Consider the following 120,177-nt stretch of genomic DNA (forward strand, 5'->3'; position numbering starts at 1 on the left):
GTGAAATGTGGCCGCTGATTAAAATAACAGTAGAAAGAAAGATGAAGAAAACAGAGAGAAAAATAGAACGAATTGTATTAGGAATAGATGGTTAAGGAGATAAAGAAAAAAATAGCCGAGAAAGAAAAATGTAAGAATGCAGGTGACTTCTTACAAACTAATGAAAATAATAGAAGTAGAAAGATTAAAAGATATGGACAGAGAAAATGGTTCAATGGTACAAATATAAGGTGAAAAGAAAATCTGGTTGACATGAGAGAAAGCACATTAATGTTAAAACTGCTAAAATAGAAAGAGTTGTCTAATACAGAGCAAGGTAAAGATTTTACAAAATGCCTATATCATGAAGGGAGTAAGAGATGACTGTTAATTTTAAGTTTTGAAGATAAAGAAGCAGTAGGAAGATAAAGAAAAAAGACTGATCTTATTAAGATGGAGGAAAGAGAAAGAGAAAGAATTGTAAGAAGGGAAGTAGGTGGCAAGATAGAAAATGCAGGAAAAAACCTGAGACCAGTGTATGGCAATATTTCCCATATGGAAACATACAACTGACAACCTTAAAAAAAAATCTTTTTTTTTTACTGCAGCTAATTATTTATTATTAGCTATAGTAGGCTACAAGATTATTTCTAGGGATTTTTTTCTTATAGAAGAATTTTCAATAAAAAGAACTTAATTAATAAAACATTCAATTTGTAATTTTAATTACTAAGTTACTTTTTATGTCCCAAAAATTTGTTGCATACATTTTTTTTAAATTTCAAATGACTTTTATTAGCTAAGATGAAACACACCTGAAAATAAATGATTAATTAAAAAATATAAGATAATGTACAAAAATATCAATATGTCATTCATAACCTTTGGATTAAGTCCAGCACCCTGACGAAGAAGAGTTCCAGTAATAAATAAACCTAAACTGCAGCATCAGAATGTAATTTATGATTTGAAAGAGATTTTTAGCAGTTCATTTCTTACAAATAAATTTTATTTCTAAACTCGCAAGTAAATTTCCTTTCACTACTGAACACTGCCATGCTAATGAATTTTGAATGAAATTAATAAACCATATAGAAATGCTTTTCTGGTTTTACAGCCTTTAATTTCTGTGATACCTGGAATATCTCTCAGGTATTACAGAAATAAAATATTATATTTCAATGACCAAAAAATATTTCTTTTCCCGCATTGTTTTCACACAACTACTTACTATTCTGTAATTGGCTTCACAAGTAGCTGCTTCGTATTATTATTTTTGTCTGTACAGAAACAAAAGTACTCACAGTAGGTGTTTCAATAATATTTCGTTATTTAACAATAACTTACTTAAGTTTATTCTTTTACAATATTTTTCATAATTTCAAGACTTACATCTTTAATACAGTATTAGTATTTTAACACTCATTATAGTAAGAAGTCAACCAGGTAAGTCAATTATTGCTCACAGTTGTAGTTAGCTGCTGCATGGCCTCATCAAGAAACCACAAGCTAATCGTAGGTTTATATATAAATGGGTCTTGTATAGTATATATGACGTCACACTAATTTTTTCCAGAAAAACAATAGTGTGTTGTATTATTGTTTGATTCTGAGCAAAACGTGAAATAAAAAATACTTTTTCTTTTTTTTACCATTTTATCTTATTGCTTTCATTATACAGAAATAGTTTCTCCTGTTTATTCACGTAGCATATTTGTGCTTGTACTACAGAAGATTTACATCAGTGATAAATGAAAATTTGGATTTACCACATAATGAATAAGAAGTATTGCATTTCTTCAGAATAAGAGTTTATTTTTTTGGAACGGTTTAGAAATAACCGTATAATGACTGTTAAGCTACAATACATCGAGAGAGTCATACGACATTGTAACAAACCACGGATGAGTCCCACGAAAGTCCAGATGCGAGTCTGTTATTGGCCAAGATATTCCCGAATTGATTTCGTGACCATAATTCATTTTATTTATTAATGGGACAGTGTAACGGCAATCAAGGCTCATGAGAGGGAGCTGACAGAAATTTATAAAGATTTACAAAGAATAAATGATGAGACTCCAGACACAGTTGACCAAAGTACGCAAACCGAAAGTCATGGCAGGAACGAGATGTCAGATATTCTAGATGTAGAGCTGACAGATGAACAACTGATAGACAGATTACCCACACGATGGTCAACCTGGGTAATGAACAGGCTGACCCAGGAGAAGACAGCTGTTTTTTCATCGATTTAAATGGATTAAAGCCATCCAGCCGGTATGCTGGGACGGCACCTGGGGCAATGATCTTACAAGACTCCACCATCCTCGAAGATGGAAAGATCACAAATACCGGAACTAGGTACACGGTAATCTATGATTCTAGAGAAGGAGATAAGATAATGGCCTCTCATATTATAAAGGCCTTACGAAGAGCTGTAGGTAAGCTGGAGTCAGTTGTCTTTGTGGTTCCCAGTGGTCCAGCGGGCATCATAGTGAGGAAAATAATAATATACATGATGAGGAAGGGTAAGACCTTGCCGAGGATGTTACTCCCCAGCCTGAGCGAACAAGGGAGGGCAAGGTTGAGGTCGGTATCATCAAGAAGGGAAACCCCCCCCGGTCGTTGAAAGTAAAACGGTCGTAGTAAGGGCCCCCGGTAAATCTTATGCCGATCTGTTGAAAACCATGAAAGAAAAGGTTAAGGTTGAGGAGGCCGGCGAAATACTGTCAATTAAACAGGGAAGGGATCAACAACTAGAGGTCCGAATTAGTGGGGCGCAGAAGGCGGGGGAGTTTTCCTCCCTGCTGAAGAACAGAGCAGAGGATCTCCAGGTGGATATAAGAACAAGAGGAGACCGTAGAACAGTTGTTCATGTAAAAGACATGCTAGGCGACACTACTGAGCGAGAGATCAGGGAAGCGGTAGAGAAGGTACTAGGACAAGGAGAAAACTTTCAGATCACATCACTAAGGGAGGCATTTGGAAACACAAAAAATGCCACGGTGGTCACAAGTCAAAGGAATGCAACGAAATTAATTGCAGCAAGGCTGAGAGTAGGGTGGGTGAGTTGCAGGGCCTACATCCGGACGGATATAGAGAAATGTCATCGATGTTGGGATGTCGGTCACAGCAGAAGAGAGTGCAGAGGCCAGGACCGTTCAAACCTCTGCTTCAACTGTGGTAAACCCGGCCATGTAATTAAAGATTGCAAGGAGGCGACCATATGCCTGGACTGTGGAGCCACTTCACATAGGACCGGGAACCCGTGCTGTAACAAAGGTCATGACTTAAGTAATACTAATTAATAATAATAGAAGTCGCTTGTCTTGTGATCTGTCTGAGGAGATTGCAACAAGGTACGATGCCGACTTCTTGGTGGCCACGGAACCAAATGTGTACTTGGCGGCCAGGGGACATTGGGTGACTGACAGGAATGGGGATGTGGCCATCAGAAGGATTGCTGGCAATGTGAACTACAACCTGTATCATAGGGGTGATGGTATGGTAGCCGTAGAGTTAAGCAATATAATAATAATAGGAATTTACATTAGTCCTAATTGTACTACAGAAGCCTTTAAAAATAGACTTTTTGACTTACAGCAAGTCATGACACGCTCCTGTAAGAGAACGCTTGTCCTAGGCGATTTCAATTGTAAGACAGCGCTAGCTGGTGCGGCCTACACGAATATTAGAGGAAGAATACTAGAGGAACTGCTTGAGGCTAATGGCGCGAATTGTGTTAACGACGGGACCGCCACTTATAGCGCAAGAGGACATAATTCGATAATTGATTTGGTTATAATCGACAGTAGGATCCGTACTGACTCAATCGACTTCGAGGTCCTTAACGAAGAAACTGCTAGTGACCATAGGGCCATTTTAGTCACCCTTAGAGAGTACCCACCAGGAAGAAGACAGTTAAACATCTTCAGTAGAATGACAGAACAACAGATTCACCGCGTTACCAACAACGCAGCAAACAGAATCAAAAATTGTCCACAAATAACTCCTGAGGCGTTTCAGGATATAATTAAAGAGGAGATAACTAAAATACCGCCGAGTAACAATAAATATCACCCGGTTTATTGGTGGTCTGCAGAGATAGAAGAGCAGAGAAGAATCATGCAACGATACAAAAGAGCAGCTCAGAGATTACGCGCTAGAAATAGAACGGAAGAAGAAGGGCGTCTTGCGATAGAGCAATACAGACAAGCTAGGAAAATACTTAACTTCCTTATCAAACAAGCTAAAAAAAAGAAATGGCTGGAGTTGTGTGAAGAGCTTAACGAAGATCCCTGGGGAAAGGCATTTAGGATGGATTCCCAGGCAAACGCCTGGGAAGATACGTGCCGACATTGAGTGCTGAAATGTCGGCACGACAGGTTAAATTGCTATTTTCCAGAATAGAAGATCTCAATAGAGAGGTAATTGAGTGTCAGGCTGGCAGGTTCACTCAAAAGGAGGTTTTGGAAGCCATCATGAAATTAAAAAATAAAAAAAGTCCAGGACCGGATGGCATACCTGCCGCCATCATTAAAGACCTTGCCAGGATCATACCCTGGGAATTAGTGGATGTTACAAGTTATGGCTTACAAAACCGTAACTTCCCCAATAGTTGGAAAGAAGCTAGAACTGTTTTCATTCCTAAAATAGGACCAAATCAAGAACAAGTAGGATACAGACCAATCACACTAATAAATAACATGGGTAAGGTAGTCGAAAGATTACTAGAAACCCGACTCAGAGAAGAAATCCGAGGAAAAAGGTTGTTTACACGCGGAGCAATATGGTTTTAGAAAAGGCCGGTCTACGATAAACGCGATCGACAAAGTTAAGACCTGGGCATTAAATAGTAGAAACGGCACGTGGAGAACTAGGAAAATCCCACTTATTATAATGTTGGATATAAAAAATGCTTTTGGATCTGTTCCTTGAGAGCCATTATCGCAGCATTACAAGCCATGAATATAAGTGATTATCTAGTCAACCAGATTAATCAATACCTTTACCGTAGATTCATTGAGGTTAAAACGTTAGAAGGAAAATCCACATTTGAGATATTTGGAGGAGTTCCACAAGGATCAGTCCTTGGGCCTATACTGTGGAATATTTTTTATGACAAAATTTTTAGATTAGATTATCCCGAGGGGGTTGTTGTTGTTGGATATGCTGATGACATTGCTATCCTAGTAGAAGACAGAGAAGTTAATAACCTAGAGGATAAAGCAAATCAGGCGTTACGAATAATTGATGAATGGCTGGTAGGAAGCATGCTACAGATATCCCCTAACAAATCCTGTTGTTTGGTGTTTTCACGTAGAAGACCTATTAGAAACCTCAATATAAACATTAGAGGAGAGAGAATTAAGGAGGTCAAAGAAGCAAAGTATTTAGGGGTTCTTTTGGATAAAAGCCTAAGATTTAGCAAACACGTAGAGATGATTTGTAACAAGGTCACCCCTTTGATTAAGGCATTGAGGACTCTTTTCCAGAACCATGGTACACCGAAAATGGTAATAAGGAGACTGATAACTGCGGCTACCACGTCAGCAATTTTATATGCGGCCCCGATATGGGGAGATACAATGAATATTCAGAGAAACAAAACAAAATTAAAAAGAGTAAACAGGCTTGCTTTACTGCGTGTAGCCGCGGGATACAGAACAGTGTCATACGACGCGTTGTGTATACTAACGAAGGTTCTACCCATTGATTTACAAATTAAACAAAGAACATTTAGATATAGGGGTATGTCCAAAGATGAGATTGAACGGCTAATCGATCAAGAGTGGCAGGATACATGGACACACTCTAGAGTTGGGGATTGGACCAGGCGACTAATCCCCAACATAAATATGTGGACTAGTAATAGAATAGGTAATGTAGATTTTTATACGACACAACTGTTGACGGGGCATGGCTCGTTCGGCCATTATCTGTTTAGAATTGGAAAAAGACCTACCCCACAATGTGTGTACTGCCCAGAGACTGATGATGCGGAACACACTGTGTTTGTATGCCCAAGATGGGCTCCAAATAGAAGAGAAATTTTGGACAACGGACTTACACCTGAAAACCTCTTAAATTGGATGGTCTATAGTGACGATAACTGGGATTGGTTCCGTAGGTTTGCCGGGGAAATCTTACGCACCAAGGAAGAAGAGGACAGAAGAAGGGGTTTGTGAAATTAGGGTAGGGAGGACAGTCCCTCCGTGGAGGGCCCGTATGCCGTGGTGTGCGGGTTCCTGAGAAGGGGGGGAACTCCTGGGGAGTGTGGGACAAATAAAAGATCGAGTCCCGGTTGGCGGTGCCGCTCCTGCGGGTGCCTCGGTGCTTAGTGGGGGCGGTACCGCTGATTAGAGGCAAAGACATAATGACCGAGACCCGGTTCCCTGCTGAGGGGATGGGAGGTGGCGTAGCCATACCCCGTCTCCGAGGCGGGGGATTAGAGCCAGGCGAATAAAATAAAATTAAAGATCCGAGACCGGGGGAGCTAACCTGCCGTGCCGGGTGTACAACCGGTGGGCGGGGGACACTCCCTTAGAGTAAAAGGACACTCTCCCCGACTGAATGTACTTAAATGGATATCCGGTCGGGGAGAGTAGGGGAAAAAAAATAAATAAAAAATAATAATATTTATTAATGGGAACAAGATAACATCACGTGAGTTGTATGTCCGTGAGTTTGTGTCATTCACAACTGATTGGAACAATTACATGCAGGAGATTAGTCGATCGTGTCGAAAATGTGATAACAGAAATTACAAAAATTGGCGGTGTCAGAACAATAATAAAAATCGATGTGAAACTATTTTAAAGATGGGAAATTCAATTTGGCCGCATTTACCGGCTGCAGAGAGTATTTGAGGGTGAATTGTTTTACATAAAAATTCTCGACCGATTATTCTAAAACTTCTTTAAGGGCGGAAATAATAAAGCATGTAATACTACTTCATATAATACTACTTAAGAGGATGATATCTATGAGTGTAAATGAAGTGTAGTTTTGTACAGTCTCAGTTTGACCGTTCGTGAGATGTGTGGTTAATTGAAACCCAACCACCAAAGAACAGCGGTATCCAGCATCTACTATTCAAATCCGTGTAAAAACAACTGACTTTACTAGGACTTGAACGCTGGGACTCTCGACTTCCAAATTAACTGATTTGGGAAGACGCGTTCACCGCTAGACCAACCCGGTGGGTTAGAATGACAACACTTAATATTAGGATGTACATCAAACTACGAACTTGAAGGCATACGATTTCGAACATTTTAAGGTGACTACTTATAATTTCGTTCATCCGGACACTTTAGTACACACCCAGATGATAGAAATCTTATCGGGATTATTAAAATTGACATAACAAAACGATCGTGGAATTGTTAACTAAAGTTATTTGTCCGAATTTATCTGGCTACGCCGTACCATAATGCCGACTCATTTGACGGCATATAGGATGATATCGGAAAGTGTTAGACTCATTAACATCAAATATACTCGTAACTTATATACTCGATAACAAATTACTTACCTCTTTTAGCTACGAGTATATTTGATGTTAATGTTGATGTTATGTTTGTAATTTTTATTTTATTATGTTTTTGAATTTGTATACATTTATTGTGTATTAATTTCATTATATCTACTGATGATAATAGTTTAATAATCTGTTAAAAATCGATAATCCCTCCGACTATAAATATTATTTGATTACGTTTACCATTCCCTGAGGTACAAATAGAGTTTAAAATGATTGCACTGCAAAATTTTCTAGCGATGCCAACTATTCGCCGGCTTTTTTATTACTTCCTTGTATGAAGTAAAGGACGTATTGTAATCGTGAAAAATGCGGTTTTCAGATTTCAACGGAAATATCCATTTTGGTCAACCGTGAAACAATTTTGAGTAGTTTCTGCGTGACGTCTCTACTTACGAATGTATGTACGTATGTAAGTACAAACATACCTCGTGTAACTTAAAAACGATTAGCCTTAGCGTGTTAAAATTTTGGATTTAGGACTGTTGTAACATGCAGTTGTGCTTGGATTTTGATTGCAATCGACCTGACCCAAAAAAGCGCAAAACGCAAGCGATTTGGATTTTGGACTTTTTCTTAACTGCAGTAATAAGTGTTCATCGGGAGCTTTTCAAGGATATGTCGTAAGTGGTACTTATGATATTTTTTAGCAAAATATTTCATTTTAGTTAATGAAATATTTTGATCTTACAAGGGTAATACACATCGGTTCGAATTTGACTTCGTTCCTTTTTTAACTTTTCTTTTTTAATTCAGATATATTCATTTATTAATAATTATTAACAAAAGATTATTAGGAAAAAGATGTTTACAATAAATAATAATTCATTGTATAACAAAAAGCAATGTTCACAACAGCGAGACTACCACACCCAACGCACACAGACAGCAGACTGGCGACAGCTAATGACGACATTCGTACACAGCTCAGAACAATAATAATAAACAACTTGGATTGATAAACCCAGTCCCCTAATGCAAAATCAGCCAACACTGTGGTTTCTCTTAATAGTAATATTTTTAACTATTTCTCATACATTTATATAAAACAAAAAAAATAGAATGCTTAAAAAAGCCTTTTTTTTACTTCAGCGCTGTAATATTGTAAAGAAATATTTTTTATTACGAGTATATTGTAATATACTCACGGGAAAATAATTTTATACAAGAATGTTTTACGTATTTTTTTGTTTGTTTTAAAAATTTAATAAAGTTTCTTACATTTCCAAATGTACACAAGGGGTTGTTTTTATTTATGTTGTAAAAAATAAGGTGACTTTACCAGCCATATGGTGACTCAACCGTAATTTTCCATCGGATTGTCTTTGATTAGAGGGATATTACTTCAAATTACATTCAACGTAACGTCACCATTTCTTATCTGTTAAATACACACACACAAATATATATATATATATATATAGTACAGTATGTGGTTTTATTTATTTGTAACTGCTAATATATTAAAATGTTCGATACTACGAAAAAGGTAAAATATATTTTATAGGTATCCCGCTTTAACTTCTGTTTGCTATATTTTAAAAAAGGGCGTTATACATTATTTATATTTATTTTTTAGCTTGAGCGTGTAGTTTTCATTCCTTCTTTTTTTTTTAAATTACGTGCTTCTGGCATACATTAGTACATAGATAACAGGAAAGTCAGCCGGTAATAAAAGATCCCGCTAAATCTCTCTCGGCTAATCCAAGAAAATGAAAAAAAAAATAAATATAAAAAAAGACAATATATCGAGTAATATAAAACGTTTTATATTACCCGACCGGGGGAAAAATATCACACAGACAAATCCCAAATATACGTGTGTTCATCGCATTATAAATTTTTGCGCAGTTTTTACGAATACGATAGTAAAATATGTGCCTGAATCTTAAAGATGTTACTAGGTAAACGTAAATTTGAAGATAAAAAATTACGAACCAATAATTCAGTTTGTTTTCATATTAAAAAAATCCGAATCGACGTTGTATAACTTTCTCGGCATCTTCATCGACAGCGTTTTATTTCAAATACGCTATTGCGTATTTACATATTAATGACTGTTATTTATTCTTAAACTCGGTCTTTCTACCGTTTAAAAATGTTATAAAGATTAGAAAAGACCGAATGACAAATTTTGAAGCAGGAGAAAACCTACGATATAAAACGGAACTGGAAAAATGGAACTCGGCAAAGCAAGCAAACTTGAGTTTTTACAGACTACGTCGATGAAAAAGTAGCAAAAGAAATCTTTCATTTTAAATGTCGGATGAGCAACATAAAAAACGAATCGATCAGATCGAACTACAGTCATTCGTGTTAACTTCAACACCGCTACTGTTAGCGTCACTATTGGCGGGTACGTTACCGCTCTCGTCTATTATCTTCAGTGGTAAACTGTTAAAACGCAAAACGCCTTATTCGATCGAGGAATGCGTTGCTATAGTGAAAATGTATGTGCGTTTTAGATCCTAAGCGGTCCCATTTTCAAAATCTAAATTTTTAAAGTACAAAAAAATGTTATTTCACTAAAAACTTCTGATTTTTTTCATATATACTTTTTTTTTAATTTAACTGTTGTGTTGACCGTTTATCCTTTTTTGCTCTCTATTCAATACTTGTTGATTTATGTATATCTTGTAAAGGACTTTGCGTGCATTTTTAGCAAGCGTGCTTTCTAGAAATGCTTTTTTATAAATGAAACATTATAACAAAAAAAATAATAAATATATATATAATAAAATATGACTTAGAAAATTACAATTTTTCAACTTTATTTCATAATTTAATTTTTATTAAATTATGAAAAGCTAAGAAATTATGAAGAGGTAAAAAATTTCATGTATCCGGAAAAGAGCGTAAATCTAGGTTTTCTAAAGATTTAACCGACATTTTTCTTAGAGTTTTAAAAAGTACTTATTCTATTTCAGAAAAAACCCTGAAACCTAATGATAATCTTTTTTAATTATAGAGTTTCGTAGATATGAAATCAAAATTCCAAAAAAACAACGTGGTTACGGGATCCGGATTTATTTGACGGGGACTTTAGCGTTTAAATTTGCTGTAGAGTAAGCAGACAAGAAACGGAATCTTTGTAAAACCTCCCGAACAGATTTCAAGAATCCGTTAGACTTTCAGATTTCGATGTACTCATTTCATTATAAAGAATCTAATCGGTTCAAAACAAACGTAGAATCGATAATGAGAAAGAAGGGATTAAGAGTAAAAAAAAAAAAAAAAACTGTGATGGGTAGCGAGGAAAAAACAATCGAACCTAAGAGAAACCACATTATATAAAAAAAAAACCAACTACTCGGAGTAATGTTCAAGGTTTTGCTCGGGTTTCAGACACCCATTTCGTTAATTATTACTTTGGATATTGAAGAACTTCTTCCGAGACGGTTTGATTTTGCGTCGACCGGTTGAAACGCATGCTACAGGAAAATATTATAATCCAGGATATAAACCGTTCTTTATGATAAACGATAACATCTACTGTAAGCCGGTACTCTATTCTCCATAATTTTTATATATGATTTTGATTATAATCTGGATCTAATAAATATACTATATTTCACTCAAAATTACTGAATAAACTAGGACAGCGGTTCCCAAACTTTTCGGAGTCGCGGCACCCTTTTTCGATTAACATTTTTTCCACGATGCCCTACCCCTAAGTAAAAGTACGACTACTCGTAAGTAAGGGATAAAAATAAATAAAACGTCTGAATTTTCATTATTTTTTTACCTTATTAACATTAAATTAATAATTTTAAATGTCTCGATTCAATTAATTATGAAGCTTTTACGATATTTCGCGGCGCCCCTTTTAAGAGGCCGTGGCTCCTCGGAGCGTCGCGGCGCACAGTTTGGCAATCATCGAACTAGGATATTATGGTATAAGGATATTAAGGTCGCATATCTTAAAAATAAATTCCGATTCCGTTAACATGTAGTTAAATTATATTACGATTTACCACAGGGAACTGTACTGTCACTTATTTTCTTCAAAATATATGTAAACGATCTTCTAAATCTTGATGTATAAAACGGTATAATTATTTCGTTTCGGTGGTAATTTTTTCAGAATATTTATAAAAGAAAGTTTACTCTTCGGCTAAGAATAGTCGATTAACGATAACGGAATAGTTGAACGGTAGTAGTTTGGGATTGAACGTGAAGAAAACAAAATATATCACGCTTAGTCTTTATTAAGACAAGGCGACCAAATTTAAATAAACCTCTAAAATTGCGTATTAATTACATTAATTTCTTAGGTAATAACATATGTAATTGTTCCACGTTAGAGAAGATAAACGTAAATAAAATATCTTGGAATAATGATAAATTGAAACCGAAATGGGATCTCTATAAAAACTATATAGAAAACCGATATATATAAAAGATAAAATTCATCGATCGGTTCTGCAAATACGGTTTGGTAATACGAGTTGGAGCATTTCACTTTCATTTAGTGGACTTATTTACACTGCTGAAACTAATTATAAAAACAATACCTAAATAAACCAAGAACGAATCCGACTTGAGGTCTTTTCTGTTTTTCCCCCGCAACGGTATTTTTTTCACATTGCGTATTACGTATTGTATTTCATATCTTTTTCTTTCAAATCGGTGCATATTTGAAGGTATTTGTAGAGAAATTATAAATATAATCTAACCGAACTTAAAAAACGCTCGCTAACCTATTGTTTTTTATTTCAACTCGACAATTTTTTTCAAATATAGGTCTTCAAATGTACCTAAGAGATACCGATATAAGCATTACGTTAATAATTATTATAAATATAATTTTTTTCCTGTTTAGCCTTCGAGAATTACCGTTCAGATATTACTTCAGCGGATGAATGAGGATGATATATACGAGTGTAATCTTGTACAGCCTCAGTTCGACCGTTTCAAAATGTGTGGTTAATTGAAACCCAACCGCCAAATAACACCGGTATCCACGATCTAGCATTCAAATCCGTACAAAAGTAACTAACTTTACTAAAACTTGAACGTTGGAACTCTCGACTTCCAAATCGGCTGATTTGGGAAAACGCGTTCACTACTAGGTCAGCCCGGAGGATTTATAAATATAATCTAACTAAACTTAACCTACGCTCGCAAACCTTGACTGGCGAGCGTAGCTTAAATTTGGTTAGATTACTATCTAATTTTTAATGTCAATATGTATGCAAGTTACTGAAAAATAAGAATTATTATTTTCTTAATGCGTTTAGATAGTTATTCTTAAAAAAATCTTGTAGGGGTGAAATAGAAAAGATGCATAATATTTAAGGAGTTCAGTGTCATGATATTTAAGGGTATCTTTTGAGTATAATTAATTTTTTTTTACAACTATAATAATGAATTTGAATTATCATATGACTGTATTTATTAATGTAACGAAAAACAATTATAAGAATTTCAGATATTATCTACTTAATTTCAAAATTATTAGAAGAAAGATAATCTGTATAATTGAATTTTTATAAATTTCATTCCGTTTAATTTAAATTATAATTAAAAAAAACATTTAATCCACTATCATTCATGCGATTAACAAATTTTTTTTTTCAACTTGTTTTCATATGAATCTGTTGCATCATAATTCTTTTACTTTTTGTATTCTATTATTTTAATATGTTGTAATAATAATTAATTTAGTAATTAATTAGTTATACGCTGGCAAAATTTTAAACAGGCATGATTAAAAATATAACGACTTCAACCAACGAACGAGTTTTTCTTTTGTTGGATGTCGACTTATTTATTTATAAACATTGTTATTGTAATGATTTTTACCTCCTTGTACAAAATAAAGAAAGTATTGCGATCGCGAAAAATTTCGGCTTTCAGATTTCAACGGAAATATCCATTTTGACCATTCCTGAATCCATTTTGATTAGTTTCGGCGTGATGTCTGTACGTACGTACGAATGTATCTAGCGTTACTTAAAAACGATTAGCCGTAGCAGGTTGAACATTTTTTTTTAGGACTATTGTAACATCTAATTCTACACCTTCCCTTTTGATCGCAATCGACTCGACTAAAAGTGTCCAAAAAAGGGGCAAAATTAAAAAACAATTCGGATTTTGAACTTTTCTTAATCGTAATAATAAGTCCTCGTTTAGAGATTTTCAACGATATATCGTAAGTGAAATTATTTTCATCGGTTCCAGAGTTATAGTCAAATAAAATTTTTATTAATGAAAAATTTAAATCTTACAACGGTAAACACGTCGGTTCAAATCAGACTTCATCTCTATTTTTTTAACATTTTTTTTTAAATTTAAATATACTGATTTATTAATAATTATTAACCTCTAATTGTAAAATAACGTTTTACAATAAATAATGATTCAGTAACAATTTAAAAAAAAGAAGAAAAATATCAGAAGTTATATATGAAGTAAAATTTTATGTACTTTTCATTTTAAAAAAAAAATATGTATATATAATTTAATAGGCGTACAAGGAAGTGATATGGTGTCCACATCAGATTTTTAAATTTATAGTTAAGTAGTAATTATAAATAAAAAAAATTATTAATAATCTGTTATTGAAATAAATGATTAGACAGATTTACTATGGAAAAGTGAATTATTTATTTCGCTTCTAGACAGTAATGAAAACGTTAGGAAACTAAAACTACTACAGGTTTTGGTTGTCGTTGATTTCATGTGATTTTAGTTTCAGCTGCATCAACCGAGTGTTAGCCATCAATCCATTACTTGGCTTCATTCAATTTTAGTTATTCATTCGTTATTAACTTTAGTTTTATTTTCATTTTTTTCTCTGTGTTTCATCGTATCTCTTGTTTATTAATGCTGCGATTGAGCCGCTAACGGTACTGTTTTCTGACTTAACTTTTACGCGTACATATATCGATGTTCTGTATAGAAATATTAGTATTTAATTAACGATGAACTTCTACAGAAGCCTCTCTGCACCTCATTTTATGTGATCATAGTTATTTACGGTTTCATTAATATTTAACCGATTGTAAATTTTATTTTAAGACAAAAAAGTCTATTACGGAAAAATAAATTCAATTAATATAGCGAATAAATTTAATCTTTTCGCGACGATAAAAAACTCCTCTTTAAACTAAATACTCGCTTATAAACGTATACTTTTATGCTAATAAGAAATATTTTTTATCTATCAAAAACCTTTTTAATAGCTAAAAACGAGATAAATCTATTTCTAATTAGATTTAATAAATAAAATTTCAATAACAACAAAAGTACGTTTATTTCAAGTAAATTGAATAAGTATATAATTACGTAGTTATCTTAACGAAACACATTTTCTAATTATTGTAAAATATAAATCTGAATTAAACCTTCATGAGACTTTACACATATATAACGACATTAGTGTTGAAAGAGAGATTTTCAAGCAAATGTTTTAAAACGATAAAAGACTTATCAAACCGACTATTGTGTTCATTTTATCCCTGGAAAACATTAAAGATACAGAAGAACAAGGGACATTCTAAAATCATTACCCCAGAAAATTCTTCATTGTAAAGAGATAACTATATCTTAACCGATGTTAAATTAGTAAAACTCGTCGTATTTATATTTCGCATTGTATTCACCGCCTTCTGCATTACAGGTTTAAATCGATTTAGATATGAACATTTTTAAACGCTTTACGTGAGAACAAACAAAACGGGTGCGTATACGTACGAGCGCGTACGCACACACCCATACGCAGTAGAATACCCATACCAAACGCTAAAATCTGCTCGCTCGTAAACTATCACAGCATAAATTTTAATCTTTAGCCTTCTAAAAGATAATGCTTGTCGATGTATTTAGGGATTATTTTATATCGGAGCACTTAAAATGAACAAAACAAATTAATTATGTGGACGGGCGCGTGCAAACACATATATACCCGTACAAACAGATGCGTTTCCATAATCCTTTCTCTTTCATTTTTATACTAATATTTACAATACAAAAATTAAAATTATTTTTTATTACCGACAAGAGAGGATGTCTGTTGTAGATTTTCAGCCGATTAAAAAAATACATTACGTTTATCTTCATTCTTTTCTATTTAATTAAAATAAACATTCACTTAGTAATTGTAAAATAAATAATAATTAAATATCACGATAACTTCTGAAATGTCACCGGTGTAAGCTCAATAGAAAAAAGCTAGAACTCTATCCTTACTTTTAATTTCAATTTTACTAATCGTAATACTTAAAACGATAGTTTCATTTAAAAAAAAAAAACAAAAAACTAAGTGCAATAAAACCCAGAAAAGATTCACTGCAGGATTAACAAAAACATTATAGTAATTTTTAAACTTACAGTTCAATAATAATTAAAAATCACCATATACGAAATTACAATTTCTATCAGATTAAACAAACTTTTATCGATGTTTAAGATTGTACAAGGTGACTGAAAAAAAAAATATATACTTTCAATATAATGGTGTTTAGTTTAGTTATAAATAGTAAACTGTAGACGGCAATAAAATTTACTCCGATTGTGTCTAGAACCGTAAGAGAGCGTTTGTTAATAAATAAATGCTTTCTTCGGTTATTGATGAACTTTGTCCTTGAGCTCACTGAAAATGGTTAGCTCGATACACCCTAAAATAAATAAACTCTATATTCAATATCGATGTTATTTAAAATATTAACATATAATTTACAATTATCGTGAAGTTTTTCTGGTACTTACGTATTAGCGCCACCGCAGCTTCAGCTTTAATTAAAAACAAACAAGTCGATCGGATTTCGGTGGAAAATGGGCCGATATAGAGTTTAACATAGATTCAAAACAGTCTCTTTATTAATTTTAATATATTTATTTTATAAATATAATTTAACCAAACTTAACCTACGCTCGATTCGCTCGCTAACCTTGATTAATTAACACCGTAAGTTTTTGAGTATTTATTTAATAAATTCAGTAATTATTGCAATTATTTATTATTTAAATAATCAAAACACTCCTGTTAATTAGTCAAGGTTGGCAAGCGAAGCGAGCGTAGGTTAAGTTTGGTTAAATTATATTTATAAAATAAATAAATGTAAATGGTTATATCAAACGAGTACATCTAATGACATTGAATTTAAACGGACGTGATAGGTGGCTATGCAAAAAATGAACTTGTCGATCAGAACTTGGTTTACGCAATAATACATTGGTTATAAGATACGCAATTATCATTTGATACTAATATTATGTTTTTTTTTACTACTGCTCAAAGGAATATACAAAAAAATAATTATATTTCTTTGATTTAGTATAAAAAACTAAAAAAGAAAAATTGCCTAAAATTGTTTTTTTTTTTTCAATATAATAATTGTTTTTGCGTGTTTTTGAGTTGATTTGGGCAAGAATTTTTGGGTGGCATAAAACGAAAAAGTACCAAATATTGAAAATTTGATTAAACATTTATATTGAGAATTTGTAAACAAATTAACCTGACTACTGATTTATTGTAAGTATAGTATATTTAACACTAAGTATTATAACAAGTATAGAATGTGTAGAAACTTGTTTTAAATTGATGTAAAAAATATAGAACAATTAGTTTAACTAGTCATGCATCAAAAATCTTAACTAGAATTTTATACAGAAGAATTGAGAGGAGAGTGGAAGAAGTGTTAGGAGAAGACCGATTTGGTTTCAGGAAAAGTATAGGGACAAGGGAAGCAATTTTAGGCCTTAGATTAATAGTAGAAGGAAGATTAAAGAAAAACAAACCGACATACTTGGCGTTTATAGACCTAGAAAAGGCATTCGATAACGTAGACTGGAATAAAATGTTCAGCATTTTAAAAAAATTATGCTTCAAATACAGAGATAGAAGAACAATTGCTAACATGTACAGGAACCAAACAGCAACAGTAACAATTGAAGAACATAAGAAAGAAGCCGTAATAAGAAAGGGAGTCCGACAAAGATGTTCCCTATCTCCGTTACTTTTTAATCATTACATGGAACTAGCGGTTAATGATGTTAAAGAACAATTTGGATTCGGAGTAACAGTACAAGGTGAAAAGATAAAGATGCTACGATTTGCTGATGATATAGTAATTCTAGCCGAGAGTAAAAAGGATTTAGAAAAAACAATGAACGGCATAGATGAAGTCCTACGCAAGAACTATCGCGTGAAAATAAACAAGAAAAAACAAAAGTAATAAAATGTAGTAGAAATAACAAAGATGGACCGCTGAATGTGAAAATAGGAGGAGAAAAGATTATGGAGGTAGAAGAATTTTGTTATTTGGGAAGTAGAATTACTAAAGATGGACGAAGCAGGAGCGATATAAAATGCCGAATAGCACAAACTAAACGAGCCTTCAGTAAGAAATATAATTTGTTTACATCAAAAATTAATTTAAATGTCAGGAAAAGATTTTTGAAAGTATGTTTGGAGTGTCGCTTTATATGGAAGTGAAACTTGGACGATCGAAGTTCTGAGAAGAAAAGATTAGAAGCTTTTGAAATGCGGTGCTATAGGAGAATGTTAAAAATCAGACGGGTGGATAAAGTGACAAATGAAGAGGTAATGCGGCAAATAGATGAAGAAAGAATTATTTGGAAAAATATAGTAAAAAGAACAGACAGACTTATAGGGCACATACTAAGGCATCCTGGAATAGTCGCTTTAATATTGGAAGGACAGGTAGAAGGAAAAAATTGTGTAGGCAGGCCACGTTTGGAATATGTAAAACAAATTGTTAGGGATGTAGGATGTAGAGAGTATACTGAAATGAAGCGACTAGCACTAGATAGGGAATCTTGGACAGCTGCATCAAACCAGTCAAATGAGTGAATATATAGGACTAAGGAATATAATGACTGAGGAATATATAGGATACATATTCCTATATTTATATTTATATGTATAATATAGTATAATTATATGTATATTTATATTTAAAGTAGTAGTTTAAAAAAAATATATATATATATTAAAAGCTCTATACAGAATTCATTAACATGAAAACTAAAATATTTCTTAAATTTACTCGTAAAAGTATAAATAAATATTTTATAAGTGCGACTTATAAAATAACATAAAAATTAAATATAAATAATTATTTATTTAAATCATAAGTTTTGAACAAATTAATTTTTATTATTATTATTATAACGACACAGCAATTTTCCAATTTGTTCAGCAAGATAATTGAATAAGTAAAAATATCTATTTGAACGAACATTAAGTAGCCACAGACCCGGCGGCTTGTGACTTAATAAAAGACAAAAAGTGTAACAAAGGAATTATAGTGAAAAAAAAAACAAATTTATAATAGAATAAGTTACATTATGTAGTAATATTTAGTTGTGGAAGCAATGCGTGTGGTATCATTGTAATGGAACATCTGGACAAATAAAGGTTATTTGTAAAAAACAATATATAAAAAACACACAGAGACAGAGAGAAGACAGAAAGAGAGATTTTTTAACTCTATTTTAGTCCTTGTGGAATACGGCATAAAAGAAATTATAATATCACGTCATCTTTATTTTCTAATTTATTTTTTTTTTTGTAAAGTTTGTATAAAAGCAAGTTAATCGGTGGGATCTCAAATTATTGAAATTTTATTAAATACTTATAAATGCTTGTTTTAATGTAATACTTTTAATTCGTGTTTTAAAAGTCTTAATATTAAAAATTAAAATATTCAACGATAAATTTTAACGTACATTTCATCATAAAATTTAAACATTCTCCAAAGTCAATTAAAGTTTGTCAGGAAAAATCGATCAAGAATAAATATTATTAATCGTTGTGCGACTTATAAAATAACATATAAATTAAATATAAATAATTATTTATTTAAATCATAAATTTTGAACAAATTTATTTTTTTTATTTTTTTTTTATTGTAACGACACAGCAACTTAACAATTTGTTCAGCAAGATAATTGAACAATAAGTAAAAATATCTATTTGAACTAACATTAAGTAGCCACAGACCCAGCGGCTTGTGAAATAGAAGAGCACTCCGTAGGGCCAGACCGTAAAATCACCTAATTGAAATAAGGCAAACCAAGAATATTGTTCCTCAGTAATCTTGAAAAATCACACCGATCGTAAACTGACCGCCAAATAATTCGGGTGACGATCTAAACGATTATGATACCTTACGCTGATATGAGAGATTTCCTGCCGAACGGTTTGCAACTTAACAACTATTGTTTATGTACCAGTGTATATTGAGAATTTTCCGCAGCGTTTTTGTCTGGTAGCGTTCAAGTATATCAATACTGGAATTACAATTCCAGTAAAAAACAAAAATAAATTTAAAATGTGAAATCCGTTGTCATAAAATAAAATGTTTTGATTAAAGAATATAATTGTTACAAATCGTTTTTAATGTTAAATAAATTTGACTAACATAAAAAATGTACAAGGATATGTTGAGCATTTTCGGCAGTGTTTTTGTCCGGTAGCGTTCAAGTTCGTCAATACCGGAATCGCATGCCGTACCCCACAATTCAAGCCCTTAAGTCCAAACAGGCTTCATCCAAACGGATTTATAAATCGATACTTTACTTTCTGTTGAAAGCAGAGATCTACGTGTTATCAGCCAGAACATGTATTTAAACTTCAGATCCAACCGTTTCCGTTTAGATGCGATACGCTAAGCTTTAGTAAGTCGTCGATCAAGTTGAAAACCCAAATATTTACGGTCTTGAGATCTCGGAATCGGAACATCGATGATAAAAACAGGACAGTGTTCTTTACGAAGGGTGAACATGACGTGCTTTGATTTTGTTTCGTTTATTTCTATTTACCAACATGTAAGCCAGAATTCGAGAAGAGAAATATAATCTTGAATAAAACGAGACGCAAAAATAAATACGTTTAATTATCTGTCTTTAATGTAAAACAGAGTGGTCTCGACCTTTCATCCGGAGGTCCCGGATTTGAATCCCGGTCAGGCATGGCATTTTCACACACGCTACAAATCATTCATTTCATCCTCTGAAGCAATACCTAACGGTAGATCCGACGGTTAAACAAAAAAAAAAAAAAAAAAAAAAAAAAAAATGTAAAACAGAGAAGACAAGAATCGTAATTTCAATTTCATCTGAACCTTTCCAAAGAATACTTTTTTTTTTGGTTGTGGGCGAAAAACGCCTGGGCGTTATCATCGCCCGGTAGATATTAGAAAAAGGGTAAAATAACTCCGAAATAATAAACTATACAAGGTGTAAACATAATAATATTAATCGTATAATAAAAATTTACTAAAACAAGCCAAGAAGGCAAAATAAAACTCAAAACCAATACTACAGACAAAGTTGATAAAATATAAAAGTTAAGATAATAGATTAAAGAAAGTATATAAAACTTACCTAACTCCGATGGGTTGTGCAAAAATCCCCTCCCCGGATAGTAAAATTAAATATATACAACCAAAAACCAAATTGAAAATAAAGGTTAAAATTAAAAAAAAAAAAAAAACTGGGATAAACTTAGACCTCTTTTAAGAAAAAATTAATTAGCGGTTAAAACGTAAAATAGTTAATTTAATAAATTTCCGATCGTTTATTTTGAATAAACCTTTATCGTTTTTTTTTTTTATAACTGACGTATTTAGAATAAAAGTGAGTTTGCGTTACTGGCGAGCGGGTTGGCGGGAAGGAGGCACAGGTGTAGCTGACGATTTAGATGTGATAGCGCGGTGATTCGTGTGTCTGCGTTTAGAGTTTTTCGAGATAGATCGATTTATGTAATAATAAGTGTATTTTGGACAATATTAACGTGTAAAAAGTACAAAAATTCAATATTTCAGCCTCAGCCCGCGTAAAAGCCAGTCGGAAATATAAATTACGCATATCGTCGGAAAGTGAAGGTTATGGGCCGCGCACAGGTACCGCAGTGTCCGCTACTGAGAAAGCGAAACAGTTTCGGGAACGTCGCAAAGCCGACACGGCGCGCTCAGTGAACGACACCGACGGCGCGAGCACCTCTACCGTTGCTTATTATACCTTATGCCTCTTACTTTTCATATCACAGACCGATGTTGAACAAAATTGTCGTCGAATATTAATCGAAATAAATATCGTGTAACATTTAGCGTATGTTTCATGTTAAAATTAAATTTAGTACGCAATCGATGTCTCCTCGTTTTTGTTTCGATCCGATATACTAAAAACGACTCGCTGACACACAGACCGACTAATTTATCTGTAGAGTCGGCCAAACGAAGGGACTAAAATTTTCCATCGGAGTCTTTCAGTTTTATTCAAAAGATACGACGGTGGCTCTCCCCTCTCCCATCGGTTGGAGGAACTTCATCCAAGGTCTGTAATGGGTGTGTCCAACGATGGCACGGGGGACCCTCAAGGGTGGACTGTGGGCACGAGGCCATCGGGTAAGCGCAATGCATGCCTGTAGTCAAGTAGGTTGGACCGGGAAGGGCAGCCTCCCTGCAGAGAGGCTTTTGGCCCTCCCGAACAGGCGGTCAGATTGTTCTTATGGCGCCGGGAGGACCCTGAAGGATTACGTCCTACGGGACTTTTATAGGGGGGGAGTCAACTGCCACGGCATCCTGAGGCGACTGATATGCTGCTTAACGGCGGTTCTGGTCGCCCCGAGGGTGCTTAAATAAATAAATAAACGAGACAGGTAGAATGAGATAATGGTACTGTAAAGACTTGTATCTTCCATTTACGTTCTTTGAGATATTATCTCAAATTTTAAGATCGAGGCTCTTTACATCCCATAAGTGTTGTTTGCTTATTGTTTTTAGATAAACGAACGTTACGTGTACTTTGTGCTTTTAAATAAAAATGTAAGGGCCCTTTACACAGTTACATATGATGTCCCTGACGGTGACGCTAACCTCTTTTTAATAATGTGACAAGGGCAACGACCTTAGCAGTTGATGCCCGTAAAAAAAAAATAATAGTAATAATAACAAAAACTTACAAATTAGAAGCAAACTTATCGGTCTACCTAAAAAGAACTTTTCTTCGTTATCAGTTATTAGAATACTATCTCTGGCAGTTTTAACAAACAATGAAATTAATAATTGCCATTCAATTATGGTATTGATATACCATAATTACCATATTATTATATAATTACCATATACCATAATTACCATATTCAATTATGGTATTATGGTATTGCCATTCAAACCCCCGTGGTTGGGACACTAAAAAGTTTAAATGGAAAGGGTAAGATTACACGTCATTTTTAAAAAACATAGTAAAACATTTCAAAATACAAAAGATACTGATAAATCGTATTTTATCTTTTATAAAACAGACAGACTGAAAATATTTGCAGGCGCTTACAAATAATCTATATTTAACTTATTTTGAATTTTCAGAACCGTTAAAATCAAACATAAGGTAATGAGGCTTTTGACACTTTTAATCGTATAAAGAATACAATAAAAAGATGGTAATCATAAAAGCACGGAGGAAAACATTGATACCTGGATAAGTTTCTAATTAAAATCATTCTCTCAAATTTTAATTAAAATATTGGTAAAAGAACTGTTCAGATCACGTCAGTGGTTGTTGAGTTAGGATAATCTGCACACGCGCGTGCCCACACACACATGACACATGTATATATATATATATATATATATATATATATATATGTTTGTTACCGATTTAACAAAGTTATTAGGAAGAAATATGGCCGGTTTAAATACATTAGCAAAGAATAATATGAAGCAACTATAAAAAAAAAAAAAACTGTAACCGGAAGAGAGAGAGACATTAAAGCAATGTATATATCTCTTTTTATAGTAGACAAAACAATGACAACTGTCCAGTGTAATATTAAAAAAAGTCAAGGTTAAAAGTTTTCGTATCTCACGTACATGTGTCATACGTTTTAATATATATATATATATAATATATCTGTATAGAGAAAGAGAGAGAGAGAGAGAGAAGTGAGAGCGCTGTTTCTCGACATAAAGGATTTATTACATATAACTAAGAAATCTGTTCTCTTATTTTATTTCGTCCCTTTCGATGAAATTATGTCTATGCGATCTAATTGTGTGTCATTCTGCTTCAATACAAACACACGCACGCGCGTAAGCAAAGCAAATAAAATGTTTAGACAGCAGAGTTTAAAGGAAAGGACTATTATAATAATTTTAATACTATACGAATATAATTTTATAAATGTGTCTTGATTAAATGTTTTTAAAAATTTCGCATTTCCAAGCGTACAACGTAGAAGGGATAAAATATTAAAAACCGCTAATTTTAATTAATTTACTCTTATTATTTTTTATTAACAATATTTATTACGTTTAATTGAGAAAACAAAAACAAGCAAAAGTTATCACCTTGCATTACGGTGCAAATGTGTACGTATATCGGGTTACTTGTTTGCAATAACTCGATTGTTTGTCAACGGAGTTTTAAAAATGGGGTATCATTTTGTTCAAAATAAAATCCTTAATAAATCTTTTAATAATTAAACATTTTATCAAACAAATAATTACAGACATTGAAGAATAAATAATTAAAATAGCCTCCGTTTTGGAATTTTTGACGTGACGTTTTCAGAATATTTAATTTTTTAGAATAAAAAATTAAGTTTTCTAAATTTAATTAATGCAGGTTTACCCGCTCCTGAAAAATAAATTTTTTGTTGAAAATCACAGAGTGGCGTCCAGAAGGCAAACAAGGCAATATAGGACTTGTGTCGACATGAACGTTTTTGCTCCTTTTGGCGCCACTGAATCGGTTCTGGAGTTGGGCGAATACGTCCCGCAGCACCGTACGTATGATCTAATTATAAATATAATAGAGAGCTGTATATTTGTTATTTCAGTAGCCGATAAAAATGAACTGACCTGTGCTCATAATTAATTTACGAATTTTTATATTCCACTGAATATTTTACATTCAATTTATACCGACGTGAATACATTTTTCAAATAAAATACATTTAACTAATTATAAAATCGATTTTAAAACTAAAAAAAAAATAATAATAATAATAATAATAAAAATTAAAAAATCGGTAAAATAATTAATAATGAATCTTAATTCTAATATATTTAAATTATATGTAATGTTTATAAAATATAATTTGAAGGCAAAAATTATAAAAAAAAAACGATATAACAAATAAACCGTTTTTAGAATCATTTACAGAAATGTTGAAAATGAAATAATATATATATTCCGACACATTAGGAAAAAATAATTACCTACTTTGAAGTAAAATATCAAGGAAATTTTTAAATAAATAGCGAAAAATTAAAATTCTTTACTGTTGAAAAATATAAATAAAAGAAAAAAAAATTAACCACGAGCCTAATTCTCTTAGCGGAAGATGTTCAGCGCCGTACTCGCTATGGAAATCACACCGAACAGTAAATACGAACTCAGGCTGTGTGAGAACAAGCGTGATTTCTGTCGTGAAGTCGCCATTTTTTCTAATGTTGAAGCGAACGAAGTTCTGGAGCTACCCGGCGACAACCTCGTGAAATTCGAGAGTTCCCGCTTTCTAACGGTACTTTGCTCGATCAAAACGGACTAAAAGCTAAATAGTTATGAAATTTCAAAATCGGATGATCTTTTAGAAACACGCATATTATTTAACAGAAACTGTACTTACGTAAGAAGATATTAGAGTTATAGAAGAATCTTATGTAGAGTTATGTTTGGAGTATGCGTAAGTACGGATGATACACCGAGCCTAAGAAAGAAAAAGAGGCTTAGGAGATTTCAAATGTGAAATTGAAGAAAAAGACAAATTAACAACGAATCTGAAATCTTTAGATCTGCTGTCTGATGAAATAAGATAACAAAATGCGTCTCAAACTTGACTTCCGTAACAGAAAGATAATGAATATCTCAGCTTTTCGTTTGGAAAGTACTGATGTCAAATTCCGGTCAGGATCTATTTTTTTTTTCTTATAAAATTTCAATCGTTTATTTTCACGCTTATATAGCTAATTAATTTATCGACTAAAAAAATAATAAAATCTTGAAAGTAGAATCGAGAGTAGTATCGACTTAGTAAATTCACCAGAATAATAAGTACAAAACAAATACGCAATAATCTTCTTATCGACATAGATAACAAATTTTTCAAAATTTGGGAGATATAGGAGAGGGGTCTTTTAGTTTAATGAAATATAATCGAAAAAATAATCGGTCACGATTTATTTAATGTATAAATGAATTTACAAATAATCTACATAGACAATCTATATTATTTAATTTCCGATGAAATATAGCATCTTTCATCAGAAATTCCAGTACCTCTGTTTTGACGCGCTTCATTTCATACAGAAGAAATTTATAAATTGAAATCGCTAGAAATTAACTTGAAGTTTTCAATTAGTTATCATTTTTTATTTTAGCTAGTATTTAACGAAGAATTCGCTAATTAACTAAATTACATTAAAGCGGTTGTTTTTGAGAAAAGAATTACAGCATATATTTAGCATAACACCGATTATGTAAAATCAAAGAGTGCGCCTAAGAAGTTCTGTTCCTATCCCGATGTAATTAAGTATAAAGTTGTTTTCGTCTAGACGGTAAAATTATTTCAGACGGTGACAGGACAACAGACCTGTATTAAATCTACAAATATTTTGCACTGATAATGCATTATACAATTAATATCAAGAAAGGTTAAGGATGGAAATACATCGATAAAAAAATAACTCTTATAATACCGGATAAATCAAAGAAAATAGAGGTAAAACTTTAATTAGAGCGACATATAAAATAAAATTGGATGCGGTGAGTCTATATTAGTTCTTAGAAATATTAAATATCTGCATAGATGATCGGTAGATTAAATAAAATTCAAAAAAAATAAACAGCTAAAAGGCATTGAGCGCATATTACACAGCGATGAAAAAAACGAATTAAAAAATCATTGAAAACGGAATATTATTTTTTTCTGTAAAAGAGAATATTTTAATTAAATTAACGGGGAAAAAGATTTAACTAGATCTTATTAAGAACAACAGCAGAAAAATAATTAACTCCTTTCTTGTACTCCAAAGAACAAGTAAACAGTTCTATAGCCCGATTCGATAAAATACAGGTAATTTTGTTTTTTTTTTCTTTAGAATAAGTGACTAACGAATAGTGTGATGTTAAATAAAGATACAAGGATAAATTAGAATTTATCGTACAACGGTAAAGATGTTTGTTACTTACGAGCGCAAAAGAAAGAGCACACGGGATACATTTGTTTCTTGAAAGCCTTTCATTTTGATGAAAAAGGAATGAAATAAATTTTAATCGATACATTTAGGTGATTTTTCTTACTCGTCAGATTATTTTTTTTACAGAAAATTCTGCGAAGAGGGTTAAAATTAACGATAACATTTTGAGGCAGATTATTAGGCGGTTAAGAAAAGCAAAAGAACTAAGGGGGTTTCCTACGTTCTATAATTTGGAGTAGGGACTACATTTCTATGGATGTTATAACAAAGAAATAAAGAATATCTGATGTCAGTAATGTGTGACCGTAATCGGTTTTAAGTAATTCCTTTATTATCGTAATAGCTATGACGACTTAACAATAAGTCATAAATCTTCGGTAGAGGGACGGCTGAGAAGGTTAATCTTAACACAAATTTTGAGTTAGGAGTTTACCTCCTTTATAACTAATTACCTAAAAGGAGGAGAAAATACACCTCGTATTGTTTGCTTTCATAAGACTATATTTACATTAAATATATTTCCTAGATAGGCTTGACGTTAAGATTAATTATAATTTTTACGTTCGAAGAACCAGACATGGACACTAACATCACAAAGCAGTGATGTTTACTAACCCACCGAATCGGTCTAGTGGTGAACGCGTCTTCCTAAATCAGCCGATTTGGAAGTCGAGAGTTCCAGCGTTCAAGTCCTAGTAAAATCAGTTACTTTTATACGGATTTGAATACTAGATCGTGGATACCGGTGTTCTTTGGCGGTTGAATTTCAATTAACCACGCATCTCAGGAACGGTCGAATTGAGACTGTAAAAATACCTCATTTACAGATACATATCTCTCTGAAGTAATACCTGGACGGTAATTCCCGGAGGCTAAACAGGAAAAAGAAAGAAAAAGATGGGTTACCCGAAAATGTTCGTTATTTATAACGAATCCTACGATTAGCCGTAGGATGTTGAAATTTTAGATTAGGGCTGTTGTAACATTAACTGTGGACCACACTTTTCGATTGCGATCGAAATTAAAATAAAATTTTAATTTATGAAATGTTTGGATCTTAAAGGGAAGGCTCATCGATTCCAATCACACTTCATAACGTTTTTTTATTTTAATTTTTTATTTATTTTTTTAACTTTCATTTTTTTTTAGTTTAAATATATTGCTTTAATAATTGCTTTAATAACTCATTATTGAAAAAAAAAAAAATTACAATAATAAATACAATAAATTACAATTCAATAATAATATATATATATATATATGAAAAAAAATCAGAAGTTATTAGTGAAATAAAATTTTATGGAATTTTAAAAACGGGTATATCTAATAGATTTGGTGAAGTATCTGATTATTTAATATTAATTGAAAATTATAATTTATAATCGTATTATTTTTGGATTTTCTACTGTAATTTCTGTTTAATTTTATTTACATTAATTAAAGTTAATTACAGACTGACTGAAAAATAGACCCTCATAAGAACAACAACATATAAACTGAGACATGCATGCCCGATCTTTAATAAGGTGCAAAAAATTTGTATCTTTTAGTTCATTACTCTTCTGATATTGTCGCACAATATTCTTGCCAAGTCGGAGCTGATCGTCATTTCGTTTATTTGTTTTTTGTTGGCGATCGTTTAATCGTTCTTTGATTTCATATAATTCGTTATATTATACTTAAAAATTTACGGGCGATGTACTGTATATAGATATTTTGAAATAAAATTAATAGAAAAATGAAGAACGGCAAAGTTAAGATCGTCCAAGGTGAAACGATAATCGACAGAAAAATATCATTATCGGCCATAATGATGCACCGCAACGAAAACTAACAGAAAATTTTGAAGAAATGAAGCTTCAGTACATCGGTAACAAACACGCGGATGAAAAATCGCTCGATCAGGAGAGAGAGTTAATAGATACTAGGTCGATAAGGGGAAAAGCACAGATCAGGAATATTCTAACATCAGGGTATGGAGTAGGGAAATTAGTAATCTCAGTTAATTTTTAAAATTTCAAAATACGATTTTGAGTTCTAAAAATTCAAAAAATAAACGATATATGGGATGTATCTTATTTAGAAAAAGGAGGGCTAAGAGAGTAGGATAATCGACTGTATGAATAATATGTAACTGATATTTTATGCGACTGGAATAGTATCAACAAAAATTAGAATAAGGAAAAACAAGTTTTTTTTTGTCTTCAGTCATTTGACTGGTTTGATGCAGCTCTCCAAGATTCCCTATCTAGTCTAGTGCTAACAAAAAGTAATGGAAATATTTATGTTCATTTGAAATAATATCGATCGAGAAATAAATTGTGAAGATTTTATTATTTAATCTAGCGATACAAATAAGAATTGTAAATATGTTTCTTTAGATGTTAATGAAAATTTAATTAAACGGATATAACAGAGATGCAGTATTTTTTGTCAAGTGTGCCGCAAAAGGAAAAAATAAAAATTATTAGATTTTGTGGTCAAGGACACACGTCGCAGACAGCAACGTCGCCAGCAGAGTTGTCGATTTCGCAATACCGGGCTAGAATTTGTCAACAAATATAATAAACGTTGTAATACGAGTACGTTGTGCAGTGTAAATGTTTTGTTATCGATAAATCATTGCGCTAAGCTCTTTACAAGATTAAAGTATCTAAATATTTTATTTAATTCTGACTTCCTGTTCGCGGCTGTTTCTGTGTTGTCGGAATGTAATAAAAAAAGGTAAAATTAGATTTTATTATTTTTGTATTTGCAAATATAATGTGTGTTCGATGCAGAGCGTAATATTTTCAGTTTAGTCTTCTGTTCTTGTAGCGTAAATGTTATTTACCGTATTGTTTTCCTTTATTATAGTTGACGCGTAAACTCTTCTTGCGATTCTGGTATATAATTATAAATTTAACAAACTTTAAATAGCGTTTATGCGATTTATTATGTTTTTCTTTTATCTTACGTAACCGCTACCCGATCAGACCATCAGGAAACGATAACGAAAAGACTTTAAGGAATAGGAACGTATCTCATCGACCCCAATAATAGTAAAATTTTATATAGAAATAACCCACTACTTTACGCAAGAAAGAGTTGCAGGAATCCAAATTTTTAGACGTTAGCGAATTAAATTTTTATAAGGCTCGTATTTTTGTATTGTATTGTAATCAGCAGCTCCCGGGTATTTTTGGGGGAAGGAGGAGTCAGTATTTAGCATATGCAAGCGTACTCCTGGAATAGTAGTAATTCTAACAGATATTACGTTAAAGTCTAGGTTTTTTATTTTTATATAATTCTTGCACTAACTACGTAGCAATGACTGAGATGCGCAGAGCAGCATGGCGCATCACGTGTCCCATCTGCACCAATAGCAACAGAGTAGGGAAGCGCAGCTGGCCTGGCAGCACACATACACACTCTCAACGAGAAAGATGGCGTCATCGAACTAGCTATACGTCATTTATGGCGACATTTAAATGGCTATTAAAAATTAATATTAAAATTAAAAACCGTAAAATTCTACAATAAATCACAGAATCGTCCTAAAATTGATCAAATCACTTGAAAATGTTCACAAAAATATACTCTATGTCCTAATCAACTAATCAAGTAAATATTTAATTAATAAATATTTAATAAAAACAGAAAACTGAGGGACGCGAAAACACGTGGTTTTAATACGGCCCTCTTACCTAAAATATATCCTTCTTTACACGTGAAAAAGATATTGTTTTAAACGGTTAATTACTTAAGAGTTAAAAACTACATGAAGTTAATAAACGAACCCGTAATTTAAATGTAAATCGGAAAAACAAATAAAATAAATTCGCGTGATGTACACATTATTAAATATATAATCAACTTTTTAATTTAACCCTTAACTGGGCCCGCAAAGGGTAATCTTACCCACGAGTGCGTGGGGTCGCTTTCTTTCATTAATTAAAATTTTATTGGGGGCTATAACTCTGGAACCGATGAAAACAAGTACCGCTTACGATATATCGTAGAAAACCTCTCGATCAGAGCTTATTACTGCATTTAAGAAAAAGTCCAAAATCCAATTTTTTTAAATATTGGCTTTTTTTTACGCTTTTGGTTCATCCGATTCTAATCAAAAGGGGAGGTGCACAACTAGATCTGTTACAACAGTTTTAAATCCAACATTCTACTGCTAATCGTTTTTGAGCTACGCGAGGTAATTACGTACGCAGCACATACATATGTACAGACGTCACCAGAAACAAATCAAAATGGATATTTCCGTTGAAATCTGAATACCGAAATTATTCGCGATTACAATACTTCCTTTTACGTAAAAATAAAACTTGTAAATTATAAGTAAAAAATAACTAAAACACTTTAAGGAATATATCTTATCCATCTTAATAACGGTAAAATTATATAAACAAATAACTCACAGTATGCGATGAAAGTCGCGGGCATCCAAAACGATAATGAACTAAGTTTTGATAAGACTCGACGCACAGAATTTTATACGAATTTAAAAACATTAGATTTAGATAAAATTAATTAGTCACCTGTTAAAAAGAAAAAAAAAATTATTACTAGTGAAATATCTATTAGAATTTTGTTATCGCATTTAATTTTGGTAATCGTTAATTGTGTAATGTAACGTAGAATATTAAAATAAAGATCACTCGCTACCAGAAGGACGTTTATTATTTTAAAAAAATGTATTTTCGAACGGAAAATATTAACATACTTAAAAAGCGCGTAACATTTTTTTATAATAAATAATAGAATCCGTATTTATAATTTTTCAGATTTTTCTTTCAGCGGTAAATCTATTGGTTCTCTGATGTGTGTAATTTTCACGCGAATAAATAACAACAGACTTCGATTTTTCAAAAGGGGTGAAGGAAGGTAAAGAAAAAAAAAATTGCCCCTGCCTCCGGTTAATTTACTAAAAAAACGTAAATAAAAATAAATAAAAACATAATATAAAAATAAATCCAAGATTAAAAGAACCGAGCCAGGTTGAAACATAAAGTTCGATTGTTTTATAAATATTTCCGTTTGATATGCAGATTTCTTTAATTTCTAAGGCGCTATAAACATTTTATAAAAACTCGGAATTCGCAAGCAAAGAAATCTACTTTTTTACACCGCTCAAATTTATTCGTTATTACGGGCAATTTTTCTTGAAATAGATAAAAACAAATTACGCCTTCCAAAAATTTACTAAGTATTTTTCAAAAAATAACATTTCAATGGATATAAAATTTATTTTATTACGCAAAAATAACAAAAAAACTTAAAATATGAATCCGATTTACCTATCTTTAAATAATAATCGCAATCTTGACGGGTAATTTACAAATAATATCTAATTTTTCATCTAAACTATTACTTACAACCAGCTCGAACAATATTTATCGTTAAAATTACGGCTTGTAAACATTACAATTACTTTCTATTTTAACTTTAACTTCATTGTAATTACGGCAGCTATCCTATTAATTTTGCCCGTAATTCAAACATAATTTTTTTTCCGAATTTAGAAATAATTGCAAATAAAATTACTCTTTACTCGCAGACGATAATAAACCGATGAAAACGTTACTAATATGACACGATGGTGGATAAATTGAGAAAATGAAGACGGAAATGATCATAATTTTATAAGGAATACGTTACCGTTCGTAATTTCAAAGAAAAATTTGTTGTTTAATTGAAATCCATCCAAATCGTTTTCGGTAAACCGACCGGGTGTTGCGTGCTGAACGGATTTTGATGTCGGTTTTGCTTGCATTGTTTTATAAAGGTGTGATATTTGTTTGATACGTTTACGACCGTCGCCTATCAGTTTTACGTACCTGTAGTTTACAGAAATAAAAATTAATTTTTTATACTGTATTCATTTCTCTGTACAGCGTTTAAAAAACAGCTGTCAAAAATGGGAAAATAGAATACGGGTAGAGTTGAAATTTAATAAAAATAAAATGTTGATACCAGTATTTTTAATAATATTAATTTTTTTTTCTCTTTCCGTAGGGGGAGGAAAAAGCTCTGCCAGCCGCCGTCAGGCCAGCACTAATGGCAGTGCGGGGTTCTCCCCCGCTAAAAAAACCTGCCCCCCTATCGTGCAGGGTCCGGATCTAAGCCATATGATATGTACAGTCCCTGCATGATCACACAGGCACTCTACTATCCGAATCCGTATGACCGGAAGGCGTCCCCAGGGGGCGATCGAGGAGCGACGACTCCCGAAAACATCTATGTCCAGACAGGAGCCGGGTAAATTCGTAGCCTGTGTTCCCGCGCTTTCGCTCCACCCAGTTCCTGACGTCGCTTAATAATATTCTCAGTATGTACTGTTTTGATACGGCGTAAACAGTTAAATATGTAACGTTAGAATTATAAGTAAATATGAAAAAATTAAGTAATTTCAGCGATTAACATTTCTAGACCGATAACGGAAAAGTCTACTTCGTCGAAATAAAGTTCAAATATAATTTAGGCAGACCAACAGGTCCTTTCGCCAACCGCGCGAGAAACCGAAAAAAGGATATTTTTATCCCTTTATAGGGGATTGAATAATACCGGAAAATATGTTCGCTAGGAAACATTTCTGCCCTTTGAATAAAATTTTGAGATATAGGACCTTAAGGTCCATATCTCCTTGCCTGCTACACCTATCGTGACAAATTAATCGCCGTCACGTACAAAAAATCATCGTGCCGATTTCATCCAAATCGGTCCATCCGATCGAGAGATACCCGGTTTCTGGAATTCTTCATCGCTGAAATCGTGTCGTTTGGTTAGAAACAGACATGAACGGTAGCGGTTCGTAGCTAAATTTAACGAGGTTGATTTTCTTAGCCTTTTCAAGGCCGCGGTTAAAGTTTTCTGTAAAATAAAAGAACCGAAAACAAGAATGAATCGATAGCAGAAAGCAGGATAATAATCTAATTCTACACTTTATTAGATTCAAGAATACGGCCCACCGTTTCTAAGCATATTACGCTTAAAAGGCCTATTCGGTTTAATCGAATTTTTTTTTTTGTCTTCAGTCATTTGATTGGTGGTCGCTGGACGAACTAATGTATTGTTATTAAAAAAATTGTGATTGATTTAAGCCGATAATTAGTAAATTAAAATTTTTAGTTTAACCTTTTATTTATATTATTTGTATATCCTGTCTGTATATAGGGTTTTTTTCATTTTCAACGCAAAAAGTAAAATTTCTATAAAATAAAAAATACGTCTAATATCAACCAATCGTGTTCTATTTCGAAGCTTACAATGTTACATTATGTCCAAAAATCAATATCAATCGTATGGCCTCCACGGCTTTGCATGACATAACCAAAGTCTATATCAAAATTTTGCATAATTCGTTCACTAAATCAGATTGAATTCCATAAATAATAAAACGAATATTTGCTTTGAAATCATCAAATGTTAGTGGTTTTTGCTATAGACTTGCTACAAAACAACCCCCACAAAAATAACTCTAAAGTAGTCAAATGAATGCTTCATATATAAAAGTAATCTGACCGAATTTGGTCAAAATCGGTCCAGTAGTTTTGGAGATATAAAGTAATTTAGGGGCCGACCCCAAACACATCCGAAAAATTTACATCCAGCTTTTTGGTTTATTCGGTTCCTTAGGTATCAAAACGTCAAGATCCAGTGAAAACCGCGTATTCCCAAATCGGACCGATTACAATACTTTCTCTTCTATACCTATAGCGCTATCTAAACGGGAAAGTAAAAATGGAGATGTATATGATTTGTTAGATTTCTTTGAAAAAACAATATCATAGATTTTCCTGACGGTGTGGTAGCATCTCTGCCTTTCACCTACAGGTTCCGGGTTTTAATTAAGCGCTAAGTTTTTTTAACACAGTGTTTGTCAGTCAGATCTTATGATAACGGCCTTAAAAGCGGTGTAAACGCTTCCTGCTGGCGCGTTAAAATATCGACTTTTTTGAAATATAAATTTTCCTTTGTTATTTATTAATTAGCTTTTATCTCGATTAATTTTGAATTATTACTCTTCCATTTTATATGAGAATAAAGTTAACGCGTCAAATTAAAACAGATAAACACGCAGGGTCAGCCCTAGCGTTTTTGCCGCCGTAGGCAAACCCCAAAAATTCCGCCCCGAGCTTAAAAAAAATTAAAAATTAAAAAAACAGACTTATAAAAAAAAACCATGTTAGCCAGAAAAATGGCATATAACTGAATTAAGACAATAATACTAATACGATTTACGGAAAATTGTTTTATCGAGAAAAAAAATTACTTTTTTAACGAGTTAACAACTAAAACTAGTACCTACTATTTTCAGAGATAATTTAAATATACTTTTTAAAAAATAAACAAAACTACTAATAAATAGTAAATAACATTATTGTCTAGATAAAAGTAATCGAAATATATTTTTATGAGTTGTGTTTATTTTTTTACTAAAAAATAAATTTTGCCGCCGTAGGCAGTCGCCTACCTTGCCTAACGTGAAAAAATAAAATTTTACCGTTTATCGAAAAACAAACAGAATTTTTCCAAACATAGTTTACAGAAATATACGAAGAAAAAAACAACTTTTTTCAGAACTTTGATACGTTTGCTAACGTAGTGGTATTACAAATATTGCAATTGAAAATAACTCATTGTTTGAAAATCTACTTAGATATACGCTGTCACTAATTTGAGTATAGATTAAATTGTAGTCTCTGTTCTACATTTCACTGTATCACCGACTTGGACGTGCATAAATCAACAAACAAAAACACAAAACAGAATAAACCTTTGTAACCATTCTCGTGGAAACTGAATTCTTACATAAAGTTACCGACCCGCCGTGCAAATCCTAACTTTAAACTTTAAATATGAAAAAGTTTGTACGATCCACTTCTCAATAAGAAATAACATTGCTAATTGCATAAATATTATTCCCATTAATAGTAACATTTCTGTAGTACATTATGTAAAATGTTTGGACCGTCTAATTAAGTAGCAAATTTTCATGAGACGACTAAACCGATTTCATTACAGCGAGTCAAATCACACTGTGTTTCTTTCAAGCGTTTTAATGAAATGCTAACCTTGCATCATCGTTATCATTTATTACGTTTATGAATGAATACCCTATCTAAAATAAAATACTATGTTTTGTGATTATTTGAAAAAGTAAAAAAAAAATACTAAAATGTACAATTTTATTTTATTTATTGTAAATATATTATTTACGCTATATTTTTAAAAAAATTCAGTTTAAAACGATATGTTTAATGATAAATTAATAAAATATTTTTTTATAGTAGCAAATGTTTTAATAAATAAAAAAGTTGTTCAATAGCCGATGATAAATATGATAATTAGTAAAAATGTATCGATATACGCTGAAAGAGGACTATTTTGTAAAGAGGAATTTTAGAGGTAATAATTTTTTCGTTTAATTTTTTTTAGTAGCTGGACACATAAGAGATTTGTCAGTCGGTGAGTAATGCGACGATGTTTGTGGGGGTGAGAGAGGGGTTACAAAGGCAGGTGGCTTCCTTCGCTCTGATTGGCTACCGTAGGCCAGTACTACATCACGCGATACAATTTAAATACAACCGTGTAACGGTCAATATTGCTATGCGGGTAACATTGTTAGTAGTCCTATTTCTTATGTAGACATTCGGTATAATTAAATTAAATTAAGATTAGTCTATTATTTTATACTAATAACATTTTATAAAAATTATAATTAATCTCCTTTAATTTTAATAAACATATTAAAAATATTACGATAGTTTATCCGTTTTGTAAAGTAAAATTTTAATATTAAATAATAACAGATAAATTTTTCCGGTTTTATTTACAATACGACCTCGTAATATCCTACACGTATATTTTAAGGAATATGAGGTTGATGAAATTAATGAGATATTTAAAAATTAAACCAAATTCTTAAACTATATCTTACTACATTAAACTATATCGACTGGTCGGCCAGTTTTTAATACGATAGAATGTTAAAAAACAAATTTATAAAATGAAATAAAGCATTAAAGGATAAAAAAAGTAATCGGTAAAACTTGTAATTAACTCGATTAAATTTAAGGTTCTAATACATAGAAGTAAGACGGCCAGATAAATACAACATTGCGTTAGACGCTATAAAAAACCTACATTCCTACATTTATGTAATCCTTTTATGTTGATAACTACAAAAAATATAATGTTATTTAATACTTCAACAAGCATCGAGACAACTAAATAGTGTGCCGACTGACCTCGTTAGGTGGGATCTTTCGTCCGGAAGGTCAGGGTTCGAATCTCAGGCGCGGTTGGAATTTTTAATTTAATTTAATATAATGTATATTATAGAATCGTTGAATTATTTATCAAAATATGAGTTTATATTGTAGCGTGTAAAGCATGTGTTTATTGAGGGCTGTTCTAACGCTCTACGATTAGTCTGTCGGCGAGAAACCGGCGACAGAAGGGCGGTGTTGTCTCCATAATAAAGCGGCTACCAACGGTTAATAATCGTCGCATATTATGTTTGTTAATTCTTCTTATATATATTAATATCTAATACGTTTTTTTATTTTTTTATTTGAATCGACAATATACCGACATCCAGTTCATTTACTTTTATTTTTAAATTTTAATAAAACGTATAAAAAAGCCAATTCTGACCGGAATTCGAACCCGGTAGTACCTAGTACTACATTTTAACTACAGTAAAAAATTTTTTTTTTTTTTTTTTACTGTTTACGCTCGTAAATACAAGTAATAACATTATAATTTATCACTCTGCTAACATTTAAATATTTTAAAATGTGAGATTTAATATTTCACTAGCGAATAAAATGAAATACAAAATACTGTAAAAATTTAGTACGAAAACGTATACTTATTTAGAGAACACAATTATAAAAGTAAGAGTCGCTCTTGGAAAGTAAATGTAACATCACAGTCAGTATCATCACCCCTTGTCTTAAACAGTAGTCTACCTCAGACAGCGCGAGAATTCTCTCGCTCATGCTCTCACTCTCTCTTTGGTGCGTGTGGGTGCCCGCAAATTTTGAGGGGTCGAAAGATCATTTAATTCCTTACTAAAAATGCACTGCAGCAATAATTTCGTTATCGGACCTTCAGCATATTTATACCGATCATAGTTCTGTTAAATATTATAAGGAATAAATATAGCCAAATCAAACTTAATTTTAATCTGACATATTTTTTATGAACCGTGTACCGATTGTTTGAAATTATTTCATAGAATAAAAAAAATTATATTTCTCACTGCGACAGGAGAGCAATCCCATCTAGATATTTCTAAACGTTCAAGTTCATCGACGCATTGAATTTATAAACTTTATTCAAACTTTTAGTTAAGAAAATATCTTCCCGTAAATGATGTTTTTAAAAACAATAAAAAATATAAACTATAGATTTTATATTTTAATTTATGTAATTATATATACATATACCTACACAAAATGATATAGGAAGAAAGTGAAAAAACTTGGGAACCGATTCCAGAGCTTGAAATTAACAAGTTCTACAAACTTATGTCCGAAAACAATTTGTTATAGAGTTACGGCTGGCGAATTCGCTAAGGAGAATTGGGAAGAAGCAGTTTCACGTAACTACCCTGTTGAAAACGGAAATGAAGTTCAGTCGTACAAATGACAACTTTACTTCTTTCACCGCAGGGAAGGCTGTATATACCTGTACAACAATTCCAAATCCAGCCGCGGAGTAATTCGTCGGTTGTGTATACATTAAATAACTGCCGGGTAACCAAGTATCTTACTTGAAATTTACATTGAATTAATCATTCATTATATCGTTGCAATAGTTTCATACTTTTAATTAAGTTCACATTTTTAATCGTATATTAAATATGCTGCCTAGCTAGAACAGACGTAGAACTTACTAATGTTATTTCTTCAACATTTTAAAGGAAATTAAAGATTCATACATTAATAATTTTAACAATAATTAAGTTCGTTCATTAACAATTAAGAAAAAAATGACAGATGTTTACATTTAAACAAGCGGACAAATGAATCGTACTTTATTTATGACACATTTATGACTAATCATGTCTCTGATAAATATAACAATAAAAAATAATACAATTTATTATTTTTTAATTTCTGAAATTAAAAAAATGATAATAATAAAAAATTTATAAAAGACAATTTTATAAGATGCCAAAAAAATCATATACACCGGGCCCCATAAAATATTATTGGAGGAGACAATCATTAATTTTTAAAGTTTAATTCACTTTTAATAAAATGCCTACAAAGATTTTATGACTTCCAAATTACTTTCCTGTAATCTTTATTTTTATGAAGGAACAGCCTGAGAGTGTAAATGCAGAAAAACGATTTTGTGAGCGGAACAGTCGAGGAATCGATAATTATTTAAATTAACGGGTTGGCCAATTAGCTTTATTTTTGTTACGAGTTAATAATTAATAAATTAATAAAATACAATGAAAAAATTTCAGCCTATAACTAGCCCAAATATAAAACAGAATAATAGCATTTCCTGAATGATGCTGAGGAAACACGTACGACGGAGAGAGTAGTAGCGTCAATGGAAAGTTCTGGGTTTATTCCCAGCAAGATTTGGTATTTCTCATATCCTACAAATCTCGAATGAAGGAGAATGAAGGAGTGATAAGTTAAATGTTAGCACATTACGCCATTATTTACCATCGGCTGTGAAATTACATAACTAATAACTTCGTTATAAATACAAACTTGTTTAAATCTGAGTCTTGGTTAAACAAGCGATTTTTTTTTCAGCATTTTAATAATTATTTTTCTCTCAGATTTCTCACCGCGTTTAAGTCACATAATGTTTGAGGTATGGAGATCCGAATATTAGACAATTTAATAAACATTAATCTCAGATTATGTTTAATTTGAATTATAATTAATTTCTGAATTTTGTTGCAAGAAGATCTCTCTGATAATTCGAGTACTTAAATCAAGCAATGATTTATGTAAATTTTACGGATAAATAAAATATGTAGGTCCGGTTAATCAACAGATCGGATATATAAGATCAGTGATCATTTTACTAACTGTATTATACAAATTAAAAAATTAACATAAACAAAAAAGTTATTAAGTATGATTTTTTTAAACTTTTTAACACTACTACATAAACGACAAAATCATTAATAGTACAACCATATTGTTGAATGAGAATTTAAGACTGACTTTTTTTTTTTTTTTTTCATCTTCCTTACTGGTTGCAAGATTTATTATGTAAAGGTATTGAATAAGTCAAACGCAACGGAGTAAAATAAGAGATGCCGATTTTGGCGGGTGAAGAGTCAACGGGGAAGAAAAAAATCAGTATAAATGGCAACATAGCATTTGTCAATCACAAAATGTTAGAATTGTTTCATATACAAGCTCCCTCCCTTTAAGAATAGTATTCTGTGTATAGTAACCGAAGCGCGCGCGCACAATTTTAATTATATATAAATACTGAAATATACTGTTCTATATAAATATAATTTTTTTTTCTCACTCAAAATTTGTTATAGCAAAACCTTTGTAATTACAAAAATTAAATCAGATAAAATTTTCAAATTTTTGAGAGAGAGCACTATTTAAAAAATACACTATTCAAAAAATATCACTATTTACAAATATTCACTATTTCCTTCGCTATTTAAAAATATTTTCTTGAGTGACAGAACAATGATAAGTTCGTCAAACTACCTATCCTCTTAAATCTATTCATTTATGAATATTTAACGACACGAATGAGATCGGTGAACAAACGGTAAGCTACTTGGGAATCGAACTAAGGAGCTCCAGTAAATCAGAGTATATTTTTGATAACGATACCGATGCAAATTTTTTCTTGCGTAGCACGTTTCATTCTCGTTACCCGACTTAAAACTTGTTAATATATCTAAAATGAAATATTAAATTCGATACTTAAAAACTCTCTTTTTCCTCGTGAAATACATTTTGCTTATATGAGACAGTTAATTTGATACACAATATATTTTACTTTCCTTCTTAATTAATGGTCGAATAACCTAATATATAACGTGATTCGTTTTATTTATTTTTTCGACACAGTTTCACTGCTATTTAGATACATTATTAAGATAAATAATTATTAATTTATTTCGTAAAAATAAACAAGTGTAAACTGGATTCTAACATTTTTAATTAATAAATATTTTTAAAATGGAATATTGAGTAGATACTAATTTAGTAAATACAATGACAGTAATTGTGTGTAAATAACGAACAGAATAAAGACGGTTTATCGGGTGTTACATCGCACTCAATAATCTCAAAGGGGAGGTTTAATAAAATATTTTGTGTATGTGTTTATGTGAAATTTTATTTAAGGTGTATTTACATTATACTGAAGTGCTTTCTTGTTCAGTAATTCTAATCTTTATACGAAAGAATTTTTGTTAAAAATATTGCTTAATTTACTCGTATTTTATTTGAATAATATAAACAAAGAATAAAATAACTGCAAATAATTGTTTAAAAAATTCTAATATTAGAAAAGCAAATAAAACTTACCTTAATCAGTAATAAGGAATATACCAATAGAGATGTACAATGGATGCGTTGATTAGGTTATGTTAAAGAACACTGTTGGCTAGAGGCTTTAAAGGTACGGTGAATTGAGTAATTATATCCGACAGTTTCCCGCCAATAATGCAAGACTAAACAACTGCCTGTATTTCTTTAGTTTACCATCATGACGTTTGTCTTCCTTCCCCCCCCCCCCCAACTACTCTAACGACCATCGCCCGTAAGACACAACAACCACACTTTTAAACAACAAAATTATTCCATCTAAAATTTAGTTCGCAAACTGCTTCTTTCACCCTCAATTTTTTTAACTAGACCATCCATTATGCGTTGTCTAATACTAAATTACTGTTGTTATTTTTAAAATTTATTATCAATCTTGCGGAACTTATATTAATGAGAATAAATTTTCACTTACACTATAAATGTACGTATTACTCTAACAGCCAACCAGACACAAAGGGGTTATAATGAGATTTTCACTTATTATTTAATTACACCTAATTATCAGTTTATATAAGTAATCAAATACATGTAAATACGGACCCTCACCCACGCGTACATTTTTTATTATTAACTATTACTGTGTTTGTCTAAATATGAAATCAGGGATTAAAAAAAAATAGTATTATTTTTTTTAGATGTAACGTGACCTGCTAGACTAAATGTTCCGGATTCGTTACTCGGTTAGGATCTGGAAAATTTATAATAGCGCATTCTCTAATTACTTTAATAGTTATCAGCTCTTTTTTTTTTTTTTTGTCTTCAGTCATTTGACTGGTTTGATGCAGCTCTCCAAGATTCCCTATCTAGTGCTAGTCGTTTCATTTCAGTATACCCTCTACATCCTACATCCCCAACAATTTGTTTTACATACTCCAAACGTGGCCTGCCTACACAATTTTTCCCTTCTACCTGTCCTTCCAATATTAAAGCGACTATTCCAGGATTTATCAGCTCAAAAAGAAAAATAACAAAGCCACATCTGTTATGACAGATTATAAAAACTACAAATGGTACGTAAAGAGGTAATGATTAGTATTATATCTAAATTTCAAAGTTATCATATCTAGCCGATTTCGGTACTTTACTGTTAAGCCCGTCTGCAATATCAAAATCAAATGGATATTGTACACCCACAGATCTATTTATTAATACACTTTATTACACGTGTAAATCCTAATTTAATTTTATTTAGATCTTTTAAAATATATTTCGTCGTTCTTAAATAATACTTGGCTCTCGATGAATGAAACAATCCAAAAAATAAACTGAAAGTTCATTAAATAATATGGAATTAGATTTAGTCGGATTTCGGATTTTGTAATCTATTTTGTCATCTCCGTAACAGAAAAACCGAATGATATACTGAGGGTTTTGGGTCCGATTCTTGGCTTGAACGATAGCTGACATGTTTAATGTTTTTCTGGGTATTATCAATTAAAAAAAACGTTACCCTTAGGCTGAAAATCTAAGAGTATTTCTCAGCTTGGCGAAAGTTCGTAGCGTATTATGCTTATCCGGCTATCAGTTTTATTCATCACATTAAGACCGTGTAAATGAAAATAAAAAGTTAAAAAAATTCAATAAAGTCGAATTCGAACCGATGTGCCTTCCCCTTGTAAGATCCAAATATTTCATTAATTAAAATTTATTTTGGCTATAATTCTGGAACCGATGAAAATAAATATCACTTATGACATATCGTTGAAAATCTCTCATTGAGGGCTTATTACTGCAGTTAAGAAAAATTTTTTAATTCAAATTTTTTTGGACTTTATTGGTTCAGTCGATTGCAATCAAAAGGAGAGGTGCACAACTAGATGTTACAACAGTCCTAAATCCAAAATTTCAACATCCTATGGCTAATCGTATTTGATTTATGCGAGATACATACATATGTACGTACAGACGTCACGCCGAACTAGTCAAAATGGATATTTCTGTTGAAATTTGAAAACAGGAATTTTTCGTGATCACAATACTTTCTTTATTTCGTACAAGGAAGTAAAAAAGCCTAACAATTTAAATAAAAAGATGGCTTCTTAACAAAGATAGAGTGAAAAAAAAAATTACTAACTGATAACTTTGCTCATAATTTTGATTGTGAGAGGGAGTGTACGAAGAAATGGCACAAGATAGCGTTAGTTGCTATGAGTGCATTCGACCTCTCCTCCTTCGACTTGGTTCGTCAAAACAACTGGTGTGTCAAACTATTTGCTACGTTGATAAAAAATTATATTTGATTATAATATTATTAGCTCCTTTCATTATATACGGCGATTATAGTGAAAATAAACAAAACTTATATAGCATATTATGTGATATTTTCTTTCTGATAACTTATTAATCTAATGTAAGTGTTATTTACGATTAACGTTGTCAAATACAGTAATAATATGTATTTCTTTACGATATGTAGTACCGTGTTTAAAACCGTATCAAATTTTGTTTACTATCAAATTTTATGTGAATCTAAACGACGAATTCCACATGTAACTAGGTAAGTTCTTTGAATACTTCCTTTTACGTAAAAATAAAAGTTGTAAATTATAAGTAAAAAATAACTAAAACACTTTAAGGAATATATCTTATCGATCCTAATAACGGTAAAATTATATAAATAAATAACCCACAGTATGCGATAAAAGTCGCGGGCATCCAAAATTATATAATGAACTAAGTTTTGATTAGTCTCGACGCACAGAATTTTATATAAGTTTAAAAACATTAGAATTAGATAAAATTAATTTGTCACCTGTTAAAAAGAAAAAAAAATTATTACTAGTGAAATATCTATTAGAATTTTGTTATCGCTTGTAATTTTAGTAATCGTTAATTGTGTAATGTAATGTAGAATATTTAAATAAAGATCACTCGCTACCAGAAGAACGTTTATTATTATTTATTAAAAAATGTATTTTCAACGGAAAATGTTAACACACTTAAAAAGCGCGTAACATTTTTTAATAATAAATAATAGAATCCGTATTTATAATTTTTCAGATTTTTCTTTCAGCGGTAAATCTATTGGTTCTCTGATGTGTGTAATTTTCACGCGAATAAATAACAACCGACTTCGATTTTTCAAAAGGGGTGAAGGAAGGTAAAGAAAAAAAAAATTGCCCCTGCCTCCGGTTAATTTACTAAAAAAACGTAAATAAAAATAAATAAAAACATAATATAAAAATAAATCCAAGATTAAAAGAACCGAGCCAGGTTGAAACATAAAGTTCGATTGTTTTATAAATATTTCCGTTTGATATGCAGATTTCTTTAATTTCTAAGGCGCTATAAACATTTTATAAAAACTCGGAATTCGCAAGCAAAGAAATCTACTTTTTTGCACCGCTCAAATTTATTCGTTATTACGGGCAATTTTTCTTGAAATAGATAAAAACAAATTACGCCTTCCAAAAATTTACTAAGTATTTTTCAAAAAATAACATTTCAATGGATATAAAATTTATTTTATTACGCAAAAATAACAAAAAAACTTAAAATATGAATCCGATTTACCTATCTTTAAATAATAATCGCAATCTTGACGGGTAATTTACAAATAATATCTAATTTTTCATCTAAACTATTACTTACAACCAGCTCGAACAATATTTATCGTTAAAATTACGGCTTGTAAACATTACAATTACTTTCTATTTTAACTTTAACTTCATTGTAATTACGGCAGCTATCCTATTAATTTTGCCCGTAATTCAAACATAATTTTTTTTCCGAATTTAGAAATAATTGCAAATAAAATTACTCTTTACTCGCAGACGATAATAAACCGATGAAAACGTTACTAATATGACACGATGGTGGATAAATTGAGAAAATGAAGACGGAAATGATCATAATTTTATAAGGAATACGTTACCGTTCGTAATTTCAAAGAAAAATTTGTTGTTTAATTGAAATCCATCCAAATCGTTTTCGGTAAACCGACCGGGTGTTGCGTGCTGAACGGATTTTGATGTCGGTTTTGCTTGCATTGTTTTATAAAGGTGTGATATTTGTTTGATACGTTTACGACCGTCGCCTATCAGTTTTACGTACCTGTAGTTTACAGAAATAAAAATTAATTTTTTATACTGTATTCATTTCTCTGTACAGCGTTTAAAAAACAGCTGTCAAAAATGGGAAAATAGAATACGGGTAGAGTTGAAATTTAATAAAAATAAAATGTTGATACCAGTATTTTTAATAATATTAATTTTTTTTTCTCTTTCCGTAGGGGGAGGAAAAAGCTCTGCCAGCCGCCGTCAGGCCAGCACTAATGGCAGTGCGGGGTTCTCCCCCGCTAAAAAAACCTGCCCCCCTATCGTGCAGGGTCCGGATCTAAGCCATATGATATGTACAGTCCCTGCATGATCACACAGGCACTCTACTATCCGAATCCGTATGACCGGAAGGCGTCCCCAGGGGGCGATCGAGGAGCGACGACTCCCGAAAACATCTATGTCCAGACAGGAGCCGGGTAAATTCGTAGCCTGTGTTCCCGTGCTTTCGCTCCACCCAGTTCCTGACGTCGCTTAATAATATTCTCAGTATGTACTGTTTTGATACGGCGTAAACAGTTAAATATGTAACGTTAGAATTATAAGTAAATATGAAAAAATTAAGTAATTTCAGCGATTAACATTTCTAGACCGATAACGGAAAAGTCTACTTCGTCGAAATAAAGTTCAAATATAATTTAGGCAGACCAACAGGTCCTTTCGCCAACCGCGCGAGAAACCGAAAAAAGGATATTTTTATCCCTTTATAGGGGATTGAATAATACCGGAAAATATGTTCGCTGGGAAACATTTCTGCCCTTTGAATAAAATTTTGAGATACAGGACCCTTAAGGTCCATATCTCCTTGCCTGCTACACCTATCGTGACAAATTAATCGCCGTCACGTACAAAAAATCATCGTGCCGATTTCATCCAAATCGGTCCATCCGATCGAGAGATACCCGGTTTCTGGAATTCTTCATCGCTGAAATCGTGTCGTTTGGTTAGAAACAGACATGAACGGTAGCGGTTCGTAGCTAAATTTAACGAGGTTGATTTTCTTAGCCTTTTCAAGGCCGCGGCTAAAGTTTTCTGTAAAATAAAAGAACCGAAAACAAGAATGAATCGATAGCAGAAAGCAGGATAATAATCTAATTCTACACTTTATTAGATTCAAGAATACGGCCCACCGTTTCTAAGCATATTACGCTTAAAAGGCCTATTCGGTTTAATCGAATTTTTTTTTTTTGTCTTCAGTCATTTGACTGGTTTGATGCAGCTCTCCAAGATTCCCTATCTAGTGCTAGTCGTTTCATTTCAGTATACCCTCTACATCCTACATCCCCAACAATTTGTTTTACATACTCCAAACGTGGCCTGCCTACACAATTTTTTCCTTCTACCTGTCCTTCCAATATTAAAGCGACTATTCCAGGATGCCTTAGTATGTGGCCTATAAGTCTGTCTCTTCTTTTAACTATATTTTTCCAAATGCTACTTTCTTCATCTATTTGCCGCAATACCTCTTCATTTGTCACTTTATCCACCCATCTGATTTTTAACATTTTCCTATAGCACCGCATTTCAAAAGCTTCTAATCTTTTCTTCTCAGATACTCCGATTGTCCAAGTTTCACTTCCATAATTAATCGAATAAATAATAAAATGTCAACAGATAATATTTTTTTAGTAATATTAGGCGATAAAATCTCCGCTTAAAAACACTATACTCCAACGGCGGTTAATTTCAATTTCTATGTACGCAGAAACAAATACGTTATTAGTTTTTACTAATTACCTTCTCTTTAGGTAATTTACCTTGATTTGGCGATCAAAGAGTCCTTGCTTTCAGCAGTCTTCTGATCGCTACTGAAAAGACAAATAAACACTTTCGTATTCCTTCCGCAGATGATCGAAGTAGAGAAGCGAACGAAAAAGGAAGTTTCCGTAAACACGTGGCGTAAAAGAAAACTATTTTCCGCCGGCACGCCAGGGTGGGCTCTGCGGGAGCGACAGTGCTTTCTCTTCCTGGCAGTTTCCTATGTGCGCATGCGCACAACAGCTAAACACCACGCCGTTGGAACTGTGAAGCGCACAATTCCGTACAAAGATTTTCGTATCTTTTTCATAAACTGGGGGATGGCTACTGACATTAAGCTTAAGGATTAATAAAAATAACCGATTATTGGGGATTTTTCTTAAGCCAGAAATGCAACACTTGCTTATCGCATTCCAATCACACGGGTAGGCAGCTAGACGGCGTTCCAAGAATCTTCAAAAGGTTTTCAAGCTCTTTTGCCAGGGTAGTTCTAGAAAAGCGGATGAACTAAAAAGAAAAGCGCTACGTCGTTTTTAGTAATAAAAAATTACGCGTATAGAATTTTATTTCGAAAATACAAGTACATCGTTAAATTGTTAATTACATTTTTTTTAAATTTCGGTGCTCCTTTGATCGGCCAAAGAAACATAGTTTTTTTGTAATTTTTTTATTTCGCGTCGTTTATTATTGTATGTAATGAATGAAATGAAATGGTAATCGCATAAAAATACCGAACCCAAGTTCAGAATCGAACACAGGAACATCAGACGATTGTTATAGAACCCGACAACTAATGTGATTTTTTTTTTCTCTTAGATTCATTTAAAAAATCGTAACGAAAAATTTCAGTCTACATATTAATTGTTGGATTTACATTTAATTTACACCATTATGTAAGTTATTTGAAGACACAATTAGTTTATCCTGGATAATCTCAAGATTTTTTTTTTAACCTCAGATTTTTATTCCTTCTTAAACACATAATTAACTAGATGAATCACGGCTAATAAGAATCGCTAAATTCGTGCCTGGAATCAAACCAGAACCTTCGACATGTTAGCAGGTTGTTTGATCCAGTCGACCTACTAAACCGATTTTTTTATGCCTTATAATACACTTTAAAAGGAAAATTCAATTAAAAGATTATCGGTAAATATTTTTTAAATGTTATGAATAGAATTTAAAATATTTTAACGCTCGTTCCGAATATTTTCAAGTAAAAATTAATCTTCGTGTAATAGACGGTAAGCTATTTAGGAGTCGATCATTTATTTTGTAAAAATAAACTAGTGTAAACTGATTTCTAACATTTTTAATCTAATAAATATTTAAAAAATGGAATATTTGAGTAGACACTAATTTAGTAATTACAATGACATGTAGTTTTTTTATCGTGTTTATGTGGGTGTAATATCGCACTTAATAAAATCTTCGGTGTCTGAAATTTTATTTAACTTAGCTGTTCATTTACAGTACGTGTCTTTACAATAATTCTAACCTTTTTACGAAAGAATTTCTGTTAAAAAGATTGTTTAATTTAGTCATATTTTATTTGAATAATACAAACAAAGGATACAAATTATCGTTTCAAAAATTGTAATTATATTAAAAATTTAAATAAACTCACCTTAATCAGTTATAATAAATATCTCGATAAAAATATGTAAACTGGATGGTTACGAATGGATTAGGTTACCACTTCCCTGGAAGCATTGCGTAATATACCATGACTTCCCGACAACAGTGTTGTCGGATTTCATCAATTTTTTCTCTATATTCACTTTTCTCTGCTTCATCTCAGTACGGCAACGATCTTCACCGATAACATCTTCCAACTACCCTACTTTTAAACAAAAAAAAAATAATGAAAAATTATTCCATCTAAAATTTAGTTTCAATCACCATCAATTTTTTTTTTTTACATTATACGTTGTCTAATATTAAATTATTTTTACTTATTTTAATTGTGATTGCGATACGTTTCGGTTTCCAGATTTAAATGGAAATATACATTTTGACCATCCCTAAATCCATTTTGACTAGTTTCGGCGTGACGTAAAAATATAAAATATTTTGATCTTTAAAGGGAAGACTCATCGGTTTGAATCAGACTTCATCTCCTTTTATTTTTTTTTTCAACTATTTATTTTAATTTAAATATACTGATTTAATAATTATTAACCCGTGATTCTAAAAAAAAAATTACGATACATAATAATTCAATGATAATAAAAAAAAATGAAAAAATAATTAGCGAAATAAAGTTTTACATACTTTTAAAAATGTGTAAATTTAATTTAATAGGTATTACATACGTGTGTATATGTAATTGATGTTCGTGAAACATCTGATTATTTAATATTAATTGAAAATTATAATTTAAAATCGTATTATTTTTGGATTTTCTAGTTTACTTACGTAACAAACATCTGTAAATAAGGAATATTTGAGTAGACACTAATTTAGTAAATACAATGATAGGTAGAAGTTATCGTTTGTGAACCAACGGAATAAAGACGGTTTTCGAGTGTTACATCGCACTCATTATCTCAAAGGGGAGGGTTAATAAAATCTTTTGTGTATGTATTATGTGGGTTTACGTGAAATTTTATTTAAGGTACCTTGAAGTGCATTTACATCATACTGAAGTACGTTCCTCTCTAAGTTAGTTTAAGTAAGTTTAATCTTTACACGTAAGGATTTTTAGTTAAAAAGATTGTTTAATTTACTCTTATTTTATTTGAATAATACAAACAAATAATAAAACCACTGGAAGTTATCGTTTCAAAAATTGTATTAATATTAAAAAAGTAAATAAAACTAATTATTTAATCAGTAATAAGTAATAAAAAGATTTACATTTGATGCGTTACAAGTGAATTAGGTTATGTTAAACTGTTGGCTCGAGGCTTTAATTATTTTTTATAAACATTACCCCAGACACAGATGAAATTACTCAAATAATGGGGTTCTATGTTATCTAATAGTAACCCTAAAAAAGTAAATAAAATTTACGCTAATATAATGTTTCAAACAAATACATAAAATTAAACGAAGTAATAATAATAATAATATTTTAATTATTTATATAATTTAAAAATATATATATTTACCCGTCGATTTCCGTGGTGGAGTGGTAGCGTCTCGGTTTTTTATCCGGAGGTCCCGAGTTCGAAATCCCGTCAGGCATGGCATTTTTTATACGCTACTAAATTCCATTTCCATATTCCCATACATAAGCTTCTCTATAAAACGTCGTAGTAAATTAATTCATGAAATAAAAAAATAAGTAATTAAAAAAAAATAAAGATAAATTTAACTTAATAGTAATGCATATATTAAAAAAAATCCGTTTTATAATATGTTACTTTATAAAAAGGTAGTCTGTAAAAATATCTCTCCGACGTAGTTTATGAATTCTGATGTAACAACAGATGTCGTATGTAGCCAGCTTCGGGCTTGAACGAATGTACGCGGAAATTAACGAACGTCAGACTGAAGGACAACCTTTCTAGACGCTTGTTGGTGCGTTAAAACATGTTGACTTTGAGAATCAGCTATTAAACAACTGATTTGTGGTGAGTTAGTCAGTTCTGTAGGCTATCCAATATGAGTTTTTATACAGTAATTTAAAAAAGAAGTTTACACAAATTATATATTTGTAAGTACACAGTATTCAAAATAATTTGTTTACAAATTCTCATAACAGATTTTTAATCGCGTGTAAAATATTCTAATGTGCATATACTTTGGATCTAAATTTCTTTCATTCTACCAAATCGTTTAAATGGAGAAAATTATCATATTTTTTTTTTAAACTCTCCAATTAAGAGGAAATATGTGGTTTCACCACGATGGAGACCCAGCACATTTCAGTCGGTCGGTATCAGATTTCAATAAATCTTGTTTTATATATATATATATGTACATACACACATATAAAAAACATGACGTAAGTCAATCATAATGAACGCCCATTAAAAACTACTGAAAATCGTGACGGGAAACACAAGTAAACCAAACAACACGAACGAAGATGCGATCTTCGTTCGTGTTGTTTGGTTTTATATATATGTGCGTGTGCGCGTGTTATGTTACCATTTGTTCCTGATGCGTTCATACTGTTATATGTTTTACAAGTCCGATTCTTTGAGAGAATAAACACGTATAAAATTCACTGGAGCGAATAGTTGTCAGATAAATGTATTTCTCTTATTTCATATATATATTACATACACACAAACACACACTCATACTCACAGTGCAAAAAAAAATAATCCTTGTTCCATGAAATTAAAAGGAAATTTTAAATAAGAATGCTCTTTAAACATTAAATAACCAATTTTTTTATTTGCGCTGAACATAAACCACAAGATAAAATTAATCTTGTTTTAATGAATGAGTATAAAAATTGTAATAAATTTACAATTTAATACCATTAAATGATTAAAAAAAAATAATAATTAAAAATTTATGATTAATGTAAAAATATTATTAATTTTTAACAACATGGAATCTGATGTTGACAACACATGATTTTTTGTACGCCTATTAAATTACACTTACACTTTTTTTAAATGTAAATACCTAAAATTTTATCTCATTAATAATTGTAGATATTTTTTCTTTTTTTTTGCTATTGATTTATTATTCATTGTAATTTTTTTTTATAATGAAAGGTTAATAATTATTAATAAATTAAAAAAAAAAATAAAAAAAATGTAGATGAAAAAGGAGATTTTAACCGATGTGCTTTCCTCTTTCAAATATTTCATTAATTAAAATTTTTTTTGGCTATAACTGGAACAAATGAAAATAAATACCATTTACGATATATCGTTGAAATCCTTTCAATGTGGGCTTATTACTGCAGTTAGAAACAAGATTTTGGGGTTTTTTGGACACTTTTGGTTCAGTGGATTGCAATCAAAAGGGGAGGTGCACAACGAGATGTTACAACAGTCCTAAACACAAAATTTTAACGTCCTACGGCTAATCGTTTTTGACTTATGCCAAATACTTAAAGTACATACGTACGTACAGACGTCACGCCGAAAGTAGTCAAATTGGATTCAGGGATGGTCAAAATGGATATTTCAGTTTAAATCTGAATATCGAAATTTTTCGCGATCACAATAATTTCTTACTTCGTACAAGGAAGTAAAAATGAACTAAAATTAAAACGGGTATTAAGAAACTATTTTTTCATGCATTTTGAATTATTTATTTATTAACAAAATGGATCACTTTTTACGTTTTTTTTTTTATTTTTTAAGATAAATTCTCTCTAATGATCATCTTATAAGTTTTTTCGGAAATTTTTATTAAATGACTTTTTATTATAATTTTTTTAATTTAAAAATACACAGAATATATGTATAAATCGATCGAAAATATTTTTCATTCTATTTTCCTGGCATAGATCTAAAGGTATACTGCAAGAAGGAAAAGTATGATAATCAGTCAAAAAGGGGTATGGTCTTTTTTTTAATTTCTCGAAGTTTTATGTCTGAGGAATCCCAAAAAAGAAAAGATAAAGTGTTTTGACGGTGGGGGGGTTTCCCCCCCACCATCAAAACGAAAACGAAAAGACTCGTTGCAACAACGGGTCTTTTCCCGTTGTTGCAATTTTCATTCGTTTTACTTATTTAATTTTAAATATTTAGTGATATGCGATATCAAATTTCTATTCGCGCGCGTGCGATTGTTTTAACGTGCACTTTTGTATTAATAAAAAGTCACCTGATTTGAGGTTTGTCCGAAATGGAACATTAAATAAACGGTAACTATCAGTTCTATTTTATTTATCGTAAATACAGGGTGATTTAGGAAGAAAGGGAAATAATTTGGGAACCGATTCTAGATCTTGAAATAAAGGAAAAAGTTCACGTACAAACATATGTCCGAAAACGCTTCTTTGTAAAGTTACGGCTAGCGTAAATTTCGCTCGGATTTCAGTTCCCCTGTGAAATAAGTCATACTGAAATTTTTAAGGCGTTATATAAGGGGTAAAATTGATGGTTTCTTATGTTTTTTGACCTGTAAAATAGAATTAAAAAAAAACAGTACCATCATCCCTTATTTTCACGATATCCAGCGTAGAACAGAAAAGTTCAGTGACGAAAAACACGTTTTTTTAGGTTTGAAGTAGAATAACTCTGTTAAACAAACTTGTAGAGTTTAACTTAAATTCTATTATACCGTATTTAAAAATCTAGTAGTTTCTGAGAGTCTGTTTTTCACGCAAAAAACTACTAAACCGACTTTTCTGAAATGTTACGTAACCTGGAAGGACCATATGATTACTGTAATCACGAATGTTTCACCGTTTCAAAATTGTGGGGGATTAACTAACTTACGGTAACAACCGGATTAGGTCCTTTTCGTTTCTTGCCCTTCCGTCCATAAGTATGCAAGTTTCTTGCATGGAAATATCTCAAATAGTAGGAAATATTTTTTTACCCGTACGGAAGACAGGTAACCGAGTATAAGTACTATTTTTAAGATGGAAACCGACTTTTTTGAAACCCGTATACTTCAAATTATTAAAAGTTTCGAATCCTGTACTAAGTATTCGGTGTAGTGACCGGTTAGTATTGTAGATGAAAAAAGCCAGTAGCGTAATATTCGTTGAAATAATTACATAATGATTAAAATCTATCATATAAAAAGAAAATAGAGAAAAAAACTTTTAGAGGTAATTATTATTTATTAAAATTTTTGGAGGTAGCTTTGAGATGAATCGCTGGAAAACATTTGTCGTTGGGGATATATACTATATTTTTGTAATATATGTTTTATATTTGTAAAAAATGTTCCAAGCGATGATACTGACTGTCTCACCTGAATTTGCGTCAGGTGTCGCAAGAACTTTGACAGCAACGTTTTGCACATTGTTGTCAAGGGCATTGATTTCTGTCGAACGTTCGCCTTCAGTTCATCGATACTGAGGGTTGTAACATTTGATAAGAAGTTTATTAAGTAAGTAATTATATATATATATATATATATATATATATATATATAATTGAATGTTTGTCTGTCTGTGTGTCTCTTAAGCCTTTCTAAACCGTTCATCCGATAGCATGAAAATTTAGGGAACGGTTGGACGCATGCCAGGGAAGGTTTCTGAATTAGTTTGGACCCGCTAGGTAGCGCTTTGGTCGAGATATTTTGAAAAATTGTATTTATGGTCCGATTTGCCTCGTATTCAGAATACGTGTTACTTAAATGGAAAGAATTATCTCCGCAAAAAATGGTCCCGCTAGTTGGCGCCGGGGTTGAGATATTTAGAAAAATTATATTTATGGACCGATTTGGTTCGTATTCAGAATATGAATATTAGTTACGTGAAAATAAATATTTTTGCAAAAACTGTACCCGCTAGGTGGGGCCGGTGTCGACATATTTACGAAACAAACAAATATTCAAATAGACTTTTTTATTCTATATATATATATAAAAAATGCATGTTCGTATGTGTGTCCGCTAAAGATAAAAACACTAATGGACCGATTTACGCGCGGGAAAACGTGGAAAAGGTGGAAAGAGAAAAGGGGAAAACGGGAAAGGCTAAAAAGGAAACTGGGTGAGCGATGATGGAGAAGAGCGAAATAAAATAAATTTCTTATAGTAACAAATGCTTTAATAATAAATAAATAAAAAAAAATAAATAATTAAATAGTTCAAGAGATAATGATAAAATAATACCATAACATAATTTATAAAATTGTATAGTTTATACGTTGACAGAGGACTTTTGCTAAGAGGAATTTTAGAGGTAAATCTTTTTTTATTTAATTTTTTTGGGATGAGGCAAAATCAGTCTAACTAATGCGTCGAGGGGCGAGAGAGGGACGGGAGTTTTAACAAACGCAGCTGGCTTCCTTCGCTCTGATTGGCTACCGTCAGACAGTACTGAACAAGCGTTGTACAATTCAAATACAACCGAAAACATGTGTACATGTGTGTGTGCGTACGTATGAGTATATTGCTGTGCGAGTAACACGTTAATATAGACGTTTTCTTATAAAGACATTTCTTATATAGACGTTCGATATAATTAAATTAAATCAAGATTTGTCGATTATTTTATATTTATTACATTTTATTTAAAATAATAATTAATCTCCCTTAATATTTATAATTTTTTTTTTTTTAAATATTACGATAAAGTTTATCTGTTTTGTAAAGTAATTTAAAAAAAAAAAAGATTCTTATTTAACTTATTAAAAATAAATCCATTAAAATAAAAAAAAATAGATTGTAATAAAATCTTTACGAAGCTATATAAATATATTACTAGGATGAAAAATTATGATGCAAGTGTTATCGCACATAAAAAAATATAACAAGACGGTCAGGAACCGCTTTGCTGGCCGTTCCCGTGTTACTAGAGAGCCTCCTAAAATTTTTAAATTTACCATCTGTTAAAAACAATAATTACAATTACTGTTTTTAAGATGCTTTTTTTCTAAACGGCAATTGCAATTATTATTTTTAAACGTTGCATATCTTAGGTTAAGCTGAGAGCGGATGATACTCGGTCCGGTCACAGTCTTTCAATAGATTTCAATGCCTCGGCACAAAATGAAGAAAAGCCAAAAACTGTGACGCTACATTAAAGACTTCACAATTTATCATTAAAGCTAAATCGTCTAGATGAAAACCCTTTTTTTTATTTATTTTATCGCTACGTTGCTTAGATAGGGAGATATGCAGCGTTAAAGACAAAAGTGGCCTTTTACCTTTAAAATGGAACATTTCCGTTTAGCAAAATCGGAAAAAATAAATTAAATGTAAAATTTTAAGATTTAAACTATTTTATTGCAGTTCACTTCTTTCTTTTTCCTGTTTAGCCTCCGGTAACTACTTTTCAGATAATACTTCAGAGGATGAATGAGGATGATATGTATGAGTGTACATGAAGTGTATGTAGTCTTTTACAGTCTCAGTTCGACCGTTCCTGTGATGTGTTAATTGAAACCCGACCACCAAAGAACACCCGGTATCTACGATCCGGTATCCAAATCCGTGTAAAAATAACTTACTTTAGTAGGATTTGAACGCTAGAACTCTCGATTTCCAAATCAGCTGATTTGGGAAGACGCGTTCACCGCTAGACCAACCCGGTGGGTTATTGCAGTCGCTGATAAACTTTATTTCCCCTATGGGCTCGATCAAACGCGGAGAAATACTTAAAAATTTTTTTAAATGTTTTTTCTCGCCGATCTTTTTTTTAATTTGATTATTTTTTTAAATCTGAAGTATACGGTCAAGAAGATTATTCAAGCTTTAATTTTTTATTTATTCGCCTTTTTAGACCTGTCGGTTGCAAAATTAAAGTAGTTTGATCAGAATCATTTTTTATCGTGACACATAGGTGTCCTTGTAATTTTTACTCCTTGTACGAAGTAAAGGAAGTATAACGATCAGAACAAATTTCGGTTTTCATATTTCAACGGAAATATTCATTTTGACTAGTTTTGGCGTGACGTCTGTACGTACGTATGTATCTCGAATAACTCAAAAACGATTAGCTGTAGGATGTTGAAGTTTTGGATTTAGGACCCGTGAACAGTCTGCCAAGCGGTTCTCTTATGACAGGCAGTAGATGGTAAAAAATATCCGGGTCAAGTCGGTAAATAAGTACTGTATAGTACTTATTTAATTTTTTTACGGTTACCGTTCAGCAACCAAAAAATGTAGTTTTAGATTTTAATTAATTTTTTCTTTCCCGTCTGTATAGCAGCTATAGCTATATAGAAGCGAAAGTATAATAATCGGTCAACACCGGGCATATCCGGTTCTCACCGAGTCTTGACGAAGTGACCCCTAAGGATACCAGAAAACCGAAAGATGGCATCGAAACTTCCGTAAAACCGAAATTTCCGCGATAAAATGTGCGCATATATGTATGCATGTTGGTGTGTAAATCGCCTTATATCTCCAGAAATACTTGACCGATTTTCACCAAACTTGACTATAATATTATTATAGAAGGGACATCGGCGCTATTAAATTTTCAATTAAGAAGGTCAGCGGATGGGAGATACAGGGGGAAAAACGAAATCGTCTCCCGATTTTGCATAATTAAAGTTATATATATATTTTTTTATAATTTTGTGAATATCAATAAACAATTTTGTAAAAAAAGTTTTTGCTAAATTACCACCACCTCTAAAAATAGTTTTCGGTGCGGCCTATAAATCACCTTATACTCGTAACTCGAGAACGGATTTTTTTTTTTTAATTTTGAAGAGTTATTGAAAGCAGTACAAGGGGTGATTTTCGTTGCAGGTTTTTGTCGATAATTTTGTGAATATAAATAAACAAACAACTCTTGTAAAAAAAACTTCAAAATTAAAAGGATTTTATTTTAGAGTTTTTTTTTATTTGATTATAGAATTTTTTTTTTGGTGTTACTTTTATTTACAGTTTACGTTTAATTTATTATTTATTTTCTTCCAATTCTTTTTTTTTCCTTATATTAATTTTTGTTACAGTTTTTTATAAATATTTCTCTTCATCAACGTAACACATTTTGACACACGCAGTTCTTTTTGTTGACGAATTATGGCGCGAATCCGATGGAGGACGAGAGTCGGAACATTCGAGAAATTTTGCTATCTCGTCGCATTCACGTGCACACTCCCTCACACAATCATAACTACGTACAAAGTTATCACAGGAAGTCAATTTTGTTCAGAGCCATCTTTTTATTTTACTAATGTTAGTTTTTTATTTATTATTACTTCCTTATATTAATAATATAGATTACTGCATTCATTAGTTTTAATTGATGGAAATGATGGAAAAAATGGGGTTTTGAAGACAAAAAAATCATACCTCCCTTAATAGGCACAATATCGAATCTGTTTAAAGTGATCGTTAATCCTCTAAACATTACCTAAAGCTTTTGTCTGAAACAATTTTTGATATGACCAACCCTTACGGCAAGGACGACCAAAATATTACCGGAATTGTAAGATGGGCTAAAATTGTCGTACGCTAAACGTGTGAAATTTTTTTTCACGTGCAGTTATTTTTGTATCGAGTAAATATGAAGTTTTTCTTAACTTTAAGGTGGAAATCATTTTTATCCCGTACTTAGCACCGGTGAAATCTACCTTCGCCTTCCGGTGTGCCGAAAGGGTTTTTTTTTAAATATTATAACACTTTTAAACTACTTTCAATATAATTTATTGTAAACGTATTTTTTAAATGTAATCAATAATTAAAAAAAAAAAAATGCTTTAATTTTGCTATAAACTTTTATTTTCTTTTATAATTACATTATTTTATGTGAATTTTTTTTGTGGTTTTCCGAGAAAAATAAATTACGATTATAAAAAAGTAATCAAGTATACTAAGTATAACCGGCCTCCGTGACGCGAGTGGTAGGGTCTCGGCCTTTCATCCGGAGATCCCGGGTTCAAATCCCGGTCAGGCATGGCATTTTCACACACGCTACAAATCATTCATCCTATCCTCTGAAAGTAATACCTAACGGTGATCCCGGAGGTTAAAAAAAAAGAAGTAATAATAACTATGTTTCTTTCCAAACCGTTAACTGCCATCCGTATTTCATAATTAAAAAGAAAAAATAACTGGATGTTAAGGTTGTCGATTGATATTAATAAATTATTTAAGATAAAATAGATTATGAATATTTGTTTTTATAATGCGTGATGAAGATAAAAGTTCCTTGCCGCCCTGTCTCATCATAGTTTTGTTGCTGTACACAGTTATGTAACCGTTTTTCACTCCAATCACGCACGTTCAAGGTTAACAGAGTCTTATCGCTTTTATATATCCCTTTACCCAGTGGCAGGAAATAAAGTCAAAAATATAAAATAAAACAACTTAAACCAACTTTAAGCTTTTTGTTTGTTTTTGAATTTCTTGTCGGGTTAAGAATTATTTTTATGTGCAAATTAAGAATGAAATATTAAAAAAAAAAACAAAAAAAAAACGTTAATTCAAAGAGCCGAACCCAGTACCTACAGTTTTTTTTAATCGGGTTAACCTTTTTCTTTTTTTTCTGTTTAGCCTCCGGTAATTACCGTTTAGATAATACTTCAGAGGATGATATGTACGAGTGTAAATGAATGTAGTCTTGTACAGTCTCAGGCCGACCATTTCTGAGGTCCTATTTTCTAGATGTAACCGGGTATCGAATCTGGAACTTTTAGTCTAGCAGGTAAAGTCTACCTTTACCTTGTTAGAGAGCTACCTCTCTAACAGCACGGAAGTCATGTTACATTTACAATCATACATGTCATCCTTCTTTTTCCTGTTTTGCCTCCGGTAACTACCGTTTAGATAATTCTTCAGAGGATGAATGAGGATGATATGTATGAGTGTAAATGAAGTGTGGTCTTGTATATTCTCATACCTGAGATGTGTGGTTAATCGAAACCCAACCGCCAAAGAACACCGGTATCCACGATCTAGTATTCAAATCCGTGTAAAAATAACCGGCACATACATATCATCCTGTGAAGTAATACCTGAACGGTAATTTCCGGTGGCTAAACAGGAAAAGAAAGAAATATCTCATTTCTTCCGCTGAAAAAACCAAAATTTAAGAAAACGATACAGATATAAAAAGGTAAGACACTACATTTCTATTATCAAAATCTGTTCAAAAATACACGTTAAATATAAATAATCTATAAAAATAAAAATGTAGATGTTCGTTTGTTCAAAATCATAAATCTCCGAAAGTTCTTCACCGATCGTTTTGAAATTTTGACACAACGTTACGTTCGAATACGCGCGTGTTTTTATATACCTAATATGTGACAGGTAAAAACAGCGCTATCTGTTGGACGTAAAAGCAAAACACGCTGTACTAAATTTTTTACTATTCAGTTTCAGTTTTTTCGATATATATATATCCAGTATAGACTAAAAAACTACGGAACCGATTTACGCGCGGCAAAAAGAGAGAAAGGGAAATAGGGAAAATCAAAAAGGGGAAAAATAAAAAAGGAAATAGAAAGGAGAAAAAATAAGGCGTAGGGGGAAAGGAAAGGGATAGGGGAAAATGGGGTAAAAAGAAAGGGATTATGGTATGGACGTACAGTGAGAGTGCTGCTTGACTGTGTGCCACATCCTTGTGGATTACATTTGTTATGCGGCCTTGCATTGTAAATTTAAATTGTCCAGGCAGTAATAAAGAAGTTTTGGACTGGGTATTTTTATTTCTTCCAAGTATTAGTATTTTACATATTTTTAATAATAGTATGCTTAAATTTTTTATGTACAGTAGTTGTATATTTTTGTGTTTCACATTTTAGTTAAAGTTTTTTATTTTGTCATCGCTTTCAGTATTTTAGTTTGAATTAAAATTTTTGGTTTTAAGTTTTTATTTTATTTTAATTCTGTTGCTGTCTTATTAGATTTTATACTTTATTTCTATATTTCATTTTTTTCCCTGGGCATCATAACGAAAATGTTTTTTGCCCAGAAAAACACTGAAGCAAACGGGTCCTCTGGTTTGATTACTGTATTTTAGTGCCAAATTTTGGCATCTACTGAAATGTCCTTTTTGTTCAAAATATCTTTTGTTAGTTAAATATCTTTAAAATTTTAGTTTTTGTAAGTAGTATTATTATTATTATTATTATTATTACTATACTGTTGGTGTTGTTATTTTCATTTATTTTTATTTTTACAATTATTCGCAATATTTCTATCAAAGACATCTACATAAAAAGAATAACAGGTTACATAAAGGCATTAAAATCTTATCGGTAAACATTATACATATTATTAGAATGCTCAAATTTTTTTAAAAATCTGTAAAAGCGGTGGCAAGCAACCACTTTTTCTTAAAGCTACTGTTTGATTTCAGCTTTCCTCCAGCTGTTGTGGTAATTTTAAGTACCACAAAAGGGAGATAAGTTGTGTTATCTATTATTACTGCACTCTCTTCTTGTAAGTTATTTGTACTTCATTCATAAACCAATTTTTATGATAAAAATAATAATTTATGATAAAATATACGTCGACCACCACTTGACGCTTTTAATTTGTGAAATGTCTTGAAACCAATTTTTTTCACAATACGACGAACGGTTATAGATGATAAAATTTGCTTTCAGTTTTTCCCGTATTTCCTCTTTGAACTTCTTAACGGTAAGGATTTCATTCTGAACGGTAGAGGTATTATTGATATATGTTTCTGCACAATACATGATTGTTAAAATTGTCCAGTAACAGATTTCCATTCTGTGTCCTATTTTTCCCTGGCGTTTCAAACTGAACGCAACTATTGTTGCTATCGCACTCCTTAGCTGTCCTACATATCCTTTGTATTGATCTCCAACTAATGCCGCGTGTTTCAGCATTGAGTTCACGAACTTTATCAAAGTAAATCACGCTACGGAATTCCAAGTCGGATAGCTTTTGAAAAAATTTATATTCATTGTAGATTACATTTCTCTAACTACTTTTAATTGTATGGCCATGTTGACTGGAAAATGAAAGTGTTTCCCTCTCATTCATATTACACTCTCACACATATTACATAGTTACAGAAAAATTACAAAAAAAAATCTATAACTTAAAACCTGATAAAAAAAAATGCGAATTAACTTATTATAGACTGTCTTTGGCATAATGCAGCAGTTAAATAAAAAAAAAAAAAAAAACAGCATGAACTGAACATATGGAAATAAAAAATCCATATAATTTATTAGATATCACAGCTAAATGCTTAATGAACTCATCAGACTGAATACTGGCATTGCAATCAATTTATACTAACATACAACGACATAATATCAATATACTGTAATCAGTATTGAGACTTTCTGCTCACTGAGACTGCTTCTTCAATCCTTATATTATATTAAAATCTATTATTATGATCCTCACCGTAAAATACTAATGTTTATTAATTCAGCTCTACAAATAAAAATTCTAAAAAATTACTGTCTGATATTATTGAAAATTTATTTTTTCTAATTGTTTAATCTACTTTCAAAAGTAGAAAATTTTTATCTCTATCGGTTTGGATTTTATAGCAATTTAAGTCGACATTCTCAACAAAAAAACTGCAAAAAATTCGTTTTTCGTGCCTCTAATTTTCAGAAAAATGACTAACTAAAATTGGCCGAATCCAGGTAGTGAAAAAATAATTGCATTTACTGATGATACCTTAATTTTTATTGTGGAATTTTTAACTTGGATGCAGTAGTTTAAATACTAGCCCCGTTTTTCATAGTGACCACTGTAATATAATTCCAATTTCTCGCAAAAATTTCTGTATCATGATTAATATCAAATTCTGGTCAGGCAATGTAATATTCTTATGCTGCAAACTTGCATTTCCATATTCCACACAAGCTTCAAGGTTATGTAGCAACATAACAAATAAATAACTATTGTTTGGAATTTATCTTTCAGTCAAAGAATTTGAATCTTACATAATTCCTATTTTTATAATCTGGTATGTATTGTTAGATATGAGATAAGAATTCAAAATTTTAGGTAACATTATCTTTAAAGGTATATTTATGACTAACAAAAATTTTACCGTAGACAATATTAACACCAATGTTTCTAAGATTAGAAAAAACTAAATGAGGAAAATTACCGGAGCAGTTTAACAAATTATTTGATTGTAAAAGATTACAATTTGTAGAATAATCTGTAGTTGAGTAATTTGACATTTTTAACATTTAAATTCGGATGATAAAATTTGGTGTAAGAAACATTTTCTAGGTTCTTCCATACAAAATTTGGCTTATTAAAGTCATAATAATAATAATAATTTGACTGTGGCTGTACTGTTAATGTGTGTGGTAAGTGAATTAGAGGTACAGATTATTTTTTTTTTTTTCAAATTATACAAAAAATTATAAATATTTACTTTTTTAGCATTTATTTTTTTGTTTTGCATTGCAGCAGGTAGATTTAGTACAACTGAAAGAGGAACCGTTTAATATGATTAATGGTGATATTCCAAAAGATCCTTTATCAATTGAAGAGACCATCTCAGTTAAATCAAAAAATGTAAAAGTGGAAAATGAAATGGTAAGAGTTATAGATTTTGCATACAGTGGAATACCAGTTATCTAGATTGACCTTTGCTAGGCCAGATCTGGATAACTGGAAAGACAAATTAAAAAGTTTAATATACACTGGACATATCATTCTAATGTTTAAAGGGGTAAAAAAAAGTATTAATGTAGAAGTAAAAAAAAAGTCCCTAAAATAAACAAGAAATTTGGAACATGTACAGTGTAAGAAAAAAAGTAATGTGACACATTAGTATAGTGTAAAAAAACAGTGTGTAGAAATTTACTTTTATAATTAGTTTAACAAATCCCTTAATACAGGGTGAGCAACATAAAATCACTCATAATGTAACCGCTGCAGAATTGGTAGGTTATTTTGGAATGAAATTTGATAAATGATATGAATAAATTAAATAAGAAAAACATAAAACTTAATTTAAATGTTGCATTTATATACCTTATTGTTACAAAAGATGTTTAACATGGCTACCTGGGCATCACTGCACTTTTGTGCTCAACTGTTCATATTGAGTGTTGTCTGATGCAAAATGTCATTTGTGTTGATATTTTGTTAAATGTTCACCTTCAGAACGTTTGATGTGTGACAAGTAACTCCATCTTTTTGGAAGAAGCTGTATTCTTTTTCATTATCAGTTACTTGTGCATAGAATTCTTTGAAAATTGCGAGGTAACTTGTGTATTCACAGTCTGGTCAAATAATATTGTTCCCATTATACAATTACCGCAAACGGTTTGTAACACCAATTTTCTCATTGTGAAGTGAACGCTCGAATATCTTGTGAGGATTCCTTGCCACTTTGTGATCTGTGAATTAATATTGTCTTTTAAATGAAGATGCCGTGCCTCGTCTGACATGAAATACAACATGGGTCTAAATGTCGCCCAGCAATGTTTTTGAGAAGCTGGTTGCAATAATCAAGTCGTTTCAGTTTGTCTGTCTCCTTCAGTTGTGTCACAGTTGTAATGTGGTCACAATTGGAACACAATTGTAACGTCACAATTGGATTCACTAACTGTGACTAACGACTTATTGTTCATTTCCTCAGCTCTGAAATAGTGGCCTTAAGTGAAGCAACCTGATCAGACAACATCTGAACAAGTTTTTTCAGCTTATTGCAAGATCCACACTGCTTAATACCTAAATTCATGGGAGCTTGTTTTGACGCAGCAGTGGCAAAAGATACATCTAAATTAACAAGGTTCTGTGAATTTAAGTGTTTTTCTGTATTCTCTGCATGCAGCCAGAAAAGATAGCTTGTGCTCGCTAGAAAGTCTGAGAATCGCCTTTTCCTCTTTAAAAATTAGGCAGTCTTGAGAGCGGGCTGCGTGTGAACCACTATAGTTAACACATTTTTCATCCGCATGGCAGTCTTTGTCATTGTGGCCTTCCTGAGCACATCGAGCACGGATCTCCATCTTCGAGCAAGATTTTGATGCTCCTGGTATTACCGGGAGATTAAATGTTAATATAAGAGATGGCATTAGTTCTTCCGACTCGCTCTGCCACTTCTTGATACAATTCACACTTCTTATTACTTCTTGGATTTGAAGTTCATCAGAGTAATTTCGTCAAAAACCGTTAAGGGGGTTAAATATAACTAATATCAATATTTGATGTCATAAGTTACACAATCTATGTTTGATTGAGTTTTAGTTTTAATCTCGCTTGTTTAATCAAATTGATTTTATGTACATGTTATTTCTTTTTTCAGTTTCTTTTTCTTCCATATCTCCTTTTTTTATTTTCCAGTTTTACATTTTTTCTTCTGTCCAGGTAAGAAATATTTCTTCTATGGTTTTTTCTCTCCTGGAAACCTGAAATATTTTGAAATTCTTTCCCATAGTAAATGTTCTTTGATGTTTTCTTGTATTATTTTCATTTTTTCTCTCTTTTTCAGTTTCTCTGTTTCAGTTGTTATTAGTTTCTAGATTTTTATAGTGTATAAATACCCTGTTGGGGTGTTCATTCTTTGTAGATGACCATAAAAGGCGATTCTTCTTTTTCTGATTAAATCTAATATTTTCTCCATGTTCCATGTAAAGTTCATTCATTATTGTGTCTTCTTTTCTGTCTTCGATGGGCTGAAAGACTTTTTCTGAGTATTCATTTTTTGTTAATTAGAAGTTTGTTGTCAAATGTCAGATGTTCAGTTGGATATAGAACTTCCAATGAAATGATTGTGCAGTAGTGTCTTAGTCTTTTTTTTCATCCCTTCCTCTTGGGACCAGACCTAGACCGATGAAGCACGACTCAATCCCAAGTGCCTTTGCCTCTAACCTCCTGAGTGACAATGTTGGACCTGGCTATGTCATTCCCAGCACTGGGTACCACCTGGTAGGCCAGGACTGGGTCTTTCCTAATGCCTTGCCTGAAAGAGGAGGGCCCCCTAGATGACCTTTCACCCGGCACTCTGGTTTTTTTCATTTTAACCCCTTAACAAATCCCCTGGAGTCCTCATTCACTCATCGGCTGTAAGACACCTCGGCATTCCATACCTCCAGAAAGGGGCTATCCACCTAACCCGTAATCTAGAAACCCCAAATCTCCATTTCCCTATCATCCTCTTCATCTTCCAGCTCCTCCCTAGCTTTAGCTCTCATTATATCGATGACCATATTGCAAATGGTGTCCCAATTTTTCCGATTAAAAAACATTGTTTCCACCACGCTATCTGTGGTGATCACACCAATAACATGCTCCATCTCTCTCCTCTCCATCACCCATCTGACACAGTGGAACACTGTGTGCTGCTCCACTGCATCACTCTCCGTAGAAGAGGCACCCATCCGACCTCCTCCTCTTTCTGTTCCACAGATGCTTGTTGAAGCAGCCATGACTGGACAGGAACTCCATCATCTCATAGGCTAACTGCCATACCTTCTGCCCAGCCATGGTTTGATTTGTGAGATCAGCCTTCTCGTCCAGCTCCGTATTTGCGTCCTTTCCCAATGAACGTATCTTGCTTATCTTGACCTTTTGGCACACCCGCTGATCTCTCCACTACTTCCTTCGCTAACAGATCTAAAGTTGGCATGGCCGCTATTACTAAAGTTGCTTCCGTCAAAACTGTTCGGTACGATCAGTTTTGAGACCAGCAATCTCGTTCTCACAATCTTCTTATCTAATGCTCTCCTCCAGGCTGGAACAATGTACAAGACAATGGACCTAGCCACTGATGCTAATAATCTCTCTTCGGACTTTTCCGCGTACTGATTTCCATCACCGCACTTCTTAATTCCATCTCACAAATGGAGGAATCTCTGCCGCAGCAACCACCTCCAATACCTCACATGGCCTCCTGGGGAACAGTACCTCCACGCAGTCAGGTAACAATTCAGGTAACGTTCTCATGAACGTTTTACTAACAATCTTGAAGGCGTCTCCCCATATGTCGCTATCAAGGTGATCACACAACCCCTGCCACTTCTCTCTCTTACTGCTCATAATTTCTTTCTTAAAAGCTTTCCGACACCTCTTTAATTCTTCCAGTGCCAAATCAATCTCCTCCATCGCATCTCTATGATTTGCTTGCTGTAGACGCTTATTACACCAAAACAGGCCTTCTAGCTGCCGCTACCTCAGGCAACCACCAATATACAAGTTTATCTATTGGTCATGCCTTCTCCAGCGGCATATGGCAAGCCTTCAAAATTATCTCCGTTAAAAACGGCGGCGAAATGCCACTGAGGTGACCTAAACACTCTTGTACAATATGTTACACCCTCTCAATGCCCAACACACTAATCACTCTTCTTACTTATACATCAACCCCTCATGACCATGAGGCCCCCAGTTCAAAATAGATTACTTCATGGTCGTTAAGCGACTGTTCCTGCTGAAGCACCTCCCAACCTCTAGTCTTAGTCTGGCATTGAGTGATCTTACCTTTTTACTGCAGGTGTTTTTAGTTAATGTAAATGGCTAGCCATTTTACTGATTTTGGACATTTTGTAAGGTTTTTTTCTTTTATCTTATTTTTAAAGGAATCTGAGATCTCATTAAATGATGACGTTTCACCACAGTTTAATCTTAACATGAAAACCGATGAACTTGAAATTAATTGTTTACACTCTGTGAAGATAGAAGAAGAGATTGAATATCCAGATCATGTAAGTATTTATAATTATTGGATATTGTAACAAACATGCTTTGTCTCTTGTTAATTTCATGAGAGAGAGTGAGAGTGTGTGTGTGTCACAAGTGTTATTAATCTGTATTGGGTCAGGTTGTAATTACTAACCTGATAAATATGACAAGTGAATATAATTAACAACCGATTACCCAGAGCTTATTAAAATGAGAACTCTATCAACAAGTTAAACTACACACATTTTAGACATCACTGAAATTTAAAAATTAACCATTCATCATTAATCAAAAATACATACATATATATATATATATATTTTTTTTTTGTCATATTTATCAGGTTAGTAATACAGATCAATACATTTAATACAGATCAATCACAGTTGTGACATATAGTTTTATTAATGAAATGAAAATAAAATAAAATTTAATTTTATATTTACATTTGGAGAAGTTAAACATATTACCATATTATTACATTTTGATCTTTTAATGAACTGATCTTTTAGATCAGAACCCTGATCTAAAATGATCAAGATCATTAATGATCTTTTTGATCATTTTCATCTTTCATTATTACTACCTAATATTTAAATTTTGGATTACATACAGTTCGTTTCTTAACTCATATATATAACTTTGCGAAAATTCAATTAATCATCAACATACTGACCACTATGACAAATTCTCAAATAACAGGGAACAAAATTCACCAAACACAGTAACAAAAACCTAAAAAACTAATACCAAAACTTGACTTTTATAACATCCTGCTTCATCAATCAGTACAAAAATCCAAAACTTAAACTTAACTCAGTGCTAACTGGAATGATAATCATTCCACTTGTTGTTCAAGTTTCGTCGTTATTAGGGTTTATGTTTCCAAATTTTTAGTTTTTATTTATTTATTCATTGTTTGATGTAAGTTTGGAATTTTGTATTGATTGATGAAACGGGATCTCATGAAAGTCAACTTTTGGTGTTAGTTTTTTTGGTTTCTGTTGCTGGTTGGTGGTGGATATTTTTTGTTATTTGAGATATATACGTAGATTTAGCCCACCAGGGTGGTCTAAAATCAGTTGTTTAACAGCTATTTTCGATGTTGAAGGTTCTTAGGTTCAAATCCTAGTAAAAGTTAGTTGCGTTTGTACGTATTTAAAATCTAAAAGAGTGGATATCGGTGTACTTTGATTGTTTGGGTTGAGTCGACCACATGCCCCAGGAATGGCCACACATCTGTACAAGACTACCGTTTGTTTACATGTCATACATATCATCATCAGCATCATCAAATTGTGCCTTGGTGAACTGAGTTGATATGAGGGTGACTGAAGGATGTAAATATACATCTTCTGTGTATATTTTTTCACAATAAAAAACATATCAAAAAGCATTAAAAAAATAACTGCAGAGGACATAAACTAATAATTCTTATTCCTGCTAATTTTTATTTACAGCAGAGTGAACAAAAAACTCGTTAATGAAATAGATGATTGGATAATGATAAGTAATGTATATGAATTACTATTCGAATCATGTTTTTGTCATCCATTGTAATTGATACATAATTAGTTATTTTTCTAATCCATTCTTAATAACGTTGTGGTTTTTTTATATAAAATCCTGTAATGGAGCTAATCAAAATCAAGGAAGGCAAATTTAAGGGTAAATTTATAATTATAATTATAGTCATTGACACTAAGAATATTGGGAATTTTTTTTTGTATTATTTAAATTGTTACAAATTAGTGTTAACAACATAACATCCATAACAATATTCATTTTTACAATATACTAAGCATAAAAGTGTATAGCAAGATAAATGTTATTTACATATCTGTATATTCTTGTACCTTCTTCATATAAATAAATCCAGAATTTTAATGCAGAAGTACGGGTGGTCATTTGTTAGAGTATTATTATGTTTAATTACACTGATAAACATAATTTTTGTTTACTAACATGCAATGCATGATTTTATTCTGTTTTTTATGTTAAAAACAAATATGAACTCAATCTTTTTATCGCCCACCATTTTTGAAAAAATTGTAAATTTTAATTAAAGGATATTTTTAATTTTTCAACGTACAGTTAGCATTTTAAGCTCCTATATTGTATTTTGCTAGCTCATTTTTTATTGTTTAACTTTGTTAACATAATTTGTAAGGTATAAATAAACAATACTAGGCAAAGAATTAAATCATATCATAGTCGCATATTATGATATCATATCTAATACTGAAGAGGTAGCCTTCATGGAGAAGATTAATCATGTCTGTGCAGGTCAAAAAATGTAGCTGAAAACACAGCTGTGTTTGTATTAAGCACTGGATTTAGGAATGAATCAATTTTGTTCAGTCTTATTACTGTCTTAAGTTCGTTAAGAGTGCAGTGTGATAATGCCTAAAAATTGTGTAAATGATGTGGATGCCTTTTGTTATATATGTGATGAGTTTACCGTAAAATCAAATAGAAAAAATGTTACACCTTTAATTAAAAAAGCATGTAATTTGTACTACAGTATAAAATTGGTGATCAGGATAAGACGTGGGGTTCTCATATAATATGCACTAATTGTTCAGTGTATTTAAAGAGGATGGCAGCTGAAAGGCACACAGAAGGCTTTGCCATTTGGTTTACCTATCTGGAACTGATTGTTACTTTTGTTTAACAAGTGTGTCTGGAATTTCTAAAAAATCTAAACATACTGTTAAATATCCTTCATTGCAATCTGCAGTCGGGCCTGTACCTCACTGTGAAATTATTTCAGTTGCTGTGAAAAATTTCTGTTTCATGATCAATATAAAATACCAGTCAGGTGTGACATTTATCATGATAAAAAATTTAAACAATTATTTATTTGATTGTAAAAGATTACAATTTGTAGAAAAATCTGTAAGATGAGTTGCAGCATTTTTTTTATAACATTTTATAAAACTTGGCATATTAAAGTCGCCTAATAATAATAGTAAAAATTTAATTGCGCACTATTTTTGTAATTGGTAAGCGAATTAGAGATACAATTTATTTTTATTTCATAAATTATACAATAAATCATAAACATATTAACTTTCTAGCATTTATATTTTGCTTACCCAACTCAATTTTGTTACGTCTATTCATCCCAATATTTTCTTCTGTTCTTGATTTCTTCTTCTGAGATGTTGAGTCTTTCCAGGTTATCTTGTGTTTCTTTTATCCAAATGGACTTGAATTTACTGGCCTTGACAATGGTGAAAATTTTCTTAGTGAGTCTGTCTTCACCCATCCTGCATAAGAGTGATGTATGTTTTTGCTAAATGAATTGCAAAAAAAGTCGGTTGAAAACCCTGTAAAATAAAGATCACTGAATAAATTCCTATTGAAACAAAGATTTATTTTTTCAAATAATGTAGTAGTTTATTTTTAAATTGCCTAGTTTGGATTTAAGCAGTCCAGTTATTCTGGAAAATTGGTATCCTGATGTGTTATTTTTCATTATTATCACCAAACTTGTAAATTTTGGATTGCATGCATTTAATTTTTTAATTCGAATATATATATTTGGGCGTAACGTGTAGGACCAGACTTTGTAACTTTTCTCCAAAATAACAACTTTTACAAAAGTCAGTTTGAGCCTCCACGGGGTGAGCTTGGATATATTCTGGAACAACTAGGAGAAATTTGTCTGGTGAACTGAATCTAAACAAACTTTACTGCTCCATTTGTCATCAAATCACATCTGGTGTTGTAACTCGGGACTTAGTTCCACCGCAGATGACCCCCTTGACAATCATCCCTGAAAGGTCTATTAAGAAATATTTCATCAGCTGAACCAAGCAACACCAGAGTTCAGAAAAGGGAGCATTGGAATGCCCGAACAATATACACAAATAAGAAAAATACTCCGAATAAGAATAATAGTCCAAAGTAAAACATATATATTGTTTATCTTATTATTTATAATATAAAATTATATATTATAAATAATGTTTGCTTAGTTTTATCATATATATACAGGGTGTTTCATCTAATTGTATAGTGTGAAAATGTAAGTGTACAGCTTATATTAAGAGAAGCGGGTAATATAATTTATTTTTTTTTTTTAAATAAACAACAACTATCCATGTTCTAATGTAGGTTATTCAACTTCAGCGTATGCACCTTTTGTAGCTTGGCAGACATCTAGAACAATAACCTAACGCTTGGAAGATGTTTAGAAGCATCTGCAGCATTATTAAACCATGTATATATGTTCCTTTACCAATATTTGTTATAAATCACAAAAACTCAACTTTTATTTTGTACAACTTATAATCAAACCCAAGGAAAAAGTCCAAAAGAGTCATATCTGGAAGATCTAGGTTGCTGTGCAGTTCGACTCATCTGATCCCATCCGGGAAGCGTTATTCAGGAACACAAAAATACATTAGTCTTGTAACAGTGGGCTCCATGAAAAAACAGATTGATCGTGCCAGTTTTATTCCGTCATAATCGGACATTGATTTTTGATTTGTCTCTTTCATTTGCGATTGTAATTATTAGTTATTTTTAATTTGACAGGTTACCGTCAGTAAAGAAACCATCAAGGGAAATACCAAGCATTGTATTACCTGCAAGAGATGCATAAATAGTTCTGTGCATGATGGAATTACAAAAAAAAAAATTGAGTGTAAGTGTGCATCTGGTGATATAACGACAGAAGAAAATTTAGTCGAGAATGTAAATAGTGAAAACAATTTAACTATCCAGAAAGGAAAGAAATTGGTTTGTGACTATTGCGATGAAAGATTCAAATGTAAATGTTATATAAAGAGAAACATTAACTTTCACGGTAAAAAAAAAAAATAATAGTAACTTTTGTCAAAAGTCTCTTATTCATGATAATGATATTAACCCACCTTATGCATAATGAAGAGAAAAATTATGTTTGCAGCTTTTGCCAGAAGACTTTTAATCAAAGTTCTAATTTAAGATTACATTTAAATATTCATACAAAAGAGGAAAATTATGTTTGCAACTTTTGTCAGAAGACTTTTAATCAAAGTTCTAATTTAAAATTTCATTTAAATATTCATAAAAAAGAGAAAAATTATGTTTGCAATTTCTGCCAAAAGATTTTTATCAACCTTCTAGTTTAAAGAAACATCTTAATATTCATACAAAAGAGAAAAATTATGTTTGCAACTTTTGTCAGAAGACTTTTAATCAAAGTTCTAATTTAAAATCACATTTAAATATTCATACAAAAGAGAAAAATTATGTTTGTAAATTCTGCCAAAAGGTTTTTAATCGACGTTCTACTTTAAAGGCACATCTTAATATTCATACAAAAGAAAAAAAATTATGTTTGTAAATTCTGCCAAAAGACTTTTAATTTTCTTTCTAATTTAAAGAACCATATTAATTTACACACCAAAGAAGAAATTTGTTTGTAACATTTGTCAAAAATCTTTAATGAGAGTTATACTTTAAAAAATTACTTCTTTTTGTTGTAATGATGCTGTTTGTAAGGCAGAGATTATGTGCGTTCTCAATATTGTACAAATTAAGTTATACTTAAGTTTACGTGAAGATATTGGTGCAACTTTTAAAATTACTTTTCCTGATAGTTGTATAGTGTCAAAAATTCCAGCTTGGAGCTACTAAATGTTCCTGTACTGTATTCTGATGGCATTCTGCAAATACACTGGACTAATAATGACAAAATATTTTTCAAGTAAATATTAGTAACGTTTGTTTTCTGTACAAAATAAGTTGTGATCATACATATATTTTTTTGTTAAATATTGTTAAATATTTTGTTATTAAATATTGTTTTCTTTTTACTTGGCAAAATAATGTAGGCTAGTTTTTGTGAAAAAGTTTAGCAATCTTATGTAGTGGCCAATTATTTCTAAAAATTGCTTTAGTTAGTTTTTATTTCTTATCTATGTTACTTTTAGTTACCGTGATCATTTTTGTGCAAGAAACTTGTTAAATTTTTTTTTGTACTTCAGTGTAATTTACTGAAACAATTTATCACAAAAAATGGTTAATTTTAAATGTATATTGTAAAAAAATCAATAAAAAATAAACATTAAAAATGAATGTAATAATAAATAATGAAAGGTGCGAGTTGGGCAGCTACAGGGATGGTAGAGGCTGCAAAAAAATAAAATGTTTGTTTTTTCAGAGTAAGCTGTGATAGCATACCATTGTGAGAGTCAGGAAATTTTTATCAAATTGGTCAGTAAAAGTCAGGGAAAACAAACCTTAAAATTCAGTGGGAATCCTGTTTATAAAAATTTTTACATTCCTTCTTCTTAGAGATCCTTTTTATCTAATTTACTTTGGTTTTTTTTTTAGCAGAAATCTGTTAATTTTTAAAGCACAAAATAATATTTAAAAATTGTTGCCATCAGTGTAGGTATACAATTTACGATATTAGGTACTTTTCTTTTAACATAAGAGGGGCCCACTTGCTTTTTTATTTGTGGATTTTTGCTTCTTTCTGTTACAAAGTAAACAACTTGGTTTAATTAGGTGGGTGAGGAAATGTAACTGATGATTCAGAATACTGAACTTTGTATCGTATTACCATTGCCTAGCTCGTTAACCTTGTCTAATTACATAAGCCCGCGATGGATGTGTTTTTTAGTTTTTGATAATTGTTTATGTATTTTTTAGCGCTGAATAGAAAATAACCATCATTTTTGTTTCATCATGTCAGGAATGCAAATTTCAATATTATCAAAAAGATTAAAAATTACAAACATGTGATACAATAGAATAGACATAAGTTTTTTTTTAATAATAAATTAATATTATATATGTAATATTATATGCTTGTTTGGCTTATATTATGCATTCTTAGAGCTAAACAGTTGAGTGGTGTGAAGAGTGGAAGGGGGTAGGTTGGGTCACTGACCCCTTAATTTCAAATGCAAATTGCCATAAAATAAGCCTAATTTCTATTATAGTGGTTAATTTTTATGAGGTATGTAGTGCCTTAGGAAACCACTCCCCCTCTTCACCCACCTTTCATGATGAAGTATGTAACTTTTATTCCAAAATCGAAGTTTCTTTGGACGGCTTATACTCTGTTTTGCGCTCTTCCTTCTATGTTCTCTATAGGGTTCATCTTGGTGTAACAGCCAGCAGTAGTCTGCCATCTTTATAGTAATCCATTTTCCTTGATACGTTCTTTCCATTTCTTTCATGTCCTGATGAAATTTCTCACCCGTCTCTTCACTAACGGCACCCAGATTTTCAGGAAAATAGTTCACATGTGAATTTAGGAAGTGAACCTCTTCAAGCACACAGAACAGCCTAAATTTTTGTACTTCTGCAGCATGCTCTCAGCGATTGATTTGAAGTTCAGATTCTTCTTATTGCCCAGAAACTTGATTAGTACTTCTTTAAATTCTCCCCAAACTTCTTTTTCTGTAACTTCCATTTGTTTCTCAAAATTACGTTGTTTGTGAAGTTTTCTAATATCAGGACCAGCAAAGACACGCCTTTATTTAGCATTTTATGAGACGGGAAATTTGTCACAGATCTATTTAAAACATTTACCTTCTTTTGGTAAGGCTTTGACCAAGCCTAACTTGATACGCAGAGATGGAAGAACTTTATTCCGAACCGTTCTACATACATCGGTGCAGAAGACTAATTCTCCTTCTGTAAAATGTGTAAGAGAATCCTTTTCTCTGTACCTGAACCAGGAAGTGGTAGGTTATTCAGTTTAATCTTCAAACCAAGCAATTCTGAATTTTCGTTGATCAGATGTAATTCTCGAAGCAAATCATTTAGTTCAGACTGTGAATAAAACTCTGGTGCATAGCTATGTCCAGGTTCATACTCCTTGACATTATCTTCATTTAAATCGCTTGAGGAACCATCCGTTTCAGTTAAATTTTCTGATGGAATTGGCACTGGTATGTCTGTACCTTGAGGAATCAGACATAAAGCGTATGGCGTATTTGGATAAACGATTCTTTTTTTATTCTTCAAATTGAAACCGTGTACACCAGTTCGAACAAAAGTAACAATCATCGATGTAATTTTGTGACTCCATTAAAACTCCAAGTCTGTACGCTTCTTGTTCCCTTTGACCACCGTCTAAGTCCTTCAACACATGTGCAGCAAACTTATTGGAATGCCCAAGTTTTGTCTTGATCTCCTATTTTCACCTGAAATATGAGAGGTACACTTGTCAAACGAATTATATTTTTTTTTTTGCCTTTTCACCATTAAAAGAATCTGCAGCCTCTTGAAGCCATTTAGAAAATGGAAAGTTTGCTTTATGGCCTGGAAACATATTTTCCACTGACAAAAACACGTTTGATCACAGAGAGCAGAAAAAACCTCGATTTATGCACGCTGATGGTTGAAACAGCACTGATAGTAGTTGCACAGTGGCGGATAGCTGCCGATAAAGTATTACATCCTAAGTCTTATCACAACCTGTTGACCAAGCTCTTCCACTGTCTTGTCATTTTCAAATCCCCCCTCCTACCACTATTTTCAGACGACTCATCTGCTTAGCTATAAGAATGCATTGTAAAGGCCAAAAAAGTGAATATGTTTTTTTATTTTTTAATAAAAAAAAAATGTTTTGTGTCTATTTTATAGTATCACATTTTCAACTTAGTGAAAATCAAATGGCCCCTGTTAATACAGATATATTTAATACTTTGCAGTACAATGTTAAGTTTTTAACGGGTTTTCTTTTACGACTGATGTTTCTGTATTGTTGTTTTTTTTTATTACATTGTTGTCTGACAAGACCGTGCATGCTTGTAAGTAAGATTTCTTCTTGTGATTTTATTTTTTAGATTTTTATAATCTGTACAATCTAATGTATTAATTTTATAATACAATCTAACCAAAATAATAAATGAAAAAAGCAGTTTGATTTTTTGTAAAAAGGTTGGTTGTAGATTTGTCATATTATGTATATGGATAAGTAGATATGATGAGTTATAAGCTGAAATACTTGGTTTCTATTTACTTTATAATTAAAAATAATACAATATAAAAATTGTTGTTTTAGGTCTCTCTGATTATATGTTTACGGATAGGTACATTAATGTTATTTTGTGATAGAATAATAGTGAAATTAAAATTGCTGGAAAATGATTAATGTTCAGTAATGACACCAATTTATATAATATCAATGAAATATTAGCAGTTGATAATATGTACAGTCTAATACTTGATAATGATGTTATGAGAGATTTAATCATTAATCATATAAATTAAGATAAAAACTTTATAACAGAATACAATAAAATAATGATGACAATTATGTTAAAAAAATTAGTCTGATTTTAGAATAAATATTTTTTTTAACATGCTCACACTAATAAACGTTACCAAAAATGGGGTAAACACCAAATGAGAATTAATCAGATTAAACAGAATTCAAAAAAATGAACAATACAAGCTTGTTTAGGTATATAAATGTAAATAGGCACAAGTTTATGTAACTTTCATTTATTATATTAGTTTTGTGAAAGACTCAAAATATTGGTGTGTACATCTTTGTTTATTCATATCTTAGTTCAACTATCTTATACTTCGCTTATAATCATGTCATATCAAATGATGTATATATATACAGATTTTATAGGAAATTTTAGATTTAATAAATAAATTATTAAACTTTAATTAAAGCCAGATCACTATAAGTCTCCTAGAACCCCTCAGGAAATAGTAGCACTCACTTTAGCGATAACAGATTTATTCAATTCATCATCGTTTCTAACAACAAAATTTATGTAACATATTAAAAAATAATAAACAAGAGAAAGAACTAATTATAAAGGGGTATATTAATATTTATATACAATGTTCATACGTTTTACATACATCACTTTCAAATATTTATATTTCTAATTTTTGTGAGATGCCAATTAATTTCAGAGGCATTTTAATAGAATCAATAGTTTGCGTTATTATTAAGTAGACGTATGTATTTAGTTAGCTATGAAGATGTTTTTATTTCCTTTGTTGAGTGTCAAAACAAATAGTTTTCTGAAACCGATCTCAGATTTTTTTAGCGAGTTTTACCAAACATAATAGGTGAGCAGGCAATTTTTATTAAACACAGATGAGAAATAGACGTGTGGGTTTTTCCTTTATATTGTTGTAAATATAAGTTTATGGTTATCAAGTGATGGGGTGTTTTTTTTCTACATCTAGTTGGCAATTATGGAATGAATATTTACTGACGTCAGAAGAAAACAAAATTGAAAAACTTATGAGCAGACATGTTCAGAGCAAAATAATATTTTTGTCAAGTTGTTAATAGAACCTTTGAAAAGAGGCCAAGAAAAGAATTATTCTTTCTCTAGATAGAAATTTTTTATTAGGTAGAGTTACATCTTACTGCCCACAAAGAACGGTTGAAATTAAAACAAATCTGACATTCTTCTTGCAAAGTACAATGAACTTCAAATGAAATGACACTCGTAGACAAAACAATATTTGAAGATGACATGTGCAAGGCTTTAATAAACTTTGCCTCATGAGTTTTATCCCATTTACATCACATGGCATGACTTGCCAACAGAAGACATGGTCTGAATTGCAAAACTACTTTTAAATATGAGTTGAGATTAAGAAACGAAACATCTTTAACTCAAGGTTGATTGTCAACCCAGGAAGCATGCTTCTAGATCAAACTTTAGCAAAAGGGAGTCATGCTAAGGCTAATCACAATGGCAAGAAATGTTTTTGTTGTAGAAAATTGGGTCATCTCTCTAAAAATTGTTAAGTGGGACTTATTTTTTGTAAAGGTAAATTATACGGCGTAAATCAAAATGAATGTCCATCTAATAAAAAAAAACACTTTGCTATAATTAAATCAGGCATGGAAAAATTAATGCAAGTGTTAACATTTTATGGCGGTATCTTATACTCCACAACAATCTACAGCAGCTGAGAAAGAAAACAGAATCATTTGTGAGGTGGCAAGATCCTGGTTGCATTCTGCACTCAACACCCAAATTGCTTAGGAGTGAAGTAATGAAGCAGTCCATTCTGCTACATATATAATAAATAGAACAGCACTGACAAAAGTGAAAGGAAACGCCTCTGTTGAGTTGTAATACCTCTGTTGTAGTACTTATTTATAATTATTTTTGTGAGAAGTTGTTAAGATGATTTTCTTCCTTTGTTCTGTGGCACAATAGTTTTTTGTAAACTATTTCAGTTTAGATGGTTCTACCAGACACTACTAAAAACGATTGAAGTTTGCTATAAGTTAACATGAGACAATCTGTTTTCCATTAATTGTAACATAATCGAAAGCTTCACAGTATATTACAAAGCTGTCGACTATCAACTGTTCTTTTTTTATTAGTATCGGAGAAAAACGAATAAAAAATAAGTATTATAATTTCCAATTAACGGAAAGAAAATTATAGCACTTATGCAGTTTGTTCCACCCCCAACGTTTGTATAGCGTATATGTCATCACTATTAACGTTTTGAATATTTAAATAATAAATACAGTAATTATTTATTATTTAAATAGTCAAAACTTTTCTGTTAATAAGTTGAGGTTAGCAAGCGAAGGTTAATTGGTTAATTTATATATATAATTATAAACAGCAAACTTTTGGGTTATAGTTAATATCATCCAATGTAACCATTATTATTTATTTTATAAATATAATTCAACGAAACTTAACCTACGCCAGCTTTCTTTTTCCTGTTTAGCCTCCGGTAACTACCGTTTAGATAATTCTTCAGAGGATGATATGTATGAGTGTAAATGAAGTGTAATCTTGTACATTCTCAGTTCGACCGTTCCTGAGATGTGTCGTTAATTGAAACCCAACCACCAAAGAACACCGGTATCCACGATCTAGTATTCAAATCCGTGTAAAAATAACTGGCTTTACTAGGACTTGAACGCTGTAAGCCTCGACTTCCAAATCAGCTGATTTGGGAAGACGCGTTAACCACTAGACCAACCCGGTGGGTAACCTACGCCAGCTAACCTTGCCTTACACCACGTGAGTAATAACGTATACGATACAAAAGTTAAGTTTGAACAAACTGCTTAATTGCCAAAATTACTAATTAAAAAACAACTAATAATAATATGGCCACAATATGTGAATTTTTTAATTTGCTGCTTAAGTAAACGATTTTACGTCGAATTTAAATAAATTTACATCGCAGGCTAAAGCTACACTTTCAATTCATAAACACAAAAAATTCAAACTTAAATTCTATTAATTTATGTTAGAATGGTATAAAATTACTTACTTAGTCAACAAAAGTGAACACAAATAAATAATACTGATATTACAATACAGATTTCACTTTAACAACGCTTATAAACATATGATCCCAATCTACTAAACAGTGACGCCAACACATGTAATTGTACAAAGTGATTCAAAGAAACGGGAAATTTGAAAAATTAAATAACATTAATGAAAAATTTTTTTTAGAAAATGAATTTTATTTCATGTAATTGTACAAATGTTGCCATTCTAGGATACATACATTTTAGTTTATTTTTTTAGAAGAAATTGTTAATAATATAAAATTTCAACATTTTATATAATTTTACTGTTTTATGCTTTCTATTATTTTGCTTGCTGTGTATTAAACGAAAGAATAAACTAACTATGGAATTTAAAATAATGCAAATACGTGTGATTTAATTAAACTTTCATTCGATACATTTTTTAGTGTTTTGTTGTTGCTATTTGAACACGCGTACAATTCTGCTGCATGACTTCATACATTGTAATTACAGTTTGTCAGTTGTCAGCACTTGTTAAAAGACGAATGAAGTGAATAAATGTTTGTGTTAGGGTTATCTCTACGTTTTCGATTTGTTGAATATGGCAGCCGAAATTAAACCTGCTACGAGTAATAGTGGTGATAAATTTAATTCGACAAAAAAACCTGTACTTTTGTCTAAACTTGAAGGTTGTAATGATGATATTAATCAAGCAATTATAATACCTGGACAAGATGGTGTGATAAGTGTTTCAGATGACAGGTAAAGTTAGGCAGTCTCGATGTCAAAGTTCTTATTTATTGAATAGTTGACTTTTTTTTATTTTTGGAGGCCTATTTTATGTTGAATTATCATTATTTTCTACCTTGTGTAGTATTTTTTTCTGTATTTTGTGTGTTGTTAGCTTAATAACCATTTATATTTTAGTTGTTTAGGAAAATACATTTTTTACAATTTTGTTGTAAAACTTTGTGAGTTCATGAAACAGTTGAATTATCTTTATTGTGTAAAATAAATCAAAGGCCTCCACAGTGAAAGTACTGCCCTAAAAGAAAGAACAGGTACACTAACAAGTGCAGAGCCCCTATTTATAAGGAGCCAGTATCTAGGGCAGTCTTTGTCTGCTTTGAATGTGTCAACAAAGACAGTGAGTAAATAAAAACAATTTATAAGTAATTATTTTCATTTTTTTTAAAATTTAAAGTAAAGCAAATTGTTTTATGTTTCTAATATGCAAACAACAATAAGTAAATATTGATTACATGTAACTTCTATCATACTATTTTTACATAGACCAATTTTTTTTTACCAGCGATGTTTCATTTGTCTAATATCTTATTTGCAATTATATCTTGCAAGAACTAAACATATCTGGGACAAAATAAATCTTTTTTTTTTTTAATGTCAAATATGAGAAAAATTCTCTACACCCGACTAATGGCGTGTTAAGCGGGGGAACCTAATCAGACCCAAATTTTTCTACGCCCTCTTCGGATATTGTGCCAAATTTGCTACCGGTATTAAGTCACCCAAATCAATAAAAACATTATTTTCATGATTAATAATCATTAACCCCCTACCAGTTTTTGAAGAGATAACCTGTCATTAACTACCTTAATAAAAATGCCCTTAAAGAAATAACTCATCATGCTTTTTTTTACCACCCCACGTGACTGAAACTGATAAATCATCTGAGCATGTAAGCTTTTTTTTTATGTTTGCCCATATGAGGACTATGAAGCAATATTTTGCATTAATTTCTCATTCTTTGTGTTTTTCTGGTTTTTTGTTTATCCTTCTGTTTGAAATCTTTAACATTTTTCTATAATGTACTATCGCTTTCAAATATTTTCATTTCATTTGAAACCACTGAAATCTATTGTTGATTTCCATTCTTTTTGCTGTAAATGTGGTAGAAGATCGGTTTTGTGAGGGTTAAAATTGATTTTACTCTTCTTTTTCAGGTGGATTTTGGCATTGTCTTGGTTTCATTGTATTCGTAGTTTCCATTTATATTCTTGTATTCTTACTGGTCATAGGACTTTTCTCAAGTTTTTACCTTCTTTTATTCTGTTGGACTAGAGAATTCATAGCACATAGTGCTATAGTTTATGGTAGAAAAGATGGTAAGTGACAGAATCAGATTTTTTGCATCAATAATGTGTTTTATTTATTTCTCTTTAAATTACTATAAATACGTTTTTAAAGTGCACCTATTTTGTAACATTGTACTGCATATGGAAGCAAAATATTTCATTCAAAATTTAACATCAAAATAGAAATTTGAAGAATTAAAATGTGAATTGCAATTTGCAGTCATAATTCCATAGAATGGTTAGTTAGTTAGAATTAGCTTAAATTATGAACTGTGTTAAAAAAATATCAAACATTTTTTTTATTTCCGCGCCCTGTGTCTTTTCAACTGAGTTCATCTTTTTCTTATGCTATAGTACCATTTTCTGTAATGTGTTTCTATCTTTTCAGCCACTAGATGAAAGTTCAAATTTGGCAAGCGAGTAATAACATATTTTGTAATGATTAGCAATTTATTTTGTTTGAAAATGATGGAAAAAAGGATTTGTATTAAATTTTCTAACACATCAACAATCGATTAAAATATTTGTAAAATAAATGACAATGTGATCAATGATAAATAATTGTCAAATCACTAGTAGAGAATTGTTGAAGAGGTGAGTATCTCTCATCGTTCATGTGAAACAATTTGGACTGATATTTTGGGTATGAAATTTATTTTTAATTGTTTACATTCAAAAATGTTGAATTTTCAACATAAGCAGAATCACAAAAATATCACAGAACAGTTGTTAGCTGACATCGCTGATGTCTCAGAATTAATCAAACAGATGATGAAATTTGGGTACAGTTATTATATTGAAACAAAGATTAATCATCCCAGTGGCAAAAGCATCTAGAGTTTGATAGAATGTTAAGGTTCTCCTTACTGGTTTCCTTTTAGTTGTAATATGATATCCATTATGAGTTCTACCTCAAGGTTATATGGTCAGCAAACAATTCACTTATCAGTTTACTATTTATGTGTGGCAGTCAAAAGAAAACTACTACAAATTAGGTCAAACAATTCTTGAATGTTTGAGTTTTCCAACTCAAACTTCACTGTTCATGGTTATTAACCAAAAATATACCATATTGATGCCATTGTCTCCTGACATAGCTCCCTATGACTTTTTTTTGTTTCTTCTAATTAAGACCATAACAAAAGGACAATAATATGTGGCGATAGATGAAATAAAGAAAAAAATCACTAAATGAACTTAAAGATTTACCAAAAAATATGCTTTCTACAAATTTGGAAAATTTGAAGCACTGGCATAAATGTGACTCATCTTTAGGGGAATACTTTGAAGGGAATAATATCAATATAGAACTTCTTTATCGTAAAAATTAAAATTGTCTTTATTTTTTTAAATTGTACTTTGTATATTACATGTGAATCATTATTCTGTAAAAATTAACTTTCTCTTTTTCCTGTTTAGCCTCCGGTAACTACCGTTCAGATAATACTTCAGAGGATGAATGAGGATGATATGTATGAGTGTAAATGAAGTGTAGTCTTGTACATTCTCAGTTCGGCCATTCTTGAGATGTGTGGTTAATTGAAACCCAGCCACCAAAGAACACCGATATCCACGATCTAGTAATCAAATCCGTGTAAAAATAGCTGGCTTTACTAGGACTTGAACACTGGAACTCTCGACTTCCAAATCAGCTGATTTGGGAAGACACGTTCACCACTAGACCAACCTGGTAGGTTTGTAAAGATAACTGTACAATTGAAGTATTCTTAGAGTATCAATATATTTTTATTACTGATGAAATAATATATTGATAATGTTATTCACATAAGATGCAGCAGACCTGGGTTATCACGTTGTTGTGGCTTTGTATATCATAATAATAAATTCTTAATTACATTTAAATTTCTAAAATATTTATATCTCTTAAGCCTATTTCTTGCATGCTACCTCTTGTAGTATCATAGTAATGTTTTCAGGCAAAAATAAGTTTAGAGTAATATTAAAAACTGTAACCTAATTGTCATGTTCAGTTACTGAATACCTGTTTCAAGCGTTTTCATATCTTTTACATGAATTTAAAAAAATAGTGTTCAACCATTAATCTAGTTTGTTGCATCCATCACTTAATGTATATAATTTTATATTGAGTTGAATTTAACATTAGAATAAGATATAAAACTAATTATTCTGACACTACATGGCAGTTCCTTCTGAAAGTACAATGATCAGTTAAATAAGAACCTTAATGCTGATTGGTTATTTTGTTAGTTACTTAAAGGTACATTACATCACCTAAATAAGTAAAATTCTTTGTACATCTATTTTAATTTCTTGCATTTTGTAACTGAGGTATAATAAAATTTTTACCTAAAATTAAAAATGGAGAAGAAATTTAAGTAACAGGACACATAGTATCTTTGTAAAGAATGCCTATTTGCTGGTTAGCAATGTAAACAATGTTTAAAATATGAATAAAAATTGTTTAAATGCCATAATTGTGTAATTTTTTGCATTTAGTAATTTCAAGTTTTCTGGAATTAATCTTAGTTTTTGTAGAAGTTTTAAGGTACAACATGTTTAATTGTAGTTTTATATTTATTGTTAGAGGGTTTTTCTTCTTTTATTTTCTTTTTTATTGTTTATTGTAAGTATGTTGCATCCTGTCTTTTTCTTTCTATTTTTTTATTGTTAGTATTTTCGTTTGTCTAATTTGGTAGAGTATCAAAGTATGCAGTTGGAATATTTTATAACATGAAGATTGTTTTTTAATTTAAATTGTCAAAATAGGTTAATAACATTTTATTGTGTTCTATTGATTAGGGAAAATCAGATCTCAGATTGGTTAGGGAATGACCATTATTATGATTGCTAGATGTGAACAAGTTGCAATCTGAATAAGTACCCCTTATCTATGGCAGAGTCAGATAGTGTCTAAGGAAGAAGAATACTCCTGTAAGTACATCCCAACCCTGTAGGGGAAGACACCAACCTTGTGACGGTTCTGGTTGCCACACAACCCCTCTTGTTCCTAGCCCTAATACCTGTAAGTACAGCACAAAACTGGTAATAGTACTTAGCCACTATAGTTTTCTGCATTTAAACCAGTCAGTATATCCCTACGATATAGTAGGCCACAGCCTTTGACAAGCAGATGGTGATAATCATTCTTGGTAGGTAAATGTAAGGAAGCCATACGAAGGAATGATTCCAATAATGGGTACAACTCTTTCAATCATTGTTGAAGTGCTAACTAATTGATGAATGGTTTGGCTTGAAGAAAGAATATTTTTGGCTTAATTTATTAAACAACTGAAAGCAATGGAAAACTACAGTATATTTTCTGATTAAAGAGTTTTCCTAATTCCTTTTCTTTTTTAAAAATAATTTTCTCTTTAATAAAATATCTTAGATATAAATAAATGTTTGGGTGGTGGTCAGTTGGATTTCTGAATGGTGACTGGCCAAAAGGATGCCATCATGAAGTAAAATATAGTTCATTAAAAACTTTAAAAAAAGGCTAAGCTAGAAAATCTCTTATAAGACATGTATAAGTTCAAGTTATATAGGTATAATAGGAATTAGTGAATTAAACAGGAGAGATAAACCAGGGAAACTTTTTCATCAGGGAACTGATGAATTGTAGAGTAATATTTTCAAAAGTTTATAAACACAAATGCTGGAGAATGTAAATATGTTTAATATAAATGTAGGCCAAATTATTTCATTATATGAAAAAATCTGATTTTTACAAGCAGGATGATAGAATTGTTTTGATCAGAGTCACTTTTAAACCAAGCCTACCACAATAATGAAGGTATATGTATGTATCAACCTCTCAGAAGCCTATTAATCAAAGATGACTAATAGTAATGCACTATATAAATGGTGATCACAATTTAATAGTACTAAGAAAATTGAATGAATTTTAAAAGATAAGAGTGAAGGAAAATAGTTGAGATTGTGGACTAGGTTGGAGGAATGAAAGAGTAATTAAGTCAGACATTTGCATTTAATGTAAACTAAAAACCATTTTTTAATATTGTAAAAGAAGATATAATAAAGGGGGATAAAGGGAGTTAAAAAGAATAATTATGAATTAAAATTTTGAAAAACCATGATGAAAAAACAACTGTAACAGGAATGTACAGATAGATCTACTGAATGTACAGACAGATAGTATGCATAGGGGAGCAATAATCAGATTACATTTTGGAAAAGAAAAGAAATCACTGATGATGTTAGGAGGAAACTATTTTAAGATCAGTATTTGATGGACAAATAATAATATGGCAGTACAGAAAAATTATGTATCATCCAAATTATTAATTTTTTTTTTTTTTAGGAAAAGGGGGCATGAATAAATTAGGTAGATTAGTTAGTATATCGAGTTTATAAAGTAAGATAAGTATCTGCAGATTTTTAAAATCTGTATTTGTTTTGATACCAAGAAATAAGTGTGAGATCTATATTACTATCAGTCTGCTATGTTATATATAATGAGTGCACTAGAAGAGTTTACAAGCAATAAAAGTGCAGTGGAAGTTGAATTAAACCCAAATGAATAGTACCTTCTACTCAAATGAAGACTAGTTTGGTTCCAAAATAATCATGGGTTCAAGATAAAAATAAGCCTGCCTTCATAGTATTTGTAGATCTGGAGATGGTTAATAAAGTAGAATGAAACTAAATGTTTAAAATTTTAATGAAAATTTGACTTAAATGTAGGGAAGGAACAAATTTAATCTGTTTAAGAATCAGATTTTAGTAATAAGAGTAGTCATGCTATAACTCAGGATGGAGCAAAGAAATGATATAGTAGGCCTCCTTTGCTTTTCAGTTTAAATTAAAAAGAAGCAATATATGAATTGAAGGAAAAGTTTGTTAGAGAACAAATAGAGAACCTATCCAAGGAGAAGAAATGAGATGCTGATATTATTTTGGCAGAAATGAACAAATGAAATATTAAATTCAAAGGATTTATTAATGAGGAAAATTCAGTTTGAAAATGAATTACATTAAAAAAAGTTAATAAAATTTGATAGAAAGGTTTCCATATTAACAATTAAGTATTGATGTGGGGAATTATCCCCACATCAATACTTTGGTGTATTATTAAATACACCAAAAATTAACAGTGTTTTGTTCTTTAAATCTTAAAGTTAGAAAGTATGTAGAGATCAAAAGCAGATCTTCATAGACTTTTCATTCAGAAAATAACTATGATATGGATCTAGGAATTAGAAATTTATCCTTAAAAATACTTGTGAAGTTGTAGAACATTTATTGTAACAAATGTTGGACAATAATAAAAAAAGGATTAATTTAAATTAAATTTGCAGAAAGCTGAATGACGTTCTTTGAAATTTTATGTAACTGGAGGATGATGAAAATTAGGTAATGATAAGTGCAAAATAAATAAGTTCCAAGAGAAATGAGGGGGGAGAGAAATTTGTGGCAGAACCTAATTAAGAGATGAACCAAGTTCATATGTTGGCTACATATTAAAAAAACAAGATTAATTAATTGTATGTATAGATGGTAAAAGTTGAAGAGGTTAAAAGATTAACACAGAACAGAAAAAAATGGAGAATAGCATTGAACCAATATAACTAAAAAAGAGAAAATTAAATTCAATGGACTGAAGGACAGTGGGGAGCCAAATAATAAGGTAAGAGAACATTATTATGATTTTTATCTTCCACATCCCTTACCTTTATCATGTATCTCTTATCTCAGTACATTCTTATGTTCAGAGGTAATATACATACCAGAAGTCACAATGGTTTTTTTTCTGAATATAAAATTTGCAGTGATAGACAAAGTAAAGAATATCAAAACCATACGAACACAAGCTTGGGGAATTTATAAAGAAAATTACATCTGAAAATAACAAACATAGAATAAGAAAGATATATTTAGAATATTTGTACAAACTAATGTGGTTATTAAAAAAAAAACAGTCAGGAGTAGTAGACCATCTATTCAGCATTGATAAATTAGATTGTAGAAGAATATACAGGTAAAAACACTTAAGGAAATCAGAGATTATGGTATATGCAACAATTTGCCCTGCAAAAAAAAGTTCAAGACCCAACTGTCCACAGGAAAACTGATGCTTATGGTTTTTTGGGACTCACAAGGCCCAGTACTGGAACATTATGAGGAAAGGGGCAAGACAATAAACAGTGCGCGTTACAGTAAGATGCTTACTGCCAAGCTGAAGCCTGCAAACGCCGAGGACTGATGTCGAAAAGTGTTGTGTTGTTGCACGACAATACCCGTCCACATAGTGCTGCCCGCACTGCTGAAACGCTTCAGAAACTCAACCTTGAAGTACTGGCCCATCCTCCGTATAGTCCTGATCTTGCCCCTTCTGACTACCACTTGTTTGGTCCACTCAAAGAGGCATTAAGGGGCGTCTATTTACCTCGGACAAAACAGTGAAAGAGGCGGTGCATTCCTGGCTCGCAGCTCAACCGAAAACCTTCTTTTATAAGGGCATCAGGAAGCTTGTGCAACAATGGACCAAATGTATTGAATTGCAAGGGGAATATGTTGAAAGATGATATACATGTAAGTTTCCTATTTGTCAATAAGATTTATAACTACATTGCAGATAATAATTGACTTACCCTTGTAGTTCTTCAACCAACTACATAGTCCTCTTTCCCTATATTTCAGACTAATTTTTCATAAAATTTTGAAAAGTTTTTCCACTCTACATTAATTGATATCTCAATATTTTCAAAAGTTATGTAGACAGCTTTGTCTTAAGGATGCCTTTCAAGGTGTTTTTGAAATTTAAATTGTCTTCATACTGTATTGCATCTAACCCTCTTATACATACATATGCCTGTAAACATCCTAATCTTGTTTTTCAGTGTACAAAACATTAGAATTCTAGTTCAATGTAATACTTCAATGTAAAAATTATAATTTTAGAAGATTCAGTTAAGAACCCTATCACTTGATTTTTTAAATGCTTTAAACTTCTATATCATATTCCCTTTATTAGACTGATGTCAGAAGTGGCATTAGGCTACAAGAAGGATTGTTACTTAATCACATAAAATCCAGTAAAATTTGGCATGATAGATAAAAAATACTATTTTTAATTAATTTCGCCACTAAATAAAACTATTTTTAATTATAACAACTTGTATCCTGTTTCATTTGACTAATGGTAATAAAGTAATGTATTATTAATTCATTAATTATGCTTCAGACACTCTAAATATTCCAACTCATCAAATCCTTTTTTTTTAATTAACACTAACTATATACATTAAATGTATCTGCCAGCATTATACAGAATAATTGTAAAAGGAAGCCTATTCTGAAAATCTCTAGCATTCACGATTCCTATATGGGACAGAATGATCCCAGCATCATAGATACAGAATCAGGAAGTGGAAAAAAAACAGGTTTCAGGAACAAAAAGGCTTTATTTTTTAGTTTCAACTGAAAACAAGACTATTGATCAATTATTTCCAACTATTAAAGGAAGAATCTACACAAAGACTATTACAAATAAAACTATCAATCATGCATGGAATTTTTTAATTATAAATCTAGGGACATACATATACAAAAGAGCATGTCAAACATTTTAGCCTTTTTTATCACATTATTTTTATGCAACTTTTCTACGAACCTGTGATATTAGGTTTACAGTTTTTAACATGTATTTGGTTATACTATTTTAATAATTATTAACAGCTTAAACCAATGTTAAATCAGAAAATTAACTCATGTTGACAAAAAATTAAAATCTATATGCATGTTGTGTTATATACATTTATTAAATTTTCATAACAAAAATAATAAATTTACCTGGGGGATAATAAGCAGGTTTCCTGGTATCAATGTATATCAATAAAATAAATATAACAAGAACTATATAAAATATCATGTTGACTGAAAAACAAATTTTAGATTATGAGCAAAGAAAATAAATTACCGGTCACAACAGCTAAATATAAACTAATTGTTAAATAGTTAAAAAGCATATCTTATATACAATGTGTATACATAGATAAGTAAGAAGATTATTAATAGTAGCATAAATGGTTTCAAATTTGAATAGCTAGAGGTCACACCCTTGTATTTTAATTGTTCTTATTTTAGAGGAACGATTTCACCATCTTTTTCAAATGTTAATATTTGAAAGGGACACTTAAAAAAAAAAGAAAAGACAAAACTATGAATAAAATATCACAGGTAGGAATAATAAAAATATATGTGAATAGGTTAAAAATAGTAATTATATATATATATATATATATATATTCAGAATTTTAAATACAAACACATTACTCTTTAAAGTATATCTTTAAATAAGGCAGCATTCAACATTTTGAATATTAACTTAAATGATTTTCTACAATACTGGTGAAATAAAATTAACAATAATTGAAACTGAAATATGACATTTTTCATGTAGGTTCACCCATTATTTATGATGACCAAACGGCAGATTTGATAATTTGTTTGGAAGAATTAAGATTATATTATATTAAGAACTGTTGAATGTAGCAAAAATTGTTGAATTTTGTTATCGCTGAATCATTTTTATTGCTTCATTAATAATAAAGAATGCAATAAAATTTATTTTATTTAAAAAATTTCTAATTTCGAAATAAAAGTGCTGTATTAAAACACTGTTATTTCTGCTTAGGAATTAGAAAATTATTATAAAAACAGGTCAGGCATCACCAACTGTACTGCAGTTTCATTAACCATTTCAATTAATATTAAAAATTAAACACCAAACAAACTGTCAACAAGTGTTGACAATTTATCAGTGGTAAGTACCACTGATAAATTCCTTCTAAATTCAGACAAATATGAAATTACCTTTTTTTCCTGTCAGCGAAAAAAGGTAATAAAAGGTAAAATTTAAGAAAAGGTTTTTTTAGCCTCAGGGAATCAGTCAGGTATTATACTTCAGACGATGATATGTATGAGTGTAGGTGAATTGTAGTCTTGTACAGTGACCATTTCTGAGATCTGTGGATAATTGAAATCAACCACCAAAGAACACCGATATCCACGACGTAGTATTCAAATCCGTATAGAAGTAACGTGTTTCTATGATTTGAACGTTGGAACTCTCGACTTCGAAATCAGTTGATTTAGGTTTAAACATGAAACCACCTTCTTTCTTTTTCCTGTTTAACCTCCAGTAATTACCTTTCAGATAATGCTTTAGAGGATGAGAGTATGATATGTGAGTTCAAATGAAGTGTAGTCTTGTACCATCTCAGTTTGACCAACCTGAGATGTGTGGTTAATTAAACCCAACCACCAAAGAACACTGGTATCCACAATCTAGTATTCAAATCCGTGTAAAAATAATTGACTTTACTAGGACTTGAACGCTGGAACACTCGACTTCCAAATCAGCTGATATGGTTAGACACGTTCACCACTAGACCAACCCGGTCGGGCCACGCAGCTGGTCTCCACATACGAAGGAACGCCGAAGGTGGAAGCCGGGAGGCAGCTGATGGTCAACTGGCAGGAGATGTGGAGAACGGCTACGGCTGGGGCATGGACCAGGAGACTGATCCCGGACTTGGGACTGTGGGTCAGGCGGAGGCATGGGGAGGTAGATTACTTCCTCACGCAGTTCCTGTCTGGACACGGGGAGTTCGGGGTCTACCTACATCGGTTCAAGAGAAGACGGACACCGAGGTGCTTCTACTGCGGTCAGGATGACACGCCGGAGCACACCTTTTACGAGTGCGAAAGGTGGGCTGTGGTCCGGCGTAGGCATGGCACAGATGGCCTCACTCCAGAAACAACTGCAGCTCACATGCTGAAAGGGAAGAGAGAATGGGATGCGGTACAGAGCATGGTGGCTAGCATCCTGAAGACGAAGGAGGTACATGGAAGAGAGTGGGGAGAAGACTTCTAGGCGCGGGTAAGCAGCAATGTCCCTAGCAAGTATACTGTGTGTTTCTTCTACTATATATATTATTTTTGTGTTGTATGGTATTGTGAATTCATTGTCTCCATTGTCACTGTGGTTGGTACTCTACGGCCGGCTCGAGATGACAAGCACGATCGCTTCGACCGTGTGCAGGAGGGCCACGGCTAGAGGTGACATCGCCGAAGAGACAACATGAAGTGGGTTTCATTTATTATGTATTTTCCTTGTATTGTATGATTGTGGTATTATTTTATTTTATTGATTGTGTTCCTTCTAACGGTTACGAGGGCACTCACAGCGAACGTGCCCGCGGATTGCGGAAGGAGGAATAAGTTCAGACGCCAACGTGATGGGCTGCAACTGAAGGGAGGAAAAATAAATAAATAAAATACAGGGGGCGAATCGTGGTCGCCGTGCAGGGCCAGGGAGGCAGCCTGGATGCAGAGGACGCTTTGGCTCCTTCATATGCAAGAATGAAGGTCAGTTGGGGTGCTCCGATGATGCATTTGGGACCCTCAGGTGTGAGAGGGGGACGCGGCGGTTTGCCGGCTTCGCGCAATGCGTAGCCGGCAACCTAGTGTAGGGACGGGAAGGGTAGCCTCTAAGTGGAGGGATGTAGTGGTCGTCCAGAAGGGAGGGCTGCTGCATCCTGATGAAACTGAGAGGACCCCGATGGGACGCCAAAGAAAAGGCAAGACAGGGGGGCAGTCGACTGCCACGACACTCCGACATTCCTGCGCATAGCCTAACGGCGGAGGCCGGGGATGTTGGGGGTGTTTAAGAAAAAAAAAAAAAAAAAGACCAACCCGGTGGGTTAGACATGTAACTAGCTGAGCAGGATGATTTTAACTAAGTTATGTTTCACACAAGCACTACAAATATTGTTGGATTATGTTCTCCTGGGACTTTCGTAACCTATTCTACTCGTAAAAATAATGAAAAAAAATTCATATATAAACATATGTCCTAAAATGCTTCGTTAGCGAGTTACTGCTAGTGAAATATATCGCTCGGATTTCTCGGTAAATGAGGTCGTTCTTTAATTTTTAGAACGTTAATTAAATGGCAGAATTAGTGATTTCTGGTGATTTTTGAACTGAAATATAGAATAGAATGGATCCCAGAACCATATCTGCAGTACGTTATGAGAAATCTGGGATGAAAACCAATAAACTGGGTTAAAACCCCCCTGTTTTTTATGTTTGATGTACAATAACTTTGTTAAGTGGGTAATAAAACACATTAACTTTTAAACAAAACTTGTAAAAAAAATTAGAATTCTTTTTAAAAACAATACATTACTACGTTTGTGAGTAAAGTACTTATTTAATGGTTTTTTGTTGTTTTTTTTTTTATTAATGACAGAAGTACAACAAGTTATTTGAAATATTATTATTTCAAAGTTGGCAGTATAATAACAGTTGATCAACAATGTGCAATACTGCATTAATATTTAATAATTTCGTAACGTACAGTAACCCCCAATACAGAAAGAGCGAGCTTTGATAATCAGCCCGCATACGTCACTGCTGTTCTGTTGTTCTCTAACACTGGCACACCATGGTTAGTCTTCTCTTAGTAGCAATGTATTTTTGTGTAATTACAGTTTTAAGAAAGTGACATGTTTCATTTTATTTTTGTTCTTCTTTTGCTTTTCCATATACATAAAGTTAAGTTCTACGGTTCTTTTGGCATGTCGTGTATTTGTTAATCGATGTACGATATGATATTTTATAAAAAGTTTTTATCGTGGTTTACCATTCAAACTTTTTAAAGTAGTTCGTTTACGTGCGAATAGTTAAAAAACTTCAAAGACAGGTGCGCGAAATTGTAAACTACGTGTATGATTTCATGAAGAAAGAATCTTTAGCTGTAGGAAAATTGAGAAATGACAACATTTTATTCGCTACACAAAAATAAAAAAACTTCTTTGATCAGAGAGACCAGAATGTTCGTTCATCACTCTGAAAAAGAAACTTTCTAAACCGGTTATCATATTACATGATGTTGAAAAGGCGAACTGTAAATGAATTTCACTCAAAAGACAGGGTAGCTGCGAACAGTTTACTCTGTTGAGTTTGCAATGTCTTTGCCTGGGACATCTGCTCCAGTTGAGTTTTTCAAATACAGGGAACATTTGGTCTGCAGAAAGGGGTAGAGACTTTCAGTATCTACTGTTAAACATCTGCTAAATGTTAAAATTAATTCAGAAGTTTCTTATGATATATCGTTGAAAAGCTCTCGGTTACGGTTTATTACTGCAGTTAAGGCAAGTCCAGAATCCAAATTTTTTGAATTTGAGCTTTTTTGGAGATTTTTGGTCCAGTCGATTGCAATTAAAAGGAGAGGTGCACAGCTAGATATTACAAAATTCCTAAATCCGAGATTTCAACATCCTACAGTTAATCGTTTTTGAGTTATTAGAGATGTATACGTATGCACATAGGTACATATATACTATGGATATTTCCATTGAATTCTGAAAACCTTATTGTGAAATTCTTATTATTGCAAAAACCTAACTTTTTCACAATCTCTTAAATAAGGTTAATACTTAACAAAATTAGTTTATTTCCGAATTTTTTGAAATTCGGAAGTATCAAGGAAGCTTATTTATTGATATGATTATTACCAAAATAAGACAAGCATCAAAATTTCCAAATTTTGAATAAAAGATTTTCGATTTTAGAGGCCTCCTGATTGTATGGGAAAAATTTATAGAAAAATTAATTATAAAATTAAATTAATTATATTTATATAAAAAATAATTAGTTTAGAAGAGATTAGTTTAAAAATATTGAAAAAATGAAATATGACTGCTGTCTTGTTAAACAGCTGTTCAAGTTGAATAAAACAAGTTAATAATTAGTCTGACTAATTAATTGTTTTTAATTAATCTTGTTCTAAATCATCTGTTTAATAATTTTTACCAGCTATTTTGAAATGAATAAAAAATGTGGTTTGTCTGAAATTGTTTTTATTTGAAAGCTGCTATTTTGCTTCTATAAAATATATAGAAAATAATATAGTATACTATTTTATTAAACTAGTCGTTTCATTATATATATATGTATATAAAAGAACGGATGTTTGTCTGTCTGTCCCGTTTGCGTTCCTATACCACTCAACACGGCTGCGATGAAACTTTGGAGAATTGTGCGCATGCCTGTGAAGGTTTCTGAATTAGTTTGGACCCGCTAGGTGACGCTGGGCTCTAGATATTTCGAAAAATTGTATTTGGCTCTTATTCAGAATATATATTATTTACGTGAGAAGAAACGGAGGAGAAGGGAAAAAGGGAAAGGTTAAATTTTATGAAGTTCCGTAATGTTCAATGTTTTATCAAACTTTAAATTGTGTTAATTTAATCTATATAATAAATCAAATCTAGCAATAGCAAAGCATTGTTGAGTCAGCTAGTTAATATTAAAATTACCCGTTACAGTTTAATGTTTATACCTATTCGTAGTATTCTTCTAAGTAGATCAAATTGAATAAAAAAAAGTCTCTTGTCTGTGAACAAATAACTACAAGCACAGTTCAATGAATAGCAGACTACCTCCTCACGTGATTCTTCATTCGGTTGAGCAATCCATTCAACATGGATTTAGGTATAACTTAATAGAAATATTATTATTAAAAAGCTTGTTTAAAAATACTGAAAAGATGAAGTGTGACTGATGTGTGTAAACAGCTGTTCAAATTGAATAAAACAAGTCATAACCATCACTATTATGTTTTTAATTATTCTAGTTCTAATCATCTATTTTTACTATCATCCATCCAAAAAAACTTTACAATACTAGACAAAGGCATTTACTATTTTTTAACTATTGTGTGCATTCATCTCAATGGAGTTTCAGACAAGCACAAGTTATGCTATTGTTCTGTCTTAAAGGTGGATGATTTTTTCAAACAAATTTAAATCATTAAAATGTTTAGTATCATTATATTTACTAATAGTTTATCTATTGAAAAATTTAAAGGAAATTTAAATTAACGCGTTTATGTAATTATTAAAAATATAATGAAGTTTTTTTTTTAAAGTAATAGCATTCAAGACCAACTCTGAATACTGCAATTTCTTTTAAAGATGACGTAAATCTTAATTAATACGTACAAATTCATAAAAATAAACTCAATATTTAATAATTGTAACCAAAAGCGTTTACCGCGGTTAAATCTGTGATAGAGGCATGTTTAAATTAAAATATGTGGAAGGTTTCCAAAACACTCATATTCGACCACAGCGTACAGACCGGTATTAAACTACAAGATTGTTTCCATTTCCCACCACTGTTTTACACAGAGAGCCAGCTTACAGAGACTGTGGTTTTTGGAATCGAAGTACTAGATACAATATATTTTAAAGAGTTAAAAAATAATAGAATGTAGAATGCAATCTAATAAAATAATTTATATAAAAAAAAAAAATATTTATGAAAAAAACTTGTATATATATTTCTGAGTGCAAGACATTTTGTTTCGTAAGTTATAATGCTTCACAACAGGTTGTAAGATGAATTATTACGCAATAAAAATATTACTGTTGATCATCTTTACTAAGGATTTTATGATTTCATGAGTTGTTTTACTTAATACTTCAATTTTCTGATATCTAACTTCAAACTTTGTTCCAAATGTCATATCGCAATTTTACGTTTAAATTAATTTTATAAACTAAGTTGTTTTAGCAGGAAATAGTGTGCAAGTAATGTTTGTTGGTTAAGATCTGTGTGATTTGTGTTTAGCAGTCTTTGGATTATTTGAATTTTTCATAAAGTAGTCAAATGCTAACAATTAATGATCAGTTATGAGAAATCGGTCGTAAGTTTAAGTAGCTCATCGATACTTTTAAATTCTTAGTATTCTAGTTTTAAGTTAATACCTCCATCCATTTATTAAAGCAATTTTTTATGATTTAAAATGTATACACAAAAAAATTAATTACGATGAAAACGAACTGTGCCCTATAATTATAATAATTTAGGTTAAATTTTCATAACGTGGCACCGTTAGTATTTTATAAATAAAATATAAATGAAAGTTCAGCTTGCCAACAATTTTTTATAATGGTATTTTTGATAATTTTATTCATATTTAATGTTGGTATATTAAATTTATATGCATGTTTAATAATGTTAATTTTGTTATCGCTAAATTCAAATATCTTTGGTATTGACCTTATCTGCTCCAAACTTGTGTTTATGATTAATTATATTTGATATTGTATTATTCTGTTTATTCATCAAATTATTAAACTTTCTGTTAGTGCATGTATAATTTGGTTAAATAATAATTTTACATATTTAGTTGCGATTTTTGTAATGAATGTGTTTGTGCAAATAAAAGAAATTAGTAGAAATAATTTGGTGTCTTAGTAGTCTTAAGGTAAATTTATATGAATTTTGTGATTTTTAAAGCAAATTGCTATTTATGTATTGATCAGGAGTAACTTATAAATTCAGCTTTTTGTAGGTAGTTGAGTTACAAACATTAATAGACCTATTACATCTAAGAAAAAAAAAAAATTTTTTTTTCTAAGCTTAATAAAATTGTAATTTTTTAAATATTGATTGAATTGTGTTCTTTAATCAGTTATTAGCAATCAATATTTTGTCGTCCAGTGTTGTATTTTTTAATTTGATTTTTTATACAATTACTCTTACATGTTGTAAATTGGAATAACAATTTTCTGCATTACATTATTAGATGTTTTATGAATCAGTAATATATAGTATTCACACAGCATCAATTTTTATCTTTTACAGGGCTCACAGAAATGTAAATTTCTCTCTTCTATTTGTAGTAGTGCTGTTGTGCAATTAAAAGCAATATATTCTACAAATAAAGGGATAGAAGTAAGTGAGAAGGAATTTTACCTTTACTTAAGAATTAAGGATGAAAATTTAGCAAATAGTTATTAATTTTTCTACAAAACTTTCATTTTTAGGGATGTGTTAAAACATGAAATCAGATTTATCTCTTCTTTATTCTTGTAAGAATACTATGAACCTATAATTTTCTTCTTTCTCACAATATAGATTATTCTGACATGTATTGTTCAGTTCAGATTTGGAGCGCATTCATTCAAAATGTAAGATCCTAAACATAAACGGTTATTTATCTTATTTTTCTATTCAGGTATGATGTAATAGCTATATATAGTCAATCTATTTTATAATTCAAATGTATGTATTAAATTAATTCATAAAGATCATAGGCACAGGTCTTCTAAACATTCTACTTATTTATGTGTTGTGGAAATAAATATCAATTAATGTTAAAATATACTTCTTACATTCATTTAACAGGACCAACATTTGGTACAATCTAGCCATGCAAATGAACATGGCAAGATTTGTACATGAAGTATTTCTTCTGGGAAGGAATAGAGCCTGACAAATTTTATAAATATTTGGGAAGTTATTGTACAAACATACATAAACAGCAACTTTTAATCCCAAGAATTGCTTCCTCTTACTTAAAAAATTTCTCAAGACTTAGAAATTTGCACATTTTATGTTAATGTAGTTATAATAACGTAAAATATGCAAATGTTGCCAGTTTGTAACACATGACTAAAGTCTCAACTTTTGATCCATTATAGTATACAAAACAATGTACGGTTTAGAATATATAGTAGTAAAGATAATATAAAATACTTGTATAACTAGCAAGAAAATACACTAAAAAACTTTCAATATTAGTTATATGCAACTTTGTCAGAGTTTATTTACCTTTCCTTCAATACTAAATGAAATTATGTATAAGGTTTAATCTGTAATTGTTTATTTTTGTTTGTCATATATATTAATGTAATGTATTATTGAAATGCCTACTGCTCTATTATTTTTTCTTGCATTTCCCTATTATTGTTTGTCTCTTCAGAAATTGTTTATTTTTATTATTTTTTATGCTACTTTGAAACTGCTACCATTTTTGTATTAGTTTGAAAATATTTGAATGACCATATCATTAAAAAAATGTTAAGAGAAGAAATAGCAGTAACTTTATTAATAATTTTTTTTTTAATTTTAAGTTGTGGCTCTAGGAAGCTGCAACTTTTATCATAGGGGTGCCGTGGAATATTACAAAATTTGTAATTTTATTTTCAATTCAGTGTCACAGGATGCAGCATCTAGTGGAGTTGGTGCAAACTACTTAGTTACTGTTTACAGAAGCCTTTGTAAATGGTTTCTAGATGACATGACATTAGTGTTGAATTTTCTGATATTTTATGTTTATATATAAATAAATATATATTAGTTTTGCACAGTTTTAACCTTGAATTAGTTTTTGGAGATAGTATTTTGTAACTAGATTGCATGCTACCAAGTAAGTTGAAACACCTTTTAGAAGCCACTTATCCCAACATAGTAAATCTCATGACTACTTTGCAGGAAGGTAGGAGTAAGGTACTTTGCTAGCACCTTACTAGGTAGCACATAGAATCGCAGAATTCATTCTACTAGTCTGTGAAGATTATGATCAGCAAGTCTGTTGGGAAGTTACTTTCAAAAGTAAACATCATCAGATACAGAATCAGCTCATAGTGGAGGATCTCGATAATTGATTAATTGAAAAATTAAAAGGGAAGGTATTTTTCTATTAACTCTGCATTAGGCCACAGATGAAAATTATAATAATGGTTTCACTTGATTTGGTATATGCGGTTTATAGATGGTAGTAACATTCTAGAAGACCTTCTCTTCTGTTAAAGTATCACTGCTTGTGCAGAGTCAAGGCTTGTTTGAGAAGATTCTTGATAATTTCATATTCGAAAACAGTTTGGAATGGTGGAGTAGACTATGTATGTTGGTGTCTGTGCTGATGGTGGTCATTCTGTACGGTTTTATAAAAAAACTAAAGCGCGGAAAAGTAAAATTAATGAAGATGAAGACAATTAATGTTTCTCCCTGTTACAACTTGTTGACCTCCAATGAAGTCGATTTGTCTTATATGATATCCATTTTTGAAAACACTTATCACAGCTTATCAACGCTTTGAGAAATATTTTCAGAATGATTATGTTGATGAATTTGCGTGAATTCCAGATCCGTTTAAATTTACTCGTGCAGAAGAAGAGAATCTGATCGAGTTGTCTTGTCATAATATGTTGAAAACAATATTTGGCAGTGTGAAATTAATTGCATTTTGAATGTCAGTAAAAGATGAATACCCACTTGTAAAGTTGTATAGCCCAGAAAATTTTAATTCCATTTGTGACTTCTTATTTGTGAAAAGCTGGATTTTCAACCGTTGCCTTGATAAAATCCAAGTATTACGAGCAAGTCATTGTGTAGAAGGAAGTGGCTTGTTTAATTCCACAATTTGACAAAATGCAGCAACCAACAAGCTCATCCATCAAACTAATTATTATATTAGTTGAATTTGTTAAATTACTACAATTTAAAGGTTGTTATATTTATATTTACCTAACCCTTCCAAAAGATTGGTTATTTTAAAATTTGACAAGGGTACCATCAAAAAATCTGGAATCGATAAGGGCACTGAGAATCAAAAAATTTTTGGAAACAATTGTCATATATTATGATAAATAAAGTGCTCATGTGTTAGTAAAAAAGCAATTAGTACAACTAAAAACAGTTACTAATTAATCGGTTATAAATTCATAATTAATAGAAATAAGTAATTACAAAAATGAAATAAATAACTATTTACATTATATATATTAAATACTATAAATAACAATTATTATACTATAAATTACATATGGTTCCCACAAGCAGTAAATATAGATTTAATCAAGAATTTTTGGAAAAAGTCAGGAAATATTGCAAGAAAAATCATAGAATTGCATTTTTGTTGCCAAATTAAGATTATGTTAGTTATTAAAGTATTTTTTAAGTAATGCCAAAATGTATTTGTTATACTTTCCTGGCATCAGGAAGTGGCAACCCCATCGCCCAGCACATTGCAACTATGTGCTGTAAGTAGCCATTGACATGTCCTGTTTTTACTTACATTCTCCAATTATTCTTTTATATAAAAACAGAATTTTCCAAATTGCAGTTAATTTTTTCACTGGTGAAATTTTAACATAACGTTACCATTGGAAAATTTAAAGGTTGTTAAAAGTTTTCTTGGAATTTCTCTCAACCACCGTGAATTTTTTATATTTTTTTAAGGTTATTAATTGCTTTAAATGGCATCTAAAATAACTTTTTAATGACTATTGGTTAGATATAAACTTACACCCAAAATTAAGTTGGTTAGATGTGTAAAAAACATTTTGGGCTGGGCAGTATGGTCCAAAAGGCAGTAACTTCACACAATAAAAGAAACCAGCATAATAAAATAATTAATATAAGGAATTCTTAGCTTTTGAAAAGTTTTTTATCTCTTTAAATCAACAGACTAAAACTTTGATCAACAGTTGTGAGAACGGTGATTGTAATACATCTGTGTGTTCTTTACCTGGATCTTCTGATCAGAGTAATAGCATTTCAGTAGTAAATCATACATTTGAATCCTTGACTTCATTTGTGCAAAATGACAACACAATTACTTATTTTTTTATAAAGATGATGTTTCTAAGGCGGAGTTTATGTGGGTTCTCAATGTTTTACAAATTAAGTTATCCTTAAGTTCGTGTGAAGATTTTGGTGTAGCTTTTAAAATTTTTATTTGTTCTGTTTCAGTTTTCTTTTCTGTTAATTTTAGTCACAGTGATTTTAGCTTTCCTTTAAGTTGTGGTTGTACATATATTCTCAGTTAAATTGAAATCTGTGTTTCTTCGCATTTTTATGCAAATTAAGTTATTAAATATTGTTTTTTGTTTACTTTGTTAAATAATGTAGCCTAGTTTTTGTGAAAAAATTTTTAACAATCTTAGGTGCAAGCCAATTATTTTTAAAACTTGCTTTAGTTAGCTTTTATTTCTTATCTGTGTTACTTTTAGTTACCATGATATTTGTTTTTTTGCAAGAAACTTATTAAATATTGTCATTGTTTTTTTTTTACTTCGCAGTGTAATTTACTGAAACAATTTATCACAAAAAATAGCTTAATTTTAAATGTATATTTTAAAAAATCATTGAAAAATAAACATTAAAAATTAATGTAATTATAAAAAAAGCCGGGAGTTGGGCAGCTGTGGGGATGGTGGAGGCTGTAAAAAAATAAAATATGTATATATTTTGTGGAGTAAATAGCAGTAACATAACATTATGAGAGTCAGGAAATGTTCACTAAATTGGTCAGGAAAAATGATTCTTAGAATTCGGTGGGAACTCTGTTACGGTTCAAAAAGTTAAGTTTTAGGGGTTTTAACAATTAAGAATACAATCGACTTTTTTTTGTAATATTTCCTTCTAATATTCTTTGTATGAAGAGTATATTAAGGTAATTTATTAAAATGTAGAAAACCTTTCTTGTGATTAAATTTATTTATTTGACAACAACTGTGAGATATTATTTTTATTAATTTTAGTTGTATTTACTATTATTGTATAATTTTAGTTGTCCGTCTGTCTGTGTCAGACGGACGGACAGATAGACAGACAAAAGTATAAAAACCGTTTGCCTCCCAGAGTACAGAATTCGATAAGGATTATTATTTTTTACTAATAGCACTTTCGATATTTTCCCTCATCATCAGTTAACTTTTTCTTCCAAATCACACATTAAATTCAACCATTAAAATTATAACATATAAAAATATGTAGTCATAAATATTAAAAGATTAAAAAAATGTTTCATTATGTGGCTAGTCACACATACAGTACTGTAATGTTATGTAATATTTTTTTGCTAAGTTGGTATACATATATATATATATATATAAATCAGTTAAATAAGGTTATATATCTAATAAGTTATATGTTGCTATTTTATCATTTGTTCAGCTTGATTAATTACATTGTAAAATTCATGTAACATCATGAAACTATAATTATGTGTCAACCTGTTGTAGTAAATAAATGATTAGTCTTCATCAGTAATAGCTAATTTTTCCTATTGTGAACAACTTCCTTTTTTTTAGGACAATATCAGTTGAATATCTTAATTACTTATATATATAACGGAATAAATATAATAATGAATAATCCGCATGAACTAATACATGATAATATTACATTGCTTAGTTTCATTGTTCCATTTAATCCTGGCTCAGAAAATGTCTTCAGAAAGGTAAGTAATACTCACACACATTATTACTAATTATATCACACACTATTACTAATTATATCTTGTAGTTCAATAGCCACTTAATATCTACATTAAGGTCTTAAATATTGGCCTAAAATAGTTAATTGGGTATCAGCTAGTTGACAAGTTTAACTTTGTGACAACAATCCGAATTCATGAGAATGATTTTTCATGAATTCAGTGCTTATTTCTTATATTTTTGAAAATATTTATGGAACATTTATTATTAGCAACATTTACGTGATTGTGTGTTAAGCTAAAACTAATTACAGGAGATTGGAAAAATCAAGGCATGTTAATTACATAGATGTGTGTGTATGTGAGTTGAGAGAGAGTGATTCACAAAGGATGTAACAAACTTCTACTGGTGAAAATAAGAAGAAAGTTCTTATAAACATACGTTCAGAAGTGCTTCCTTCGTTGGTGAGTATTGGCTGGCGAAAGATTTCATCTGATTTTTTTTTACTTTGGGTAAAAAGTTAACCCAAACTGTAATTATTAGGAACGAAATTAAGGTTTAAATTTAGATGTTTTATGTTGAAAATACATTATTCTATGTTTGGCATAACATGTAAGTAATCTTGTTAAATGGTTAGTAAACATATAAAAGTTGTAGAAAATTTTATTCTGAGCAAAATAGTGTGAATATAGTCCACAGAAACTAAATACAAATGTAGGAATTTAGAAGTTTAATAAAAAGAAAACATACCAAAATGTGGCAAATTTTTACTAACAATCAACAAACAATCTTTTTGGTGGCTTTGTGCATTTGAACTGGGTTGTTTTGTATTAGTTGTACTACACAGAGAATTCTATTAACCAACTCTTCTCTTGTATTATACTTTTGTTCATATACTAATGATTTCCGCTGGAATTAGTCAAAAGATGTTAAGTCAGGCTACCTTGGAGGCCATTGACAGATCCACAACTTCTGATGCACTTGTTTAAAAAAAGTTACACAGTTGTATTCAGTGCATTTGAAGCAGTTAAACTTATACTTTTAGACTGATGTGTTCTTTTTTAGTTTGTGGATCTTGGGTATTTTGTTTGTGGTGTATAAAAGATTTACCTTTTTCCTGAAAACATTAACAATTATTCATTTCTTTGGTTATTGCGAGTTCATTCAATTATCTGCTGACACAAACGTCTGTTTTGGATAATATCTACAAAATGCTATATGCTTATGCTACTTCGGATATCTACACATGCATCACATGCATCAAGACATATTAAGAATAATTAGGATATTTGTGTTTTGAATCTGTGTTTGTCTATTTTGGATAAGGTAAAATATGTAGGTAGTTGGGTTTGTTTTATTGTTGAGGGTAAAAATGTCTTCTGGATATGAGTGATTGTGCGATCATTATCCTGGATTGAGGTTCAGCAGTGTGTTGTGATACATTCTTAAAAACATTTTTTACTACTTTTTTTTTGGGGGGCAGAACAACTGTACTGTGGCATATAATACTGAGAAAATTCACTTGAAAGACCATTTGATCTTTGGAAGTACACATATTTAAAATCTTATATTACTTTTCTTTTTCTTTTTAGGGAATGTTTGCAGTTCCAAATAAAATGGGATTTAATGAAGTTGTCTATCATTTACTAAATATAATTTATCCAGCGAAATGTAAAGAAACATTAGTGTGGCCTTGTCTCAGTAGGAAGGATGAAATGAAGTTTAGATCAGATGTTGCTAAGTTTATTGCTTTTATCAATGAAGTAAGTGTGTAGTTATTTCAAAAATTATTTTTATTTATATTTCTTTTTTGTATCTCAAACTTCAAAAAACTGCACTAGTAATCTCTTAGTTATTATATCTCGTAATCTCTTTCTTATTTAGATGAAATCTTTTTTTTATTTTTAGGAAAAAAATGTTAGTCAGTAAGCATCGACATGCTTAAGTGCTTTTGTATCTCCCCATTAATTGTAGTGGATCTGTAGATAATGAGGACATTATTTCTAATATGTCTTGGACTTGCATCAGTCCCTTTATATAAAATAAATTCTTCAGAATAAGATCTTTCACAAACTATCACAAAATATATGCACCTCTTAAAGATGTAGTGGCAATGAAAAATTATGTGTACCTGTATTTAAGCCACAATTTTTTCATACCAGTGTCAATACCATCCCAATGGTTGTGGAAAATGTATTCATCAAATGAAGAAGGAGTACTTACATTATTTTCCTTGGAAGAAGAAAAAGAAAATAGGAGATTAGTAATAGCATAATACTATTAAAATTTGGTTATATACTAATATATGACAAAAATGTTTTGTACTATTCTCCTCTACTGATCCATTTACTGAATAAAAGAATTTTAAAATGACAGTTACTTTAAAAATCATGAGAGGTCTAAATTATTTTCACTGTGTAGCCGAGTGACAAATTATTGATAGATTACTATAAAGAAGGATAAAAAACTAATGACACAATGTTATGCCATTTGAATTGTAAGTGTGTAGAAAAATAAAGAACATTCTGCTGCGATGAGTAAATATATTTTTTATTTATTTCTGTAGAAAGATCATTATTTAATGGTTGACCCTGATTACTATGCCTTTTGGGCAAATTAGGACTGAATAAACTTTGTACAGCTGTATGCAGATTTTGAGGCTAGAGAAGTTCTGTTTCATTTAGAGGTTGATCTAAAATCTAATAATATACATATGTATATAAAAACAAACTTGTAGGTTTATACAGAAGGGAAAAATGTTATGAATTTGAGAAGAAGAAAGTAGTTAATCATTTTAGAGAAGAGTGTACTGGAATATGAATTCTGAGCAGGTTTGTAAGATCCTAACTATATGAAGCTGTAAAAATTGATGATATGCCATCACAACTATATTATGTTCTGGCAAAATAGGGCTGAATAAATTCTAGAAATTAGTAAGAAAAATGTTTACAAACCGGAAATATTACCTGCTGTGTAAGGCCATATTTATATACAACAAAGGATTTCACTAAATAAACTGATATAGTTGATCATTGTAACTTTATTGAGAAACTTTCACACAGTTCATTCACCAAAGCATGCTTGTGCCACAATGCTTTATTAATTAGATACCAGTTTACCTGACTTTGCAGCTTCAGGATGATATGGTCTAAGTCTTCTTAGAGCAGGACAGCATATTTCAAAATATAATTTGATGGGATCACTTCCATAAATTCAATACAACAGGGTTATGCCTCGCTAAGTGTTGGATGAAATCTCGTGAATGAACAGGCTGTATTAAAGATATTACAGGCGTTCCACCTTTCAGTTTGGCATGAAGACCTCACATTCATATATCTTCATTAAGTGAAGGTAAACCTTACTTTGAAGTAAATCTTCAAAGCAAGAGCATGAACTCTTTTACAGGGGAAGTAGAGCAACATAACTAAATATTGAAGGTAAATTTAAAAGGTACTTTACCTTTCAAAGTAAAAGTACAGGCGGTACCTTTTAGAAGTACAAATTTTGTTTTAGTCACAGGAAGATTAAAATTCTACTGATTCACTTAGCTTTCCATGAGAACTAATTTCATCTCATCCCTTCCTTCCATTAAAAGAAGTTTTATACTGTTGCCTTTTTAGAGCAGAAACAGAAGAGCAAGTGAGCTTTAATGCCAGGGCCAAGAAAAGCCTTATGAACTTTCCCTGGTGAAGTATTTTTCCACATTTAGGTGGTATTTTAAAAACTGTTTTCAGATTGGACAAGTAGCCTCCCACAAATTTGCAGAATTTGGTAACTCTTCAGCAAGATACTCAAATTCCAGCTTGAAGAATAAAACGCTATCTCATTTGTAAAAGTTAGCCATTCACCGTAGCATGTAGTCTGTTACAATGGATGTGATTGTTAACTGAATATCAGGGTACATTTTATAATAAAAATAAAAATGCTTGCATATTTGTCATTCAAAAGGGGGGAAAACTTTATGATACACTTTTTTAATAAAAGTTATCAAAATGTAATTTTTGAAAGTAAAAAATTATATTTTTGTATTTTGTCTATTGTCCTTATTATACCAATGTGTAATTTACATAATTGTATAATTTTGTTAATTCTTTGTCATTTTTATAATTCTTATTGTAATTCTTATAATTGTCATTCTTTATTTTAGATCACAGAACATAATTTGGTTACTCCTTTAAATTCATCATTAATGTTGGCACCTGGTGATCCTCAAGTTGTCAATTTTGTGAGATTATATTACTTCTTAAGACAAAAATCCAATTAATCCGACATCAGTATTTGCTCAGCTGATTTCTGAGATTGAGCCTATCTCATATTAATTTATTACTTGTACTGGAGTGAACCGATGCAGAAAAAGTACAAAGTTCTTGTAAACAGAAGAAGCAGTTACGGGTAATAAAATCAGTATCTTATAAGCAAAAAAATATTTTTGTTTGAATCATTTCAGGTATTAGACGGATCAAAATTCAGGTTTTTAAATAAAATTAAGATACAAAGTTTTATTTTATTTTTTTAAATACGTTCAAGTTCTCTTGTGGACAAATGAACGGGTGGAAAAGTTCTTTTAAATATATAATTAAAAATGCATATTTTTTTATATGCATTTTTAATATTATGCATTTTTTTATTATTTTATCACATATTCGTTGATATGTGATAATCAACGAATATGTGATAATTTAGAAAATGTGTTAATTTTATTGTGTAGGATAATTTAAAATACATAGAACCACAAAAATGATGGGTGTCACCAGCTCTGACCAGTGAAAATGTTCATCTTTCTTTTCCAACTATCTCTAAAAGTAAACATTTTTTATTGTCCAGACCGATCATAAAATATATCGATAATGATGAGCTCCAAAATTCAAAGAATTGCAGTAACTTGGACACTCAAATCCAGTTAAAAGAGAATATATTTACATAAAACTAGATTTTAACGTGGATTGTGCAGTATAACTTAGCAAATACAAGGGTTATTTTTTTTTCAAGGTCCGATCGATCACAAAATTAATACCACAGTGAAAATAAAAGTTTTTTTATTTGTAACAAGTACTTACATAGTTACACTATTTCTCTACATAATCACCACTCCGATTTAGACGTTTGTCGTAGTGTGGTTCCAACTTTCCAATACCCTCGTCACCGCCTGTGTTTTCAGCCATGTTTCTACGCTGCTCTGCAGCTTGATGTCTGTGCCAAAATGTTGTCCTCCTAGCTAGCGTTTCATGTGAGCAAAGAGGTGTAAAGGTATCTTCAACGTCTATGAAGGGCAATTCAGATTAAGCGGGGAGGAATGTTTTCATCAGGCATTGTCTTTCTCCATGACAATGCTCGGCCGCACACTGCAGCTGTAACAAAAGCCTCTGCAGCGTTTTTGTCGGGAAGTGTTTAATCACCCATCATACAGCCCAGACTTGGCTGTATGATGGGTGAGAATCTTTTACATACATACTTAAGAATCATTTTCACAACTTTAACCATTATTTCAGAATTCTTGTTTACAGATTTGCCGTATTTTAAAAAGAAGGGAATGTTTTTACTTCCTTGTATGAAGTAAAGGAAGGATTGTGATCGTGAAAAATTTCGGTTTTCAGATTTCAACGGAAGTATCCATTTTGACTAGTTTTGGGGTGAATCCAGAAAATTTGGATTTTGGACTTTTTCTTAACTTTAGTAATAAGTTTTTTTTTGAGAGCTTTTCAACGGTATATTATAAGTGGTACTTACTTTCATTGATTCCAGAATTATAGCCAAATAAAATTTTAATTAATGAAATATTTGGATCTGACAAGGGGAAGGCACATCGGTTTCAATCAGACTGCATGTACTTATATTTTTTTAACTTTTTTTTTAATTTAACTGCAGTGATTTATTTATAATTATTAACTTTGTAAAAAAAGTTTTACAATAAATAATAATTCAACAATAATAAAATAAAAATGAAAATAATCGTAAGTTATTAGTGGAATAGAATTTTATGTACGTTTCATTTTAATTCAAAAATTTTTACAGCGGTTAATAATTGTTAATACATCAATATATTTAAGTTATTAAAAAAAATGTATGTGAAGTTGGGATTTGAACTGATGTGTGCACGGTTACAGATCCGACACGTTCTCACTTGCATCGCATAACTACTTGAGTGATGTGAAACAAAATCATTATATATAAAATAGTGATACGGACAGCACAAAAAATGTGATGCAATTTGGTGTCCACCACATTGCAATTGTGTAACTGTCCGCTTTATTAAAGAATTGGAGAATCGTATCTCACTTTCAAATGAAATAAGTTTAAATGAAGTGCAGCAAAAAATGTGTATATGTAATTTAATAGGCGTACAAAGAAGTTCTGTGCCGGCCTCCGTGACACAAGTGATAGTGTCTTGGCCTTTCACCCGAACATACCGGGTTTGAATCCCGGTCAGCATGGCATTTTCACACGCTACAAATCATTCACCTCATCCTCTTAACTGTGGACCCGGAGGTTTAAAAAAAAATTAAAAAAAAGGAAATCATTTCATGTCCACATCAAATTTTTTTGTGAAAGAATATGAAACTACCGATTTATTATTATTGAAAAGTTTTATTAATAGTAATTCAGTTTTTCTTTTTTTAATATATGCTATAAATAACAAAACGTGAAATAAGCTTACGTCTAAGTTGTCATGAATTGAAATAATGTTAATAAATCTAAAAGTTTAATAGATAATGATGTATATTTTTATGTTCTAATATACTTTACATGTGTTGCAGCTATTGAAATTCCATATATTGATCAGACAAGTCTTCATCCTCTTATAATAAAAGCACGAATAAAGGCAGTATTTCTTATGCCATTTTATTTTAATGTTGATAGTGTAATTAGTCAACTCGATGAGCATCGACAGTATGTTAGTTACATGTTAAAACTGTCAAGGTTGGTATAATTTGTATAATGTATGTAATTCAAAACCTATATTCATTAAAAAGTAGGACTTAGCATGTAAATAAAACACTTTTTAAATACTTGGAAATACATACATTTTCAGATCTTTTAGAACTGTTTCTTCATCACTGATGAAATATTAATATGAAGTTAGTATTTTTCTAATGATGTATTATAAAATAATTACTTTATAAATTAACTGCATCGTAAGTATTGTTTTATTTTGAAAGTGAATCGTTAATTTTTTTATTTATATCATATTATTTTGTGATCTGCAAGATACAGAACTATTATTCAGATATGATATTAATGTACCCGTTAGTTGTGATATTTGCATTAACAGTTTTACATTTTTTCATGCTGGTGTTTTTAGTTCTATTACTGATTAATTTTATCAATATTTTTGCTAATAACATCGGTTAATCTTTAGCCAGAATTCTGAAAAATGTTTTGTTTAAAATTTATTTGCTTTTTATTTTGTCTGTTACAGTTTTAAAAAAAATCCTTATAATAATATCAAAAACAATTTTACCAAGAAGAGATAGAATGTATTAGTTGTTTATTCGTCTTTTTTTGACATCAAATAGAAATGCATGTACTTAAAAAACTAATAGTTAAAAAGCACAAACGTGTCAGTCTTGAGAATTAGCTACCGACAAGATCACTTGATGGCGTTGTATTTTTTAGTTTTGGAACTGGTTAGGTGGGAAGGACCCCACCAGGTTGGTCTAGTGGTGAACTCATTGCAAGTCAGCTGATTTTTATGTCAGGAGTTCTAATGTTCAAATCTTTGTAAAGTTATTTTTATATGGATTTGAATACTAGATCATGGATACCAGTGTTGTTTGGTGGTTGGATTTCAATTAACCACACATCTCAGGAATGGTCTGCCTGAGACTGCACAAGACTGTACCTTATTTACATTCATACATATCATCCTCATTCATTCTCTGAAGTAATACCTTATGTTGGTTTTAGAGGCTAAACAGCAAAAGAGAGGTGGGAAGGAAATTGCCAGTAGTAATGTATAATGAAGTATGAAACATGTACAATATAACATACTTAGAAATAGGTTGGCAAATTCTAGACTAAGCCAAGCCATACTTACTATCTTATATCGTTCTACACTTCCTTATACGTTTCTTATAAAATATATTACAATGAAGTTCTCATTATTTTCAGTGTTTTTTCTTTTTACTGATTTCAGATTTCTCCTTAAACTGTAAAGAATTAGTAAATATGAGAGGAGCACTACGCCATTTGAAATTTTAAAAAATTTCCAGGATGTAATGTTTGCAAATTTATTCTCTTAATTTTTATTAAAATTTTTTTTTGTTGAGGTATGATAGCAGTTGAGTATGAAAAGTTTCTCCTGCCAAAGGGGGTTGTAATATTAAAAAGAGAAATGCTAACTGCAAAATTTGTAAAAATTTTTTATGTTTACAATTCTATATGTTATGAATTTCTATAGTGAAATATAATAAAGTTATGTATAATAAAATTGATCTAGACAAGTTAATAGCCAAAAACTATCTTTATTTTCTTAAGGGAAGGAATAGGAGCCTGTGAATGATTTAATGTAAGGTGTAGCCTTGATCTCAGTTACTGAAATTGTAAATTTATTCCATAAGTTATATTTAAATTGGTTTAACAATTTTTTTAAAATTCTTTACATTTAATGATGCAAATTTATCTTATCTTTTCATTTATTCATATATTATATTTTTTTCTCTTAATTTTTATTAAATTATTTATGCATTACTTGTAGGAAATTGCATCAAGATTTATTAAAAATTGAAAAAGAAAGAAAAGATGCTGAATTACACTTAAAAAAATTAATTGAAGAAAAAGATATCGATCAGCATTTAAAAAGGAGACTAAATAGTGATGAAATAGATGATGCTCTTAAAGGTATAAAAAAAAATACACCAGACTTAAAAAAAAAAAAAAAATTGTGTGTATTAGTAGCTTCTCTTAAACCTTTAATATATTGCTTACCTAAAAAAAAATTTAATTGAAAGAATTTTAATTTTAAATTAAAAAAAGGATGAAATCGTATTTTTAAATATAATTTTTTCCTTTTTTTAGACTTATTTTTTAAATAAATTTTATTTATTTGTACCCAACGGGATGTCTTACATCCCGTTTAAGACTTGGGGTTGGCATCGCCATGGGATGCACCTAATTTGGTGCTACAACACCTATTATATATTTATAATATTCTCCTCACAAGTTTTCCTTTCAGACTGGTCAGAAGCCATTGTCGTACCAGTACATAAACCTGGTAAGACAAATGAAGCCCCTCCAAGCTACCATGGTGGAGAGAATGGTGACCCGCAGGCTAACATGGTATTTAGAGAGGCATGGCCTTTTATCTTCAGAACAGTTTCCGAGCAGGATGATTTTCCATTGACCATTTAGTGTCATTGGAAACAGTCATTCAAAACGCTTTCCTACTATGCCAGCTCCTCGTTGCTATATTCTTTGATATCAGAAAGGTGTATTACACGGCCTGGCGATGTAATATTCTATACACCCTCAAAGAATGGGGAGTCATGGGCAACATGCTTGCTTTTATCAGAGGTTTCTTAAATGACTGAACTTTCCACATTAATGTTGGAGATTCTCTTATTAGGTAGCATAATCTTAGAGAATGGAGTACCTCAGGAAGTGTTTTAAGTGCCACCTTATTTTCTATAGCAATCAACAGTATTACTAAATGTGTGCAGCCACCTGTTTCATGTTCGTTATTTGTTGATGATTTTGCTATATATATTATGTCCTGTTCAACAGTCACAGCAGAGAGACTACTACAGAACATTATATCTCGCCTTAAAGCTTCACCTTTTCACCTGAAAAAACAAAATGTAGTTTTTTTCGGCTGCGAGACCATTCCATTCTGCAAGTTTTTCTCAACAGAGAGCTGCTATCTCTCCTGATGTCAAGTTTTTAGGTTTATTTTTTGATAGCCACCTTACTTGGGTTAAACACATCAAGGAATTAAAAACAAAATGTTCCATACTTATAGATATGCTGTGAGTCCAACACCAATTGGGGAGCCGATTGGTCTTGTATGATACGTTTTTATTATTCCTTAGTTCATTCCTGTTTAGATAACGGTTGTGTTACCTACTCTTTAGCACGTCATACCGTGCTTAAAATGCCAGATGCTGTACTTCATGCTTTCCTTCTGCTTGCTACAGGTGCATTTAGATCAAGCCGTCACAAGCTTGCTTGTTGACTGCGGTGAGCCATCACTTTGGTATAAACGGGACCAACTTTTAGTATCTTATTTTACCTGTCTCAAAGGACAACCAAATTACCCGGCTTTTGACTCAGTCCTTGGGAATTCTAATTTACAAAGGTATGAGGACCATCCTTGTTGTACCGCACCTGTATATGTTCGTATCTGATGTCTACTACACCTTATAAATTTTATGTTTGATCTTAAAATATACAATACGGAATCAACACCACCTACTGTCTTCCAGCTAATGTTTCACTATGTTCTCCAAGATAAACCCTGACGCAGTAGTATACACTGATGGACTGAAGCAGAAAAATACCATTGGTTGTCAATGATAGATCTTATATGTTTGGTCTACCTGTTATTATGAGTGTGTTTACTGCTGAAATATATGCTATAAATAAAGCTGTGAATATCATTAACGCTATGCACTGAAATATCCTTATTTGTAGCGGTGTAGTGCATTTCAATCTTTAGAAAACTTTACTCTAGACATCCTTTGGTCACTGAATTCTATAACGCATATATATATATTAAATATATACTTTCTGCTCAAAAATGAGTGTAATATATTTAGGATGTATATTTGTTCCAACATAGCAGCTCAGCAGTTGAACCGACTTAGACATATGATAAGTTGGAGTTATTATTTTACCAGGAGTATCATTGGATGTGCTATATGCTTAAAAAAATTTGAAAAATAAATTCTATACAAAATGGTCATCTACACGCTCTTTATTTAATCTATATTAAAGAGCGCGTATTTAAGACAGTCATGTTATTTAAGATTTTAGATACTGCAAATACTTAAGAGCAAGTTTATCTTTGCAATAGATTTTTTGCAATAGGGCCCACAGTTATATACTGCTTCAGAGGAAGAGATGAATGATTGTAGCGTGTATGAAAATGCCATGCCTAACCGGGATTCGAACCCCGGATGAAAGGCCGAGACGCTACCACTCGGCTAGTAGTAGTTATAACAATATAAGTATACTGCTTATAAGAAGTCAAGCAGTTTTACAACCAATGTATTCTTTCAAATTTACCTTGTGCTTCAAAGTAATTGATAGTGGTTTAAGGGAATGTAATACAAAATTAAGTAATTTTTTTTTTCATTTTCCCCCTACTTCAAGCATATTTTTCCAGGTAAAACCTGAATTACAGCTTTGGGATCACAGTTGAGAATTTTTGTTTCAATTAATACTGGCTTTCAGAGGGGTATTTTCATTAGAGAATTTTTTTTAATTTCATTTTTTGGCTTCATTGTTAGAATTATTATTGAAGTTTCAAGTAAGCATTGGTTGTGTGTATAAATAGTGAGTTAATCGTTCGATTATTTTGTTGTTAAATACAAAAAAGGCCTCTATAAACCAAATATATAGTTTAAAAATCTGCAACCGTCCAGGAAGAAAAGAAATGGGGAAAAAGCATTTGTTAATATAGAACCAAGTGCTAGTTTGGATTTAAGTTCAGGTAACATTTGTAGGTTATGTCAAATTTCAAGCATTGTACTAGTAATGCACACATGTATTAATATGTTGATATACTTAGCTCACTGTTTTTGATAGTTGCATCATATGAAAATGTTTTACCTATAAAGGAAAAGTTTGTCCGTAGGTAGAAGTACTAAATCGGTAATTATAATTAGAAACATTAAAATTGAAAACTTTAGTTTTATTCCCCCCCCAAACACGCACATACACATACACAATATATTGATACCACGGTGTATATTAACATAACATTTAAATTTCAAATTGACTACTCTCATTTAGACAAAATCACCGTTGAATACAGTGCTTCCATTCCATATAATCAATTGTAAAGTAAAAAATCCACTCTTTTAAATTAATTAATTTAAATTATAATTACAGGTACTTCTTACACTACCCATTACAGGTATTTACTGAAAAAAGGTGAAAGAATGTTTTCCTAGTCGCACCACACATTACCTGTTCAATAGCATTTTGCAAAATTATAATCAGGTGAAGATAGCCAATAGTTGAAATTATCCAGATCACTCTGCATTATAGTTTGCAACCTATCAAGATTTGTAGCTGTGGAAATTTTATGCCATATCCTATACAACCTGTCTCTGAGAAATGGTAATGCACAGTGCAACTTTATCCATGGTTTAAAATAAATAAATAGATTTATTTTTAAATAAATAACAGATCTTGATTGATTAATAAACCCTAATATTTTTTTTTGTCTTCAGTCATTTGACTGGTTTGATGCAGCTGTCCAAGATTCCTTCTCTAGTGCTAGTCATTTCATTTCATTTCAGTATGTACCCCCTACATCCTACATCCCTAACAATTTGTTTTACATATTACAAACGTTACCTGCCTACACAATTTTTTCTTTTACCTGTCCCTCCAATATTAAAGCGACTATCCCAAGATGCCTTAACATGTGGCCTATAAGTTTGTCTCTTCTTTTAACTGTATTTTTCCAAATACTTCTTTCATCATCAATCTGCTTTATACACCCATCTGATTTTTAACATTCTTCTGTAGCACCACATTTCAAAAGCTTTTAATCTTTTCTTCTCAGGTACTTCGATTGTCAGTTTCTCTTCCATATAAAGCTACACTCCAAACAAACATATACTTTCAAAAATCCTTTCCCCATTTAAATTAATTTTTGATGTAAAGAAATTATATTTTTGACTGAAGGCTTGTTTCGCCTGTACTATTTGGCATTTTATAACTCCTGCTTCATCCATCTTTAGTAATTCTACTTCCCAAATTACAAAATTCTTCTACCTCCATAATCTTTTCTCTTCGTATCATTCAGTGGTACATCTTCATTATTTCTACTACATTTCATTACATTTGTTTTGTTCTTGTTTATTTTCATGCGGTAGTTCTTACATAGGACTTCATCCATGCTGTTCAATGTATCTTCTAAATCTTTTTTACTGTCAGCTAGAATTACTATATCATCAGCAAATCGTAGCATCTTTATCTTTTCACCGTATACACTGTTACTCCGGATCTAAATTGTTCTTTAACATCATTAACTGCTAGTTCTATGTAAAGATTAAAAAAGTAATGGGGATAGTGAACATCCTTGTCGGACCCCTTTTTTATTACGGCTTCTTTCTTATGCTCTTCTATTATTACTGATGCTGTTTGGTTCCTGTAAATATTCAAATTTGTTCTTCCATCTGTGTACTTGAATCCTAATTTTTTTTCTAAGGCATTTCTGCCATTCAATTCTTTTAATGCTCTCTTAAATTCAGATCTCAGTATTGTTTCTCCCCTTTCATCCTCTATAACACAATTTTCTAATTAATTTCCTCCTTATAACAATTCAATATATTCCATTCCACCCACCTATTGACTTTTCTTTTTGTACTATAAATCGGTGTACCATCTTTGTTTAACACATTATTAGATTTTAATTTATGTACTCTAAAATTTTCCTTAACTTTTCTGTATGCTCCGGCTATTTTACCAATGATCATTTCTCTTTCCACTTCTGAACAGTTTTCTTTAATCCACTCTTCTTTTGCTAGTTTGCACTTCCTGTTTAAAGTGTTTCTTAATTGTCGATAGTTCCTTTTACTTTTTTCATCACTAGCATTCCTATATTTTCTATGTTCATTTATCAGTTGCAATATGTTGTTTGAAATCAGGTTTTCTACCAGTTCTCTTTGTTCTGCCTAAGTTCACTTTCGCTGATTTAAGAATTTCCTTTTTAACATTTTCCCATTCTTCTTTTACATTTTCTACCTTACCGTTTTACTCAGACCTCTTTTGATGTCCTCCTCAAAAATCTTTTCTTTACCTCCTCTTCTGCAAGCTTCTCTAAATTCCACAGATTCATCTGACACTTTTCTTCAGGATTCTAAACCCAAATCTACATTTCATTAACACTAAATTATGGTTGCTATCAATGTTTGCTCCAGGGTAAGTTTTGCAGTCGACGAGTTGATTTCTAAATCTTTGCTTAACCATATAATATAATTTGCCGGATAACTGGCAGTATAACCAGGCTTTTTCCATGTGTAATTCTTCTTTTATGATTTTTAAACTGGGTGTTGGCAATTACTAAATAATAGTTTGTGCAAAACCCTGTAAGTCGTTTCATTCCTTTTGCCCAGCCCGTATTCACCCACTATATTTCCTTCCTTGCCTTTTCCAATGCTTGCATTCCAATCTCCAACTATTATTAAATTTTCATCTCCTTTTACGTGTTTAATTGTTTCATCAATCTCTTCGTATACACACTCTACCTCATCATCATCATGGGCGCTTGTAGGCATATAGACGTTAACAATCGTTGTCAGTTTAGGTTTTGATTTTATCCTTATTACAATGATTCTATCGCCATGCGTTTTGAAATACTCTACTCTCTTCCCTATCTTCTTGTTCATTATGAAACCTACTCCTGCCTGCCCATTATTTGAAGCTGAGTTAATTACTCTAAAATCACCTGACCAAAAGTCGCCTTCCTCTTCCCACCGAACCTCACTAATTCCTAGTACATCCACATACTCATATATTTTTTTTTGAGATTGTTCATATACTATCTAATTCATAAACAATGTGAACTTTGCTCATCATAACGTTCTTGTTTAGCTAGTTTTAATTATTATTGCTTTACATCCATTCTCAAAAATAAATATTTTCTGGATCTATGGAAATTAGCTGAAACCAATCGCACTAGGTAAACCATCTAATGATATAACATTGTATCGACTGATAAGCTTGCAAGGTGTGTGGCAGTAATGGACCCGCTAGACTCAAACAACGTAATAATTTTTTTAAGTACTTTCTATAATTTTGCAATTTTCTTTGTTGTTAAGGGATAATTTTCCATTTTTATCCTCAAGCAAAGGCTGAGTAATTGTTATTTGATTTTTTTTTAATTTCTGTAAGTGTGGTAAATGTTTAACTTTATTTATTTATTTAATTCAGATAAATGGGCATGAAACCCGTGAATAGAAAATCATAAGTACATAAAATAGAAGATCTGTTATCATTTTTGATAGTAGATTTAAAAGAAATATTTGGAATCATTAGATAATGATTCCTCAACTTTAACAGTAAAGTTAAAAATTAAATCTTTGTGACTAAGAATTTTACATATACATTGTTGTTAAATAGTCTTAATAATAAGTAGATCTATATTATTTTTGAAGCTTATGGAAATTTTTCTTATTAATAACTGTATAATTTTTCTTATTAAGTTCACTATAGAACCGCTTTGATAATTACAACTTGGAAAAAATTCAATTAAAATTTCTGTAAAATTAACATCAATAAAAAACATTTGTATTGCAGCGAAGATTTATTTGAATAGTGTTTAAATTTTTCAAATAATGTATTAGTTTTTTTTAAGTTGTCTAGTCTGGATTTAGGCAGTGCAGTTAGTTGGACATCTGGAAAATTGGTGTCCCACTGATATCTTTTAGTCATCAACTGCTATGGTCATAAGCCCCAAATTTTCATTATTATTATTAATTTCATCAACATTTTTTTGTTATATGGGCATCGACTTCAACGGTCATTAGCTTTTGTCACACTCTTTAAAATAAGGTTTAAATCACCATCAGGTTCATTATATGTAAGGGTCTCGAGGGCCCTTACATTTTATGTAAAAACAACACAAAACAATTAGGCACTCGCATATATTAAAGACACTTTCAGGGTGTAAAGGGCCCCTATATTAAAATGCAAAAATAAATAAAACACAAAATAAAAATGAAAAAGTATGCACCATACCAATCTATAGAATTTTTTTCTCTTTCTTTATAAGCACTCCTGGGCTAACTGGAACTGCCATTAAGCATTACATGAGTTGCTGCAGGATGCCGTGGGGGTTGATTGTCCACCAATAAATTGTCTCGTAGAACTTAATCTATCAGAGTTCCCCTGCATCATAGGAGCAATTTTACCACCTGTTCAGGACGGCCAAAGAACCCCTTGGCGGGGAGGCTGCCCTTTCCGGTCCTGACCTACCTGGCTCCAGGCATGCCTTGTACTGGCATGCCTTTTGCCCTTTATACCAGGCATACCTTTTGCCCTGTACTCTCTGTCCACCCTCAAGGGTCCCCCGTGCCATCTTTGGATATGTCCTGACTCCCGACTCATCCACTCATGCATGCAGGCGAGCCTGAGTGTCCTAGGCAAGAGGACCTTTAATATAAATTTTGTAACAGTCAACATTTACTAAATGAGAGTTTGATAGTAAATAATATTTATTTATTTTTTTTACTGCCACGTAATATTTAAGTTTGTGCATGGAACATGGAAGCTGAATTTTGCAGCATATCAAAAATGCCATGCCTCACTGGGATTTGATATTAATCACCGATACAGAAATTTTTTTAAGGATTGCAACTATGTATTAATAATATTGTTGATAGTCATGTACCAAATATACTTATACAAAAATGTAATTATCAAAGCGGTTCTATAGTGAACTTAATAAGAAAAATTATACAGTTATTAATAAGAAAAATTTCCATAAGCTTCAAAAATAATATAGATCTACTTATTATTAAGACTATTTAACAACAATGTATATGTAAAATTCTTAGTCACAAGGATTTAATTTTTAACTTTACTGTTAAAGTTGAGGAATCATTATCTAATGATTCCAAATATTTCTTTTAAATCTACTATCAAAAATGATAACAGATCTTCTATTTTATGTACTTATGATTTTCTATTCACGGGTTTCATGCCCATTTATCTGAATTAAATAAATAAATAAAGTTAAACATTTACCACACTTACAGAAATTAAAAAAAAATCAAATAACAATTACTCAGCCTTTGCTTGAGGATAAAAATGGAAAATTATCCCTTAACAACAAAGAAAATTGCAAAATTATAGAAAGTACTTAAAAAAATTATTACGTTGTTTGAGTCTAGCGGGTCCATTACTGCCACACACCTTGCAAGCTTATCAGTCGATACAATGTTATATCATTAGATGGTTTACCTAGTGCGATTGGTTTCAGCTAATTTCCATAGATCCAGAAAATATTTATTTTTGAGAATGGATGTAAAGCAATAATAATTAAAACTAGCTAAACAAGAACGTTATGATGAGCAAAGTTCACATTGTTTATGAATTAGATAGTATATGAACAATCTCAAAAAAAAATATATGAGTATGTGGATGTACTAGGAATTAGTGAGGTTCGGTGGGAAGAGGAAGGCGACTTTTGGTCAGGTGATTTTAGAGTAATTAACTCAGCTTCAAATAATGGGCAGGCAGGAGTAGGTTTCATAATGAACAAGAAGATAGGGAAGAGAGTAGAGTATTTCAAAACGCATGGCGATAGAATCATTGTAATAAGGATAAAATCAAAACCTAAACTGACAACGATTGTTAACGTCTATATGCCTACAAGCGCCCATGATGATGATGAGGTAGAGTGTGTATACGAAGAGATTGATGAAACAATTAAAC

At 31.3% G+C, this 120,177-nt stretch overlaps 2 protein-coding genes and 1 long non-coding RNA gene across 5 annotated transcripts; 2 read left to right on the top strand and 1 right to left on the bottom strand.

Annotated features, from left to right (window-relative positions):
* Window positions 1-48,750: 48,750 nt before the first annotated feature.
* Window positions 48,751-79,583, bottom strand: LOC142326638 (uncharacterized). Its single transcript, XR_012756822.1, has 4 exons — window positions 79,460-79,583; window positions 70,312-70,545; window positions 50,188-50,319; window positions 48,751-48,917 (listed from the first exon to the last, which is right to left on the bottom strand). It is a non-coding gene; the product is annotated as an uncharacterized LOC142326638 (long non-coding RNA).
* LOC142326636 (uncharacterized) lies at window positions 67,142-72,124 on the top strand. Its single transcript, XM_075369231.1, has 2 exons — window positions 67,142-67,236; window positions 71,759-72,124. The coding sequence occupies exons 1-2, from the start codon at window positions 67,162-67,164 to the stop codon at window positions 72,044-72,046; spliced, it is 363 nt and encodes a 120-aa protein (XP_075225346.1). The 5' UTR covers window positions 67,142-67,161; the 3' UTR covers window positions 72,047-72,124.
* A 386-nt stretch (window positions 79,584-79,969) lies between the features above and the next one.
* On the top strand, window positions 79,970-106,856 carry LOC142326635 (uncharacterized). Of its 3 annotated transcripts, XM_075369230.1 has the most exons (7): window positions 79,970-80,207; window positions 81,410-81,571; window positions 82,961-83,231; window positions 97,208-97,297; window positions 102,445-102,593; window positions 104,163-104,333; window positions 106,718-106,856. In XM_075369230.1, exons 5-7 carry the CDS (start codon window positions 102,501-102,503, stop codon window positions 106,832-106,834), a joined length of 381 nt encoding a protein of 126 aa, XP_075225345.1. In that variant the 5' UTR covers window positions 79,970-80,207; window positions 81,410-81,571; window positions 82,961-83,231; window positions 97,208-97,297; window positions 102,445-102,500; the 3' UTR covers window positions 106,835-106,856. The 3 variants fall into 3 exon arrangements, with proteins under 3 accessions (XP_075225345.1, XP_075225344.1, XP_075225343.1); XM_075369229.1 differs by lacking the exons at window positions 81,410-81,571; window positions 82,961-83,231; window positions 97,208-97,297 and having other exon boundaries at window positions 79,970-80,592; XM_075369228.1 differs by lacking the exons at window positions 81,410-81,571; window positions 82,961-83,231; window positions 97,208-97,297.
* The last annotated feature ends 13,321 nt before the right edge of the window (window positions 106,857-120,177 follow it).

The sequence above is a fragment of the Lycorma delicatula genome, chromosome 6, assembly GCF_047948215.1.
Source record: "Lycorma delicatula isolate Av1 chromosome 6, ASM4794821v1, whole genome shotgun sequence".
Taxonomy (NCBI): Eukaryota; Metazoa; Arthropoda; class Insecta; order Hemiptera; family Fulgoridae; genus Lycorma; species Lycorma delicatula.

Bases quoted from the DNA above. Each gene is read 5' to 3' on its own strand.
- LOC142326636 (XM_075369231.1), top strand. From the start codon at position 67,162: ATGAAAACCGATGAACTTGAAATTAATTGTTTACACTCTGTGAAGATA. The intron at 67,237-71,758 runs GTAAGTATTTAT...TTAATTTGACAG, and splicing joins AGATTGAATATCCAGATCAT to GTTACCGTCAGTAAAGAAAC.
- LOC142326635 (XM_075369228.1), top strand. The intron at 102,594-104,162 runs GTAAGTAATACT...TTTTCTTTTTAG, and splicing joins CAGAAAATGTCTTCAGAAAG to GGAATGTTTGCAGTTCCAAA. The intron at 104,334-106,717 runs GTAAGTGTGTAG...TCTTTATTTTAG, and splicing joins TTATTGCTTTTATCAATGAA to ATCACAGAACATAATTTGGT.